Source organism: Triturus cristatus, chromosome 3_1, assembly GCF_964204655.1.
Source record: "Triturus cristatus chromosome 3_1, aTriCri1.1, whole genome shotgun sequence".
Lineage (NCBI taxonomy): Eukaryota > Metazoa > Chordata > Amphibia > Caudata > Salamandridae > Triturus > Triturus cristatus.
The window spans coordinates 97,763,273-97,907,451 of record NC_140583.1 but is presented as its reverse complement, the minus strand read 5'-3'; positions in this window follow the sequence as shown (position 1 = coordinate 97,907,451).

Below are 144,179 nucleotides of genomic sequence, written 5' to 3'. Positions count from 1 at the left end.
AGGTCTTTATTTATTGAGGTGGGGTCGATGGTTCTCTTTCAAGCTTTCCTACTATCTTCCCTGTTGTACACTCCCAAGTATCAGAAACCTTCTGTATGTATTCTCAGGCCTGTGGTCCAGGTCGATGGCTGTGGTCACCCCCCCCCCCCATCGGATGTAGATGGTTTAGTAATTTTAATGTGTGGTTCAGAGTGCTGTCTAAAGATCTATGGGATCCGGAGGGTGCACAGACCCAACCGTGGTGGTACTGAGAGGTAAATAGGCACATCATCTGCTTATAGGGAGTTTTCATCTGAGATGCCTGGACCCCATTTGAGGCCTTGCATCTGTGTGTCTAATCAGATCCCATCAGCCAAAGGGTAAATGGCCAGCACAAACAGTATTAGAATTGTTTTTCACTACTGCAAAGCCTACTTCTCCCAGATGATAACATTGGGTTACCTTATTGCATTTAATATGTGATAACTTGCGATTGGAAGAAAATAGAAATGTCAAGTTTGGTGTCTAAAGAATTGTATATTAATGGTAAAGCTGAATTTGTAATCACAATTCTGAAAATGACAATTTTAGAAAGTTAGCATTTTCATGTTCTAACCATTTGGTGCCTACAGTCAGTATCCTGGGGCACGTGACTAGGTGTAGCTGGCAGTTGAGTGTATTGCTACCAGACAGTGAGACAGAGGGGGAATAAGTGTTGGCAGGACTGGCCATCTCTGACAGGATATGGGGTGGGGCTGTCACCTACCACACTTGCACATCACAAAGCCTCTGCATGAGCACACTCCTAAAGGGTTTGACACAAGTCATTTGTGTCCCCAAACAAGCTGGGGCCGGGGCAGGGAGGCTGGAAATTCCAGCACTTCTGGCAGTAGAAACCTTCTCCTACTTCAAAGCTGGCTCCATGTATAAATATTGGACCCTCAGACCCAACTCTTCAGTACAGCTAGGGACCTGTGGAAGACTCAGAAGGACTGCTGTGCTGCTCTGCAAGAAGGATTGCTACTCTTCTGCCCTGCTGCCCGAGTGAGACGGACTGGGCCTGCATCTTGAACCTAGGACCACCAGAGTGACTCGTATTGGTAGTTGACTGGCCTCCTGATCAGAGCCTCAGGGACGGAAAAAGCTCCAACCATCTTGAACCCAGACCCTGGACTCTATCTGCTGTGAATCCTACCCACAAGTGGTGCCAGCCCAGTCCTAGACACTTAGGAGTGGGTCAAAAGGTGCTTGGCCAGCCCAGATGTGGTCCTGTAAGCAGAGCTGACACAGTGGGATGCATCTCCTTGCAGCTGCATTGGAATCAACGCTTCATCACGCATTTCTGATGCAGGACCTCACGTCGCAGCCCTCAGCTTCCTCTGAGCCACTCCTTCACGGTGCATCCTCAACGCAGGCCTTCACATCTCAAGCCTCTCAGCGACAGCATCCTCAACGACAACGCAGGACGTGCATCGCAGCTTCCTCAGAACCGCCTCTGTGTAACGCATCCTCAACGCAGGACTTCGCAACGCAAACCCCTTGTCAACAGCAATCTTGACAGCAACGCAGGACTCGGCATCCATGCCCCGCAGCTTCCCTGGAACCACCGCTGTGCAACTCATCCTCGCAACACTCTACGAACCAGGATTTAAGGTACTTTGTTCAGAGAGCTTAACTCGGTCCTTTGTCGGGCCTGTGCTCCATTGCAGGCAGCCTGAGCTTGTGACTTTGTCCCGGTCCTGCACAACCAGATAATCACAGTTGGCGCTTTGTGCTACTATGCATTATTTTACTTAAATCTTTAGAATTGCATATCTCCGGTTCCACTAATTAGGCTTTTGCTGTTTTGGTCTGAAATGCTTTATCAAACATTACTCTATTTTTCTAAATTGGTGTGGTATGTGTCTTGTGTTTTATTTTTACTTCATCACTGTTTGAACTGCTGCATAAATACTTTGCACATTGCCTCTACGTTAAGCCTGACTGCTTTATACCAAGCTAAAGGAGGGTTGAGCACAGGTTAGTTTGGGGTTTGCTTGTGTCTCAATCTGACAAGAAATGTGGTTGCTGCTTGAAGGAAAATAGGATCCTTCTGCATGGTTATCCCCACTTTTTGCCTGGTGCTAAGCTGTTGTTGGATGAGTCTGTCTGGGATCCTGATAATCAGGGTTCCAGTCTCTCTGCTTTCTCCCTAAATTGGTTTGTTCAGTACTTAGGTACACCTCAAGTTCGCTACTGGGGTACCCTTATAAGTCCATAGTATATGGTACCCATGTATCCAGGGCATAGGTACCCCAGAGGTACCCCATTGGCTGAAGCATGTATTATGCCACCAATAAGAGACCATTCAAAATGGATCTACAGGCCTGCCATTGCAGCCTTTGTAAGCTGGTGCTAGCACCACTTACTAAAGATAGAGGTTTCCTATATCTAGGGTCACTGCACTTAAAACCTATAAGTCACCTCTATAGCAGGCCTTTGCAATGCTGAAGGCAGGGTGCTTGGTTCTAAGTGAGAGGGTGGCCTTACATGATCAGGACACCCCTGCAGCCTACGGACAGGATTGAGTGTATTGGGGCCGGGTGGGTGCGCCAGGGGCGTAACACAGGCCCCTGCATCCCCCGTGGTGCGGGGGGGCCCCAAGCTGCAGGGGCCCCCCTCAGTAGGGTACTCAGACCTGAGCGCTCCGTATTAAATCCGGAACAGGGGCCCCTCTGTGTACATTGCTGGGGGGCCCCTTAAACTTTCGTTGCGCCACTGGGGTACACTTGCCAGTGCCAGAAAGTCTGCATGAGGGGCACATTTGGTGTCCCTGTGCATAGTCCAGCTTTGGCTCCCGATCCGGTGCAAAACTGGACCAAGGACATGGGAGTAACCTCCCCCTGTCAAGACCCTGTGAGTGTCCCCTGAATCTTCCCAACCCTTTTCCTAGGGTACCTAGGGGCTTACCTGGGTATAGCTCCCTAGATTTGTTTTGGGCTAAGATTCAGAATAGACACTACTGCACTATTATTTTTTTTTTACGTAGTTTTATGTAGTGCGAACTTGACCCGAGTCGGGTAACAGAGCGCTTTACATAGCATCAGTTGCATTACATGAGGACACATTCATTTTTTTTTGTTAGGCATTGGGAGATTACATGATTTGCTCAGAATCATAGGATGTTCAGCGTCATTGCGAGACTTGAACCCAGTTCCCCAGATTAGAGGTCGACCGCCCTAGCCTTCAGGCCAGCTCCTCTCCCCATGCACTTCTACCAACTGGGCACTCTAGACTTTGATGGACTTCATTTGGGCCTGACTTAGTCTCCCTTCCAGTCTGCTCCATCGTCTGTGCCTGTGCATTATACAGGAACCTTCCAAGGCCTGTGAAGCATCAAAGACCACCACTGAAGAAATCTCCCTGGGAGTGAAAGAGTCACTCCTCTGCATTCGCAGGCACCGCAACTAAGTCGACCGGTTTGCAGATCCTGAGCTCCTCCGGACTCCGTGGGCTCTGCAACACAGGTGATGGTTTTCCGCAGCTTCCGAGGCCTGCCCTGCCCTCTCACCAAGTGTGAGGTCAGTATCCCTTGTGGGGATTGCAATAACCCAACCCTTGTGCACCGCGTCCAACTTGCAGTTGCAAAGGTTTGTTAGCTTCTTTTGAAAGAAAATCTTTGGGCTCCAAGTAGCCCCAGCCTCGAGCACCTCCGTTGACCAGAGTCTTCAGCCACACTGCATCGTGTGCATCGTGGATTCCATCTTTTGGTGAGCTGCTTGAGGTCCTCTCGCAACTCCAGTGCCTACGGCCTGTGGGTCCATTTGAGGGTTACCTTTGCTTCTCTTGGGCTCCCCTGATTGCTCGGGCCCTGCTCTGACTCCCCTGCCTTTGGTGAGTCCCCTGTACCACGCTCTTCCTGACGTTGCTCCCTGTTTGATTCCTGCGTGGCTGGCCTTTGCCAAGGCTTGTTGATGCTCCCACTAAACACCCACCCCTCAGCACTCAACATCCTTTGTGGGACAGTTCATGCACGGCTCCTGGTCCTCCTCAGCATCGCCTGGTCCTCACAGCTGCAGAGTCAAGGTCATCGTCATCCATCCTGGAACATCCGACATCGTAGGGCATTCGTCTACCAAGTCTCCTGGTCACCCCTGAGTGACATAGACTCTGTCCCCTCTGCTTTCATGTACTTCTCATCAAGAGGATTCCACCGGACACTTTCTCCTTCTTCAACAGCGGCACTTTCCTGAAGTCCTCCATTGGGTTCGACTGTGGTTTCCGACAATACTTCACACATATGCACCTGGCTAACCTGGTGTAGGTAACATGGGTACTAGGGTATTCATGGGTGGGGTGGCTCTCCAACCTTCTACATTCCACGGGGTTTCTTCAGGGTCCATTGGGAAGGGTCCTTAATCTTTAAAAATCCAACCGCGACTTGCACATAGAGTTGAGGAGCACATAGTCGTATTTCCACACTGCACCCGCTCTCGGTGAGGTCCCTATCTACTAACCATGGATTGGTCCCAGCACTTCTACGTCCTCTCTACACTGTCTTGACTTGAGTCGTGGTTCTTATACCACTTTCTTAGAATATGGTTTGGTTCCCCCTGGGGCTACTGTGTATTTCGTGCTATTTACTGTGTTTCTTTGCTAAAGCATTGTGTGCATTGTATGCATCTCCATGTTGTATTATATAAATAATACATATTTTTATAAATACTTTGTGTGGTTCTTTTTCACTCAATCTGTCCTATAAGATTGCATTCTGGTAAAACAAGCTGCTTTACACTCCTTCTGGACTAAGTCTGAAGGGTGATCTCCACAACTACCACTTACAGAGCTTTCTAAGGTTGTCTAAGACCTCTTAAATCACCATAAGGGTTGTCTGGACTGGTGCAAGGTGATCACTTACATACGTGGACAACATATACCAGGCCAGCTGCTCACACTGCTTGAGTAGGGTTTCACACCCCTCAACCAGTAACCAAATTTCCTACACCTGAGATATTTGTTTTTAAAGATTTAAGTGAAAATACACCAAAAAGCACATAGCACCAATGATAATATATTGTCTCAGAGGACTGGGACCTAGGCACGTTTAAGGCTAACCGCACAGGAGGTGAGCTCACTGATCCTTGGATTCCACTTCTTTTTCATTCAGAGCTCCTCTCAGGTTACGGTTAGTGGGTCGAGTCCACTTCCGATCCTCTAAAGGTCCCAAAACTGAGGAGCTGGGATAAGTTACTGCTTTTGTTTAATTCACTAGCCAGTGGGTGGGGGCGACACCTAGACAAGGGCAAAGCTTCCCATTTTGCAGCACATCTTGTCTCTTTATCCATTGATTAAAAATTCCTCACAGAGAGATAACGTTTAAGCTTCTGGTGTAGGTATCTTTGTCCTTTCCCAACTAAAGCTTTGTGGGTGGGGCAACAGATCTTAAATGTAATTCTGTTTCCTACAGGTACAGGTAGCCAGTGTAACATTCTTAGAAGAGGGGTAGATGCAGATCCAGATGAGAGATTACAAATGAGCCATGCAACTGTATTTTGCACGACCTGCAGCTTAGAGAGTAATCTCTTTGGCAGAAGCCGAAAAAATATAACCATATTCATGCCTGCTAACAACAAGACCCAAAGCCTTCCTGGCCATCAGCATCCTAATAAATGCAACATATGGAAGCAGGTGCCCAGTTTAGATAGGACCTGCTTTCATTGTGAGAGTTTGAATCAACCTAACACCAAGATTTATTACGACCTGACTAGGGATAGGAGCACTTTCTTAATTCTGATGGCCACCAATTCGGGAGTCCAAATTTGTTGGGCTTTCCCAAAAAGTATTAATTATCTGACATCCACTCTGCCATTGCTTTCATCCCATTGGAGAGGCATTCCGTCACTTTATCCACTTTGTTATTGTTAGACCTGGCATCTTTGGCGTGGTTTCCCCTGACTTTTTGCCTCTACCTCCTATATTTTTTACACTGTGCTGGATTTCGTTTTTGCTGGTTTAGATGCTTTGGGCACTTTGCCACTGCTGATCGGTGTCAAAGTGCAAGTGCTCCCTAGGTAAATTGTTATATTGATTGGTTATCCATGATTGGTATATTTGTTTCACCTGTTAGCCATCAGTAAAGTGCACTGAGTGTGCCAGGGCTGGTGATACAAATGCTACTAGTGGGCCTGCAGCACTGATTATGCCACCCACAGGAGTAGCCCTAAAATGGTGTCACAGGCCTGCCACCGCAGTGCCTGGGTGCAGTTGCTAACTGCCATGCTGACCTGACCAGTGTCCACACTGACCAGGCCTAACCCTTCCCTTTCTGTACACATTGGACATCCCTATGGTAGGCCCTAGCTACCCCCCTGGGCAAGGTGCAGTGTATGTGAAAGGTAGAGCATGTACTGGTGTAGGTGACATGCCCTGGTAGTGAATTACAGCTATTTTCGTTTTCCACTATTGAAAGGCTATGTTGCCCATAGGCTATAATGGGGAATGCTGAGTATAATGTTTACCTGCATATCTTCCCATAGGAGCAAGATAGAAAATTAAAGTTTAGTATTAACCCTGGGCGTAGTTCGCGAAGTAGCGCTACGCGTAGCTACGCAAAGTGCACTTCGCACTACGCGAGCTATGCGTAGCACTTTGCGAACTGCGTAGTACCCTGTTCGCACTGTGCAAGATGCCGTTTTCAATGATTGCATAGTGCGGACAAGCATGTGGCACTGTGCAATCATTGAAAACGACATCTTGCACAGTGCAAGCTGTAGTTTTCTGCAGCTCGAGTAGATTTTTACCCGAGCTGTAGCTTTCTCAACACAGACTGGTAGTTTCTCATCGCGAGCGGTCGCGAGCATACGTGACCACTCGCAATGAGAAACCTGACCTCCCCGCGTTGAGAATCTCGCCAGGAGGTTTATTTTCCACGCTCGCGATCGCCAACTTGACGTTGCTGATCTCGAACAAGGCAAAAGTCTCGCCGGGATGTCATTTTGCTTGCTCGCGGTCGCCAACTTGACGTTGAGGACCGCGAGCAACCAAAAAATGACCGCTGCACTACGCTACGCGTGTTTGCACTGTGCTACGTGCAATTCGCGTAGTGCGAAGTAGCGCAAACTACGCGAGCGTAGCGTCGTGCTTTGCCCAGGCTTATTTAGTATGCCTGAATTCAGAGTGATAATATATATCTTTTAGTGAAGTTGGTTTTCACATTATGTGTTTGAAAATACCACTTTTAGAAAGTAGATATTTTCTTGTCTAACCATCCAAACCTGCCTTTGCTAGGCTGTGTATTCCTTGTCTGGAGTTGTGAGTGACAGGGGCTGGGGAATTCCAGGGGGCTGGGGAATTCCCGGAGACAGGGTGAGTCAGCACAGGGCTGAGTAGAGAGATCTGCATCTAGATGGGAAGGAGGAGTTGCACCTGGGACCTGAATAGGACAGTGCCTGCCCTCCACAGTGCTGGCTCCACCCCCTGTGGTGCGTTTGATGTCTCTGCCCTGCACTGTGAAAGGAGAGAAGGAATCATGTCAACAAAGTGCTCCCGGGTTGTGCTTTCCCTCCACAATGCTGGCTCCACCTCCTGTGGGGCGTTTGATGTTTCTGCCCTGCCCTGTGAAAGGAAAGAAGGAGTCATGTAAACAGAGTGCTCCAGAACTGGTTTGGACTGGGCAAAGGCCCCTCTGCCCTCAAAGGACAAAGGATTTTGGGGTATAAATATTGGGACCCTGATCCCAAGAAATTAGATCATCCTGGAATCAAGAAGGAACCTCTGCCAAGGAGATAGCTGGAAGACTGAAGAAGAAGGACTGACCTGCTGTAAGGCTGACCTGCAGTTGCTTTGCTGACAAGGAGAGGGGAAGGACTTTGCTGTGTGCTGTGTCCCCTTTCTTGAAGGAATCTCCAAGGGCCTGAGCAGAGCTGGCCTCCTGTTAAGAAGTCCCAGGAACAAAAGGACTTCACCCACAGCTTCTCCTGAACCCTGCTGTGTGAGTTCTGCCCTTCCTAGAGTGCTTGATCCAATTGTAGGGCCTCTGGAAGTTGTGCCTGCTGTTGGGTAGCTGACCAAGAGAAAATAAGTAAAAGATCTGCTCGTTAACGGGCCGTATTTTGTCGCATCGTGCCTTTCCGAGTAAATTTCTACCGGAGAAGCTACACCCTGGAATCCATACAAGTATCGCCACACTCCCCATACAGACCGGATTCGTCGCACACATCCGCTGCGTGCAGCGGGGTGGTTGCATCGCCTCCCCAGGGTCGCAGGACTGACACTGTTGGTTGTTTTTCGACGCCTGAGCGCCGCTAGGAACTTTTATCGCATCACCAGGTACTGTTGGCTAAAATAGACGCTGTTGTGGATTATTTTGTCGCTAAGCTAAGAACTCTTTTGAAACCATATTCTTGAACTGTGTTTGTTGGATTTTTGTCGTTTTGGTCTTGTGTAGTTTATATAAAAGTTCTTTATTTATCTACACTGGTGTGGAGTCCATTTGTGGTGTTTTCACTGTGTTACTGTGAGTGTTGGTACAAATACTTTACATATTGCCTTTGATAAGCCTGTCTGCTCGTGCCAAGTTACCAAGGGGTGAGCAGGGGTTATCTAAAGAGTGTATCCCCCTTACCCTGACTAGAAGTAAGGGTCCCTATTTGGACAGTGGTACCTACCTCTGCCAACTAGAGACCCCCAGATCTAACATTGGTGGTCAGCGGTGAGGATTAGAACTTGTAGTAGTACTTGACCCACAGTAATTGGTGGACATCACTAGTTTAAGTGCAGACCACTACGCAACCACATACTGTGTTTTTGGTTCTATTTTTGAGTAACTCTTCTAGAGCATCATGTCTCAGGTGGCAACAAGTGAGAGGGCAGGATTGGAGTTTTCCATTGAGGATCTGTATTCGTACAAAGTTGAGGAGCTCAAGCAATTCTGCAAAGACGTTGGTTGCCCTGTGAAAAGCGGATCTAGAAAGGATGTGCTACAAAGAGTCTTGAAGGCCTGGTGGGAGGCCCAAGAGGACGATGATGCAGGTGAAGAAAATGGTTTTATTCCCCAAGATCTGTGCGTGGGCAGACCAGTCTCAAGGGCTGGCAGCAACCATTCCAGTAGGGGCTTCAACCCTGAAGAGTTAGAGGAGAGCCAAAGGGTGAGAGAGCATGAATTGGAAATCATGCAAATGAAGATGAAGCAATTGGAAGTAGAGAAAGAAGAGAAAAGATTGCTTTTGGCTCATGAGCTGAGCATGAGGGAACTGGACATCAGAGCTAAACAGGTGGAGACCAGTTCCAATGGTGGCAGCGCACAGCCAGTGCAAGGGGGTAAAGTATATATACCCAAAGATTTGGTGCAGAATTATAATAGGAGTTAGTATATCTATGCCTGGTTTACCTCGTGTGAGATTGCATTGAGGAGAACCTAGAAGCCAGCCAGGAAGAAATGAAAAGATGGTACAACCTGAATGCCACTCTGGTCGAATTTCAACCTGGGCAGAAAGTGTGGGTAATGGCACCAGTGGAGCCTTATGCGCTCAAGGACAAGTGGACTGGGCCATATGAGGTGGTGGAGTGCAAGAGCGAAGTAACCTACCTGGTTAACTTGCAGACTCCCAGGCAGCCCCTGAGGGTCTTACATGTGAACCGCCTCAAACCCACTTCGAGAGGTCTGATGTAACCATGCTCCTGGCTACAGATGCTGGAATGGAAGAGGACAGTGAACCTCTTCCTGACCTCCTGGCAGCCAAGGAGCAAGATGGGTCACTGGATGGTGTGGTCCTCCCACCCACCCTGACCCTAGAACAGCAGAGGAACTGTTGCCAGGTGTTGGGTCAGTTTTCCTCCCTGTTCTCCCTGACCCCAGGTGTCACCAACTGGAACGTCCATGATATGGACACTGGAGATAGACTACCTGTAAAGCAGAAATTCTACAGGGTAGCTGACAAGGTCAGGGCCAGCATCAAGGAAGAGGTTTCCAAGATGTTGGTGCTAAGGGTAATTGAGCCCTCCAGCAGCCCCTGGGCTAGCCCAGTGGTCTTAGTTCCAAAAGCTGTTGTGCCTGGTGCTACCACAGAACTCCGGTTTTGTGTGGACTACCGTGGGCTCAATGCGGTCACCAAGACTGACGCGCACCCCATCCCCAGAGCTGATGAGCTCGTGGATCGGTTGGGAGCTGCCCAGTACCTCAGTACGTTTGATTTAACATCTGGGTACTGGCAGATTGCCTTAACTGAGGGGGCCAAGGAGAGGTCTGCATTTTCAATGCCAGAGGGGTGCTTCCAGTTCCGAGTCATGCCCTTCGGGTTGAAGAACGCCCTGCCACATTCTAGAGACTGGTCAACCAGGTACTGTCCGGGCTGGAGGAATTCAGCTCCGTATTCCTGGATGACATTGCTGTGTTCAGCTCCACGTGGGAGGAACACTTGCAGCACCTCTGTGAAGTGTTGAAGGCTCTGCAAAGGGTAGGCCTCACTATCAAGGCCAGTAAGTGCCAGATAGGGCAGCGTTCGGTGGTGTACTTGGGACACCAGGTAGGGAGCGGCCAGGTGGCGCCCCTCCAAGTGAAGATTGATACCATTCTGTCTTGGGAGCCCCCCAAGAGCCAGACAGAGGTGAGAGCCTTCCTAGGACTCACCAGTATTATCGCCGGTTTGTCAAGGGATATGGCACCATTGTTGCCCCCTTGACAGAGCTGACTTCAAGGAAGCAGCCCAGGAGAGTGAATTGGACCGATGCCTATCAAACTGCTTTTGATGCCCTGAAGACTGCCATGTGCACGGCACCGGTGTTCAAGGCGCCTGATTTCTCCAGTGAGTTTGTAGTGCAGACAAACGCTGCAGAGCATGGTGTGGGAGCGGTACTCTCACAGATCAACGACGAGGGCTTGGACCAACCTGTAGCTTTCATTAGTATGAAGCTACTTCCTAGGGAACAGAGATGGAGTGCGATTGAAAGGGAAGCTTTTGCTGCGGTCTGGGCTCTGAAGAAGCTGAGGCCATACTTGTTTGGGACTCACTTTTGGGTACAGACAGACCACAGGCCCCTCAGATGGTTAATGCAGATGAGGGGTGAGAACCCTAAACTGTTGAGGTGGCCCATCTCCCTACAGGGAATGGACTTTACGGTGGAACACCGTCCCGGTACAGAACACGCCAATGCTGATGGTCTGTCCAGGTTTTTCCGCCTTAGTGATGAGAACTCCCAAGAGGGTGGCTAGTTCTCCCCACTTTCAGCTGGAGGGGACACGTGTTAGACCCGGAATCTTTGGCATGATTTCCCCTGACTTTTTGCCTCTACCTCCTGTATTTTTTACACTGTGCTGGATTTCGTTTTTGCTGGTTTAGATGCTTTGGGCACTTTGCCACTGCTGATCGGAATCAAAGTGCAAGTGCTTCCTAGGTAAATTGTTATGTTGATTGGTTATCCATGATTGGTATATTTGTTTCACCTGTTAGCCCCTAGTAAAGTGCACTGAGTGTGCCAGGGCTGGTGATTCAAATGCTACTAGTGGGCCTGCAGCACTGATTGTGCCACCCACAGGAGTAGCCCTAAAATATTGTCACAGGCCTGCCACCGCAGTGCCTGGGTGCAGTTGCTAACTGCCATGCTGAACTGACCAGTGTCCACACTGGCCAGGCCTAACCCTTCCCTTTCTGTACACATTGAACACCCCTATGGAAGGCCCTAGGTACCCCCCTGGGCAGGGTGCAGTGTATGTGAAAGGTAGAGCATGTATTGGTGTAGGTGACATGCTCTGGTAGAGAATTACAGCCATTTTCGTTTTTCACTATTGAAAGGCTATCTTGCCCATAGGCTATAATGGGGAATGCTGAGTATAATGTTTACCTGCACATCTTCCCATAGGAGCAAGATGGAAAATTAAAGTTTAGTATGCCTGAATTCAGAATGATAAAGTATATCTTTTAGTGAAGTTGGTTTTAACATTCTGTGTTTGAAATTACCACTTTTAGAAAGTAGGTATTTTCTTGTCTAACCATCCAAACCTGCCTTTGCTAGGCTGTGTATTCCTTGTCTGGAGTTTTGAGTGACAGGGGCTGGGGAATTCCAGGGGGCTGGGGAATTCCCGGATACAGGGTGAGTCAGCACAGGGCTGAATAGAGAGATCTGCATCTAGATGGGAAGGAGGAGTTGCACCTGGGACCTGAATAGGACAGTGCCTGCCCCCCACAGTGCTGGCTCCACCGCTTGTGGTGCGTCTGATGTCTCTGCCCTGCACTGTGAAAGGAGAGAAGGAATCATGTCAACAAAGTTCTCCAGGGCTGTGCTTTCCCTCCACAATGCTGGCTCCACCTCCTGTGGGGCGTCTGATGTTTCTGCCTTGCACTGTGAAAGGAAAGAAGGAGTCATGTAAACAGAGTGCTCCAGAACTGGTTTGGACTGGGCAAATGCCCCTCTGCCCTCAAAGGACAAAGGATTTTGGGGTATAAATATTGGGACCCTGATCCCAAGAAATTAGATCATTCTGGTATCAAGAAGGAACCTCTGCCAAGGAGAAAGCTGGAAGACTGAAGGAGAAGGACTGACCGACTGTAAGGCTGAACTGCAGTTGCTTTGCTGCCAAGGAGAGGGGAAGGACTTTGCTGTGTCCCCTTTCTTGAAGGAATCTCCAAGGGCCTGAGTAGAGCTGGCCTCCTGTTAAGAAGTCCCAGGAACAAAAGGACTTCACCCCCAGCTTCCCTCTGAACTCTGCTGTGTGAGTTCTGCCCTTCCTAGAGTGCTTGATCCAATTGTGGGGCCTCTGGAAGTTGTGCCTGCTGTTGGGAAGCTGACCAAGAGAAAAGAAGTAAAAGATCTGCAACTTCTTCACGCACCGCTGGCTTAGCGAGAAAATATCCGTCGCCGCGAAGATCGTCGCAGCGCCTATCACTGCTGCAATGTCAACGCTGCGTTCATCTTCGGAGCGCATCGCCCCCGGAGCGGGAAGATTCCTGTCGCTGCGAGTATCGTCGCAGAGCCTGCCACCGCTGAGTGAGATTGTCGCACAGCTCGTTAGCGGGCCGCATTTTGTCGCTGCGAACATCGCCGCAGAGCCATCGAAGATCGTCGCACCGCTCGTTAGCGGGCCGTATTTTGTCGCATCGTGCCTTTGCGAGTAAATTTCTACCGGAGAAGCTACGCCTTGGAATCAATACAAGTATCGCCTCACTCCCCATATAGACCGGATTCGTCGCACTTGCTCGCTGCGTGCAGTGGGGTGGTCGCATCGCCTCCCCAGCGTCTCAGGACTGACGCTGTTGCTTGTTTTTCGATGCCTGAGCGCTGCTAGGAACTTTTATCGCATCACCAGGTACTGTTGGCTAAAATCGACGCTGATGTGGATTATTTTGGTGCTAACTAAGAACTCTTTTGAAACCATATTCTTGAACTGTGTATGTTGGATTTTTGTCGTTTTGGTCTTGTGTAGTTTATATAAAAGTACTTTATTTATCTACACTGGTGTGGAGTCCATTTGTGGTGTTTTCACAGTGTTACTGTGAGTGTTGGTACAAATACTTTACACAGTGCCTTTGGTAAGCCTGTCTGCTTGTGCCAAGCTACCAAGGGGGTGAGCAGGGGTTATCTAAAGAGTGTATCCCCCTTACCCTGACTAGAAGTAAGGGTCCCTATTTGAACAGTGGTACCTACCTCTGCCAACTAGAGATCCCCAGATCTAACAGTTATCGAAAGAGAGATAACCAGCTGAGTGTCGTCAACGTAAGACAGGATTTCAAAGTCAAAGGATTTAATTAGCTTGGCAAGCTTATTTACCAAAATACAACTTCACCATTATATTGGAGTTTTTTTAAATAGGCGAAACAGTGTTAGTACTGTCTCTGTAGCGTGTTCCAAATCCAGTAACAGTGAAAATAGCTTTTAGGGTTCATCACTGCAAGCATTTGCAAGCATAGCCTTCTTATATGTTCCACATTTAAATACCTGGCCGCCCACCTTGTGGGCTAAAAGACTTACTTAGGAATGTCTTACTTAACATTTAAAAGTAATAATTCCTTCCTGTCAAAAGGTCTGCTTGCAGGTTTTTAATCTGCAGGAGTCAGGGTACACATGTTGGCCCGAAGTTGTGTTTTCCTTGTCAGCCTAGTGAATGGCACAATAGATGCTGCAGGTGGCGTTTAATTTTGTATATCTGTGGTGCATTTTCTTCCACCACATATCGTGACTGTACTGGAAAGTTAAATATGGGGATTGGCTATTTTTTTCCATGTTTTAGGGGACAGAGCACACACAGCAGAGAGTGGACAGCATTACCCCATTGTGCAGAGTTTAAAAAAAAACAGCAGCATCAGTTTACAAAATATGGGGGTGACCATGCAAAGAAATGCACTTTCTCACAGGGAGGTTCATGTTTAAAAGCAATACTTATCCAGTATTCACTGTTCGCTCACAAAGTCTAGATTGTAGTCCACTGAACAACATAGGTAACACCCAGGTAGAAGCCCACCCCTCTCCACTTCACTCACTCAGGCCATGGCCAATGTCAAGACTATGTTTCAATTGGAAGTAGTCAGCTATCTTCTTATTGAAAATGTCGGTAGTGATAAGAATCGGCATGTCAGCGTCAGCGCATGCACCACCATACACAGAGGTAGCTAGGTAGCATCAGGAGGAAACACTGATCAGAATGGAGGTCCTGTCTGGCAGCTCATGTCTCTGTTTTTCCCCTGGAGAGCTGTGGCTGGTACTATAATTGGCCTGATGACCACAGAGAGTGCCATAAATGTCTCCAGAGCATCAACATCCAACCACTCTGCATTAGGAGGTTAGCATGATTCAGGTTGACAGCACAGAGGACGACCTACCCAATCACATTGTGTTATAATCCTATATGTATGGTTGTAGTGGTGACATGCCAAGCACTCCAAGATATCCATGGATAATGGGAGCAGAGTTGCTTTATTCATGTCACATAATATATGTTTAACTAAAACTTTGAAATTAAAAATCTCCGGTTCTACTAATTGGCCTTTAGTGTTTTGGTTGTGTTTTATTTATTAAATTAAGTCCTATTTTACTAACCTGGTGCGGGATCGCTTTTGGGTGGTGTTTTCACTGTTTTACTATTTGAAGGGTTGCACAAACACTTTACACATTGCCTCTAAGTTAAGCCTGATTGCTCTGTGCCAAGCTACCAGGGGGCGAGCACATGTTAATTTGGGGTCCTACCTGACAAAGATTGTGGTTGCTGCTTGACCTTGGCTCTCACCTCAGTGACCCAACAGCCCAATTTCTTACTAATAGTTGTTCTTTTGCCTTGCATTATATCCCACTGTGGTTGCTTATATTTTTTGTATCTTGTTTTGTTATGAGGGGGAGGTGTGTTACATTCATGTGTGTATCTTATCCCACTGCTAGGTGGGATCCTGGAGATATAACGGTGGTGCCCTAGGGATGCAATGGGGCTCTGGATGGTTGGGAGAGGAGAAACTAGCTCGGTTGGATGTAGGCTGGGGTCATCACACGGTACCTGGAATACAAGTTATGAATCTACTTACCTAAGTCCTGGTCTCTGTAAAGGGCTTACCACATTAACACACATTTAACTTTCGCTGAAAATATTTGGCAAGGAAAATGTCCATGGCACTTACTTTTATTAGGGTTAAAAAATGATGGAAACTCCAGCCTTGGATCTTTAGGAATAGCATTATATGACACAGCACTTTGAGACGGAGAGAACAGGCCAAAGTGACAGCACTATAAGACAGGGGAGCTTATTTACAGGCCCCTTGCGCCGCCAATAAGGCACAGTTTTCCCATAATAAAAGTGACGCAACAGCGGCGCAGGGGGCTTGTAAATAAGCCCAAGGATTTATTGGCCCGTTTCCAATTTTATTTTTTGCTCAATGAGCGAGGTTTCTATATGCAGGCATTTCTTGACTGGTTCATTAAATGAACTTGAGTATTTACTTCACCCGTTTTAACTCTCCCCCTGGTATTCCCCACGTTGTAGCTGAGTGCAGCACCTGGGCACTGCATGGCACCGGGACCAGAAGGCAGACATGAGGCTTCGACTGGCCTGCTTTGGAGAACACCAGGGAGGAAACAATCTACCCCAACCCTCTCATTCTGGTCTTTTCTAGGGAGTAACAAGCCAGGTGGTGATGTTGAGAGTAGTGGATATGGTACATTTGGAAGAATTACATTTCTGTAGAAATGAGTTCATAAAACCATGCCAAAGGCCAGCACCCACAAGTTGATGGTAGCCCACATTTACCAATCCTAATATGACATCATCTCTGGTCACCTGCCAAAGAGCAACATATTTAAAACACACACTCATTGCGATGCTCAGTGTGTGAAGAAGCCCCGTACCTTTTTTATTTTTTATTTATGCTGGATTTAAATGGAAGGATATGTCAGCGCCTTGCCTGCGCCCCGCTTCATCAAATTAAGAGATTTAAAGGGACATGCATTATGTATGAAGGCTTCTGTGTGGCACAGCTTCATCTCCGCTTGCTACATATTTAAAATGGCGATAAATACTCCACAGTGTTGCTGACAGCTGTTGACACTACCTAAATCTTGAATGGAGAGAAGCTCACAGCAGAAATTAAATAACATTGCCCCTGACATGGAACGACGTGAAGATAGTTTAAGAGTGACGCAGCTGCGGCGGTAACAGGGGCCTTGAATATTTAATCTGAGGCCCTTTTCCTGCAGCCTCTGAAAAAGGCAAATGGGCGGCAGAACACCTCCCTAAGCTAGGTAGAGTCACTGCAGTTGGAATAAAGGTCTGTGGTGCTGTGCATAATGTCCTTACATAGGGCTAGGGAAGCTGCAAAGTTTATTTTGCTCCCTTTCTGCCAAGGTCTGAGAAAACTCGGCAAAAGTTTTCTAAATTTTTCGCTCTGCTTCTGTTAATTTCCTTGCTCAATACTTAATGATTGTGCATAAGAAATACTTTGTATAAAAGAGTCGATTTTATTTTCTTGATTAATGGCACTGACTGAATGAATGAATATACATTTCTAAAGCGCATGGCTACCAGAAGACCTCCCAGCGCTAGAAGCAGAGTCATCACCGTGCTACAGTTAGGCATCATGGAAACAGAAAAGTTTTCAGGAGTTTGTGAAAAGACAGATAGCTGTTCTCCAGACGAATCATGGGGCATATTATCAAGACAGGCGATAAAATTATCGCCACTTTAGCGGCAGAAAACTGCCGCTAAAACGGCGATAATGGGCTTGATAATATGCTCTATGGAATTCCAATTGAAGCCCATGTTAGACGTCCTTCACATCTAACATGGGCTTCAATTGGAATTCCATAGAGCATATTATCAAGCTCATTATCGCCATTTTAGCGGCAGTTTTCTGCCGCTAAAGCGGCGATAATTTTATCGCCTGGCTTGATAATATGCCCCGTAGTTAGGTAGCTGGTGCCAACATTTCGCTGCGGTATATGAGAACAAGCGTCCACCACTCCGAGATCTATTTATCCTGGGAACAACTGCCAGATGTTTATTCCTGGAGCGCAGAGATCTTTTGGGGTGATAGGGGAGATGATAGATCAAAGGATCAGTAGATCTTTAGCCGAAAAAGGTGCATATCAGCAAAAATGATCGCCGCTTTTGCGTCCGTTTTCGGGTGAAAAGCGGCGATAATTTTATCGCCTAATCAGCAAGGTCACGCTATCGCGTGAAACCTTGCATTAGCTCCTGAATTCCTGAACGCCCAGCTTTGCATCTCTAATGAGATGCAAAGTGGGCGTTCCTGCCCTGACATGACTGGAGAAATATCGCTAAGTGACATTTCTCCTATCTTCAAGCCCCACGCTATGAAGCATAGCGGCAAGAAAAGTAGCGATAACCCCTGTTATCGCTACTTTCCTTACGCCTGCTTCAGGACTGACTTAGCCATGATATCCTATGGAAGGTGGATATCATGGCAAAGTTTGGCTTGCCCTATCATCAAGCTAACGTCAAACTTCGTGATATTATCGCTGGGTTTCCAGCGATAATCTCACGTTTGGCAATTAGCGCTAGGATTTTTATCGCTTTTGAAATAAGCATTGCTAATAGCACGCTATCTCAGCGATAAAAATCCACGTTAGCCGGCGATAATTATCCTAGTGCTAAGTGCGCCTAGCGATAATTATGCCGGTCCTTGATGATATGCCCCAGAGTCTTATGGACGATGCACAGTGCCTTAAACTGAATTTGTTCCACAACCGGAAGCCAGTGGAGAGAGCCTATGTGCGGTCTTGCGGATTCCCGATTATGGCCCTGCATAAGGAGCCGTGCTGCACAGTTTTTTACAGTTTGTAGGTTTTTGATAGTTGAGCACGGAGAACCTAAATAAAGCACATTGGGTAATCAAGTCGAGAAAGAATCAGAGCTTGAACCAACAATCTCCTTGCATTGAAAGGCAGCAGAGGGAGAATTTTTCTAATCATCTTCAGGATCCCATAGCAAGTACCTGCCACCCTCCGTGCTTGCTCCTTGAAGTTCAGGTTATGGTTCAGCCAAACCCCAAGGCTTTTAATCTGATCTTTGGGAGGAGGCTTAATGCCTAAGCATCTGGGCCAGAGTGAGCTGGCATCCAGTGGGGAGGTTTTGCCTAAAAAACATCAACTCCGTTTTAGCCCCATTGAGTTTTAAAAATGAACCGTCCATCCACTCGGAGACCCTTTCCAAACAGTTGGCAAGATTAGTCTCCACATTACTAGGCTGGTTAAGAGACACAATCAACTGGGTGTCATCAGCATAGGTGACAACTGAATGCCAAAGGGCTTGACAACCTCGACCAGGGGGCTCATATAAACATTAAAAAGCATGGGGCTCAGGGAAGAACCCTGAGGCACCCCGCATCTAAGAGGCAAACTTTCGGAAATAAAGTTATCCTCAAATACTTGAAATGATCTGTCATCCAGAAAGGACTCTAGCCACTTAAGTGCAGTTCCAGTCACTCCTACCTCTCTGAGTCTCGAGATCAGTAGTTGGTGGTTAACTGTGTCAAAGATCGCACTAAGGTCAAGCAAGACAATCACCACGGAACCGCCAACATCCATAATTTTCCTGGTTTCTTCAACTACAGCCAGCAGGGCAGTCTCCGTGCCCTGTTGGGGTCTAAAACCGGTTTGTGAGGGGTGAAAATGTTTGTTCTTCTCCAGGAAAGCAGAGAGAACAAAGTGAACATATTTTTCACCAATTTTTGAGATCCCTGGCAGGAGCGAGATCGGCCGGTAGTTCGCAAATACTTCTGGGTCCAAACTCGTTTTTTTGAGAAGGGCTTTGACCATGGCCCGTTTCTAAAGAGAGAGAACGGATGCAGAGGAGAGTGAGATGTTAATAAGGTCTAGTATGGTTGTAGCAACCGTATCAGAAACCTGACTTAGAATAGTGGGGGGGGGACCACATCACTAGGGGAGCCAGAGTTCAGTTGGTTGAAATAGTTTTTTAGGGATTTCATATCCATAGGGGGGATTGTCACAAGGAGGAGATCGGGCATTCGTGTTTGCTCCTCCAAAAGGGGGGTGTTTAAAAATGCTGCAATAGGGGGAAAAGTCACATAAATATCTTCAATTTTTTTAGAAAAGTACTTTGCCAGATTGTTACATCATCCTAGAATATCGTCAGGAGGCAGGGGGGGAGCGGGGGCGGTTAAGGAGAGATTTCGCAATCTGGAAAATTTCGCGGGGGGAGTTGGAGGCTGAGATAACCCTTTTTTCGTAGTACAGGGATTGAGCACGTCTAATTTCTGCTTTGTAAGCTTTCGTAGCCTCTCTATATTTGGTTTTCTTAACGGTAGAGAAGTTGCTTCAACTCTCTGGGCTTGGGAGAGTACCAGGCTAATCTGTTCGAACTTCTTATTGGTCATCCATTTTTTGGGGACCAACAGATCTAAAGAGGAGTCATGCCAGTTATTAAACTTGTTGTTAGCGGTTTCTGGTTCGCCCTCTAACACGGGTCTGGTATTATCGAGAATTAGTGTCCAGGACTCAGTGGGGAGTTTAGACCAATTCCGCCTCCATTTTTCAACCGTTTACAATGGCTGACTACTAACCAAAAGAGTCCATGCAAAGGAAATCATGTGATGATCCGACCAAGGTATAAGGATGGGTTTTTCAACAGCAAGGTTATCAATGTTGGAGAAAACTGGGTCAAGAAGATGGTGGGGCCAGTCACTTTCAAATTAAGTGATAGAGCACCCAGACTATCAGTTACTTCCTCTGCAGCAGGTGAGGACATATCGTCAAAATGGATGTTAAAGTCACCGAATACAGAGAAATTGGGGAGGAAACTTGCTGATTTAGCTATTACTTCTGGTAGGTCTCTACTGAAATGGCCGATAGCTCCTGGAGGCCGATATATTAGGACCCTAGAAAAGGTACAGGTATGAGAGAGACCAAGTGCAAAAGAAAGACTTTTACAGTCAGGAATCAAGCTTGCTGCTATTTGACACTTGATTTTGTCTTTGTAAATTATAGCTAAACCCCCTACTCGACTTAATTCGCAATCTTGCTTCTGAATCAGATATCCGGGGGGAAGTGCTTGAACCAGCACCGGATCTGATGTGTTGGTGAGCCATGTTACGGTAAGAAACAGGGCATCTGGATCTTGTTCTTCCAACAGTAGCCAGAGTTCAATTGCGTGCTTAGGCATCGAACGACAGTTCACTAGGTACATTTTAAAAACAGTTTGAGAAAATGAGGTGTTAACAGCTGAGGCCGTGGCCAGGAAACCTAATTCAAAAGGACAGTGAGGACATTTTTTCTTAGTGGTTGTCGGCGCGATTGAATGACTGCATTTATGTGACACAAGCTCTTTAAGATCATACAGCTGATCTGTGGTGTAAGAGAACTTACCCCCTGTTGGAGAACCAGAGGTTCTGGCCCCTGGGCCTGGTCAGGCGCAGACGGGCTTGCCTCAGGCACACCTTTGACGTGCCAGTGGCGCGGCCGTGTCATCCACCCCTTATGAACTGTGGCGAACGCAGAAGCCATCGCAGCTAGACCGCTGACCTGGGTTTACAATGCCCGTGCTAAAAGATCCCCTCCCGGAGCATTGAACACAGCTCCTTCCCACAAACAGCGATGTGCAACATTATCAGGTAAAAAATACAAATTTTAAAATATTGTGCAAAGTATCAAGGTTTTTAAAAGAATAAGGCGGTCTGTATGAAATTAGATGCTTTCTGCTGCCATGAACCAAACCGCTTATGTTCGGTTAATGTGCTCTGCCTTGCTGCATGGCTGCCTCATCCGCACCTTATAAACTGTGGTGAACGCAGAAGCCGTCGCAGCTAGACCGCTTACCTGGGTTTACAATTCCCGCGCTAAAAGATCACCTCCCAGAGCATTGAACACAGCTCCTTCCCCCAAACAGCGATGTGCAACATTATCAGGTAAAAAATACAAATCTTAAAATATTGTGCAAAGTAGCAAGGTTTTTAAAAGAATAAGGCGGTCTCTACGAAATTAGATACTTTTTGCTGCCATGAACCGAACCGCTTATGTGTGGTTAATGTGCTCTGCTTCGCTGCGTGGCCATGTCATTCGCCCCTTATGAACTGTGGTGTGCGCGGAAGCCGTCGCAGCTAGATCGCTAACCTGGGTTTACAATGCCCGCGCTAATAGTTTCCCTCCCGGAGCGTTGAACACAGCTCCTTCCCCCAAACAGCGATGTGCAAAGTTATCAGGTAAACAGTACAAATTTTAAAATAATGTGCAAAGTAGTAAGGTTTTTAACCCCTTCGGTGCCACGCCCTTTCCCCCTCCTGTGCCGGGCGATTCACACGCGGGTGGGGTTCATGACGAGATAGTCTCGTCATGGGCACAGCGCGACCGTGCTCCATGACGAGACTATCTCGTCATGGGCACAGAAGAGGTTAAAAGAATAAGGCGGTCTCTACCAAATTAGATGCTTTCTGATGCCATGAACTGAACAGCTTATGTTCGGTTAATGTGCTCTGCCTCACTGCGCGGCCGCATCATCCGCCGCTCCTTATGAACTGTGGCGAACGCGGAAGCCAGTGCAGCTAGACCGCTAACCTGGGCTAACAATGCCCGCGCTAAAAGATCCCCTCTCAGTGTATTGAACACAGCTCCTTCCCCCAAACAGCGATGTGCAACGTTATCAGGTAAAAATACACATTTTAAAATATTGTGCAAAGTAGCAAGGTTTTTAAAAGAATAAGGCGGTCTGTATGAAATTAGTTGCTTTCTGCTGCCATGAACCGAACCACTTATGTTCAGTTAATGTGCTCTGCCTTGCTGCGCGGCTGCGTCATCTGCCTCTTATGAACAGTGGCGAACGCGGAAGCCATCGCAGCTAGACCGCTAACCTGGGTTTACAATGCCCGCACTAAAAGATCCCCTCCCGGAGCATTGAACACAGCTCCTTCCCCAAAACAGCGATCTACAACGTTATCAGGTAAAAAATAAATATTTTAAAATATTGTGCAAAGTAGCAAGGTTTTTAAAAGAATAAGGCTGTCTCTATGAAATTAGATGCTTTCTGCTGCCATGAACCAAACCATTTATGTTTGGTTAAAGTTCTCTGCCTTGCTGCGCGGCCGCATCATCCGCCCCTTATGAACTGTGGAGAACGCGGAAGCTGTCGCAGCTAGACCACTTACCTGGGTTTACAATGCCCACACTAAAAGTTGCCCTCCCTTAACATTGAACACAGCTCCTTGCCCCAAACAGCGATGTGCAACGTTATCAGGTAAAAAATAAAAATGTTAAAATATTGTGTAAAGTCACAAGGTTTTAAAAAGTAATAAGGCGGTCTCTATGAAATTACATGCTCTCTGCTGCCATGAACCGAACCGCTTATGTTCGGTTAATGTGCTCTGCCTCACTGCGTGGCCGCGTCATATGCCCCTTATGCCCTTATGAACTGTGGCGAATGCCGAAGCCGTCGCAGCTAGACCGCTAACCTGGGTTTACAATGCCCATGCTAAAAGGTCCCTTTCCGGGGCATTGAACACCTATTCCTTTGAGCATCCTTCGACAACTTTCCCCTGATGCTCTACTAATTATTCAAGAGCTCCTTAACTCCTCATTGCGGGAATCCATAGTCCCGGATGAATGGAAAAGGGCTCTGGTAGTGCCACTTCTAAAAAGAAACGGTGCAGACCCTAAAATGCTTGCCAGCTTCCGGCCCATCTCTTTACTGCCCATGTTCTCAAAGATCCTGGAGCGGCATATCAACTTACATCTTACATCTCATGTGGAGACCATAGGTTTTCTTCATCCATCCCAATCAGGTTTCCGCTCCCATTGTTCCACTGAAACAACCCTTTTGGGGGTTACGGAGAACCTACGTATCCATCTCGAACATGGCGAGACCGCGGCGCTTATTCTTTTAGATTTAAGCGCCGCATTCGACACGGTCTCACACTCTACTCTTCTGGGAGCCCTGAGAACTGCGGGAGTGACTGGCTCTGCTCTCGACTGTCTGGCCTCTTTCCTAGATCATCGCACCTTTCAGGTTGTCTCGTCCAGTTCTTCCTCCTCTGTTCGCTCATCTGCGTATGGTGTTCCGCAGGGGTCTTCACTTAGCCCTCTGCTTTTTAATATCTATGTGAGACCCCTTGCAACCATCGTGGAAGACTCTGGTCTTTCCCTTTACTCAAACGCCGTTGACACTCAGATTCTCTTTTCCCTTTCATCGGCCGCTGCTAACTCTCCATCTGCTCTTAAACTAGGACTTAGTCGAGTTGCAGAGTGGATGCAGGCGAATCTCCTGAAACTGAACGGAGATAAAACAGAGGTGCTCATTCTGGGCAAGCAAAAGCACCTCTGGGGCCCTTCACATTGGCCGGCAGAAATGGGCCCATTACCTCTTCCAGCGACTCAGGTTCGTAATCTTGGTTTTGTTATGGATGAATCACTCTCCATGCGTCATCAGGTGGCTAAGGTAGCAGCCACCTGCTTCTCCATTCTGGGGTGGCTGCGCAAAATTCTGTGGATGCTCCCAGTAGGGACAAGACGCCAGGTGGTCCAGACTTTAGTCACCTCTCGCCTGGACTACGGCAATGTGCTCTACCTTGGCATTACTCAGGAGCTCCAGCGGAGACTTCAGATGGTACAGAATTCAGCTGCCCGTCTCCTTTGTAAGGTACCGTGGAGATATTCAATTTCTCCTTTTCTTAGAGACCTTCACTGGCTCCGTATTACAAACCGGATTAAATTCAAGGCCCTCTGTTTTTTGCATAAAATCAAGCAAGGGTGGGCCCCAGGCTATCTTAAGGCCCTGGTTCAACCATACTTTCCATCCCGCACCCTTAGATCATCAGCTCAGGGCAACTTTGTGATTCCCCGCTTCAAACTTTCGAGAATGGGCGGCTGCTCCTTCTCTTGCGTCGCCCCCAGACTGTTGAACTCTCTACTGGTTACATTGAAACTCGAACCCTCTCTACTGAAATTCCGCAAAGACCTCAAAACCTGGCTCTTTTCTCTTTAACAACTGCGATGAGCAATCACTGAATCTATTGGCGCCGGGAGACCCCTTGTGGGTAGCTGTGCGCCCTACAAATTGAATTACAAATTCAAATACAAATACAAAACACAGCTCCTGCCCCCAAACAGCGATGTGAAACGTTATCAGGTAAAAAATACAAATTTTAAAATATTGTGCAAAGTAGCAAGGTTTTTAAAAGAATAAGGCGGTCTCTACGAAATTAGATACTTTCTGCTGCCATGAACCGAACCGCTTATGTTCGGTCAATGTGCTCTGCCTCGCTGCGCGGCCGTGTCATCCGCCCCTTATGAACTGTGGCGAACGCGGAAGCCATCGCAGCTAGACCGCTAACCTGGGTTAACAATGCCCGCGCTAAAAGATCCCCTCCCGGAGCATTGAACACAGCTCCTTCCCCCAAACAGCGATGTGCAACGTTATCGGATAAAAAATAAATTTTTTAAAATATTGTGCAAAGTAGCAAGGGTTTTAAAAGAATTAGGCGGTCTCTATGAAATTAGTTGCTTTCTGCTGCCATGAACTGAACCGCTTATGTTCGGTTAATGTGCTCTGCCTCGCTGCGCGGCTGCCTCATCTGCCACTTATGAACTGTGGCGAACGCGGAAGCCGTCGCAACTAGACCGCTAACCTGGGTTAACAATGCCTGCGCTAAAAGATCCCCTCCCAGAGCATTGAACACAGCTCCTTCCCCCAAACAGCGATGTGCAACTTTATCAGGTAAAAAATAAAAATGTAAAAATATTGTGCAAAGTAGCAAGGTTTATAATAGAATAAGGCTGTCTCTACGAAATTATATGCTTTCTGCTGCCATGAACCAAACCGCTTATGTTCGGTTAATGTGCTCTGCCTCGCTGCGCGGCCGCGTTATCCTCCCCTTATGAACTGTGGCGAACGCGGAAGCCATCGCAGCTAGACCGCTAACCTGGGTTAACAATGCCCACGCTAAGAGATCCCCTCTCGGAGCATTGAACACAGCTCCTTCCCCCAAATAGCGATGTGCAACGTTATCAGGTAAAAAATACACATTTTAAAATACTGTGCAAAGTAGCAAGGGTTTTAAAAGAATAAGGCGGTCTGTATGAAATTAGCTGCTTTCTGCTGCCATGAACCAAACCGCTTATGTTCAGTTAATGTGCTCTGCCTTGCTGCGCAGCTGCGTCATCTGCCCCTTATGAACAGTGGCGAACGCGGAAGCCGTCACAGCTAGACCGCTTACCTGGGTTTACAATGCCCGCGCTAAAAGATCCCCTCCCAGAGCATTGAACCCAGCTCCTTCCCCTAAACAGCGATCTACAACGTTATCAGGTACAAAATAATTTTTTTAAAATATTGTGCAAAGTAGCAAGGTTTTTAAAAGAATAAGGCTGTCTCTATGAAATTAGATGCTTTCTGCTGCAATGAACCAAACCGTTTATGTTCGATTATTGTTCTCTGCCTTGCTGCGCAGCCGCATCATCCGCCCCTTATGAACTGTGGCGAACGCGGAAGCTGTCGCAGCTAGACCACTAACCTGAGTTTACAATGCCCAAACTAAAAGTTGCCCTCCCGTAACATTGAACACAGCTCCTTCCCCCAAACAGCGATGTGCAACATTATCAGGTAAAGAATAAAAATGTTAAAATATTCTGTAAAGTCACAAGGTTTTTAAAAGAATAAGGCGGTCTCTACGAAATTAGATGCTCTCTGCTGCCATGAACCGAACCGCTTATGTTCGGTTAATGTGCTCTGCCTCGCTGCGTGGCCGCGTCATATGCCCCTTATGAACTGTGGCGAATGCCGAAGCCGTCGCAGCTAGACTGCTAACCTGGGTTTACAATGCCCACGCTAAAATGTCCCCTTCTGGAGCATTGAACAAAGCTCCTTCCCCCAAACAGCGATGTGCAACGTTATCAGGTAAAAAATACAAATGGTAAAATATTGTGCAAAGTAGCAAGGTTTTTAAAAGAATAAGGCGGTCTCTACGAAATTAGATGCTTTCTGCTGCCATGAACCGAACCGCTTATGTTCGGTCAATGTGCTCTGCCTCGCTGCCCGGCCGTGTCATCCGCCCCTTATGAACTGTGGCGAACGCGGAAGCCATCGCAGCTAGACCGCTAACCTGGAGTAACAATGACCGCGCTAAAAGATCCCCTCCCGGAGCATTGAACACAGCTCCTTCCCCCAAACAGCGATGTGCAACGTTATCAGGTAAAAAATAAAAAATTGAAAATATTGTGCAAAGTAGCAAGGGTTTTAAAAGAATAAGGCGGTCTCTATGAAATTAGTTGCTTTCTGCTGCCATGAACCGAACCGCTTATGTTCGGTCAATGTGCTCTGCCTCGCTGCACGGCCGTGTCATCCGCCCCTTATGAACTGTGGCGAACGCGGAAGCCATCGCAGCTAGACCGCTAACCTGGGTTTACAATGCCCGCGCTAAAAGGTCCCCTCCCGGAGCATTGAACACAGCTCCTTCCCCCAAACAGCGATCTGCAACATTATCAGGTAAAAAATACAAATCTTAAAATATTGTACAAAGTAGCAAGGTTTTTAAAAGAATAATGCGGTCTCTACGAAATTAAATACTTTTTGCTGCCATGAAACGAACCGCTTATGTGTGGTTAATGTGCTCTGCCTCGCTGCGCGGCCATGTCATTCGCCACTTATGAACTGTGGTGAACGCGGAAGCCGTCGTAGCTAGACCGCTAACCTGGGTTTAAAATGCCAGCGCTAATAGTTCCCCTCCCGGAGCGTTGAACACAGCTCCTTCCCCCAAACAGCGATGTGCAAAGTTATCAGGTAAACAGTACAAATTTTAAAATAATGTGCAAAGTAGCAAGGTTTTTAAAAGAATAAGGCGGTCTCTACCAAATTAGATGCTTTCTGATGCCATGAATTGAACAGCTTATGTTCGGTTAATGTGCCCTGCCTCGCTGCGTGGCCGCGTCATCCGCCCCTAATGAACTGTTGCGAACGCGGAAGCCATTGCAGCTAGACCGCTAACCTGGGTTAACAATGCCCGCGCTAAAAGATCCCTCTCAGTGTATTGAACACAGCTCCATCCCCCAAACAGCGATGTGCAACGTTATCAGGTAAAAAATACACATTTTAAAATATTGTGCAAAGTAGCAAGGTTTTTAAAAGAATAAGGCGGTCTGTATGAAATTAGTTGCTTTCTGCTGCCATGAACTGAACCGCTTATGTTCAGTTAATGTGCTCTGCCTTGCTGCGCGGCTGCGTCATCTGCCCCTTATGAACAGTGGCGAACGCGGAAGCCATCGCAGCTAGACCGCTAACCTGGGTTTACAATGCCCACGCTAAAAGATCCCCTCCCGGAGCATTGAACACAGCTCCTTCCCCAAAACAGCGATCTACAACGTTATCAGGTAAAAAATAAATATTTTAAAATATTGTGCAAAGTAGCAAGGTTTTTAAAAGAATAAGGCTGTCTCTATGAAATTAGATGCTTTCTGCTGCCATGAACCAAACCATTTATGTTTGGTTAAAGTTCTCTGCCTTGCTGCGCGGCCGCATCATCCGCCCCTTATGATCTGTGGAGAACGCGGAAGCTGTCGCAGCTAGACCACTTACCTGGGTTTACAATGCCCACACTAAAAGTTGCCCTCCCTTAACATTGAACACAGCTCCTTGCCCCAAACAGCGATGTGCAACGTTATCAGGTAAAAAATAAAAATGTTAAAATATTGTGTAAAGTCACAAGGTTTTTAAAAGAATAAGGCGGTCTCTATGAAATTACATGCTCTCTGCTGCCATGAACCGAACCGCTTATGTTCGGTTAATGTGCTCTGCCTCGCTGCGTGGCCGCGTCATATGCCCCTTATGCCCTTATGAACTGTGGCGAATGCCGAAGCCGTCGCAGCTAGACCGCTAACCTGGGTTTACAATGCCCACGCTAAAAGGTCCCCTTCCGGAGCATTGAACACAGCTCCTGCCCCCAAACAGCGATGTGAAACGTTATCAGGTAAAAAATACAAATTTTAAAATATTGTGCAAAGTAGCAAGGCTTTTAAAAGAATAAGGCGGTCTCTATGAAATTAGATGCTCTCTGCTGCCATGAACCGAAACGCTTATGTTCGGTTAATGTGCTCTACCTCGCTGTGTGGCTGCGTCATCTGCCACTTATGAACTGTGGCGAACGCGGAAGTCGTCACTGCTAGACCGCTAACCTGGGATTACAATGAACGTGCTTAAAGGTCCCCTCCCAGAGCATTGAACACAGCTCCTTTCCCCAAACAGTGATCTGCAACATTATCAGGTAAAAAATAAAAATTTTAAAACATTGTGCAAAGTAGCAAGGTTTTTAAAATAATAAGGCTGTCTCTATGAAATTAGATGCTTTCTGCTGCCATGAACCGAACCGCTTATGTTCGGTTAATGTGCTCTGCCAGCTGCGCGGCCGCATCATCCGCCCCTTATGAACTGTGGCGAACGTGGAAGCTGTCGCATCTAGACCGCTAACCTGGATTTACAATGCCCGCACTAGAAGTTGACCTCCCGGAATATTGAACACAGCTCCTTCCCCCAAACAGCAATGTGCAACGTTATCAGGTAAAAAATAAATTTTTTAAAATATTGTGTAAAGTCACAAAGTTTTTAAAAGAATAAGGCTGTCTTTATGAAATTAGATGGTTTCAGCTGCCATGAACCGAACCACTTATGTTTGGTTAATGTGTTCTGCCTCGCTGGGCGGCTGCGTCATTCACCCGTTATGAACTGTGGCGAACGAGGAAGCTGTCGCAGCTAGACCGCTAACCTGGGTTTACAATGCCCGTGCTAAAAGATCCCCTCCTGGAGCATTGAACACAGCTCCTTCCCGCAAACAGCGATCTGCAACGTTATCAGGTAAAAAATACAAATTTTAAAATATTGTGCAAAGTAGCAAGGTTTTTAAAAGAATAAAGCAGTCTCCACGAAATTAGATGCTCTCTGCTGCCATGAACCGAACCGCTTATGTTCGGTTAATGTGCTCTGCCTCGCTGCGTGGCTGCGTCATATGCTCCTTATGATCTGTGGCGAATGCCGAAGCCATCGCAGCAGGACTGCTAACCGGGGTTTACAATGCCCACGCTAAAAGAACCCCTTCCGGAGCATTGAACACAGCTCCTTCCCCCAAACAGCGATGTGCAACGTTATTAGGTAAAAAATACCAATTTTAAAATATTGTGCAAAGTAGCAAGGTTTTTAAAAGAATAAGGCGGTCTCTAACGAATTAGATGCTTCCTGCTGCCATGAACCGAACCGCTTATGTTCGGTCAATGTGCTCTGCCTCGCTGCGCGGCTGCGTCATCTGCCCGTTATGAACTGTGGCGAACGAGGAAGCTGTCGCAGCTAGACCGATAACCTGGGTTTACAATGCCCGCGCTAAAAGATCCCCTTCCGGAGCATTGAACTCAGCTCCTTCCCCCAAACAGCGATGTGCAACGTTATCAGGTAAAAAATACAAATTTAAAAATTTTGTGCAAAGTAGCAAGGTTTTTAAAAGAATAAGGCTGTCTCTACGGAATTAGATGCTTTCTGCTGCCATGAACTGAACCGCTTATGTCTGGTCAATGTGCTCTGCCTCGCTGCGCGGCAGCGAAATCCACCCCTTATGAACTGTGGCGGAAGCCAGCGCAGCTAGACCGCTAACCTGGGTTAACAATGACCGCACTAAAAGATCCCCCCCCCCGAAGCATTGAACATAGCTCCTTCCCCCAAACAGCGATGTGCAACGGTATCAGGTAAAAAATACAAATTTTAAAATATTGTGTAAAGTTACAAGGTTTTTAAAAGAATAAGGCGGTCTCTACGAAATTAGATGCTCTCTGCTGCCATGAACCGAACCGCTTATGTTCGGTTAATGTGCTCTGCCTCGCTGCGTGGCTGCGTCATATGCCCCTTATGAACTGTGGCGAATGCCGAAGCCGTCGCAGCTAGACCACTAACCTGGGTTTACAATGCCCACGCTAAAAGGTCCCCTTCCGGAGCATTGAACAAAGCTCCTTCCCCCAAACAGCGATGTGCAACGTTATCAGGTAATAAATACAAATGTTAAAATATTGTGCAAAGTAGCAAGGTTTTTAAAAGAATAAGGCGGTCTCTACGAAATTAGATGCTTTCTGCTGCCATGAACCGAACCGCTTATGTTCGGTCAATGTGCTCTGCCTCGCTGCGCGGCCGTGTCAACCGCCCCTTATGAACTGCGGCGAACGCGGAAGCCATCGCAGCTAGACCGCTAACCTGGAGTAACAATGCCCGCGCTAAAAGATCCCCTCCCGGAGCATTGAACACAGCTCCTTCCCCCAAACAGCGATCTGCAACGTTATCAGGTAAAAAATAAAAAATTTAAAATATTGTGCAAAGTAGTAAGGCTTTTAAAAGAATAAGGCGGTCTCTATGAAATTAGTTGCTTTCTGCTGCCATGAACCGAACTGCTTATGTTCGGTTAATGTGCTCTGCCTCGCTGTGCGGCTGCGTCATCTGCCACTTATGAACTGTGGCGAACGCGGAAGCCGTCACTGCTAGACCTCTAACCTGGGATTACCATGACCGCGCTTAAAGGTCCCCTCCCGGAGCAATGAACACAGCTCCTTCCCCCAAACAGCGATCTGCAACATTATCAGGTAAAAAATAAAAATTTGAAAACATTGTGCAAAGTAGCAATGTTTTTAAAATAATAAGGCTGTCTCTATGAAATTAGATGCTTTCTGCTGCCATGAACCGAACCGCTTATGTTCGGTTAATGTTCTCTGCCTCGCTGCGCGGCCGCATCATCCGCCCCTTATGAACTGTGGCAAACGCGGAAGCCATCACTGCTAGACCTCTAACCTGGGATTACAATGACCGCGCTTAAAGGTCCCCTCCCGGAGCAATGAACACAGCTCGTTCCCCCAAACAGCGATGTGCAACGTTATCAGGTAAAAAATACAGATTTTAAAATATTGTGCAAAGTAGCAAAGTTTTTAAAAGAATAAGGCTGTCTTTATGAAATTATATGCTTTCAGCTGCCATGAACCGAACCACTTATGTTTGGTTAATGTGTTGTGCCTCGCTGCGCGGCTGCGTCATTTACCCGTTATGAACTGTGGCGAACGAGGAAGCTGTCGCAGCTAGACCGCTAACCTGGGTTTACAATGCCCGTGCTAAAAGATCCCCTCCCGGAGCATTGAACACAGCTCCTTCCCGCAAACAGCGATCTGCAACGTTATCAGGTAAAAAATACAAATTTTAAAATATTGTGCAAAGTAGCAAGGTTTTTAAAAGAATAAAGCAGTCTCTACGAAATTAGATGCTCTCTGCTGCCATGAACCGAACCGCTTATGTTCGGTTAATGTGCTCTGCCTCGCTGCGTGGCTGCGTCATATGCCCCTTATGAACTGTGGCGAATGCCGAAGCCATCGCAGCAGGACTGCTAACCTGGGTTTACAATGCCCACGCTAAAAGAACCCCTTCCGGAGCATTGAACACTTCTCCTTCCCCCAAACAGCGATGTGCAACGTTATTAGGTAACAAATACAAATTTTAAAATATTGTGCAAAGTAGCAAGGTTTTTAAAAGAATAAGGCGGTCTCTAACGAATTAGATGCTTCCTGCTGCCATGAACCGAACCGCTTATGTTCGGTCAATGTGCTCTGCCTCGCTGCGCGGCCCCGTCATCCACCCCTTATGAACTGTGGCGAATACGGACGCTGTTGCAGATAGACCGCTAACCTGGGTTTAAAATGCCCGCGCTAAAAGATCCCCTTCCGGAGCATTGAACTCAGCTCCTTCCCCCAAACAGCGATGTGCAACGTTATCAGGTAAAAAATACAAATTTTAAAATTTTGTGCAAAGTAGCAAGGTTTTTAAAAGAATAAGGCTGTCTCTACGGAATTAGATGCTTTCTACTGCCATGAACCGAACCGCTTATGTTTGGTCAATGTGCTCTGCCTCGCTGCGCGGCCGCGAAATCCACCCCTTATGAACTGTGGCGGAAGCCATCGCAGCTAGACCGCGAACCTGGGTTAACAATGCCCGCACTAAAAGATCCCCCCCCCCGAAGCATTGAACATAGCTCCTTCCCCCAAACAGCGATGTGCAACGGTATCAGGTAAAAAATACAAGTTTTAAAATATTGTACAAAGTATCAAGGGTTTTAAAAGAATAAGGTCGTCTCTATGAATTAGTTGCTTTCTGCTGCCATGAACCAAACCGCTTATGTTCGGTTAATGTGCTCTGCCAGCTGCGCGGCTGCATCATCCGCCCCTTATGAACTGTGGCGAATGCGGAAGCTGTCGCAGCTAGACCGCTAACCTGGATTTACAATGCCCGCACTAGAAGTTGCCCTCCCGGAACATTGAAAACAGCTCCTTCCCCCAAACAGCAATGTGCAACGTTATCAGGTAAAACATAACATTTTTAAAATATTGTGTAAAGTCACAAGGTTTTTAAAAGAATAAAGCAGTCTCTACGAAATTAGATGCTCTCTGCTGCCATGAACCGAACCGCTTATGTTCAGTTAATGTGCTCTGCCTCGCTGCGTGGCCGCGTCATATGCCCCTTATGAACTGTGGTGAATGCCGAAGCAGACACAGCCTGACTGCTAACCTGGGTTTACAATGCCCACGCTAAAAGATCCCGTTCCGGAGCATTGAACTCAGCTCCTTCCCCCAAACAGCGATGTGCAACGTTATCAGGTAAAAAATACAAATGTTAAAATTTTGTGCAAAGTAGCAAGGTTTTTAAAAGAATAAGGCGGTCTCTACGAAATTAGATGCTTTCTGCTGCCATGAACCGAACCGCTTATGTTCGGTGAATGTGCTCTGCCTCGCTGCGTGGCCGCGTCATCCGCCCCTAATGAACTGTGGCGAACGCGGAAGCCATTGCAGCTAGACCGCTAACCTGGGTTTACAATGCCCGCGCTAAAAGATCCCTCTCAGTGTATTGAACATAGCTCCTTCCCCCAAACAGCGATCTGCAACATTATCAGGTAAAAAATACACATTTTAAAACATTGTGCAAAGTAGCAAGGTTTTTAAAATAATAAGGCTGTCTCTATGAAAATAGATGCTTTCTGCTGCCATGAACCGAACCGCTTTAGTTCGGTTAATGTGCTCTGCCTCGCTGCGCGGCTGCATCATCCGCCCCTTATGAACTGTGGCGAACGCGGAAGCTGTCGCAGCTTGACCGCTAACCTGGATTTACAATGCCCGCACTAAAGGTTGCCCTCCCGGAACATTGAACACAGCTCCTTCCCCCAAACAGAGATGTGCAACATCAGCAGGTAAAAAATACAAATTTTAAAATATTGTGTAAAGTCACAAGGTTTTTAAAAGAATAAAGCAGTCCCTACGAAATTAGATGCTCTCTGCTGCCATGAACCGAATCGCTTATGTTCGGTTAATGTGCTCTGCCTCGCTGCGTGGCTGCGTCATATGTCCCTTATGAACTGTGACGTATGCTGAAGCCATCGCAGCTAGACCGCTAATCTGGGTTTACAATGCCCACGCTAAAAGATCCCCTTCCGGAGCATTGAACATAGCTCCTTCCCCCAAACAGCGATGTGCAACGTTATCAGGTAAAAAATACTAATTTTATAATATTGTGCAAAGTAGCAAGGTTTTTAAAAGAATAAGGCGGTCTCTAACGAATTAGATGCTTTCTGCTGCCATGAAACGAACCGCTTATGTTCGGTCCATGTGCTCTGCCTCGCTGCGCGGCCGCGTCATCCGCCCCTTATGAACTGGTCGAACACCGAAGCTGTCGCAGATAGACCGCTAACCTGGGTTTAAAATGCCCGCGCTAAAAGATCCCCTCCCGGAGCATTGAACCCAGCTCCTTCCCCTGCATCAAAAAAGTCTGCAATATGTATAGTTGCGTAGTGCACTTTTGAAAATATTTGTCATCAGTCATAAAATATGCTTTGCAAAAGGTAAGGTTGCGGAGAAATATGTGCATAGAAACATATGTCTTCAGCTCGGTTAGCTTCTAATACAGCAAATAACAGTGCTTAATTTGTGCCGATGTTTGCTGGTGCTCGACACTGACATATACCAATATCGACACTTTATTATGGCTGTCTACCAAATGGTGGTGCTGTCTGCCTATTTTTAGAACCAGCAAACTGTTTTATGGTGCCAAATACTTAAAAATAACATAACGAACTAGCGCGTCTAGTCCAGTATCACAACTCTAGGTGGTTTGGAAAAGTGCCTAATGTCACACTTGTATCAGTGTGGTGGGTAGTAGTATGCCCTAGATCTGCAATTTGATAGAATTACCATGGACAGTCAATGGTGTGAGCCCTTGTCTCTTTATGAAAAATAGTAGGACTCCAGCACTCATGTTGCTACAAATTAACCACTGGTGAAAATCATCTGGTAATGAGGAAACAAATTGGTGTTGGTGGGGAGAAGGGTTAGGGAGGACATGTTGCACTTGGCAAAGGCTTCGAAAAACGTATTTTGCAAAAATCATCCTTTGCTATACCTGGTCTTGGTTCATGAAGGGAGTGACAGAAACAGAAATAATAAAATTAATAATAATAATAGTTGTAATCAGGTCTTCTTTGTAAAGCTCCATGTATTGCATTTCTGTCATCTCAAAGCACTGGAATGAAGAGGGGCCATGGCCTGACCACGGGGGCACAGAGGGGCTATGTGCCCATTTCCCATAGAGTCACACTGTCAACCGTGCAAATACTAAGAGACAGATTTACTAATAAATATATGCAGTCCAGTCCAGCAACCCAAGTTGCTGCGTTGCGTCAGAGGGAGAGAGCATGTCAGCGCAATACCTAATAAGATAAGGCGCTGAAGCTCTCTTCCCAAACGCAGGCACACAATTTGGCTGCCTTCCGCCGTGCATAAACCATAGTCCAAAGGTGTCTATGGGAGTCTAGCATAGGGTTGCACATTAACACTGTTTTTAGATTTACTTTAAAGCTTTCCCAACTCTGTATGTGTGCTGTACACCCCGTCACATATGCGAAGTTAGGAAAGTTGGGAGAAAAGTAATCTGTACCTTTTCTCTGCACCTGCCTCCAGGAGGTGTAGTTGTTTAGGTAGGTGCAAATCCCTGTCTAAAACTGTTAGTAGATAGGACTTTATGTCAAGAACCTTAGGCGGATGCATGGGAATGCCCATCCAGCACCCATGGGATGCCCCCTTGTAGGAAAGTTGCTCTGTATATACTGTTCCCAAATAGGTACAGTGCGTACAGGGTCCACAGACCCCAGAGGTTTGGCAGATGCTAAAGTTAGATATAACCTTACTCTCTAAAGTGGTAGCTTGGTCGAGCAGTAAGGCAGTATCAGAGGACAGTGTAAAGCTTTTGTTGTACACACTCAGTCAGCAAATGGTCTCACACACTCAAGAACTGAACTCTAGGCCAATGGATTGTATATAAAAATATATGGTTGTTTCATTTTAGAACCAACAATAGGTATCAAAATATACTTTCTCAGAATGATGCTTTAGTTTAATACTTTGCAATAGGCAATTGACTTTTGAATGTAATAGTTACAGTTTGTTGCAATAGGCAACACAATTTCAAACACAATAATACATTGAGCTCAACGGGAATTTTAAGTTAAATGCAATTGATAACTTTAAGGATTACTTTTCTAACTCCAGGACTGGATCCTAGATTCAGTCTTCGGACAGTTCCTTGAAACAGGTAAGTAAATACAATTTAGTTACTGTTGTGATTTTTAAGCAATATTTTGGTAATTTAAAAGTTGACACTTCGAAACTCTTTCTAATGAAATTACCAATGTTATCCTATGGAAGGAAATTCACTTAGCAGGTAAGAGGGGTTATTGTTACTTATTTCTAACTCAGTGTTGGATCCTGGATCCAGCACTAGTGTACCACCTGTAAGCAGTTGAGAGAATGCGTTTAGGTTATACAGACGATTTTTAACAAAAATTTAGAAGTTTGCAAAATCGACACTTAGAAACTTTTTCAGCAAAAACTAGGCAACGTTATCCTTTGGAAGGAAATTCAAGTTGCAGGTAAAGTATGTTCTCGTTACTTTTGTAATCCAGTGCTAGGCTCCTAGGCTCAGTACTGGGACATCTATCTAACACAGGTAAGAAATTACGTTTTCACAGTTGGTACGATTTTTAAAGAATATTTGTAGTTTGCAAAAATCGACAAGAAATTTCACAGAAAAACAGTCAATGGTTTCCTATGGGAGAAAATTGAGTTAGCGGTAAGTATGCTTGTAATTACTTTTCAGGGTCGGTGCTGGGCACCAAGATCCAGCACTGGGAACTCTCCTAATAGCAGGTGAGTATTTTCGATTTCGTTACTCGGTTGATTGTAGGTGAATATTTTAAAGTTTAGAAACTCCACACACAGAAGAATTTTCTAGTGAAACCAGCCAATGCTACCCTGTGGAAGAAAAGTGAGTTATCGGCTTTTGGGTAAGTACTCGACTGGCAGAGTTAAGGTGCTGGGCATAGACTCAGGGGTCTCCCAGAGTCAGGTAAGTACAGTTGTTACACCCTCAGCGGCACAGGGGCAACCGGGTGCAGAGTGAGTTAGGCCCAATGTTATCCTATGGAAGGCAGGTGGCCCTTGGTTGGTGGCTGCTGAATGGCAGGCCACACGGCTGTGGGAGCTGGGCTCCTGGTCACTTGCTCAGGGAAAATGGGGAAGTAGGTAGGAGTAGAAGTTGCACTGCCAGGGCCACTCGGGCGGCTGGGTGCAGGGTGCTTTTGAGCCGTCGGTCGCTCAATGGATTACAATGGAAAAGCTCAAGAACGAACAAAGGCTGCAAGCTCGGGGATGAAGATTCTTCAGGTGCGACCACCACTTCGAGAGGTAAGTTGGGTAGTTGGAGGATAGGTAGGTACCCAGGAGTTGGGCACAGGGGGCCGCAGGGCGCCGGGTGCAGGAGTGCCTTTTGATGTCGGGAAATCTTACCCTCTGTTGATCGCGGTTGGTTCTGAGGCTGCAGGCGTTGTTAGGAGCGTCGAGGTGGGTCCTTGGGTGCCAGATTCGGGGTCACTTTCGCCGGGGGGATGTCCTCTGGGTCTTTGTCCACTCCAGCACAGGCCTGGCTTAGCGGGTGCAGAGTGTGCAGGATTCGCGCTTCCTGGCAGATGCCAGGGGTCAGTTACTTGCTTTGAGCAGTGCCACTGCTCGTGGGAGTCCCAGATGCTCAGGTTCACAAGGTAGCCATGTCCTCCAGGGTTTGTGAGGTTGCTGGCCAAAGGAGATGCCGGGATTTAGCAGGAGCAGGTTCGAGGGTCGAGAGGCCGGTAGGGCTGGGGCCAAAGCAGTTGGTGTCTTCCTCTTGTTAGTAGCTGCACGGCAGCTCTTCTTTCTTCTTGATCTTCTTTGCTGTTTTGGAATCTGGAATCTAAGGAAGGAAGGTTCAGGGTGCCCCTAAATACTAGATTTAGGGGCGTTACAGGTAGGTAAAGGGCAGGGACCAATGGGTCCCTGCCTTGGGGTGGGTACACCCCCTATCCTACCACTCTCCTGTGGGCGGGGGGTAGTAGCCTAGTCCTGATTGGGCAGGGCTTCGCATCTTCACGATGGCGAGAGCCCGGAGATGTGCTTCACCTCGCATCCCCCACCTGAGAGGTGGGGTTGGCAGAGGCTGGCACACCCCCTTTCCTTCCTTGGGGTTTCCAGCCAGTCTTCCCGCCAGAGTGGGGGTCAGAACCGGTAGGGGCCAGAACCGGTAGGGGCCAGTTGCTGAGTACAGCAAGTGGCCTGGAGAAGCTCACAAAGTCGGAATGCCTTTGAAGCTTCCCCTGCCCATCCTGGGGGAGGAGACTTTGCACCTCACCCAGGATATGCATTGTTGCAGGCCCAGGAGAGCAGATGGCTTTCTACCCAGGGGTCCAGCAACATGTCTGCTGTGTGGCAGCCTAGGCAGCCCCTCAGACAAGACATGGATTGTCATGCATCTTACAGTAAATCCCACACTGGCATCAGTGTCCGTTTACTGTGCTGAGAAGTTTGATACCAAACTTCTCAGTCTTCAGTGTAGCCATCATGGTGCTGTGTAGTTCGTGTTGACAACCTCCCAGCACCATATACTCTTAATGGCAGCACTGTACTTACAGTGCCCATGAATGGACCTGGGTACTGTAGGGGCACAGGGCTCATGCACCTGTGCCCACACCACTGGCATAGGGCACCCAGCTAGAGGGGTGACTGAGGTATGCCAGGGCAGTGTGTGTTGTGGGCATGGCACACAGGGATGTGTGTCATGTCGACTCTTTGTTTTGTTCTGCACCAAGACACTCAGCCTGCAAAGGCAGTGTGTGTCTCAGGGAGCAGGGTCTCTAAGGGTGGCACAATAAGTGCTTCTGCCCTTAGGGGCCTTCTCTGGGCACAAGGCCTTGGGTACCTAGGGTAACATTTACCAGGGGCTGACATGTGACCAGAGATGCCAATTGGGTTTTGGCTGTTAGGCAGTTTTTAGGGAAGGAACACAGGCCCTGGGCACCTGATTGGCAGGAGCCCAGGGCACAACAAGGAAAAGTGCATCAGTTATCAGGCAAAAAGTTAGGGGGTTACTGCAACAGAAACCCTCTTCCTTATACTCCTTGACAGAAAGTAATGCAAGGTGCTAGTTTGCTTTACTTTTCTGCATCTCTCCAGGGTAAACAAGTTTTCCCCTGGAAAGTAAATCCTGAATCAACATTTTGCACCATTTGTGTAATAGTGTTACCTTGTACTGGGGCAAAGTACTGCTAAATTTGGCCCTAACTTCACAACTCTGCAACTTTGTATAAGAGATATGGACTTCACTGTTGAAAACGCAGAGCGGTGGAAGTAAATGAGGGGCATATTTTTTCAAGCCCCTATTGCCGTAGGAACATCACTTTTAGTGACGTTCCTGTGGCGATAAACCCTTTGCCTTTATAAGGTGGCCATAAGCCACCTAATGTGGCTTAATGCCGGCTTGTAAATAAGGCCCCCTTTACGCTATACTCAGCATGAAAGGGGCGTGCAATAGGTGCTGTGGTGGGCATTCCGCTGCAACACCAATTGATTTTGACACTGCCCCCTATTTACAAGGGTGGCGTAAATAGGAGTCAGAATTAAGACCAGGGAAAATCTAGTCTTAACAAGGGAAAAATGAGAAGAAGTGCTTTATTTCTCCTCTTTTTTGCTGTCCTATGTGTGCTGCATTAAACAGCACACATTGAAAAAGCAAACTGCCATGAATGAATGTTTACGTGCAGGAAGGTGTCATTTCCTTCGCATAATCAATCCTTTAAAAACGAACGATTTGCAACTTCTATGTGTGTTGCACAGTGCAACACATATAGAAGTTACAAATCGCCATTCTGGATTGTTTATGTGCAGTAAGGGACACCTTCCTGCACATAAATAATCATTCCCTCAACACAGCAACCCTTGCACTATGGTGCAAGGGTTCCTGCGTTGGCGCTAGGCAGATGAACTTAAAAAACACAACAAGATGATGGACGGAGTGATGAAAATTTTCAACCACTCACCAACAGCCAAGAGATCTGGGTTTAATTCATCATTCTTTAGCTCACTTCGCCACCTCAGTTCAGACCCAGCCTTCTGCAAATCAGTTTTAACCCGGCTCCTCATGGGAACAGTCCAGCCCGAACTGCCATGCCAGATCCTCCCTGGACCGGAAAAAAGCATCCTGGGACCGGCTTCGAGGTAACACCCCTCATCAGCCAGGCTTGCTTGAATCCAGTGGTACAGTGAGCAAGAGACCCACGTCTGGGCACACCCTTGGCCACTTAGGGTGAACTTATCAAAAACACATCAAGATGATGGACGGAGTGCTGAAACTTTTCAGCCACTCATCTCCAGTCACAGATCTGGGTTTAATCCATCATTCTTTTGCTCACTATGCCAATTTCGCACAGGGAGAAACACAGAGGTGCACCGTATTATTGTAAATACGGTGCATCCTTGCATTTCTAAAGTGATGGAGTGTGGCGTTAGCAATTTTGGAGCTAACCCTCGCTCGTCCACTTACTTATACATATGCCTCTGAGTGTTTCGGTTCTGTGTTACAGGGCCCGACTGGGAACTCAAAGGAGCACTGGCAATTTGCTCGGACCAGCCACTGAAGAAGAACTGCCTGGCCCCAGGAGGCTGGAAGTGATTACCTGCTGTTTTGTTACTGGGGGCTGATATTACAGCACCATGCAAAACTAGCCCCAATACACTGTCGTCACAAAACATGAGGGGGTCCCCCTTCAAGGTACTTGAGGGGGCCCTCTCCTGATTCAATTGGGAGCTCACCAGCCAGAGTACTGTGCTAAGGGGTCCCCCTGGAGCTTGGGGGCCCATCCGCACTGCGGGGGCTGCGAGGGCCTGTGTTAGGCCCTGCCCCAGTAACAAATAACAACAAAAAAAAAAAACTGCCCCCTACCCCTACAAAACCATCGCCCACTCTTCTAGACTCCCAGGGACACGTTCAATAGCCAGTGCGGCCAGTAGCTGTGCTACCTGTAGCTCTTGAACCAACTCGAACAATTACAAAGCTAAAGTATGCTGTGTATATAAGAACATTTACTTGAAAAAGGGTGCATGGACCTGCTCTGCTCCCAGGACAAGAGATGAATGGAATCATGATGCATTATACAATGTCGCCGAATGTCAGTCATCTGCCAGTCTTCCTAACAGCAAAACGACATGCTACACCTTCGCTGTACAAATCCCATGTAATTAACTAGTTAATTAATTAAGTCATTCATTCATTCAGGCTGTTTTCCAAAAAGCTTCTATTAATATTGCTACTCAGCAGCAAGTAGGAGGTTGTTGAAAGGCTAATTGTGAGGCAATGGGTCAGCCTTTTAATGTCAGATGGGGTCAAAGAGCGTGTGAGGTCACTCCTGCTACTGCTGCTATTTTGCTGAATGGTCCATGCAGTAGACCAATGCGCCTGGAAGTCTGAACTAACTGGCGTGGAGTCAGAAGGGTTTCCTAGGTAGAATCTTTTGTGCAAAACGATGATACCAACAGAAATAGTATTTGACCATTACAAAGAAAAGAGTGCATCAGAAGTTTGAGAGGTGAGACAAACTCCTGGAGTGTGTAGATGTCATGGAGAGGGGACACAGTGACTGGTCCTGGCTCCACACCCAGGGTATCGCTGCACGACTTATGTTGTTAAACGTTTGATAGAACTTTGCCCAAAGCATCTGTACAACATAATATAATACAACGGAGTAGTGATTAACTAGAAAGATTAACAAAATACATGAAAACTTTCACTTTCAAAAAGCGAAAAAGATCATAAGAACATACCCCAAAGACGAACCAAGCTCAGTTCGAAAAGGCAATTCCTAAAAGAAATGCTTTCAATTCCTTCTAGAAAAAGAAAACATTGTAAAATATCTTTTTTGGTAGGTTTTTTTCTCCATTGAAATAAAGCAGCTAATGAACATTTGTTTTAACGTGCTTTTATTAAAGTGGGACAAGTTATCGTCCCCATGTGACTCATAAATTGTCCTCAATTCCTCAACAAGAACGTGGAAACCATCTCCTCTGTATTATAAAGAAAATCTGTGTTAAGTCTCAGCCTCAAATAATCCAACATGATTTAGGAATGTTAACAAAATATTATCATGAGTTTATAAATGGATGTGAAGTAGTCAAAATCCGTGAGTATTTCCCTGAAGGTGATATCAGTATCAAAACCTTTATGAATTCTCATGAAATGGCCTGACTCACAAATAAACGATAGGTTTATCGTCATGAAAAAAATGATCTATTGACAGAGTTCTCTAAAGAGATCATGATGGATTCTCCATGCTTTTCCATGATTAGTTTTTGTTAGATGTGCATGTGGATCTCTACTCAGTTGGTGCACGGTCGATTCAGGTTTCCTAGTCTTTACTAGTTCACTCCTCTACAGAGAAAGAGGTAGAGCACCCATTCATTATTTGGCCTCTCCCTTGAAAAAATCCTAATGTTGGAATTCCTCTTGGCCAGACATACATAGCGTGCCACTTTATTTTTATATTAGTCACCCTGCTTTGTACAATTATGAGTTATACTTTAGCTGTGACTTGTCAATATATAAAAGTAGGCTTCCCTGCATGAGAAAGACACTGTTCTTTGTCATGTTTTAGTGCAGGGCCTTTTAACTGCAGCCCAGCTTGAGCACAGTAGTGCTTCTGGGGCCCTATTGCAGTAAAGGCAAATTTTCATTGTTTGCTCCTGGTGCACCTTTTAAAAGGTGCACCCATGAAAATGCGCCCTATTACCATAGTTGCACGGCCTCTAGGACAAGACGTTCAGGTGAAAAACAGAATGGCTGCTTTAAAGCCGCTCCTTGTTTTCACAGTACAGACGGCAACCAGTCTGCACTTTGAAGGGCAGTAGAGATCCCCTTGCAGGCGAGTGCAGTCAGTGACTCCACCCGCCTGCAAGTGGATGTCTGGGGGGTCCATAGGACCCCTTTAACCTCTGCAGATGGCTGCTCTCAGGAGACGCAGTGACAATGCTCCACCTTTTATGTGGTGTACTGTCAGTGCACCTCCTGAGAGCTTCTTTGCCTCTGGGTCTGCGTCTGTAATACGACGCGGGCACATAGGCAAAGGGATTCCCACATTTTCATGGGGTACACCCCTATGCAAATGAGGGAACTCCTCCTGCAGATAGCGCTGGTGCTTTATATATGCCACTGCTATTGGTTTTTGTATGAAAGTAGGATCTGCTTCTATGGTTATCCCCACTTTTTGCCTGGTGCTAAGCTGTATTTGACTAGTCTGACTGGGATCCTGCTAATCAAGACCGCAGTGTATCTGCTCTCTTCCTAAAGTGTTATGCTCAGTACTTAGATACACCCCAGATTGGATACTAGGGTCCCCCTATAAGACCCTAGTATATGGTAACCATGTACGCATGGCATAGATACCCAAGAGGTCCCCCATGGGCTGAAGCATGCATTATGCCACCCATGGGAGGCTATTCAAAATGGAACTACAGGCTGTGTAAGGTGGTGCCTGCAACACTTACTAAAGATAGAGGTTTCCTATATCTAGGTTCACTGCACTTAAAACCTATAAGTCACCCCTATAGCAGGCCTTTGCAATATTGAAGTCAGGGTGCTTGGTTCTAAGTGAGAGGGTGCCCCTGCATGAGTAGGCCCCACCTATAGCCAATGGAGTCCATTCTTCCTGGTTGTCAGTGTAGCAGCCATATACTATATAGAGAGGCACAGCATAATTATGTGATGACAATCTTGAAACTGGCTGCAACGAATCCTATCATGTTTGATATCAAAAACATGTTGGAATTATACCCCCACACCATAAACTGTGTGGGAGGTATGATTCCAAGCACTGGAAGAACCTCCGTTAGGCTCTCAGTGTTCCCGGTACCAGCCTTTTGACACGGATAGCACAAAATTGTTGCTATCGACCGTAGACACGATTCTGCCCTCCTGCTGCTGAGCCAAGCTCGAGCAGGGGGAAGGCAGAACAATAGGCATCCTGTCACAGGGAGTTGTGACCACCTCCCAAACAGGATTAAGTGTATTGGGGTAGGGTGGGTGCGCTTGCCAGCGCCACTCAGTATGCCTGAGAGGCACATTTGGTGTCCCCGTGCATAGTCCAGTTCAAACCAGTCCTGGAAGCCGTTGGCTTCCGCTCTGGCATGCAACTTAACAAAAGAAATGGGAGTAACCTCCCACCTGTCCAGACCTTCCCCTGGGAGGGTCCCCTGGATCATCCCAATCCTTTCCCTAGAGTACTTAGGGGCTTACCTCAGTGTAGGTCCCTAGATTCGTTGTGGGACAAGATTCAGATCAGAGACCACTTCTTCTTCTACCGTCTGGGCACTCTGGACTTCGCTGGACTTCGTTTGGGCTCAACTTCATCTCCCTTCCAGTCTGCTGCATTGTCTGTGCCTGTGCACCATACAGGAACCTTCCAAGTCCTGTGGGCATCAAAGACACCTGAAGGAATCTCCCTTGGAGTGAAGGAGTCACTCCCCTGCATTTGCATGCACTGCAAGTAAGTTGACTGTTCTGCTGATCTTGATCCCCTCTGGACTCTGCAACACAGGTGGTGGTTTTCCACAGCCCCCGAGGGCTGCCCTGCCCTCTCACCAAGTTTGAGGCCAGTATCCCTCGTGGGGGTTTCAATAACCAAACCTCTGTGCACCGTGTCAACTTGTAGTTGCAAAGGCTTGTTGGCATCCATCCAAGAATATCTTTAGGCTCCATGTAGTGTGGTAAATAAAATAAATATTACCGGACTGAATTTCATGCGGAATCTTAAATTAAAGTAAATAGCTCAAAATAACAAGAGGCAGAATCCGTGGTATAAGAGGTTTCTAATGGGCTTTATTCCATTCAAAATGGCCGACTCGAGTCGCGGCCCTCAGGTTCCGTCACCACGAAGGTTCAGGAAGTGAAGTACAATAATTTATTAACAGACATGTATTTTTATAATAAGTACATTACAATGAAACGAATGTAGAAGGCGTAACATTTGATAAGAAAAATGACGTGACAGTGACATAATCGAAACTAGGCGTAATAAGGAATAAAAGAAACATGATTGGTTAGGATTATCAGACATAGGTGGATCTATAAGATAATACTTGGCATAGATGCGCGCGCAGCAGCATGACGTGTAATTGACGTGCAACTAGGGGGTGAAGGGGACTTGACATTTAGCTCTACATGTGGAGACGAGAAGTCTGGGGTTATGTCAACCTAATCCCAAATCATATCTAACATCCTATGTTTAAAGAACTATGTTATCCACAAGGAAGAGACTCTCGGACAGAATCTATTCTATACTGACTGTGTGCGTGTACAAGCGTCTAAGTGTCTATATGAGATGCGAGGGGCAGAAAACTTTCCATGGCAACAGGGCTATGAATCACTTGCAGAAGGACGGAAAGGCTGAGTCCTTTGCTTGTGAGCTAAAGGAAATGTTTACCTAAATCACTGGACAGGAATGCATCGGCTGAAGAGCAAAATAGATAATTCGAAGGTGAAATACAACTTCTTGGCAGACAGGCGAAAACTGGCCGAGGCAGGCACCGTTAGCTGCACAGGGAGTAGGACAAAGTTCATGGATACAGATGCGAGCTCAAGCTGAAGCTGTCAGAGACAGAGAGCAGGGAAAGGCTTTGAGGACAGAATCGGGCCTACTCGCCTGAACTGTAAAAATGGAGTAACTTAGCCATATAAAGTCGGTGGCCTTTCATACTTAGGAATCGAATATCCAGCCCATTGATGGCGGATCTGACAGAGAACATGTTGACGGTAGACACACATATGTTTGCGTCTTAGAAACTGGAACTGGAGGGAACATACATGTACTTGTAACATGCATATAGAACCGTTGGGGTCCAAGATAGGGGACATAACTGATCAGGAAAATCCACATTTCCACATTCCCTCCTTGTCCCCTTCTTGCCCTTCACGAGACATCAATCTTCATTATTCCATCGATTTGCTCATAGAGCATCATTTCTTCTTCTTTCTTCTTCCGAGATCTTGAGCGAAAACCTTGATGTGGAATACACGATGTGGCACACAGACCACAAATCGCTGGTCCACATTGCAGGCATAAACAACAACTGAAGAGCATAAGAAGGCCAATACCTAGGAAGGATAGAACTCTCCATCCCCAGGCTGATATCACACTCCAAAACCACCCGGACCACGTCCAAGTGCCTGAATTCTCGTGTATCTGGCTTACAATCTTATGAAGGCGTGTTATAGCTTTATATACAGATGGCGAATTTTCTGGTATGAATATGCAGCAGCTGGATCCGATGACCCTGCAAGCTCCGCCCCTATCGGCCAGGATGACGTCAAGGACAAGACGATTCTGGAGAACAACAATTCTCATCACAGATTGTTCCTCTGTCAGATTGCCTAGGGCGGCTATAGTCTCGTTTACTACAGCTTCAAGAGTCTTGGTGAGTCTGCGTATCAGCTTACTATTTGATATAGTACCTATATAGGGAAAGATACCTTTATTGAAATCTACATACTTGTCCCATGCTGTCTCAGTATAATCGACAACTGGGAGATCTCTTTGCTCTCTATTGTGTACTAAATGAACATTTCGATAATAATCAGGGGGAGCTAGGAAAACAGGTGGCAGAAGGAATGCTATGTAACAGGTACCATCCCAATCTAGAGGCAGACGCATATATGCCGTTTGACCACATATAAAGTAAGAATGGCGAGAAGCTCTAAATGAAGATTTGCCTTGATCACTATATTCTACTGTAGTAACGCATTGGCTATGGCCCATATGTATGGAACCAACTTTTCTCACACATAATTCACCCTTAACTGGAAATACTGACATAGTGGGCAAAATTAGTTCAACTTCGGATTTGACATTCAAAATCATAAGATTAGGCGTAAAATTACCTAATTTATACACTTCATTTTCTAAATCAGTTCCTGTTCTACTGGGGTGACCCTCCTTATTAGGGTGACAGACTTTGAATAAAACTAGATTCAGATTTCCCCATATCCAATGTTGTTGATAAACTGCTGTGTCTGGGTCTATGGAATTTAATAAACTAAACCATGCTCCACAGGAGCCATTGCGTGTAAATGGATGTGGAAAGAAAGGCAGAACTCCTTTGTTATTCTGATAGGGAGGAAGTCGGCCACACACCCAACAATTGGTCGCATTACTAGTCTGATGGGAATGATGTAACATACTAATGAATGTGTTATTGCGCAGCGCAAGTCTATAAGATAATTCATGTGGCGGTAGGTCACTAAAAGAATGTTCATCAGTTATATTGAAAACACGTTTAGAAACAGGATGATATATGTGCAAAATCATACTCGTAATAATTACTAAAATACTCAATAAAAACAAAATTAATAATGTCACAATACAGTGGTTACGCAGTAATTTACAATAAGCATGTCGTTTCATTATGATTCTGGACTCTACATGATTCAGACCTAAAGGGTACATGTCGGGACAGATTCAACCGCTTCACCTTGGAGAGGACTTAAACAATCAAATCGTCCGACAGTTTAGATCTGGACCTGAGTTTCTGTTTATAGCACTGAGAGTCATTCAGTTCAACAAAAGGAAGTTTTGAATCAGTCTGTGAGGGAGTGCAGGGCACAGTGTCTATATCTGAAGGTAGTCCATGAAATTTTTTTACGTGACTGGAATGAATCCACCCTTTTCGTCCCTCGATCTTCACGGCTGTTCTTGTGGTCAACAGGACCAACTTGGGTGCTTTCCACCTGGGCTCCAATTGACTCTTCCTGTCGAAATTTCTCACAAAGACAAGATTACCCGGAACAACGTCATGGGGTTTCGCCTCAGTGTTGTCGGGAAAGGCTGCAGCTACCTGTGAACGAGAAGATTGTAGTGCAGACATCAAGGAAGCCAGGTAATCTGTCAGCATATTACAGTCAACATCAGTTATTTTACGGGGTATAGGCGTCCCCCACATATTCGGTGGTCTACCAAAGATCACCTCATACGGGGATAGCCCTGTTCTAGAGTGTGCTACCATTCTCATGTAAAAGAGTGCAACTGGTAATGCTACTATCCAGTCGACACCTTTCTCTCTACATATTTTGGACAGTCTGATTTTCAGTGTCTGGTTATGTCTTTCTACGAGACCTGCTGCTTCGGGGTGTCGGACACAGTGGAATTTCCACTGATATCCCAACAAGAGTGAGACATGTTTCATTAATTCGGATGAGAAAGGCTGACCGTTATCTGAATATACAACACGTGGTAAACCGTACCGTGGGAAGAATTCTCGAACTAGCTGCTTGGCAGTAGTCGGGGCAGTGTAATCTGATACGGGATACGCCTCTGTCCAACTGTGGAAATGTGGATTTTCCTGGTCAGTTATGTCCCCTATCTTGGACCCCAACGGTTCTATATGCATGTTACAAGTACATGTATGTTCCCTCCAGTTCCAGTTTCTAAGACGCAAACATATGTGTGTCTACCGTCAACATGTTCTCTGTCAGATCCGCCATCAATGGGCTGGATATTCGATTCCTAAGTATAAAAGGCCACCGACTTTATATGGCCAAGTTACTCCATTTTTACAGTTCAGGCGAGTAGGCCCGATTCTGTCCTCAAAGCCTTTCCCTGCTCTCTGTCTCTGACAGCTTCAGCTTGAGCTCGCATCTGTATCCATGAACTTTGTCCTACTCCCTGTGCAGCTAACGGTGCCTGCCTCGGCTAGTTTTCGCCTGTCTGCCAAGAAGTTGTATTTCACCTTCGAATTATCTATTTTGCTCTTCAGCCGATGCATTCTTGCCTAGTAGTTTAAGTAAACATTCCTCCAGTTACCAAGCAAAAGGCCAGGCTTCTCTGTCTTCATGCAAGTGATTCATAGCCCTGTTGCTATGGAAAGTTTTCTGCCCCTCGCATCTCATATAGACACTTAGACGCTTGTACACGCACACAGTCAGTATAGAATAGATTCTGTCCGAGAGTCTCCTCCTTGTGGATAACATAGTTCTTTAAACATAGGATGTTAGATATGATTTGGGATTAGGATGACTTGACCCCAGACTTCTCGTCTCCACATGTAGAGCTAAATGTCAAGTCCCCTTCACCCCCTAGTTACACGTCAATTACACGTCATGCTGCTGCGCGCGCATCTATGCCAAGTATTATCTTATAGATCCACCTATGTCTGATAATTCTAACCAATCATGTTTCTTTTATTCCTTATTACGCCTAGTTTCGATTATGTCACTGTTACATCATTTTTCTTATCAAATGTTACGCCTTCTACATTCGTTTCATTGTAATGCACTTATTATAAAAATGTATGTCTGTTAATAAGTTATTGTACTTCACTTCCTGAACCCTCGTGGTGACGGAACCTGAAGGCCGCCACTCGAGTCGGCCATTTTGAATGGAATAAAGCCCATTAGAAAACCTCTTATACCACGGATTCTGCCTCTTGTTATTTTGAGCTATTTTACTTTATTTTAAGACTCCGTACGAAATTCAGTCAGGTAATATTTATTTTATTTACCACATAATGGCGCCCGAATAGGGACACTTTCTCATCTCACGCGCCGGCGGTGCGTTGCAGGCCCGGTCTCCTGCCACAGCTGGACGGACCATAAACGCGTACCAGCAGGATTTCCTGTAAGCTCCCTCCGGTCAAGCGGGGGCGACTGAGGCTGCGATCAACCCAGACGAGGCGGTGAGAAGTGCGAAGTATCCCGACCAGAGCCTAGCTGAGAGAGCAAGATCCGAGGTATACAGAGGCCCACCAGGTTTTCCGAAATTCCGACGTCCAGAGGGTCCGATGTCCGCAGTTATCGAGTCCTGTCCATTCTCTGAGGCCTTCCGTTTCAAGGAGCTACTCGGTGAGTACCATCGCCGGGGAGGCATGTTGACGTGCACATAGGTTGTGCCGGTCAAGACGGATTTGGGTACACAAATCCGGTCTGCACTGTTTAGCAGTGTATATGTACTGTTTAGCAGTATATCAAGTATTCCGAAGTATTCAGTTATTGTCAAGAATTCAGCGTGGTGATTAGTTAGGCAGACTGTCATCATTGTCGACCATTATTAAATGTTTAATGTTTAATGTTTAAAGTATTCAGAAAATGTCTTGCATATTGTGGTATGAATGACTGTTCATTGTTCACTGTTCATTATTGTGTTTCTCGTATTAAGTAAGTTCAAGAGTAAGTATCAGATCAGTTGTTAATATGCCGCTCTTCTCGAAGTTAAGACAGATTACCACCAGAAAAGGGGTGCTTGAAGAAGCAGTTCCTATTCCTCCTAGAGACACTCCAGGACATTTCATGTACCATAAACATGGCATAGATGCCATATTGTTTCTTGATCTATGGGTAGATTATACCAAGGGATTACCGGAAAGTCAAAGGTGGCCCATAGCGGGAACCTGGGATGCAGAGTGCATCATGAAAGTGGAGGAAGAGTTATGGAAAAGAAAGGTCAGACAGTCACAGAAAGACGCTATCGAGTTATGGCGTAAAGAATCTCATAGACGAACAGAAAAAGCACGTAGACAAGAAGAGAGGAGTAAAGAAAGTTCAAATAAAGTTCAAGAAAATCTATTAATTGAGGAAGGTATCCGAGTGAAATCAGAACAAGTAAATAGACAAAGTAATGCTCTTATGAATGGTATGTATCCCCTTCTAGCCGAAGGATTACCTAAGGCTGCTCCAGAGATACCAAAAGACTTGCCACCCCCATTATTTCCAATTAAGGTACATCCAAAAGGGCGTCCCAGAACCGCAGAAGACGTTTTCCTTTCCTCATATCTAGATGATGCAGCCCCCGAGTATGCTAACGCCACACCACATAGACCGTCTGGCGGAGGGGTTCAACGTCAGGATCAGGTATCTGTCCCCGTGCAACAGCAAGTCCCGACGCAAGTTTCGGCAAGCACATCTGTTTCCGCATCTGTTTCCGCAGTCGACTCTACAGGGGTATCGACACCCATAGTTGCTGTGTCACGTTCAACGAACCCTTTCACACCCGACGCCCCAGATGGGGCCACGGGAGGTGCTAGCAGTACTTTTACACCACCTAGAATAAATAAACTTGTCTTTCAAGAGTCAGCACATTCACGTACACCTAAGTTCGTAAATGAACGTACGCTTAAGGAACTCCTTGTAAATTGTAGATATGACCCGGTGGTTGGTAAAGAGGATGAAATGGTCCTGGCATCATTACGTATTAGGCGAGCCGCAGAGTATTTAGCAAGGTTACCAGGGATGACTACGCATCTGGATAACATATATCATTTTGTTCAAACAGGACGAGATCCAGGATGTATTAACAGAGCTATGGAATTCCAGAAAGTAGAAATACAGGGGGAACTGTTACGTTTCCTCATAAACTGTGTGATCAGAAATCAAGATCGTCCGGGGGTAGACATGAACGTAATGCTTACTCTTACAAGATGGAGTCAGAATATATCAGAAGGGAGACACGATAAGCAAAATTGTATAATAGCCATGTGCCGAAAAATCCGTAAAGAAATAGAACGTATTCATGCAGAAAGATTGGGAACAGACGAGTTTGAGCAAGATGAAGTGTCCGAATCAGGGGACTCTGCAAGACAGTCAGAGACCATAGCCTATGTAGGCAGAGGAAGATCCTGTGAAAATACTAGATGTTTTTCTGATCCCATACATTCTGTATGTCCAAATAATAGCAGAACGTATCCAACGCCTGTAATAAATCTGAAGTCTCCTGAACATTCGTTTCAAGCCGCAGATAAAATACTACGAGAACGAAGGGGTTACCACCTCCTCGATTCCATGGATGAGCAAGAATTAGCCAGATCAGCCGTTCACTGGATCGTTAGTCCTGAAAAATATGGTGATGAGACCGTAGCACACACGTTTCTCAATCTCAGTACAGATGAACAACGTTTAGCTGGAATCTATATGATTCAGCAACTCCTCATATTATATAAGAGCCAACATGCTGACCCTGGTCCTTTACCTGATATATTAACGGAACTACTTACGTACAGATGGAGAGGTTCTAGTAACAAGCTAATTAAAGAGATATTAGTGTCACGTAAGCAGTACGTCCTTTTTGTAAATCCAGATTCTCTCTCCCTGCCCCCCAGAGAAAGAGCACCGTACTACATGGATAGACAAAATCCTTTACGAGAAGTGCACCCAATAAAAGGCGAAGACAATGAGTTTCACCGTGTATTTGTTTACACACCCATATCAAAAATGGAATTATTAGAAATGAAGAAAGTAGTACCTAGCCATGATAAAGACCCAGCGGGTTTCCACCGAGAAATTAAAGACATGTTACTGATGGGAGAGTACACCTTTCCTGATATTATGACGATATTAAAGGTGCTTTTGCCTGCTGGCATTTATGAAAAACTGAAAGAAAAGGAGTGGGAAGTGGGAGACCAAAAGATAGACTGGACAGCATTAGCAGAGGAAGAAAGGGGCCGAACTGCAGGTTCGGGGCTCGGGGATAAAGTTAAACTATTACCAGGTTTACTAGTACAGGTACTGCCACGTTTATTAACTACAAAAAAGGAAGATTGGGGTGCAATCACAGCCTGCAAACAAAAGCAAGATGAAGACACAAGCGATTATTATGCTCGATTTGAAAAATGTTTTGGTATAAATAGTGGTATAAAAGCAAGTAGTGACTCATATCCACATTTATTTGTGACAAAATTAGTGGAAAATGCATTACCTCCAGTAAAGAATAGAATATTGAAATTCGAGAGTACCTGGCAAAGTAACACTCCGTCGCAAATGCTACAAATGTTACAGTATCATCACAATAGAATTAGGGATGAACAAGAACACGAGCATAGACGCATGAAGGATACAAAAATGAAAATGCTAGTTTCTCAGACAGTACCAGCAGATGGTCACAAAAAGAGTGTGACACATTCTGGTGATTCTGCAGTTCCTGTAAAAGGAACCTGCAATTACTGTAAACAACTGGGCCATCATGTACACGATTGTCCAGTCCTGAAACGTAATATAGCTACAGGCATTACAAAGGAGAGACCACGATTAGTTAGACAAGATCAGAATGAACAAGGAGCTATGCTGCATGGACAGTCCGTGCCAGTTCAGCAACAGTCCATGCCAGCCTCACAGCAACCCATACAGTTTGTGCCAGCTGCACCACCGTTGCCTGCTACTGCCACACAAACCGCAACACGACAACTGTATCAGACTGCACAGTATGAATACCCTGAATACCAGCGATACGCATGAACCAGCCTAGAGAGGGAAGTTGACTTACCACTTATCGAGATTCCTGTAGATCAAGAAGGACCTTATGTACATAGTGAATTATTAGGTCAAGATAGAAAATTCTTACTCGATACAGGGGCAAGTCGAACAACTATAAAACGTAGTGAAGTTCCAGGGGCACCCCTCTCAGGCTCTCGAAATGTTTCCCTTGGTTTTTCAGGAAAACCTATTGTTAATGAAGTATCAAAGCCTCTACCGCTTACGATAGGACCTTTGACACGAACTACAGATTTATTGCTTACTAAATCATGCCCAGAAAATCTGTTAGGAATTAAAACTCTGAAAGCACTAGGAGCCATAATATGTTGTTCTCCGGAAGGAGTAAGGTTGTTTTTACGTGATTTTAAAGGTCACTATGTGTCTAGAGACATGGATCCCCGACTACAGACTTTACCAGTACATCTATGGGCACAAGGCCCTACGGATGTTGGCTGCATGAACATTACACCCTATCGAGTCACACTGAAAGCAGGAGTGGTACTACCACGAATGCGACAATACAAGTTACCGCATGATGCTGTAGTGGCTTTGCTGAAAATCATTGATGAGCTAATTGCCCAGGGAGTAGTTGTAGAAACAGACTCCAATGTATGTAATTCACCGATAATTCCGATTCTTAAACGAACTGATCCTACTGCTCCACCAGTGTACCGATTGGTTATTGATTTGCGTGAACTAAACAAGTGTATTGTACCACAATTCCCTGTGGTCCCTGATATATCATCGTTATTGACAGCAATTGATTCCGAAGCAACATTCTTTACTGTAATTGATCTCAAGAATGCCTTTTTCAGCGTCCCAATAGATCCGGAAAGCCAATACTTGTTCGGATTCAGTTTAAATGGGCGCAGCTTTAAATTCTCACGCGCTCCCCAAGGATTTACAGAAAGCCCCAGCATCTACAGCCAAGCACTGAAACGAGAACTTGACAGTATCCACATGCCAGTCAATACAGCACTGCTTCAATATGTCGATGATCTGCTGATCACCGCGAGAAGCGAGCCAGAATGTGAAAAAGCTTCTCTGACAGTTTTACATTTCCTAGCCGACAAGGGGCACAAGGTGTCCCCTTCTAAGCTGCAATTCTGTGTTCAGCGAGTTATTTATCTTGGTCACTCGCTGTCCAAGGAGGGAAGGCAGCTTACACCAGATCGCATCCAGTTAATTGCTAACATGTCAATACCCCAGACACAAAAGGAGGTGCGGGCTTTTATAGGCCTCACTTCATATTGTAGACAGTGGATCCCTCAGTACGCATTTCTAGCAAAACCACTCATTCAGTTAACCACACAGGAGGCAGCCACATCGACTGTTCTCCCTTGGACTCAGGAACATACACAAGCTTTTGAAAGCCTAAAGGAAGCTTTGTGTCAAGCACCTGTTTTAGCAACACCATGTTATAGCAAACATTTTACACTCTTTGTTACAGAACGCGAAGGTACTGCCTTATCAGTACTCACTCAGGATCAAGCAGGATCACGCAAGCCATGTGCTTATTTTTCCAGTACATTAGATCCCGTAGCTCAGGCTTTGCCTGCATGCCTGAAATCAGTGGCAGCGACAGCTTTAGCAATTAGACAAAGCGATGCCATAGTATTAGGACACCCATTGACAGTACAAGTACCACATGCAGTAGAGGTTCTTGTGAACCGAACACAAACACAACACTTGACCATAGCAAGACTTACTGGTTATGAACTGACATTGTTTCAACCACACATAGAGATCCGACGGTGTAATACATTGAATCCTGCTACACTATTACCTGTAATTGGAACAGACCCACTAGCTCATGATTGTGTTGAAATCCTTGAAATAAAGACGAAACCTAGACAAGACTTGACAGACGTTCCATTGCTAGATCCAGACCTGACGTTATATGTAGATGGTTCGTGTATGAGGACAAGTACAGGAAATTTAGTTGCCGCATATGCAGTCACAACAGACACTGAAGTTATTGAGACAAATTATATAGATACTTTGTCAGCCCAAGCAGCAGAACTTGTTGCTCTAACACAAGCCTGTATTCAAGCCGCGGACAAGAAAGTCAACATATATACTGATTCACGTTATGCATTTGGAGTCGTACATGACTTCGGAGTGCTTTGGCGGGAGAGGGGTTATTTAACTTCTCATGGAACACATATTCAACACGGGTCCCTCATTCATGCTCTGTTAGACGCGATTCATTTACCGACTGCAATATCAATTATGAAATGTAAAGCACACACGAAGGTTACTGATATCATTTCTCAAGGCAATGATTTAGCTGACAGAACAGCCAAACAGACTGCTCAGAATCGCACATCCGACATGACAAAGCCAATAGTTCAGACACCAACACAGTGTATGACAATTAAGGATCCCACACTTGATGTAATTGACATACAGACACATGCCACAGCAGAAGAAATAAAGAAGTGGACTGAACTAGGAGGGATCCAGACAGATCAAGGATGGATGACGAAAGAGAAATCTGTATGGTTTCTCCCTGATTCCATGGTTCAAGCCATTATAGCTACAGTTCACAGTCCAGCACATTTAGGAGAGAAGGCTATGCTAGACAGCATTCAGCACATTTGGTTCAACAAACATTTACGAACAGCAGCTAAACAAAAAGTTTGTACCTGTATGATATGTTGTCAGTTTAATCCAGGAAAGAGTGTTCCCGTAGAGCAGGGTGGATTTCAGCCTCCTGACCATCCTTTTGAAGTCCTCCAGATGGATTATATTCAGATGGAACGTTGTCGAGGATTCAAATATGTCCTCGTAGTTGTCTGCGCTCTCTCCCGTTGGACAGAGGCGTATCCCGTATCAGATTACACTGCCCCGACTACTGCCAAGCAGCTAGTTCGAGAATTCTTCCCACGGTACGGTTTACCACGTGTTGTATATTCAGATAACGGCCAGCCTTTCTCATCCGAATTAATGAAACATGTCTCACTTTTGTTGGGATATCAGTGGAAATTCCACTGTGTCCGACACCCCGAGGCAGCAGGTCTCGTGGAACGACATAATCAACTTTTAAAAATCAGATTGTCCAAAATATGTCAGGAAAAAGGTGTGGACTGGATAGTAGCCTTACCAGTTGCGCTATTCTACATGAGAATGGTAGCACACTCTCGAACAGGGCTATCCCCGTATGAGGTGATCTTTGGTAGACCACCGAATATGTGGGGGACGCCTATACCCCGTAAAATAACTGATGTTGACTGTAATATGCTGACAGATTACCTGGCTTCCTTGATGTCTGCACTACAATCTTCTCGTTCACAGGTGGTCGCAGCTTTTCCTGACAACACTGAGGTGAAACCCCATGACGTGGTCCCCGGGGACTTTGTCCTGGTTCGGAATTTTGATAGGAAAAGCCAATTGGATCCTAGGTGGAAGTTGCCTAAGCAGGTCCTGCTGACGACCAGAACAGCTGTGAAGATCGAAGGACGGAAAGGATGGGTGCATTCCACCCATATAAAAAAATTTCATGGACTACCTTCAGATATAGACACTGTGCCCTGCACTCCCTCACAGACTGATTCAAAACTTCCTTTTGTTGAACAAAATGACTCTCAGTGCTATAAACAGAAACTCAGGTCCAGATCTAAACTGTCGGACGATTTGATTGTTTAAGTCCTCTCCAAGGTGAAGCGGTTGAATCTGTCCCGACATGTATCCTTTAGGTCTGAATGATGCAGAGTCCAGAATCATAATGAAACGACATGCTTATTGTAAATTACTGCGTAACCACTGTATTGTGACATTATTAATTTTGTTTTTATTGAGTATTTTAGTAATTATTACGAGTATGATTTTGCACATATATCATCCTGTTTCTAAACCTGTTTTCAATATAACTGATGAACATTCTTTTAGTGACCTACCGCCACATGAGTTGTCCTATAGACTTGCGCTGCGCAATAACACATTCATTAGTATGTTACATCATTCCCATCAGACTAGTAATGCGACAAATTGTTGGGTGTGTGGCCGACTCCCTCCCTATCAGAATAACAAAGGAGTTCTGCCTTTCTTTCCACATCCGTTTACACGCAATGGCTCCTGTGGAGCATGGTTTAGTTTATTAAATTCCATAGACCCAGACACAGCAGTTTATCAACAACATTGGATATGGGGAAATCTAAATCTAGTTTTATTCAAAGTCTGTCACCCTAATAAGGAGGGTCACCCCAGTAGAACAGGAACTGATTTAGAAAATGAAGTGTATAAATTAGGTAATTTTACGCCTAATCTTATGATTTTGAATGTCAAATCCGAAGTTGAACTAATTCTGCCCACTATGTCAGTATTTCCAGTAAAGGGTGAATTATGTGTGAGAAAAGTTGGTTCCATACATATGGGCCATAGCCAATGCGTTACTACAGTAGAATATAGTGATCAAGGCAAATCTTCATTTAGAGCTTCTCGCCATTCTTACTTTATATGTGGTCAGACGGCATATATGCGTCTGCCTCTAGATTGGGATGGTACCTGTTACATAGCATTCCTTTTGCCACCTGTTTTCCTAGCTCCTCCTGATTATTATCGAAATGTTCATTTAGTACACAATAGAGAGCGAAGAGATCTCCCAGTTGTCGATTATACTGAGACGGCATGGGACAAGTATGTAGATTTCAATAAAGGTATCTTTCCCTATATAGGTACAATATCAAATAGTAAGCTGATACGCAGACTCACCAAGACTCTTGAAGCTGTAGTAAACGAGACTATAGCCGCCCTAGGCAATCTGACAGAGGAACAATCAGTGATGAGAATTGTTGTTCTCCAGAATCGTCTTGTCCTTGACGTCATCCTGGCCGATAGGGGCGGAGCTTGCAGGGTCATCGGATCCAGCTGCTGCATTTTCATACCAGAAAATTCGCCATCTGTATATAAAGCTATAACACGCCTTCATAAGATTGTAAGCCAGATACACGAGAATCCAGGCACTTGGACGTGGTCCGGGTGGTTTTGGAGTGTGATATCAGCCTGGGGATGGAGAGTTCTATCCTTCCTAGGTATTGGCCTTCTTATGCTTTTCAGTTGTTGCATATGTTTGCAATGTGGACCAGCGATTTGTGGTCTGTGTGCCACATCGTGTATTCCACATCAAGGTTTTCGCTCAAGATCCCGGAAGAAGAAGGAAGAAGAAATGATGCTCCATGAGCAAATCAATGGAATGATGAAGATTGATGTCTCGTGAAGGGCAAGAAGGGGACAAGGAGGGAATGTGGAAATGTGGATTTTCCTGGTCAGTTATGTCCCCTATCTTGGACCCCAACGGTTCTATATGCATGTTACAAGTACATGTATGTTCCCTCCAGTTCCAGTTTCTAAGACGCAAACATATGTGTGTCTACCGTCAACATGTTCTCTGTCAGATCCGCCATCAATGGGCTGGATATTCGATTCCTAAGTATAAAAGGCCACCGACTTTATATGGCCAAGTTACTCCATTTTTACAGTTCAGGCGAGTAGGCCCGATTCTGTCCTCAAAGCCTTTCCCTGCTCTCTGTCTCTGACAGCTTCAGCTTGAGCTCGCATCTGTATCCATGAACTTTGTCCTACTCCCTGTGCAGCTAACGGTGCCTGCCTCGGCTAGTTTTCGCCTGTCTGCCAAGAAGTTGTATTTCACCTTCGAATTATCTATTTTGCTCTTCAGCCGATGCATTCTTGCCTAGTAGTTTAAGTAAACATTCCTCCAGTTACCAAGCAAAAGGCCAGGCTTCTCTGTCTTCATGCAAGTGATTCATAGCCCTGTTGCTATGGAAAGTTTTCTGCCCCTCGCATCTCATATAGACACTTAGACGCTTGTACACGCACACAGTCAGTATAGAATAGATTCTGTCCGAGAGTCTCCTCCTTGTGGATAACATAGTTCTTTAAACATAGGATGTTAGATATGATTTGGGATTAGGATGACTTGACCCCAGACTTCTCGTCTCCACATGTAGAGCTAAATGTCAAGTCCCCTTCACCCCCTAGTTACACGTCAATTACACGTCATGCTGCTGCGCGCGCATCTATGCCAAGTATTATCTTATAGATCCACCTATGTCTGATAATTCTAACCAATCATGTTTCTTTTATTCCTTATTACGCCTAGTTTCGATTATGTCACTGTTACATCATTTTTCTTATCAAATGTTACGCCTTCTACATTCGTTTCATTGTAATGCACTTATTATAAAAATGTATGTCTGTTAATAAGTTATTGTACTTCACTTCCTGAACCCTCGTGGTGACGGAACCTGAAGGCCGCCACTCGAGTCGGCCATTTTGAATGGAATAAAGCCCATTAGAAAACCTCTTATACCACGGATTCTGCCTCTTGTTATTTTGAGCTATTTTACTTTATTTTAAGACTCCGTACGAAATTCAGTCAGGTAATATTTATTTTATTTACCACACAACGGGAGAGAGCGCAGACAACTACGAGGACATATTTGAATCCTCGACAACGTTCCATCTGAATATAATCCATCTGGAGGACTTCAAAAGGATGGTCAGGAGGCTGAAATCCACCCTGCTCTACGGGAACACTCTTTCCTGGATTAAACTGACAACATATCATACAGGTACGAACTTTTTGTTTAGCTGCTGCTCGTAAATGTTTGTTGAACCAAATGTGCTGAATGCTGTCTAGCATAGCCTTCTCTCCTAAATGTGCTGGACTGTGAACTGTAGCTATAATGGCTTGAACCATGGAATCAGGGAGAAACCATACAGATTTCTCCTTCGTCATCCATCCTTGATCTGTCTGGATCCCTCCTAGTTCAGTCCACTTCTTTATTTCTTCTGCTGTGGCATGTGTCTGTATGTCAATTACGTCAAGTGCGGGATCCTTAATTGTCATACACTGTGTTGGTGTCTGAACTATTGGCTTTGTCATGTCTAATGTGCGATTCTGAGCAGTCTGTTTAGCTGTTCTGTCAGCTAAGTCATTGCCTTGAGAAATGGTATCAGTAACCTTCGTGTGTGCTTTACATTTCATAATTGATATAGCAGTGGGTAGATGTATTGCGTCTAACAAGGCATGAATGAGGGGTCCGTGCTGAATGTGGGCACCATGGGACGTTAAATAACCTCTCTCTCGCCATAGTACGCCGAAGTCGTGTACAACTCCGAATGCATAACGTGAGTCAGTGTATACATTAACTTTCTTATTTGTGGCTTGAATACAGGCTTGTGTTAGAGCAATAAGTTCTGCTGCTTGGGCTGACAAAGTATCTATACAATTTGTCTCAATAACTTCAGTGTCTGTTGTGACTGCATACGCGGCCACTAAATCTCCTGTATTTGTTCTCATGCACGATCCGTCTACATACAACGTCAGGTCTGGATCTAACAATGGAACGTCTGTCAAGTCTTGTCTAGGTTTCGTCTTTATTTCAATGATTTCAACACAATCATGAGCTAGTGGGTCTGTTCCAATTACAGGTAATAGTGTAGCAGGATTCAATGTATTACACCGTCGGATCTCTATGTGTGGTTGAAACAATGTCAGTTCATAACCGGTAAGTCTTGCTATGGTCAAGTGTTGTGTTTGTGTTCGGTTCACAAGAATCTCTACTGCATGTGGTACTTGTACTGTCAATGGGTGTCCTAATACTATGGCATCGCTTTGTCTGATTGCTAAAGCTGTCGCTGCCACTGATTTCAGGCATGCAGGCAAAGCCTGAGCTACGGGATCTAATGTACTGGAAAAATAAGCACATGGCTTGCGTGATCCTGCTTGATCCTGAGTGAGTACTGACAAGGCAGTACCTTCGCGTTCTGTAACAAAGAGTGTAAAATGTTTGCTATAACATGGTGTTGCTAAAACAGGTGCTTGACATAAAGCTTCCTTTAGGCTTTCAAAAGCTTGTGTATGTTCCTGAGTCCAAGGGAGAACAGTCGATGTGGCTGCCTCCTGTGTGGTTAACTGAATGAGTGGTTTTGCTAGAAATGCGTACTGAGGGATCCACTGTCTACAATATGAAGTGAGGCCTATGAAAGCCCGCACCTCCTTCTGTGTCTGGGGTATTGACATGTTAGCAATTAACTGGATACGGTCTGGTGTAAGCTGCCTTCCCTCCTTGGACAGCGAGTGACCAAGATAAATAACTCGCTGAACACAGAATTGCAGCTTAGAAGGGGACACCTTGTGCCCCTTGTCGGCTAGGAAATGTAAAACTGTCAGAGAAGCTTTTTCACATTCTGGCTCGCTTCTCGCGGTGATCAGCAGATCATCGACATATTGAAGCAGTGCTGTATCGACTGGCATGTGGATACTGTCAAGTTCTCGTTTCAGTGCTTGGCTGTAGATGCTGGGGCTTTCTGTGAATCCTTGGGGAGCGCGTGAGAATTTAAAGCTGCGCCCATTTAAACTGAATCCGAACAAGTATTGGCTTTCCGGATCTATTGGGACGCTGAAAAAGGCATTCTTGAGATCAATTACAGTAAAGAATGTTGCTTCGGAATCAATTGCTGTCAACAATGATGATATATCAGGGACCACAGGGAATTGTGGTACAATACACTTGTTTAGTTCACGCAAATCAATAACCAATCGGTATACTGGCGGAGCAGTAGGATCAGTTCGTTTAAGAATCGGAATTATCGGTGAATTACATACATTGGAGTCTGTTTCTACAACTACTCCCTGGGCAATTAGTTCATCAATGATTTTCAACAAAGCCACTACAGCATCATGCGGTAACTTGTATTGTCGCATTCGTGGTAGTACCACTCCTGCTTTCAGTGTGACTCGATAGGGTGTAATGTTCATGCAGCCAACATCCGTAGGGCCTTGTGCCCATAGATGTACTGGTAAAATCTGTAGTCGGGGATCCATGTCTCTAGACACATAGTGACCTTTAAAATCACGCAAAAACAACCTTACTCCTTCCGGAGAACAACATATTATGGCTCCTAGTGCTTTCAGAGTTTTAATTCCTAGCAAATTTTCTGGGCATGATTTAGTAAGCAACAAATCTGTAGTTCGTGTCAAAGGTCCTATCGTAAGTGGTAGAGGCTGTGATACTTCATTAACAATAGGTTTTCCTGAAAAACCAAGGGAAACATTTTTAGAGCCTGAGAGGGGTGCCCCTGGAACTTCACTACGTTTTATTGTTGTTCGACTTGCCCCTGTATCGAGTAAGAATTTTCTATCTTGACCTAATAATTCACTATGTACATAAGGTCCTTCTTGATCTACCGGAATCTCGATAAGCGGTAAGTCAACTTCCCTCTCTAGGCTGGTTCATGCGTAACGCTGATACTCAGGGTATTCATACTGTGCAGTCTGATACATTTGTTGTGTTGTGGTTTGTGTGGCAGTAGTAGGCAACGGTGGTGCAGCTGGCACAAACTGTATGGGTTGCTGTGAGGCTGGCATAGACTGTTGCTGAACTGGCACGGACTGTCCATGCAGCATAGCTCCTTTTTCATTCTGATCTTGTCTAACTAATCGTGGTCTCTCTTTTGCAATACCTGTAGCTATATTTCGTTTCAGGACTTGACAATCATGTACATAATGGCCTAGTTGTTTACAGTAATTGCAGGTTCCCTTTACAGGAACTGCAGAATCACCAGAATGTGTCACACCCTTTTTGTGACCATCTGCTGGTACTGTCTGAGAAACTAGCATTTTCATTTTTGTATCCTTCATGCGTCTATGCTCGTGTTCTTGTTCATCCCTAATTCTATTGTGATGATACTGTAACATTTGTAGCATTTGCGACGGAGTGTTACTTTGCCAGGTACTCTCGAATTTCAATATTCTATTCTTCACTGGAGGCAATGCATTTTCCACTAATTTTGTCACAAATAAATGTGGATATGAGTCACTACTTGCTTTTATACCACTATTTATACCAAAACATTTTTCAAATCGAGCATAATAATCGCTTGTGTCTTCATCTTGCTTTTGTTTGCAGGCTGTGATTGCACCCCAATCTTCCTTTTTTGTAGTTAATAAACGTGGCAGTACCTGTACTAGTAAACCTGGTAATAGTTTAACTTTATCCCCGAGCCCTGAACCTGCGGCTCGGCCCCTTTCTTCCTCTGCTAATGCTGTCCAGTCTATCTTTTGGTCTCCCACTTCCCACTCTTTTTCTTTCAGTTTTTCATATATGCCAGCAGGCAAAAGCACTTTTAAAATCGTCATAATATCAGGAAAGGTGTACTCTCCCATCAGTAACATGTCTTTAATTTCTCGGTGGAAACCCGCTGGGTCTTTGTCATGACTAGGTACTACTTTTTTCATTTCTAATAATTCCATTTTTGATATGGGTGTGTAAACAAATACACGGTGAAACTCATTGTCTTCGCCTTTTATTGGGTGCACTTCTCGTAGAGGATTTTGTCTATCCATGTAGTACGGTGCTCTTTCTCTGGGGGGCAAGGAGAGAGAATCTGGATTTACAAAAAGGACGTACTGCTTACGTGACACTAATATCTCTTTAATTAGCTTGTTACTAGAACCTCTCCATCTGTACGTAAGTAGTTCCGTTAATATATCAGGTAAAGGACCAGGGTCAGCATGTTGGCTCTTATATAATATGAGGAGTTGCTGAATCATATAGATTCCAGCTAAACGTTGTTCATCTGTACTGAGGTTGAGAAACGTGTGTGCTACGGTCTCATCACCGTATTTTTCAGGACTAACAATCCAGTGAACGGCTGATCTGGCTAATTCTTGCTCATCCATGGAATCGAGGAGGTGATAACCCCTTCGTTCTCGTAGTATTTTATCTGCGGCTTGAAACGAATGTTCAGGAGATTTCAGATTTATTACAGGCGTCGGATACGTTCTGCTATTATTTGGACATACAGAGTGTATTGGATCAGAAAAACATCTAGTATTTTCACAAGATCTTCCTCTGCCTACATAGGCTATGGTCTCTGACTGTCTTGCAGGGTTCCCTGATTCGGACACTTCATCTTGCTCAAACTCGTCTGTTCCCAATCTCTCTTCATGAATACGCTCTATTTCTTTACGTATTTTTCGGCACATGGCTATTATACAATTTTGCTTATCGTGTCTCCCTTCTGATATATTCTGACTCCATCTTGTAAGAATAAGCATTGCATTCCGGTCTACCCCCGGACGATCTTGATTTCTGATCACACAGTTTATGAGGAAACGTAACAGTTCCCCTTGTATCTCTACTTTCTGGAATTCCATAGCTCTGTTAATACATCCTGGATCTCGTCCTGTTTGAACAAAATGATATATGTTATCTAGATGCGTAGCCATCCCTGGTAACCTTGCTAAATACTCTGCGGCTCGTCTGATACGTAATGATGCCAGGACCATTTCGTCCTCTTTACCAACCACCGGGTCATATCTACAATTTACAAGAAGTTCCTTAAGCGTACGTTCATTTACGAACTTAGGTGTACGTGAATGTGCTGACTCTTGAAAAACAAGTTTATTTATTCTAGGTGGTGTAAAAATACTGCTAGCACCTCCCGTGGCCCCATCTGGGGCGTCGGGTGTGAAAGGGTTCGTCGAACGTGATACAGCAACTATGGGTGTCGATACCCCTGTAGAGTCGACTGCGGAAACAGATGCGGAAACAGATGTGCTTGCCGATGCTTGTATCGGGACTTGCTGTTGCACGGGGACAGATACCTGATCCTGACGTTGAACCCCTCCGCCAGACGGTCTATGTGGTGTGGCGTTAGCATACTCGGGGGCTGCATCGTCTAGATATGAGGAAAGGAAAACATCTTCTGCGGTTCTGGGATGCCCCTTTGGATGTACCTTAATTGGAAATAACGGGGGTGGCAAGTCTTTTGGCACCTCCGTAACAGCCTTAGGTAGTCCTTCGGCTAGAAGGGGATACATACCATTCATAAGAGCATTTCTTTGTCTATTTACTTGTTCTGATTTCACTCGGATACCTTCCTCAATTAATAGATTTTCTTGAACTTTATTTGAACTTTCTTTACTCCTCTCTTCTTGTCTACGTGCTTTTTCTGTTCGTCTGTGAGATTCTTTACGCCATAACTCAACGGCGTCTTTCTGTGACTGTCTGACCTTTCTTTTCCATAACTCTTCCTCCACTTTCATGATGCACTCTGCATCCCAGGTTCCCGCTATGGGCCACCTTTGACTTTCCGGTAATCCTTTGGTATAATCTACCCATAGATCAAGAAACAATATGGCATCTAAGCCATGTTTATGGTACATGAAATGTCCTGGAGTGTCTCTAGGAGGAATAGGAACTGCTTCTTCAAGCACCCCTTTTCTGGTAGTAATCTGTCTTAACTTCGAGAAGAGCGGCATATTGACAACTGACCTGATACTTACTCTTGAACTTACTTAATACGAGAAACACAATAATGAACAGTGAACTATGAACAGTCATTCATACCACAATATGCAAGACATTTTCTGAATACTTTAAACATTAAACATTAAACATTATAACAATGATCGACAATGATGACAGTCTGCCTAACTAATCACCACGCTGAATTCTTGACAATAACTGAATACTTCGGAATACTTGATATACTGCTAAACAGTACATATACACTGCTAAACAGTGCAGACCGGATTTGTGTACCCAAATCCGTCTTGACCGGCACAACCTATGTGCGCGTCAACACGCCTCCCCGGCGATGGTACTCACCGAGTAGCTCCTTGAAACGGAAGGCCTCAGAGAATGGACAGGACTCGATAACTGCGGACATCGGACCCTCTGGACGTCGGAATTTCGGAAAACCTGGTGGGCCTCTGTATACCTCGGATCTTGCTCTCTCAGCTAGGCTCTGGTCGGGATACTTCGCACTTCTCACCGCCTCGTCTGGGTTGATCGCAGCCTCAGTCGCCCCCGCTTGACCGGAGGGAGCTTACAGGAAATCCTGCTGGTACGCGTTTATGGTCCGTCCAGCTGTGGCAGGAGACCGGGCCTGCAACGCACCGCCGGCGCGTGAGATGAGAAAGTGTCCCTGTTCGGGCGCCATTATGTGGTAAATAAAATAAATATTACCGGACTGAATTTCATGCGGAATCTTAAATTAAAGTAAATAGCTCAAAATAACAAGAGGCAGAATCCGTGGTATAAGAGGTTTCTAATGGGCTTTATTCCATTCAAAATGGCCGACTCGAGTCGCGGCCCTCAGGTTCCGTCACCACGAAGGTTCAGGAAGTGAAGTACAATAATTTATTAACAGACATGTATTTTTATAATAAGTACATTACAATGAAACGAATGTAGAAGGCGTAACATTTGATAAGAAAAATGACGTGACAGTGACATAATCGAAACTAGGCGTAATAAGGAATAAAAGAAACATGATTGGTTAGGATTATCAGACATAGGTGGATCTATAAGATAATACTTGGCATAGATGCGCGCGCAGCAGCATGACGTGTAATTGACGTGCAACTAGGGGGTGAAGGGGACTTGACATTTAGCTCTACATGTGGAGACGAGAAGTCTGGGGTTATGTCAACCTAATCCCAAATCATATCTAACATCCTATGTTTAAAGAACTATGTTATCCACAAGGAAGAGACTCTCGGACAGAATCTATTCTATACTGACTGTGTGCGTGTACAAGCGTCTAAGTGTCTATATGAGATGCGAGGGGCAGAAAACTTTCCATGGCAACAGGGCTATGAATCACTTGCAGAAGGACGGAAAGGCTGAGTCCTTTGCTTGTGAGCTAAAGGAAATGTTTACCTAAATCACTGGACAGGAATGCATCGGCTGAAGAGCAAAATAGATAATTCGAAGGTGAAATACAACTTCTTGGCAGACAGGCGAAAACTGGCCGAGGCAGGCACCGTTAGCTGCACAGGGAGTAGGACAAAGTTCATGGATACAGATGCGAGCTCAAGCTGAAGCTGTCAGAGACAGAGAGCAGGGAAAGGCTTTGAGGACAGAATCGGGCCTACTCGCCTGAACTGTAAAAATGGAGTAACTTAGCCATATAAAGTCGGTGGCCTTTCATACTTAGGAATCGAATATCCAGCCCATTGATGGCGGATCTGACAGAGAACATGTTGACGGTAGACACACATATGTTTGCGTCTTAGAAACTGGAACTGGAGGGAACATACATGTACTTGTAACATGCATATAGAACCGTTGGGGTCCAAGATAGGGGACATAACTGATCAGGAAAATCCACATTTCCACAGTAGCCCCAACTTCAAGCACTTCCAGTGACCAAATTCTTTGGCATGCCCTGACTCCCCTGCTTGTGGTGAGTCCCCTGGACATTGCTGTTCCTGACGTTTCTCCTTCTTCACTTCCTGCATTGGTTGCAGTTGCCAAGGCTTGTTGGTGCTCCCGCCGGAGTCCAACACCTCAACACTCGTCAGCCTCCGTGGGACAGCTCGTGCATGACTCCTGGTCCTCCTCAGCAGCGACTGGTCCACACAGCTGCAGAGTCAAGTTGATTCTTACCCATCCTGCAACACCTGATATAGGAGGGCATTCGTCTTCAAAGCCTCCTGGTCACTCCCGAGTGACATAGACTCTGTCACCTCTGCTTGCAGGTACCTCTCAGCTAGAATCCACCTTCAGAATCCACCGGACACTTTCTCCTCCTTCAGCAGCGGCACTTTCCTGAAGTCCTCCATTGGCTTCGACGTGGGTACTAGGGTATCCACCGATGGGGTGGCTCTTCAACCTTCTGTCTTCCACAGAGTTTCTTCTGGGTCCACTGGGAATGTTCCTTAATCTTTAAAAATCCAACTTACATGTAGAGTTGTACGGAGCACGCAGTTCTGATCCCTACTCTGCACACACTCTCCGTGGAGTTCCCAGTCACTCACTTTGGGTGGGTCCTTGGGTCTCCAGCACTTCTTCATCCTCTCGACATTGTCTTGAACCGAGTTGTGGTTCTTATACCACTTTCTTAGTATATGGTTTGTTCCCCCCCTTGGGCCTACTTTGTGTCTATCTCCGGGTAGGAGATATCTAAACGTGTTAGAGAGTATTATATAATAAATACATATTTGTAGACATACTTTGTGTGGTTCTTTTTCATTTAATCTATACTATAAGATTGCATTCTGGTAAAACAAGCTGCTTTACACTCCTTCTGGACTAAGCCTGAAGGCTGCTGTCTACACCTACCACTTTTCTAAGGTTGTCTTAGACCTTTTAAATCACCGTAGGGGTTGTCTGGACTGGTGCAAGGTGCCCACTTACCTTGGGGGACATCATATACCAGGCCAGCTTTTCACAGTATTACACAAGCATCTGTGGCCCCTTCTGTAATACCAGAGTGCCCCAAGGGGCAAGCAAAGCAGGCGCAAACTCCTGTTGCCCCCCTGGTCACTCTCTGTAATACGGCTCCTGATGGCTTTATATTTTTGTCTTATATGTGAATAGAGTAAATACACACTCCCATGTCACAGGTTTCCTTCCTTCCTTCCTTCCTTCCTTCCTTCCTTCCTTCCTTCCTTCCTTCCTTCCTTCCTTCCTTCCTTCCTTCCTTCCTTCCTTCCTTCCTTCCTTCCTTCCTTCCTTCCTTCCTTCCTTCCTTCCTTCCTTCCTTCCTTCCTTCCTTCCTTCCTTCCTTCCTTCCTTCCCCCCTTCCTTCCTTCCTTCCTTCCTTCCTTCCTTCCTTCCCCCCTCCCTCCCTCCTCCCTCCCTCCCTCCCATCTTTTCCTCCCTCCCTCCCTCCCTCCCTCCCTTCCTTCCTCCCTTTTCCTTCCCTTTCCTTCCTTTCTTTTCCTTTCCTTTTCCTTCCTTCCTTCCTCCTTCCTTCCTTCCTACCCCTTCCATACTCTTCCTTCCTTCCTTATGAGAGTTTCTTAAACAGTCTCTTCAAGGGACTGAATCATTTAGGAAGAAAAAATAGGAGGCGATTCAAAATCGCACCTCACCGAACCTCCACCAAGTAAAACAAGAAATAAAATGATGCCAAACGATGATAAGGCACCTCTGCTGTCAAGCAAATATAATTTTACATTTCACTTGACCCAAAATAGTATTCTCTTGTATTAATAATATATAGCATATTAGCAAGTTCAGCATTTGATTTACGGATTTCCTAATGCGCCTGCTCTTCCATACATCGGATTTAATTCACTGTGACTTGCCTTTCACCTTTTTAATGTGCACCGGCTGAAATGACAGGTTTAGTGACCACTGGGTAAAAACAATTGATACGATTTGACATTCATGTTATAATAAAATGTTAGACTCATTATTCCTTGTGACAGCTGAGAGGGGAGGTATTTTATGCTGTGACAGCGTGTCAAGGTGGTGATCCGGGCATAGATATGAGTGGTATGAAAAGAGCAGAAACAGCAGGTGTGTCTAGCACTGCACGTCCAGGAACAGCACCGAGCAGGTGTGCAGAAACAAGGTAAAATGAACACAGTTGTGCATTTCCTACCTGCTCATGCACAGTGTAATCTGTCTGTCTGGTCGGCTTTATCTGCCTTGCTTACCTACTTGCAGTGCTTTTTTTATACACACACAGTGCAAACTCGATCTAAAGGTACTGGAGCGCTTTATATCACCCAAGGTCACATTCATTTTTTGTTAAGTCTGGTGTTTGCCAATACCCTTTGATTTTACTAAAATTACTTTATCCATTGGTCTGCTCTTGTATCATGGGGGTCTCTAGTTGGCAGATGTAGGTATCTGTCAAAGTAGGGACCCTTGCTTCTAGTCAGGGTAAGGAAGTAACGCACACCCCTGCTCACCCCCTTGGTGTAGTTTTGCACGAGCAGACAGGCTTATCTCTAAGGCATTTGTGCAAACATACAGTAACACAGTGAAAACACTACAAAGAGACACCACAACATTTCAGAAAAATAAACAAACTTTATCTCAACCAAGCAAGACCAAAACACAGAAATTCAAAATACAGTTATGAAAAGATGACTTTTAAAAGGTAAAAGCAGTTCTGTTCATAGAAAATGATGGCTGCGTCACTTTCAATACAAAGTACCTGGGATGCGTGCAAATCACAAGCAAAAACAGCCGCATAGAAGGTGATGTGTTGGTTCCTTACACGCAGGGAAGGTGATGCATTGGTTCCTTGCTCCAGGGGAGGTAATGCGATGGTTCCTTACTGCCACGCAGGGGAGGTGTTGCGTTGGTTCCTTACTGGAGAAGATGTGATGCGTCGTTTTTTTCATGCGCGGGTAGGTGATGCGTCGGTTTCTTACTGGGACCCTCGTGCTGTTGTAGACTTGGCGCCCCGGTGCAATACATCGAAATTGGGTGAAGTTGATATTTGCAGCCGCACAGTAGAGTCTGCATCGGAGTCAGTGCGGCGAGCTCAGTCTTCAGAGAGTCGTGCACAAGACTCGGCTTTCAGCAGTTTCTCCTGCCGCGGGCAGGCGCTGCGTCGGTTTCTTCTGCTACATGACGGCGATGCATGGGAAATTCTTCCCACACGATGATGTTGCATCAAAAACTAATGTGGATGTGTCACGCTTTTTCAGTTGCTCAAAGCAGATGGACAGCCTCCAGAGGCCCGACACAGAAACAAGCAGTTCTTGGCAGGCCAGAATTCCAAGCAAGGGAATTCAGGGGAGATGGTGGTGAACTCTTTGTGTCTCTGAGACTTCAAAACAAGAGGCAAGCTCTACTTCAAGTTGGAGAACTTCTTCAAGCAGGATACACAGCACAAAGCAAAGTCTTTGTGCTCTCCTTGGCAGAACCAACCACTGCAGGCCATCACAACACAGCACGCAGCAAAGGGGCAGAACTTCTCCTTCAGTTTCTCCAGTTCTTTCCCTTGGCAGAGGTTCCTCTTGAGTCCAGAAGTTATCTAAAGTTCTGGGGTCTGGGCCCCAATATTTATACAGCATTTTCCTTTGTCCTCTGTGGCAGAGAGGCTCTGTGTCAGTCCAAACTAGTTCTGTCCTCTCTGGCCCAGCTTCCCAGTAGGAGGGGTAGCTAGCATTGTGTAAGACAGACCAGGCCCATTCAGGTGCAAGGAAATCTCTTCCCACCACTCTAAAGGCAGCCCTGGTCTATTCAGCCCAGGCCTGACTCATCCAGGAGAGGCAGGACACACCTCAAACCCCCCACCAGTGGCTGTCTGAAGAGAATGCAGATCTGCAGCCCCTGTCACTCCAAAGACAAGCAGTCGATCCACAAACCAACAGAGACACACAGGATGGCTAAGCAAGATGTATTTTTATATTCTGAGCTCAGGCATAGTAAACTTAATCTTTTCATCTTGTCCCCATGGGTAGTTAGATATATAAGATGTTATAAATATACTTCCATTCTATTCTATGGAACAGATAGTCTTTCAAAAGTGAAAAGCAAAATACACTGTATTTCACTATCAGGACTTGTCCCAAACATTAGTACATGTCCTACCTTTCATTTACACTGCACCCTGCCAAGAGGGGTATTGTTATATTTCGAAGAAACAGTCGAGATCCAAATTAAGGTTGTTCTGAAGAAAGACTTTAATCTTCAAGATAAAATCCCATCCATACAAGTTCCACCAGTACAGCAACAGCTCCTAGTCAACTGTGTCAAACCCCCTTATGACATATATACATTCTAACTCTGACCACATCAAAACCATAGAAACATTTTGTATGACAGATAGGCATAACCATAGAGAACCTGCATAAACAAGTTATCAAACAGGACACTACACCATCTCCCTTCCCCAACAAAAAAAAACATTTGTAAATGTAACAAAAAAAAACATTTGTATATGTAACCGCACACTACACCTAATCTTTAAGATTGAGCATTTCCATATACATTTATAAAAGTACCTATACACTACACATAATCCTCAAGATAACTTGGTTTCTTCACCAATCTTGAAGACTGACGTGTAGAACAATCGCTAGTTTGAGCATTTTCCTTTACAGTCTTGGTGACCCCTCCTCTCCTTACAACAACCACTCTATTAAGATTCCATACCCGATGGTCTTCTGTTCTAACCGCATTCTTAAACACTTTAATGACCATCATAGGATCAAAATATTTTGAATTACCACTCCTCACATGACCAGGACGTTTTACCACCACCACATCACCAACATTCACTTCCAACTTTTTGACTGAATTCTTTTTGTCAAAATAATCTTTTCTTAATAACGCTTTCTCTTTTTCTCTTTTTTCAACCAGTTCTTCATCACAGACTCGTTCTTTCCCCTTATTGAAACAATAATCATTCACCCAAAATGGTTCCAGGTGTGTATTCGGAACCCTACCACGAAACAAAAGAAATGGAGATTTCCCAGTAGTAGAGTGAGGAGTCAACCTATAATCCTCTAATTTCTTAAGAACTTCCTCCTTCCATCCTATAGATAAAGATTTAGCCAAAGTAATGGTTTCTTTCAAAACCCTGTTGAGTCTCTCTACCATCCCATTAGCCTCGGGATGATAGAGAGAACATGTTTTATGAATGATTCCACAGGATGACAAATACTGTTCCATCTCTTTAGAAACTAGTTGCACACCATTATCCGTCAAAATACTTTTAGGAAATCCTTCCTTTGCAAACAGCTGTTTAAGGCACTTGATGACATTAATTGAATCCACAGTGTACAAAAAGAAAACTTCAGGCCAGCGAGAATACATATCAATCACAACCAATAAAAATACCTGAGAACCATTACTATACACAGGACCTAAAATATCTAAAGCGATATCCTCCCATGGTTGCTTTGGTCTCCTTCTCAAAATCATAGGTTGTACTCTAGTAATTTTAGATTTATCACTCAAATTACAAGCAACACACTCACGTATTTCTCGTTCCACCAACTTATCCATTCCTGGCCACCAATAAGACAATCGTAATCTCTCCTTTGTTTTAGAGATACCAGAATGAGTAGCATGTGCCAAATCTATCAAGTCTTTTCTAAGACTTACAGGAGGAACTAACTTAGTACCACGAAACAACATCTCCTTATCCACTGAAAGTTCATTTTTCACATACCAAAAAGGTCTTGTATCTTCTGATCCATTTTTAATACTAGACCAATTTCCCAATAAAAGTGACACAACCTCTTTAAGAGTTACATCTAGTTCCATTTCTTTTCGCCACTTCTCTTCAGATATATGATCCGCATCCAAAGCACACACCCACTCATAACTTAGATCACTACAATCCCCATCACAAGTGTCACTTGACACCAAACGTGAAAAAACATCCGCTATCCTATTGTTAACACCTGGAATGTACTTGATTGAAAAAGAATATTCTTGTAAGCTTATGATCCATTTTGTTATGCGACTAGAAATAGCATCCAAACCTTTCTTCTCAAAAATTTCCACTAAAGGTTTATGATCAGTTCTCACCTCGAAATTCACTCCCCACAAAAATTTCTTCAGTTTTCTGATTGCCCAAAAAACTGCAAGGGATTCCCTTTCAACCACAGAATACCTTGTCTCAGGGTCCTTTAAAGCTCTAGAAAGAAACAAGATGGTTTTAATTCCTTGAGGACTCTCCTGTTGCAAAACCGCACCTAACCCCTTCTCACTAGCATCAGTTGTAAGAATTGACTTCAGCTTGGTATCAAAACTTTGCAAAAATGGTGCATCACTTAACTTCTTCTTAACATCAGAAAACTCTCTTTCACATATATCCGTCCATCTGAAACTAACACCCTTCTTTAACAAACTTCTCATATTGACAGTTAACTCAGAAAAATTCATGATGAATTTTCCATAGTATTCTATTAAACCAAAAAAACTCATCAATTCTTCCTTTGAAGTAGGGGAATGCATACCACATATAGAAGACAACAACTCATCTTTGGGTTTGACCCCACTACCTGAAATATTGTGCCCAAGATAGTCAATAGAATTTGATCGGAACTTACACTTCTCAATTTTAATGGTGAGATTAGCATCAGACAACCTAGACAGAACAGATCTGAGGCGGTCATCATGTTCATTATCATTATCACCAAAAATAAGTATGTCATCCTGATAGATGCAGACACCCGGTAAACCTTTCAAAACCTTCTCCATTGCACGCTGGAAAACAGAAGAAGCTGATACCAAACCGAATGGCATTCTTTTAAATCTAAATGTGCCAAACGGCGTGATGAAAGCAGTAAGGTCCCTACAAGATTGCTCCAATTCAATTTGATGATAAGCTGAAGTTAAATCAAGAGTGCTAAAAACCTTAGCACCACCCAGAAGAACTAAGAGTTCCGAAATATTAGGTAGAGGATATCTATCCACAACCACACTCTTATTCAATTGGCGTAAATCTATGCAAAGACGCAAATCACCGTTCGGTTTGCGCGCAGCGACCACCGGAGCCATCCACTCCGTTCCCTCAACCTCTTCAATGATACCACCATTTTTAAGCTTAATGATCTCCTTCTCCATGTCAGACTTAACAGCCAACGGGACATTCCTGACTTTACAGGCAACCGGAACAGAATTCTCCTTTAACATTATCTTATGCTGATAACCTCTCATGCAACCCAAATCTTTTTTGAACACTTTTGGAAAATCACACATCAATTCATTAACCAATTTCTCATCTTGTACAGATTCTACCGTACATACATCTCTCAACAAAATGGGTGGATCAGAATTTGGATCAAGATAAACCCCCAAATCTCCCTGATGAATCCAGCTAATTATACTGTCACCTTTTTTGAAACATAAATTTTCCCTGACACAAATCTTCCCTTGTACTCAATCAATCCCAGAAAGTACCCATGTAATTTAATGGGTTCTCCCCCATACGCCAATGGAATTATGTCAGCTTTCAACAGAACAACTTTTTGCTTCAATTTCTTATTGTAAAAATCATTCGAAATTATAGTAATTTTTGCTCCTGAATCAAACAAGACCTGAGTTAACTCCCCATCAACTAAAATTTCATCCGTAGGACACATTTTCTTGCTGTTATCACTTCCTATCTCTAAAATTATTTGACCACACTCAAAATCTTTGTACATTTCTCTTGAACGCTCATCTTCATAAACCTCTACCATTTTAACTTTTGAATTCAGCTTAGTCTTGCACACAAATTCAAAATGACCCTTCTTTTTACACTTCAAGCACATATGACTAAGAGCAGGACATCTTTTATCATTAGCAAGATGCCCTATCTTATCGCATCTGTAACATTTAAAGGACATTGACTTATCAGAAAAAGTATTACTCATTTTGCCCCTATCCACTTGACCTTTGTCTTTTGTTTTAAACTTGACATCACTTTGTTCATTAACCACTTGTACCTTGACCTCCTTAACATTATCCTTTTTTATGATGGCAACACACTTTAATGAATGTTCTATCTTTTTAGCTACAACAATGACCTCATCTAGAGTAGGGTCATCTCGTAACCACAATTCTTCTCTTACTTTATCCATACTACAACCTAACATGAATTGATCACGCACATGTTCATCCGTCAGGTTTTCAAATTTGCAAGATGAAGCAAGTTTCCGTAAGCTTGTCAAATAATTTTCAATAGATTCACCCTCATTCTGCAGTCTCTTCCCAAAATGATACCTCTCCAATATCGTGCTTACTTTTGGAAGATAATGCTTGTCTAACTTAGATATGCATATCTCATAATCATTTAAACCATCTGACTCAGAAGTTGGCAATTCAGGGAGATGATCGAACACGTCTTGTCCTTCTGAGCCTAGGCAATGAAGCAAAAGAGATGTTTTCCTTTCAGCACTCAACGAAGCGCCACACACCCTAGCATATCTTTCAAATACACTCTTCCATTTTTTCCATTTGATAGGAGGTTCACCAGGTTGGGAAAGAAAGAAAGGTGCTGCAGTAACATTCTGCATTGCACCAAACATAAAGTGAACCCTTTTTTAAAAAATAAAATATATGATAAACAAGAAGAAAACAAACTGTTTGTATCTGTTTCCGTTTCTGTCAAAGATACCTTTCAACAGACATGAGTAGAATTACTGGAATACTGACTGGAATTACAGTAACATACTGGCATTGAGACTCGCTTTAGATCACTGGTGTGCGAGTCACCGATGAGGAATTTATCGCACCACAGTGATGTGATGTTAATTCACGTAGTTCACCGAAATCATCCCAATCCAAAATGGCTGCAGGAACGTGCGACGTAATGACGCTGTCCCAGGATGCAATTCCGCAGTCAGAGCGTGAAGAAAGCCTCAAAAAGAAGTCGACTCCGAAAGAACACTTGAAGAATCGAAGATTCGAAGATGAACAATCCAAAACGAAGCTTGAAGGTACGAGTTCAATAAGATGATGTTAGTATTTAAACAGAGCGCGAGACTCCTTCTCAACGTATACCAGTAACGTACAGTTAAAGTTAACGCAAAGTTAATACTTCGAAAACCATCAAATAGGTTCACGCTTGAGATGTAATAACTTTCAATCAGATAGAATTTTCACCAGCCTCTCTGACCGTGGTTCAGCAGAAGAGCATCTTTGACCCAGACACTAACACGAACATACGATCCAGCTGATCAACGAAAATTCGTAAATTTAGTTTACCAAGAGAGTGAGCCCACATCGAGTTAAACCCCTCAAATCACCGTGGGAATGTGGCGAAATGCTCCCAACCCTCTAGTAAAAAAAATTGTATCTCACCAGAAACAGTTTCTTAATACTTGTTGTTGAGATCTTCTTGAAGACTGCCGACTACGCCAGTGTTATATTTCGAAGAAACAGTCGAGATCCAAATTAAGGTTGTTCTGAAGAAAGACTTTAATCTTCAAGATAAAATCCCATCCATACAAGTTCCACCAGTACAGCAACAGCTCCTAGTCAACTGTGTCAAACCCCCTTATGACATATATACATTCTAACTCTGACCACATCAAAACCATAGAAACATTTTGTATGACAGATAGGCATAACCATAGAGAACCTGCATAAACAAGTTATCAAACAGGACACTACAGGTATCTTGGGTCTAACTTAGGGGTGTCTTATATGTAAGAAAAGGGAAGGTTAGGGCCTGGCAAGTGGGTGTACTTCCCATGTTGACATGGCAGTAAAAACTGCACGCGGACACTGCAGTGGCAGGTCTGACAACATTTTGAAAGTCGGCTTGTGTTGGTGACACAATCAGTGCTGCAGGCCCACTAGCAGCATTTGATTTACAGGCCCTGGGCACACACAGTGCACTGTACTAGGGACTGAGTAGTAAATCAAATAAGCCAATTACGGAATCCATAAACACAATTTACAGGTAGAGCATATGCACTTTAGCACTGATCCGCAGGTCAAAAATAGGAGGCCGAAAAGCAAAATGTCTGGGGAAAATCCTGCTGAAAAAGCCAGGTCTATCACTCATTCATATTTTGCTTCCGCCCACTACAGCATGGGACAATGCGTCAACCTACTTCAGCCACTGACTATCTTCCGTTGTGTGACTGCATTTTTCTCTTCCACAAGGTGCACAACGCCAAACAAGGTAGTTCTCTTCAGTGCCTGTGTTTTTGTTTTTACTTTATTGCTTTGGTTTTGATTTTGTGTTTAGAGTCTAATATGCTAGCAGGGCAATTTCTATCAGCTCTTCCATGTGAAGCACAGGGCACATTTAAGATTTTTCAGTTCCTATCTCCTGGGATTGGTGTTGTAATTTCCTTTTAGAGTGGCCTTTGGTTTTTTTTTTCTGACTTATTCTATTTTTCAGCATACTAAGTTCCATTTGAAACTGTTTTCATGAAGTTGTAATTTTTTTTGTATGCGCTCTATAAAAATTGCATCTCTAACTGCACTCCTGTAAATCATTGTGGTATGTATTTTAATTAAATGCCACAGCTATATTTTTTAACCAATTTAGCCCGCATGTCCTGTCTGTACTGCTTTTTAGTTTGCTGTCACTGCTCTTGCATTTTGATATATTTGTACACCAATTTAGTTTGCATCTCCTGCTTGTACTCCTTTTTAGTGTGCTTTCAGTGCTCGTCAGTATCCTGCTTATATAGACATTTAACTATTATACTAATAATTTTAACTATACCCCTTCTTTAAGTTTATCTATCTATCTATCTATCTATCTATCTATCTATCTATCTATCTATCTATCTATCTATCTATCTATCTATCTATCTATCTATCTATCTATCTATCTATCTATCTATCTATCTATCTATCTATCTATCTAGCTATCTAACTATCTATCTATGAATCAATTGATCTATCGATCTATCTATCTATCTTTACAGCTCTATCTGTCTGTTCATCTACCTTTGTGATTATGTCTATCCATCCACCTTTGGAACTCTATCTATTAGTTTGTCTGTCCATTTACCTTTGTAGCTCTAGCTGTCCATCTATCATTGCAGCCCTATCTATCGGGATGTCTGTCCATCTACCTTTGCGACCATATGTATCTATATTGACAACTCTATCTGTCTTTTTATTTCTGTCTGTCTGTGCACATTTTTCTGTCTGTATATACAAGCATCTCTGCCTGTCCGTATGAGCCTCTCTGTCCATCTGTCTCTCTGTGCAAGCCTATGTCTGTCTTCTAATTCTCTCTATCTGTGCACATCACTCTTTCTGTCTGTCTGTACAAGCCTATCTATCTGTGCAAGCTTCTCTGTCTGCACAAGCCCCTCTGTCTGTCTGTCTAAGTATCTGTCTATCTGTGCAAGCCTTTTTGCCAGTGCTCGCCTCTCTGTCTGTCTGTGCAAGCCCTTGTCTGTTTGTAAGAACGTTCTACATAACATTACCAAACAAAACTAGCAAATGCAAGAGGCTAGCAGCCTATAGCAAATAAATTGATTTTTTTAGGTCTGGTGTTAGTCAAGACCTTTTGATTTTACTACAGTTATGTGCCTATCGTGGTCACTTTTAGGTCATTTTCAGGCAGACTTCATCCATCTATCTGTTGTGTCATTTATATTTTTTCCAGCCACTGCAGCATACATCTTGGGGCAATGGGTTAGCACACTTCAGTCACTGGCTGATTTCATTTTGAGTTACAGCGTTCTGTCCTTTCGCAAGGACGCATGCAAAAAAGTGTTGGATGGAACGCTTGAATTAATCTCAGCCACTGGTAATTACTCTGGGCTGAATCCCAGAGCATTTTTGTTTTGAACACCATGCCACCTCAGTTTGGACCGATCAATATGCAAATCAATCTTGACCCTGCTCCAGGCGAATCAGTCCAACCTGATCTGCTAGGTCAGGTCCTGTTTGAAAGAGAACACAAGCAACCCAGGACCGTTGTTTCTCTAATTTGCATCATCAACCACGTGTGTTTTTCCTGCAGGAGGACATCCGTGCGCAAAGCAGTCCTCTTCGGCATCAGGGACTACTATGGTAATGCGTGCTTTTTTAAAACTAAAACATTTTGGGTCTCTAGCCACTGATTTCTTTTAAATTGATTGCCTAAATGCTTCCCCAACAATAAGGTTTTGCACAAAGACAGAACAAAATAACAATTGCTAAGGCCAAAATGCTGGTGGCTAACGCCAGACCTATTGGCTTGGCCAATGCTTGGTCTGGCATGCACGGGGATGTTAAGTGGTATGTCCAGAATCATAGAATGTTGAGCTGACGTCGAGTTCGAGCCTGGTTCCAGAGTACCAAAGTCAGCAGCTCTGGCCATAAGGCCACAACCTCTCTCCATCCTGTCTGCCTCTCTCACTCACTCCCTCGCTCTCTCTCTGTTCACACTCAAATGCCTGTTGTTCACTCTGGTTCTGTAGTGAAGGCGGCGCTTTAGATACATACATTGCTATGTTGGCATAAGCGCGTTAGATGTTAGAGAGCCATCTTGCCACTTTTGCTGCTTTTGCACACGGCACTGCAGATACATGTTATTATTTGAAAACTGCTTGCTTGCCTTTTCTTCACATGAGAACTGTCTGTTGTTCACATCCCTAGACGTGCGCTGCGACCTTGGTCTGAACATTGTGTAAAGAAACAGACTGGGTCGCCAGACAATGCATGTTTTTGAGTTCAGGTTGATCGGCCCACTATTTAGCCATAACACGCACACAGCTGCAAATACCTGAAATTCGAGTGCTTTTAATATTGCAGGCTGCATGCTTTACACACACATTCTGGAGAAGAACTTTCCCAGGACCAGAGCTAAGCTGATGCTGTGATGTGATTCAACTAAGCTGATGTTTACTGTATGGGGTTCCCCATTCAAACCTAGAGACCTTCTATTAGTCTAATTTTTAGAATTGGGAATCTCTAGTTGGCACAGGTATGCACTTGCGACAAGCAGGGACTCTCAATTCTAAGTCAGAGTAAGGGGATCACCCTTTCAAATAACCCCTGCTCACCCTTTAGGTAGTGTGGCGCAAGCAGTCAAGACTATTCTCAGGGCGTCATAGGTTAAGCATTTGTGAACACATACAGTAATACAATGACACACCACAAATGGACACCAGTCAAGGTTATATCAAAAATAGGTTTCTTTATATAAGGCTTAGTACAAGACCAGAATAACGAATAAAATGACCACAGTATTATTTTAAAGTTCAATGTTCTTGTAAAAAGGCTTAAAATGCAAAAATAGGCTTCTTTTAGTCAATTCTGCTTCTTTTCAGGCTTTGTACGGTTCGTACCTGGGCGTGCGACTTGTCCGCATTAAAAACAAGGAAAGTACGAGTCAAACAATCGGTGAGGACTCCGGGGTCCGTGACGCACCCGCTGCGGTGCGAACAGAACAAAGTACCTTAAGTTCGTGGAGTCCCCGACGGACAGTGCGGGACAAGTTGATGGGTCCGGGTCGTAGTTCGGCAGCGTATTCAGATGCTGGTCGGGTCGCGGCGTCGGGACGCGGCGTTGGTAAGGGACCTTCAGGGATACCTGCGGATGGCCCAGATCAGCTTGCAGAGTCTGTGGCGTTCGGCGTTCGAGCCGTACCTTCGGTGCGGATAGGCGGCGACACTTCTCGGTGCTGTACAGCGTACGGGGAGGATCAGCGTGATGCGGCTTCTCAGCTTTGAGTACAGCACGGTGCAGTACGTTAGCAGCATACGGACCGTACCTGCGGGACAGCGAAGCTTGAGTCCGGCGTACAGTGTTCGGCAGCCAGTGATGTACGTCTCGAATCGGCGGGGAAGGTTAGGTGCGATGCGGCCGGGAGGGATACGGCGCGTACTAATGCTTTTGGATCAGCGTAGACGCACGGTGCCGGGCGGCAAAGACACGGCTTCGCGGCGGATGGTGTACGAGGCGTACTGGGGCCAAATCCAGCGGGAAACAAGCCAGAATTGTCCAGGCAACTCAGTTTTGGAAGGCAGATGAGTCCAATGGTCCTGGGACTCAGTTCAGGGGGCAAGCTCTTCTTCCAAGCCCTTGGAGATTGTTGAAAAGTGCAAAGTCTCTCTTAGTCTTTTCCTCTCCTTTCTCAGCAAGGCACCAACTGCAGGCCAATCCCCCAGGTCAGGGAAAGTTACTCCTCCTTCAGCTTCTTCCAGGTCCTTCTGGTCAGGCAGAGTTTCTTCGTGGTTTAATCAGGATCTGATTTCTTAGGAGCAGGGCTCCTACATTTATACCAAGTTTCTTTTGTCTTTACAGGCCAGGGGGGCCTTTGCATAATCCCAGTCCAGTTCTTTTCAGTGAGGAGCACTTTGTTGTTGGGACTCTGGCTTCTTCTTTCAGCAGGCAGGGCAGAGACATCAGACGCTCCCCAGGGGGTGGAGCCAGCATTGTGGTGGCAGAGCACTGCCCTATTCAGAGTCAAGGTGCACTCCTCCCACCCATCCTGGTGTAATCTCTCTATTCACCACCTGGCAGCCCCAGCCTGTCTCCTGGAACTTCCCAGCCCTGTCACTCAAGCTACACACAAAGAGGATAGCCCTCCCCTCCAGAGGTGGACTGAGATGGTTAGGCATGCAAAGGCTAACTTTCCAAAAGTAGCATTTGCAAACCCAGGATATTAAAATAACCTTTGCTAAAAGATGTATTTTATTAATCTGAGTTCAGGCATACTAAACATGAATTTCTACCATGCTTCCTGAGCCTGCTAGGATCATAGAGTGTTATAATCTAGCAGCCCATTCTGGCCTATGGAGAGCGGGTAGCCTTACAATAGTGAAAAAACGAAAATGGCTGTAATTCACTATTAGGACATGCCACACACCTCAGGGCATGTCCTACCTTATCCTTACAATGCACCCTGCCCTAGGGCCTACCATAGGGGTGACTAATAAGAAGGTAAGGGAAGATTTAGGGACTGGCAAGTGGGGACACTTGCCCAGTCAGCATGACAGTACCAGACTGCATGCAGGTTCTGCAATGGCAGACCTCAGACACATTTTACCAGGCTGCTTCTGTGGGTGGCACAACCAGTGCTGCAAGCCCACTAGCAGCATTTGGATATACAAGCCCTCGGCACCCCTGGTGCACTCTACTAGGGACTGATAGTAAACCAAATAAGCCAAACATGGAATCCAATGAACATCAACATTTTAACATAGGGAGAGCATATGCACCTTCGCACTGGTCAGCAGTGGTAAGGTGCCCAGAGTCATAAAACAGCCAACACCAGGTCAGAAAAAATACAGGAGGAAGGAAAAAGTTTAGGGATGACCCTGAAAAAAGGGCCAAGTCCAACACTAATAATACTAGCTTGCTAGTGAAGGGAAGGTGGCTGTATTCCACTGTCATTTATAATATGATTTCTCCTTTCATTTTCTATGGTATTGTAACAATGCTGATGGTTTTATTTTTAATCATTTGTTTGCTTATGTTAGCCAAAGTACTGCATCTTAGGACACGTAGTTTATAAAATAAACATTTTAAACTCTACCGTGTCTCTGATTACTCTTGTTGTGGACTGATATGAGAATAATAACGAACAGGTATTTCTGATTCCCAACATTCCTGAGAGTACTCTTAGTCGCTTGTTCTGGGTTGTCTATACATTGGGACCTCCGATAGAATACGGATAACGAATGGGACACTGATGCTGGTCGGATAGGGGTTCTAGGTTCTGAGGTGAGTTTTTTGGTACACCACAATTCACTGAGGTCCTGGTTTCCTGCGCATAGTTCTGTGCATGAGCAGAATCCCTGCAACATGGCGCACCTAATGTTTGGTCTTTTGATTTGAAACGCCTTAGTAGTGCTTATATTAGTCCACGACTCCCTCACTCTTGTTTCCGGATAGCGGGAGTGACGGATTTCACCTACCTATTAGTAGCCTAATATGTTATTTCAAGCTTGTTAATTAAAAAGGTTTCTTATATTTCTGAACCCTTGTGCTACTGTAAAATCTGTTCTTGTTCTTCTCTGTGTCCTTATGGCGGTTGAAATTGCAGCACATAGTCGTACGCCTTTGCGGCGTCATTTGACTCAGTATGGGGTACCGGACGATGGGATGGCCGTAATTTTTGTGGTGAGTGCGGACGCGTCCCACCCTTACGAGTTGTTTTGCTCTTGGGTGACACTGCCGGCAGTGAATGCGGACGATAAGACGTTTCACTCGTATACTCACACACGGGTCCCAGCAAATTATGCGCCATACAGGACGCTGGAAATTCCCCTTTCAGCCTGGCAGCATAGCATTTGGTTTAATGGCGCCCTTCCCCATGTGGTTGCACCGGCTAGACTCGGCCCTTTGTCAATTTCAGGGGCCACATGGCCGGTGCTGGCCGGATTTACGCCTCACCCCCGCTATTTGACTATTGCCATGGAGGAACTGCGTACACTCCATACAGCCATCATTACAGTATATAGGGCTTTGGTGCAATACGTTTCGCGCAATGTACAGGTGGGGGCACCTGCTGTTGCGGGATTACCAGCTGGTCGCCCTGCGGTTGTTATTAGCCCTGTCATGGTTAATTCGGTGATGGGCAAGCGCCCCCAGAATAAGGACGATTTGCCTTATTGGCTTGGCGAGAAATTTGACCAACTGGAAGCAGTGTTTCCACACTCTACTGCTGTGGAGAAACACAGAATCCTCACCATTAGTTTGCCGAAAGACTTAGTCCCAGAAGTGTCCGATTGTGACAACTGGGGTAAGGTTTTTGCCGCGGTCTACTCGAAGTGCTTTGGCACTCCGTCTATGGCTGTGCTTCCCTCCGTCATTAAACGTGTTCAAGATAACCACGGTCCGGAGGTGGATGTAGAGTTGGGAATGCGGCTTGTCGGAGTGTTCGACGTAGTTGCCTCTCTTGTCCTTGGTAATCTAAAGGGAGATGCAGTACAATTCCAAGTGGCTAATGGCTTAGCCCGCATCGATGAACTCGATAAGCCCAAAGAGTTGCCTAAAATTATTGCGGAGGCTTATAGAACTATTGGCCGCAGTAGTTTAGGGGTTAAACAAACTATAGTCATTCCTGACTTGATTCAACAAACTAAGGTGAGCTCGTCTGTTAAAGACGATCGTCCAACTTTTCCAAAGCAGAATTGGCAGACAAAGAAACAGGGAAAGCAGCAACAGAAACAGGGGTTTCGTACTGCGTCTCCCATACAGCCGACTAGTGAACGCACATACGATTTGCGCGATCGCACTAGTATTAGGTCACCTGATAGATTTCAGGTTACTGAACAACGCTCTCCTCGTTCTTCACAGGAAACTTCGGCCTCACAGTCCGGTGGTGGAGAACGTGGCAAAGGTCGGGGTGCCCAGCAAGGACGCGAGCAACCCCGTCAGGCTGACGGTAAAGGCAAGCAAGACGAGTTTACACGTCAACGTCCCCCGTTTCAGAAGAAGAAAGTTGCTGCGCTAACAGCGAGGTAAGCCACAGATACTGAGAACCCAGCTTCGGAACCTGACATGGGCACTAACGCTGCTCGACAGCGCAGCGGAGGTTACAGTAGTGCAGCAAGCACTGCGTCCATATCTGGAGGCGACAGCAACTGACACGTTCATTACTGTAGAAACTGCTGACACTAGAGTGGCTCCCCCTGACAGACTATATGATACAGTCCTCTTAATTGAAGGTGACATATAACATACAATTCAAGGGATTTTTTGGGATAATCTGACATCTTCCTATGACATTCTCTTAGCGGAGGTAGACTGGCCCCCGGCTTTCATTTTGGATGCTCCTAGAGGGGAGGAGGTAATCCTCCCGTCCATTGCGCACACAGTGCCAAAAGAGCACGCTGAAAGGTTTGCCGAAGAGTGGGCTCTGGTGCTTGCATCGGCTTTGTATCGTACTCAAGTAGGCTGGGATAAATTGTCCCCCAGCCATGAGATTCCATTACGATCTATGCCCCAGCCACAGCCCCAATATCCCATGTGTCGTGAAGCTAGATCTCACGTCGTGGACATCCATGATCAATTGGAATATCAGGGTGTTATTGAAACATGTGTTTCACCAATGAATAATCTTTTATTCACTGTGACGAAGCCTGATGGGTCGTACCGCCTAGTTTTGGATAACCGGCATCTGAACTCTCATTGCCGGACATGTGCTGTACAGAATACCCACAGATCTGCTCTCGTCGATAGTCTCGTGAGAAAAAGGTTTAAAACCACACTTGACATTTTCAATGGCTTTTACAGCCATAACCTGTCCTCTATTAGTAGTCAATGTATAGCGTTTACTTCTGGCGGCAATCGAAAACAGTTTAAGAGACTAGCCATGGGCTATAAAAACAGCCCTGGCGTCTTTGCCGCACGTGTTGTCTCTCTGTTAGAGAGCATAGACCATGATGCGTACTCGTATGTTGATGATATCTATCTCACAGACAACGAGTTGTGGCCGCATCTGTGTCGCGTTGATCGCATCATTGTTATGTTTGCAGACTTCGGGTACAATGCAACTTTGCGAAGTCTCACATTGCAGAGTATACAGTGTTGTTCTTGGGCTACGAGCTCAACAATGAGGGTCGAGGGTTAGCTCCTCACTTTCTGGAGAAGTGCGCATGCTTGCGTGCTCCTGCAACACTGAAAAAATGACCGTTTTTTCTGGGCTTTCTGAATTTCGGTCGTACGTACATTCCTGATTATGCCCAGCGTATCAAGCCGCTTTATGCCTTGGTACAACCTACTTTTTCCAAATCGAGCTGGCTGCCAGAGCATTCAGCTATTTTGCAATCTTTGCAAGCTGATCTTCTTGCTTCAAAATACTTACTGACACGTGATAACCACACTAACCTGGTAATAAGAATTGTGCCAGGCGCAGTGGGTTTCACGTACTTAACGTTCAATGAGGGCGACACCGTCCCCATTGCATACAAATCACACCTGTCCACTTCGGCTGAACTGCGCTTTTCCTCTGTCGATAAAGTTTTAACTGCAGTGCAGATGGCGATTCTTAAAGAACGAGCACTGTCGCAAGGAAAACGCATGTTGGTGGTCACACCGTATCCTGCCCTAGAGGCAGTGATGAAAGCAAGTGTACCCAATTCTAAAGCTTTGCATCCACGTTGGATACAATGGGCCACTTCCTTGACATCGCCCGTTGTCACCTATATCTTTGATGCCTCATTGCAGACTCAGGAGTATTTACAGTATGAATTCGTTCATCCGGCTCCTCTGTCTTTTTGCCCGCTCGAAGATTACCATTGTGTCATTTACACTGACGGTTCGGCGCAACCGGCGACTGGATCAAAGCATGCCTACTCAGCGGCCTGCGCAATTGTGGCGCGTACTTTCGTAAATGGTGTATTCCAATCTGATGTCGTGCATACGCAGTCATTGGGTGATTGTACCGCACAGTTGGCGGAGCTCTGTGCTCTGGTGCTTGCACTGGAGTTTGCTGATCCTTATAGTAAGTGACTCGTTGTACTGTGTTCAGTCCTTCAACGACAATCTATTCTTTTGGTCTCAAAATGAATATCGTGATTCCAAAGGTAGCACAATTAAGCATAAAATGCTTTGGGTTTGAGTGGCAGAACTTAAAGAACATCTGCCTCTCATGAATGTAATTCACACTCTTGGGCACCAGCGAGTTGGTGTCCACGCTGTTGGCAACTGCTTAGCTGACGAAGCAGCGAAAACAGCAGTGGCGACATATCTAGTAGCAGCAGTTACAAGATCCAAAAGTAAGATCGATGATGACATCTTGGCAGCTATTGCTGCTACAGAGAAGGGAAGTAATTACCCGAGAGGTTTCCCTTCTCGTTACCATTATCACTTAAGTCCTGATAACGTCCCATTAGAGAATTAACAACGTTGGTGACAGATTGATTCCCAACGCGGACTGCAGACAATCCTTGATAACAGCAGCTCACGAGGGTATGGCCTCTGCCCACGCTGGTGTTGCAGCAACTGTTACTCTGTTACAACAACGTTACTGGTGGCGCGGGTTATATAAACAGGCTCGCACTTATGTTCTTGATTGTGACATTTGCCAGCAGATTAAACCTTCAACTGCTGCGCGTCCACCACAAACTCAGTTGTACATATCCAATAAACCACTTGGGTGTGTTTATCTGGATCACTGCGGTCCTTTCTCCTCTGATACTGCGTACAAGTATATCTTAGTTGCAGTGGATTTGTGCACACAGTTTCTGTGGGTATGGCCACAAAGGAGTGCTGATGCCCGTACTGTCATCAGGGATTTGTGTGTCTTTGTGGGAAGTTTTGCGTGTGGTACCTTTCATTCTGATCAGGGCCCTGCGTTCGCCTCTAAGGCGTACAAAGAAGCCATGAAAAATGTGGAGGTCCAAGTCAAATTTTCGTCTCCATACCAACCTGAGGGTAATAGTGTGGTCGAGCAAATGAACCGTGACTTAAAGCAATCCTTGACAGCTAGGGTTTTAGGCACTGGCCGGAACTGGTTAGCCCATCTGTATAACGTCCAACGTGCACTTAATAATCTCCCGAGAAGGTCTCTGGGTGGGCGGACCCCATACATGATGCTCTTTGGCATAAAAATGTTTGTCCCGGACCTTGACGGTCTAGACATGGCAGCATCTGCCGCACCCTTTGACGTAGATGATCACTGTGCTGTATTGCAGACTCTACAAGAAGCCAGAGACAGTCTCGCGAAGGAACACTTGCCCTCCACATCTGATGCTGCGCTTCAGATTCCGGTAGTCGGCTGGCTACCTCGAGTTGGTGACCTGGTCCGTGAGAAGGTGGAGAACAAGAAGGAGTTCGGCTCCTCTTATTGTGCCCCGGTTGCAGTGCTTGGCATGCAGGGTACAAGAACAGTCATTTTACCTTCACTTCCTGGTCGCAAGGATAACAGGTACATCTCCATTGACAATGTCAAACTACAGCAAGTGGCCGATTCTTCTTAGTATGACTCCAGCGGTTTCTTGCCCTGCGATGCTGAGAAATTCTGTTTTGGCTCCAGTCTCTACCACCATGTCTGATATTGCCATCAAGATGCATACAGTTACTGATCCTTTGTTGCTACCACCGGCTCGTGGTCCACCTGAAGATACTGAGTATGCTTATTCTGCAGATGTACCACTGCCTATTTTACAATCCACCGCAGTTAATCAATCATGTTTCTCCTTTGACACTAACTCTGTGACTTCCAATGCCCCATCAGAAGTTTCTATTTTTGCTGTTTGGTTTAAAATACATTTTTATTCCCCCTTGGACTTACATTTGGCTAATGCTCATAGGTATTTTTTTGTTCATGTCCATTGGATTTGTGGTGGTATTTTTTCATCTTGTGAATGGACACTACCTTAAGGAAAGATCTGCAATTAGACTAATTGACGGAACTTTGGCCCCCCACTCCTCATCACGCATCTAGAGAGAATATACTTTTATTTGATTTCATAAAAAACCATAAAAGGGTGGAAAAACCACCATAAATAAAACTTTCAAGGATATACATTGTGATTATTATTATAAAAAGTTTAAAAAGTTAACATGTAAGCAGAACTTTCAATGGTTACAAAGCCAGGTATTCTAATGCTGCGCAAGTTGGTTAATGGGTTCTGTGTTGGCCAAATCTCTTGCTGCATTTTTAAAAAAGTGTATGGCTCTGCAGGACAATGGGATGGATGAGCCCGTGAGACAGTAAATCACTGCTGCTCTACAAGTTCTTATTTGTTCCTTCCTAAAGATCGCCCGAAGGTCCTTTTTGCGCATTTCTGCCAAGGCGGGGCAGATGCATAGTAGATGCAGTAAGGACTCATCCCAAGCTCCACACAGGCGACATTCCTTTGATCGCCATACGTGTTTCCATTTTGGGGTCAGGTCCTTTGATGGGTATGACCCTAGCCTTAGTAAAGTAAAAAAGTGTTTTTTCTGGTCCGAAAAGTGATCCAGCAGGTAGGGTTGGGGTTGCAGCCTCTGGTATGACTGGATCACGGCCCAGGCGTGTTTGTTTTTTGCTAAGGCAATTTTGTCTAGTAATATGGAATGCCGTTTTATGGCTTTGTTGACCAATGGTTTAAAACAAGAGTAGGTGGGTGCAGTAAGCCATGCCTCCTCTAACTTCAATGCTGAGAGGGAGGCCCTCAGAGCTTCGAAAGTTGAATTTTGGAATCTAGCTTGCTTTTCAATTTCCGCCCAACAATAATGCGCAAGTGTGTTTTCCTCTGCATCCTGCATCCTCCAATAGTACTTGGCTAGTATGCCTTGTTTGTCAGGGATCTGATTTTTTTAACCATACTCGAGTCGAATTTGGGCTTATGGAATGTGGCGGGGGATTGCAAACAGTTTCTTAAAAAGGATTGACTGTTCCAAATTCAGGCCTATAGCATCCTTACCATTCAAGATTTCTGTGCCATATGAGATGGAAGGCAGGAATTTTGCTGCTATAACCTTTAATAGGTGCCCAGTGGAGCCGCCTGCAAGTTTGTTTTTTAAAGATTTAAAGGCAAACTGCAGCTGTTTAGATTTCGTATGGCTTTGGGACATGTGAGTCTTAAAAATAAGTTTGCGATCAATTTGGAAGCCAAGGTATTTGTATGAATCCACCTCGGTCAGAGGTCGTTTATCCAAAATCCAGCTAAGTTTGCGGTCAGCTTTATGATGTTTGTTGAAGCTCATCACCTTAGTTTTTTTATGATTAATGGTCAGTTGGACCGAGGTGGTATAGGCTCCGAGTTCAGTAATTAATCGATGCAAACCAATTGGTGTTTGCGCCAGTAAAACGATGTCGTCCGCGTATTGAAGGCTGGATATGGGTGTTGTGCCAAGTTTCGGGGGATCACATTGGATAGACCGGAGATGCTCGTCCAAGTCAGCGGTATAAATGTTAAAAAGACACGGTGCCAACATGCACCCTTGTTTTAACCCGTTGAGTGTGTGGATCTTCTTGGTAATGCCAAGTCCGTCTCCTTTCCTAATCTGGACCCACGTTTCGGAGTACAGGTTGGTTATAGCCTCCAGCAGCTTAGCTGGGATGCCCCAGTTGCACATTTTTGCCCATAGCCTGGCTCTTGAGACCTTATCAAAGGCCGCTTTAAGGTCGATGAAACATACGTAGAGTGGCCTTGAAGTACGAAGGGCTTGATTGGCCATGAGTGTTACGGCGGAAATATTCGTCAAGGTGCCCATCCCAGCCCTAAATCCGGTTTGTGTTGGGGGAATAAGGTTTGTTCTCGCCACCTCAGTCCTCATCACACCTCATGAAGAGGGACCAGACTTTTGTGAATATTACTGCCTGGCCTGTGTTAGATGGGATTGCGTGGGATGCTGTTAAATTTCAGATTCATGGTCCAACTGAGGTTATCAATGTACCAAATGTATTTCGTGTTTCTATGGGTGATGTGGTTAAGCAAAAAATCCGCTCTGATGATTGGGACGTTCAGGCCATAGAAGCACTGTTTTCTGATTTGAAATATTATGCTGCATTTGATGCAGAGGATTTGTATTTAGATACTGCTAATTATGGTGAGCAGTTTTGCTATCAACATTATGGCAATCATTTCCTACATAAAGGCAATACATATAGAAATTTTGTAAATTTTACGCAATGGGAACATTGTCCAACGCCAATGCTAGGCAGCTCCACCACATTGGTGAACAAATTCACTTATTTTTCTGATTTCAGTGTTTCAAATCCTGCCTCCTTTTATTTTAAAGCGGCAGCAGAGTCTGCCTCGAAGGTTAGGCTGACACACACTAAATTATTATATTCCAAATCCTTTATGGATGATTTGTCAATCAGAGGTTATGATCTGTGGAAAGCTACTATTTATCCTAAATCGGTTTGGGGTTCCAAACCGTGGCAGGTACAGGGAACAGAAGCTTTGCATCGTGCCTGCCTCATCCCGAACCACATGTTGTTTTTAAATTCAACAATCTTTCAGACCACCTGCTTTGGATAGGCTACTTCGAAAAAACTAAATTTTCCCTCTACTCCAGATCTGGGTACTTATCCAAATTGGGTTAATCATACAGATCTGTCCCTTGATGTGTTGCAGTCATCCATCTCTAATACATCCTTCAATATTTCCAAATTAGATCCGGAAGGATGTTTAATATGGCAGACGAGCTCGGATTCCTGCCAGCATCGTTTTCTGGGTTTGAAACCGGGGTATACACAGGTTCGTGTAGACCTCCGTTTTGAATCTTCTCATTCTGTAACTACCCACTCTGTAGGGAAGGTATGCCAATCTTGGCTGCAACATTCCACCTTGGCATCTGTTAAACTTCATTTATATAAATTACATGACAAAATAGATTTGAATGATTTTGTTAAGGGTCCTGTGGGTGGCAGGTCCAAAAGATGGGTGTATGCTATTTATAACGAAGTTTGGAAGTTATCACAACTTGAAGCTGATTCCAGATTGAGGGCTATTGATCAGGCCAATTTGGAAAAAGTACTAGCTGTTATAGATAATAGCATTAACACCCTTTCTTCCAGAATTTACACTTTAGACAATATTGTTTCTTCTGTTGTTGATATAGTGCAGGATGATATGTCTGTTTTGTATCATGGTCAAAATCAATTACGTTCTATAATGCAGTTTGCATGGACTTTGCAAACGGTAAAGGCTGGGAAAGTCCCCTGGGACTACATGAATACATCATCTTTATTCCTTCCCTCTCACTGCAAAACAACAATTCATGTCCATGAAAGATGCAACATACTCATTACTGCATATTGGAAAGTTAGAACCTTTGCCTTTCTCTGTGGCCGAATTGAATTCCGCTGTGTGGCTTATCCACGGGTTAATCACATTGCCATTTCCTTTGTTTAAATTCAGTTCGTGCATGAAACATTATGCCCTAGGCATATGAACCGTTGGGTACTGCTTTCCTGCATGAATTTTGGTCACTCCCACTTACATACAGGTGCATGAGAGACGGTGAAGAGGTCTATTTGAAAGGTGAGGAATGCACTTCCACACCTGATCACTCTGTAGTATGTAGGCACATTCAGTTGCATGGCGCGTGCAATGTGCTCGCTCCTAATTTAGCATGCGTCCTGAAAGGGATTCCAGTGCCAGCTATTACACCCTCTTTCACGTTGTTGGCTAACGGTAGTTATTTGCTTTTAAATAATGAAGCTTGCTGCGGGATGCTAGTGGGAATTCCCTACATAGTGACTGTATCACAAAGAGTAGTCTGCTGCAAGAATGTCCTTTTCCCACCCCCGCATGGGCGGCTAGATGTATCCATCTGGCCTTCCATTCCAACCTTGAAAGCAGAGTTCAACAAGATGAGCAGAATAAGGGCTCTATTGTCTCAAAGAGAAGTTGCACTGACTTCCTCACGGGAAACATTTGTCCTTCAGGTAGCAAATACGTGCACCGAGGTGCATGCGCTTTTGAATACTGATCTCCCACTTCATTATGGTACCCTGATTCAAACTATATTTAATGCCTCGTCAACAACGGGCTTGGCGCATTTTTTCAAAATTGTGGGCTCCGGCCTTGTGACCTCCTTCCAAACTATTTTTGGTGATACCGGCATTTTTTCGTTCTATTTTTTCCAGCGTCTTTGGCGGTCTCCCGTTGATTCTCGCCCTCGTGGCTGGGGTGCTGTTGTTGGTCTGCTTACTGCGCAATGGCCGCACAATTTGTGTCACACGACAGCCTGTCCCGGCTGCTCCATCTTTGTAACCGGATGCTTGAATACTATGGAACATTGCCACTGGCGACTTTAAGCATAACCTATGGATTGTCCTTCCGGTTTTCCTACTTTACATGCGTACAACCTGTTTTTCATTGCCTAGATTGTCCATTCGAATGGGCTCTGGATTTGTGCTTGTCTAACTCGGTGTCTCCTGCCCCGGATTATGATCGACTAATGAGTCCCTTAGTGGCTCATGAGTTGGACTGTTCTGGTGTCAGGATTATGGCCTGTGGAGCGGCACATGGAGTCCTAGGGAATTGGGACATCGGTACGGCTGCATATGACTTCCTGGCAAGAAGTTATCTTGAAGAACACGCCAGTTGTCCTCTGATTGTGCTAGAGGCCCCAGTTGTCGAAGAACATGTATGTTCGTTTACCTTGCTAGACTGGATGGTGGACACTTTTACAGAACATTCCAATGACTTCCTCTTGGAAGCTGTTGCTACTTACTGTGCTTACACATTGATGGATTAACTTGGATGTCGTCCAACTTTCCTTCGCACAAGTTTTTTGTTTTTTTTGGTTTTCGATTCAACATACATGCTCTCTGAGCGTTGCCGTTAATTTTTCCATTCAAATTTTTTTCCTATTATCTGGTTTTTTTCTTCGAACCTTGACTGCCCTTTATATGGATTTACATTCGTGCCCTTAGTTCCGTTCTATCGAACTTGAACTCTGCGTCCCTAATTGTATCCCTAATGGCTAGTGGTCTGATCAAGGGGGGGTGTAGTGAAGGCAGCAATTTAGATACATACATTGCTATGGTGGCATAAGCGCGTTAGATGTTAGAGAGCCATCTTGCCACTTTTGCTGCTTTTACACACGACACTGCAGATACATGTTATTATTTGAAAACTGCTTGCTTGCCTTTTCTTCACATGAGAAGTGTCTGTTGTTCACATCCCTAGACGTGCGCTGCGACCTTGGTCTGAACATTGTGTAAAGAAACAGTCTGGGTCGCCAGACAATGCATGTTTTTGAGTTCAGGTTGATCGGCCCACTATTTAGCCATAACACGCACACAGCTGTAAATACCTGAAAGTCGAGTGCTTTTAATATTGCAGGCTGCATGCTTTACACACACATTCTGGAGTAGAACTTTCCCAGGAGCAGAGCTAAGCTGATCCTGTGATGTGATTCAACTAAGCTGATCTTTACGGTATGGGGTTCCCCATTCAAACCTAGAGACCTTCTATTAGTCTAATAATACTAGCTTGCTAGTGAAGGGAAGGTGGCTGTATTCCACTGTCATTTATATTATAATATGATTTCTCCTTTCATTTTCTATGGTATTGTAACAATGCTGATGGTTTTATGTTTAATCATTTGTCTGCTTATGTTAGCCAAAGTACTGCATCTTAGGACACGTAGTTTATAAAATGAACATTTTAAACTCTACCGTGTCTCTGATTACTCTTGTTGTGGACTGATATGAGAATAATAACAAACACATATTTCTGATTACCACCATTCCTGAGAGTACTCTTAGTCGCTTGTTCTGGGTTGTCTATACATTGGGACCTCCGATACAATACGGATAACGAATGGGACACTGATGCTGGTCGGATAGGGGTTCTAGGTTCTGAGGTGAGTTTTTTGGTACACCACAATTCACTGAGGTCCTGGTTTCCTGCGCATAGTTCTGTGCATGAGCAGAATCCCTGCAACATGGCGCACCTAACGTTTGGTCTTTTGATTTGAAACGCCTTAGTAGTGCTTATATTAGTCCACGACTCCCTCACTCTTGTTTCCGGATAGCGGGAGTGACGGATTTCACCTACCTATTAGTAGCCTAATATGTTATTTCAAGCTTGTTAATTAAAAAGGTTTCTTATATTTCTGATCCCTTGTGCTACTGTAAAATCTGTTCTTGTTCTTCTCTGTGTCCTTATGGCGGTTGAAATTGCAGCACATAGTCGTACGCCTTTGCGGCGTCATTTGACTCAGTATGGGGTACCGGACGATGGGATGGCCGTAATTTTTGTGGTGAGTGCGGACGCGTCCCACCCTTACGAGTTGTTTTGCTCTTGGGTGACACTGCCGGCAGTGAATGCGGACGATAAGACGTTTCACTCGTATACTCACACACGGGTCCCAGCAAATTATGCGCCATACAGGACGCTGGAAATTGCCCTTTCAGCCTGGCAGCATAGCATTTGGTTTAATGGCGCCCTTCCCCATGTGGTTGCACCGGCTAGACTCGGCCCTTTGTCAATTCCAGGGGCCACATGGCCGGTGCTGGCCGGATTTACGCCTCATCCCCGCTATTTGACTATTGCCGTGGAGGAACTGCGTACACTCCATACAGCCATCATTACAGTATATAGGGCTTTGGTGCAATACGTTTCGCGCAATGTACAGGTGGGGGCACCTGCTGTTGCGGGATTACCAGCTGGTCACCCTGCGGTTGTTATTAGCCCTGTCATGTTTAATTCGGTGATGGGCAAGCGCCCCCAGAATAAGGACGATTTGCCTTATTGGCTTGCCGAGAAATTTGACCAACTGGAAGCAGTGTTTCCACACTCTACTGCTGTGGAGAAACACAGAATCTGTGGTTTTATTTTTAATCATTTGTTTGCTTAAGTTAGCCAAAGTACTGCATCTTAGGACACGTAGTTTATAAAATAAACATTTTAAACTCTACCGTGTCTCTGATTACTCTTGTTGTGGACTGATATGAGAATAATAACGAACAGGTATTTCTGATTCCCACCATTCCTGAGAGTACTCTAAGTCGCTTGTTCTGGGTTGTCTATACATTGGGACCTCCAATAGAATACGGATAACGAATGGGACACTGATGCTGGTCGGATAGGGGTTCTAGGTTCTGAGGTGAGTTTTTTGGTACACCACAATTCACTGAGGTCCTGGTTTCCTGCGCATAGATCTGTGCATGAGCAGAATTCCTTCAACAGTTCCTGTCTTACCTACCTGCCTGTCTGATGGGCCTTCCCATTCCATACCCACCAACCTGTATATCTGTCTGTCTGTCTCCTAAGCCTGACGGTATTCCCCACTCCCTGCAAAGTCTACCCACCTATCTGTCTGATAACTCCAGTAACTCTGCACACGCTCACATGTCTGTCTCTTTGTCTTTGTATTGATCCCCCCTATCTTTATCTGCGTTTCTCCATACCTGTTAGTCTGTCTGTCTATGTGTCCATCCATCTCTTTGTCTGTTTATTTCTTTTTAGCTGTCTCTGACTGCTTGGCACTGTGTGTATGATGGGATGTCGCACCTGGTAACTTCTGGCACTGCACTGCAGGTTCCAGTATTTTTCGGGTGTCATATGACTTCCCCAGATTGGAAAGTACATTACCAGAAGAAATATGTATGGGTAAAACATCGGATGTGAAATGTGTGCACCTCTTGTTACCGGATGTGAGAACAAGCTCCTGTTTGCACTACCATGAGGGGTACCGAGATACAGTTTGTCTATCTCTCTGTTTATTCGTGTCTGCATGCAGATCTGTTGTCTTTGCCTCCATGTCTGTCTTCTACCTGTCTGTCCTGCCTCTCTGTATCTCTTCATTTCAAAATCTCTACTCTTTACATTAATCTGTGTACATGTTTATTTCTGTATGTGTTTGTCTCTGTATATATTTCTACTATAAATGTTGTCCGATTGTGTCTGTGTTGTCGTTTTGCTATTTTTAAAATCTGCTGTGTGACAACACAATATTAACATGTTTTACTAATAATGTATGTGTTTGATGGATTACAGCTTTTATGATTATATATGTATAGTCGAATAAAGCATTTTGACTGACTGCCCATAAATCTCAGACTTACAAATCTTGTCTCATAGTTTCATTTTTCTCTGCAGATATTGTACCCCAGACCCTTCCAGCCTACAGAGAAGAGACCCCTCGCCTCAGTTTAATTGTAATAACCTACATGCTAGTGCACACAGTGGGAGGTCTAGCCTTATGGCCTCCTTTGTGGGAGAATAATGTGTTCAGTTTTCCTATGTATTTGCTGTAGGAATATTTAGCTTTGCATTCATTGCTTTGCTCCATCCTGCAGAAGCTCTGCAGTTATTTGGTGAGAATTGTGTTCAGTGTTTCTCTCTGCTGTGTCAGTGTAATCAGAAGGATCTATCGTCTGACTGTCCTTACTCCAGGTCAAAACAGATGTCTGGAACAAAACAAACCAGCATAATGCTATCATTTTTCACAGTACTTTCTCTCTGCTACAACTGCAAATCAAACAATGGACCACTGATGGATGCGTCCTAAACAAGTGAGAAAGTCTACGCCCCTGGTTTTATGGATTGATTCGTTTTTAAAACATTATTTTTATTCAATTTTCTTTTGCACACATGATAAAAAACATCACATTTATCAAGAATGCTACTTGGTTTTCATCATACAGTCATATAGCAGTGTAGTAATGCAGTACAGAATCAGCATGTCCCTCAGACATGGTCCCATGTAGGTTGGAGGTCCCTCCTCTTGCATTGGACCTGGTCGCAGATATCACATTGAGGCGGACTCCCCTCCATCCCCCTCTATGTATATAGCGTTGCACCTGAGCTAAGGGCCCTACACTTTACGGAATTTCTTAGGGCACCCTCTTGCCTTATATGTCACTTTCTCAACCACCATATATAGGTCCATCCCAGCTTACCATTCCTTGAGGGTAGGTGGTGCACGAGCCCCCTGCGTCTGGCCACATCTCTCTTTGCCACCGAAAGGCCCATATTGCGAGAGAGTAGTTTACTTCTGGGCACATCTACTTCTGTGGGTATCGCCAGTAGGATGAATTTGGGGTCTATTGGCAGGCTCTCTCCCAATATTCTGTTAAGTTCCTCCACTACAGTAACCCAATACTCGATTATTGCCGGGCAGGACCACATTGTGTGCGGAAGGGATCCATTCTTGTCTTCACATCTCAGAAAGCTAGGCGTCTCTGCTGTACCAAATTTAAGAAGACTGACCCTGTCATGGTAAATCCTGTGCAGGATCTTAAACTGGATTAATCGTAAGCGGGCTTGATCGCCACTTCCCTTGGGTGCATCAGGGCTGCTTCCCAATCTGTATTATCTAATTCGCCCACTACACCTTCCCATGTCGTCTTTAGTTTCTTAAGTTCTTTAATTTGATTTGTTTTGGATTCACAGAAGTTAGCATAAGTTCTCAGAAATATGTTTGGAAATATAAAAGAAATCATAGATCCCCAGGCATACACATAGTTCACTGCATCATATTCCTGATCGGCAGAAGACCCACCGATTTACAGTTCGATGGCGTAATGACACTTTTTAGAGTGTTTGATCCACACATGACCACACTGACCACAGCTTTTGCTTCCTAATAGACACAGGCCTTTGTAATGGGGGAATGCATTGAAAAGGTTTCTGAATATCTAAATAGTTATAAAATGTCTCCTTCCTCCTCTTAGGAAGTGAGTGCCAGTCATCCTAAGGCGTGGGACTCTTGACCAAACTTGCAAACCTCCAGCCGACTTCCTAAACTTCTCAGTGAAGCCCACACAGGGTCAGCACAAATCTCCTAACACAAAAAATTCATCTAAAACCTCCTGGTTTATTTTTTTATCTGTGCCAATGAGCATAACACGCAAACAAATCCATGCCTAAATTGTTGAAACACCCCACCAGCATGGTATATTTCAGAAGCTGACTGTGTCCTCCAGAAGGGAATCATGGGTGTAGCAGTAATATTAACGTGTCAGTAATTTTTACTTTCGCAATGTTTGACAAAGAAAAACTAAAAGTCTCACAGAGTTGACGGAATAGGGGATCCCCTGCTCTCGCTGGTGGAGGTTCCATGCTCCCCGATCAGAGACAGGACCACATGTACATCCCAACAGGCACAGGTTTCGAGCATCGATCACACCACACAGTTCTCGCCACAAATACCAGCAGATGTCTTAGCTGAACTCATGAGTGCTACAAGGCGGCCTTCTGGCCATTTCACAACTTCTTGTCTGAAAATGTCAAAACGCAGCATGCCTCAAACGCAGGTTTGGGCACTTCCTTAAGGCAATGTTAGCACTAGTCAGAGAACATGGCTAAAGCAGGCTATAGTCAAGCTTACACAGATAAACAAGTATTGGCATAGCCAATAGGTCTCGCCTTTGGGACCTTATAAGTATTTAATTATGCAGCACAATATCCTTGGTGCAACATCAACTGTTGCATGGCTAAACACTTATAATGTCCCAAAGGCGAGACCTATTGGCAATGCCAATGCTTGTTTTTCGTGGATGCGCCTGCCTTTCCACTCTTTTCCCCCTCCTGCTTCCGACCCACAAAGAAAATGTAATGATTATTGTTATACTTCTCACCTACATGTGATGGCGCTGGAGTTATGCTGTTTATCCTTCTATCTTCTATCTTTATCATTGAGCTTCCGTTAGTGGGCTGATTATGGCAGGTTCCCCCCTCAAGGGATTCCTGCTCCTGTGTATCACATTCCCAAAGGTCAAAAATGCATAGAAAACTCAATAAACAAATTTAAAAAAAACTCGAGTTGCGCTCGGAATGGGCGTAGTACTGACACCACAGTGAACGACATAAAGTCCCGAGCTGTGACCAAGCTCCAAAGAGATAAAAGTTACAGCAAGTCACACCAAACACAAACTGCAAATAGTAGTCAAAGAACATTTATCATCTGGTGTGTATTCAATCTGGCATTAGTGTACCCATACATACAATTTTTAGGTCTTCTAATCAGAGATCCGTTCTCCCTAGATGGCCATTTCAATGCATCTCCAACATAAAGTGCATTGTACAAACGAGTATGCGAATGTAAACAAGATATATTAGATCTGGGCTGTGGGGCTGCGTCAGAGGGTCAAACTACAGTGTATTGGGGTTGCGTCAGAGGGTCAAACTCCAGTGCACTGGGGCAGCGTCTGGTGAAAAGGCTTACAAAACTACAAGCAATTTTTCTACAGATTCATTGTGACTCCCTTCCCCCAGCAAGCTCTCTCTTCACTCCTAGAAGGATCTGTCCTCTAAGAGCTACTAAAAATATTGCAACAAGGCATGCACACCGCACAGCCCGGGTGTGTGTGTGGGTGGGGTGTGGGGGGTGAGCTGTGTGGTGACGGCCGCTATAAGCAGCTCAGAAGATGTTGTCCAGAGTGACTCTTTCTATGCAAGGAGATGTAAATGCTGCATTCTGCTGCCAAAGCTGTCCAAAATATTTAATATAATCTGACACTTTCCTTTGAAAAGCATCTCACGGCAGCTGTCTGCTGTGGCTTGGTGGGGGGGCGTTGTTAATGGTAAAATATTGGCGTGTGAGTGATGCGACAAAGGTGTGCATTGAGGCCAGAGCAATGCCACAAGTTTACCCTCACAGTAATTCTGCACTCCTGTGTTTACCACGCTTCAAGCAGGAGGGAGTGGACGTGTTATTTCATGTCCACTCTCATAGGATGAGTTTGTAACTGATTGTATTTTAAGACTGGAATATGACCTGTTGCCATGCCAGGCAGTGCTCTTAGATGCCTTGGCACGAATATGAAGCTAAGGCATGTAAAGAATTGGGTTACTTTGACTTAAACTTAGAAGCACATGATGCTGCCTATACCGAAGGCTGCTCAGAGCCGAAGGTCCCCGGTTTGCCTTTCTCGTTGCTTGCATGCTGTTGCAGGCATGGATTTGGAATCCGGGTGAATTAAAGAAAACAATCTGCATTAATCTATCTTCTAACTAGTTAATGGTGAACCCTTGTCTATGGCCTTCATTAGGAGTTTGCCAAAAATCTCGAGTTTGTTACAAATGAGAGCTTTTGCTCCAATCTGGATAACGAGTTCAGTAAGTAGCCCTGTACATTCGATGTTTGCCCCCTTTTATATTCCTCCAGTAAAAACGTGCCTCCGTGTACATTGAGAAAAGTGCCTGTAATCAGGGAAACATTTCTGTAAACTAGGGATTGTAGGTGATCGATCATTGCTGTAACAACAACAAGCGCGAGCAAGACGGAGAGGCGGAGCGAGGTGCGCGCGCTTGGGAGAGCAGTCGGCTCTTTTTCGAAGCACACACTCGTGCTTGTGGCGCACCCCTGCGCGCTCCCACAAGGTGTATGCCGCCACAAGCACGAGTATGTGCTTCGAAAAAGAGCTGAACGACGGGTAAAGGTCCTCCTATGCAGCGCATGCGCGCTGCGTAGGCGAGACAAAAAGATGAGCTTTTTAAAATGATCATGGTCCCTCCTTCCTGCGCTATTTTACTAAACAAGCTATGACACTTCAATATTTATTAATCACTCATCTTGTCTGTTGCTTACCACATTCACAACCTTCCGACTCTAATCAATATCTTAATCATTATAATCTTCATCATAGACTGTCAAGCATATGATGGAGAAGTTCCCTTGCCTCTGGTGGTGCTTGTGATGGAGGCAATATGGACTCAGCCAGGAACATAGACCAGCAAGGGGACAACATGAATGCTCAAAATTACTTGCACTATTTTTTATACTCCAGCCTCCAAAATGCTTTTCAACTCGGTCCCAGGGCCTCCAAACTTTTAACGCGGAACTATCATCAAAAGCCTGGCACTATCAGAAGCCAGAACAAAGAATATAGCCCTTATGTCTTGTTGAATCACAGTTCATTGGACCCGCTGGACCACCGTCTGGGGTGATATCAGCTCAGGGTCATTAGCAGTTGGAAGTATCTCTTTGAAAGGCTTTCTTTTTTTTTTATTTCAGTAGATTTTTAATGTTTTTTTACAACATATGACATTTAACATATAACATATAACATGTACTCTGCATAGCTTGTTGTTACAGGGCAGTCCAAATTGGCTGGTTTAGTTGTAGTACAGTTCCGGTAGGTTGGCTGCCCCCCCATCCACTGTCCTCGTATGGGCAAGAGAAAGAATGGGAGGGACAAGGATAGGGACTAGAATAGGGAAAGAAAAGAGAGATTTTGCAGGGAGATTTTGTTTATTCGCTGTTGTCTCATGAGGGTTACTTTCTGGGTAGTTATACTAGACCTATTCAGGGCGGCTCATATGGTCTAGGTACTTGTCCAGGGATGCCCACATCTGCCTGCAGGGCTGTCTCCATGGTCAGTCACGTAGGGCAACTGTGTCCGCACCTCTTAGATACGTCACCCAGTTGAGCCACCCCTTAAACGTAGCTTTGGAGGTGTCTTTCCATTTAGTGAGTACCATTTTGACTCCTGCTGTCAGAAGGAGATCCAGTAGGTCTCTATCTTGTTGTGAATCTACATCTGTCTTAATAAAAGCAGTTACCAGGGTGGCAAACTCCGTTTTTAGAGTACAACCTAACATTTTGTTTAAAAAGGTGAATATCTTCTCTCAGAAGGATTTGACCTTGGGGCAGTAATATATAAGATGAGCCAGGTCCCCCTTTCCCTTATTGCAATTCCAGCACTGGTAATTGGTCTTCAGGCCCAGGGTCACCAGGCGTGCCGGGGTCCAGTAGATTTTGTGTAATGTCCAGAACTTTGTCTGAGCTTGTACCGCGGAAATTTTGTTTTGTGTGCGGGAGGTTCATAGCATCTGGATCTCTTTTTTGCTGAGTGTGTCTCCAAGTTGAGACTCCCAGTAAGTGAGTGTCTTTTGATTAAGTTTGGTTGAGCTGGGGCGTAGTAGTCTATAAAGGTGTGATACTTGGTGGCCTATTCTATTCAGGTTGGTCGTGTATTGGATGATTGAAGGCTTGACAGTAGAGAGTTTCGCTTTGGTCAGTGCTGTTTTGATTTTAAGGAAATTATATAGTTCTATGACTGATAAGTTATGTTTGTTTTTAAGCATACTGAAAGTGGTGGGTTTCCCTGCCTCTTCAAGTTGGATAGGGTGGGAGATACCAGTTTTTTCCATGAGTGCATAGAAAGCGGTTTGCCTCTGTATTTTATCTTTACGTTTGCCCACAGTGATTCCCATCTTGAGTTTTTTATGCTGTGTTCCATCCTTTGGTCTACTTTCAGTAGGGCGTTTCTCGTATTTTTGAGTATTGGGTTTGTTGCTAGCATCTGTTTATTAGCTGTTAGGAGAGATAATGGTTCAAGGTTGTTTAGTATGGCTCTCTCGAGTCCCTGCCAGGCCGGTGTGTATTCCTGGCTGGGCAGGATCCAGTAGTTCCCCTGTTTTGCCAAAAACGCAGTTTGGAAGGTTTTAAAATCCGCCAGGTTTAGGCCCCCCAGTTTTTTCTCTAATCTTAGTTTTTTAAGGCTCATCCTCACTTTTTTGTCTCGCCAGATGAAATTATTTAGCATCTTATCTAGTTTGGGATGGAATTCGTCTGTAAGTATTAGAGGGAGCATATTTGACAGGTAGTTGATCATTGGGGTGATCATCATCTTTACTGTCTCTATCCTCCCCCACCATGTTATGAATTTGGGCGACCAACCTTCCAACAGCATCTTTGTCTTGTCTAGCATTAGTTTTTCATTTTGTTCAAGTGTGCTTATGAGATCATTCCCGAAGTGTATACCTAGGTATTTAATGAAACCGGTTTGCCAGGCAAGGCCCGAATCCCCCAGTATGCCTCTAGTGGTGTATATATTAAGTGGTTTACATTCTGATTTGTCCTTATTTAGCTTGTAACCGGAGAGGGATGAGTACTTATCTATGGACTCCATGAGGGCCGTGATAGAGGATTTAGGGCTTTCTGTGACAATGAGAATGTCATCCGCATATGCAGCTAGTTTGATTGTGACCTCATTGATGGTGACCCCTTTCATCTCCTCATTGGCCACGATGTCCCTAATCAGTGGTTCTAGGGCCAGTAGGAACAGCGAGGGGTCAGGGGACAACCTTGTCTTGTCCCTCGCTGCAGGGTGAAGGGTTCTGAGACTGCCCCATTGACTACAATACGAGCACTGGGTTTCTCGTATAGTGCCAAACCTTTCCGCGTGAAAGATTTCCCCAGGTTAAAGTCTGCATGCACTGCTCCAGGATATTCCATGATACCCTATCAAACGCTTTCTCTGAGTCTAGTGTGATGGTCACCGTTGGTTTGCCGGTCTCTTTCGAGTATATGGCACAGGAGTCTGGTGTTGTCATGTGACATGTGTGTCTTAAGGAATCCTACTTGTGGATTACTTATCAGTTGTGGTAGAACCTTGTTAAGCCTTGTTGCCAGGATTTTGGCATATATCTTGCAATCAACGTTTAACAGAGAGATAGGCCTGTAGTTTTGGGGCAGCTGATTGTTTTTGCCTTCTTTAGGGATAACTATTATATTTGCTTCGGACATGGTATGTGAGACCATCCCCGCCCCCTCCCAGTGGTTAAATACTTTTTTCATAATTGGTTGCAGGTGAGTTGAGAAAGTCTTATAAAAGGTGGCTGTGTAGCCGTCTGGCCCGGGTGCTCTGTTATCTTTGAGAGACTTCACTGCCATATAAATTTCAGTTGAACTTATCTCCCGTCCCAAAGTGTGTGCTTCCTCGGGTATTATCTTCAGGAGGTTTAGTCTGTCTAGGTACTCGGTGCCACCACTTTCGTCTAGGGATTGGTCTTTTTTTATAGAGATCTTGATAGAACTCACTAAATGTTCGTAGGATTTTCTGATGTCTTGTGTGTGTGATGTTTTGTGAGTTTGTTATTGATGTGATGGTGTGCTGTCTTTGTCTATGTTTCAGGTAAGAGGCCAGGAGCTTTCCCGCTTTGTTGGCCTCGCATAGGTTGATTGCTTTATATTTGTTTATCCACATTCCGGCCCTTTCGCTCAAGATTCTGTTGAATTCGTATTTTTTCTTTGTGAGTTCTGTCAGTGCACAAGTGTTCTCTGAGTCTGAGATATGGATTGCCTCTAATCTTTGGATATCCTTTTCTAGTTGTCTTAACTGTGCTTTCGCATTTCTGTTAATTTTGGCTTTAATGTCCATAATTGTGCCCCTAATTGTGGCCTTTAATGCGTCCCACATGGTCTTAGGATCCGTGTCCGGAGTGTCATTAAACCTAATATATTCTTTAATGGCCTCTTCTATTTTATCTCTGTTGGTCTGTTCTGACAAGACATCGCTATTGAATCTCCATCTACGTGGATGATCTTCATTATGTCGCCTGCACAGCAATAGGCTAATGCAGGAGTGGTCTGAGACAGTTCTTGTCGCAATGTCTGTGTGTTCTATTAAGTGGGTATGCGTTCCTGTTAATTAGTATGTAATCTATTCTACTGTATGAGTTGTGTGGGTTGGAATAAAAGGTGTAATCTCTGGTGTCCGGGTGTTGTAGCCTCCACGGGTCTTTAAGGTTGAACCTGGTACATAATTTTCTTAGGGTGGTGTGTGCATTTGAGAGTAGTGAATGGCACTATGATTGTCTGTCCAGAGTGTAATCTAATGCTTTGTTGAAGTCGCCTGCCATCACTGTTAGGTCATTTTGCAGGAGTGTCTCCAGCCTTTTCGAGATGCCCTCCCAAAAATCGGAATCATCAGAGTTTGGGCCATAGATGTTGACTGCATGTATGCTTTCTTCCCCCCTTTTCAGAAGTGTCACAAGTATTCCCACTTCCTCATCGCATTGTTGCTCTTCTAAACTTATTTTGGAGTTCGTTTTTATCAAAGTGATCACACCCCGCTTCTCTCTTGTGGCTGGAGAACAGGCCATCTGTCCAACCCATCTCGCCCTAATCCGTTCTGCATCTTCAAGAGATAGCCTGGTCTCCTGTAGGAGGAAGACATCTCCTTTTGTTTTAGCTAGGTATTCTAGTATTTTGTTTCTTTTAACTGGGTGGTTGAGACCTTTGACATTTAGGGAGACTATCTTTAGGTTGGACGTTAAGGAATTCGGACTGTCTATTGACATTTTGTTATGCTGAGTGTTAGCTGTTTACCCAAAGCCTTTTTTATATTCTGTTCGGTATTGCTCCTTCCCCCTTTTGGACAGTGGGTGTGTGCTAACTGTGTTTCCCTCTGTTGGGCCCTCTTCGATGCTCCCTCCCAGGTCCTAATGATGCTCCCTTCCTTGCATGCAGCAGTGTAGAGAGAAAGGTTTAGAAAGGATAGAGTGCAGTGGGTCGAATCAAGGCAGGTGTACCTGACATACATAACTAACACAACAAAAACAACACACAAAAAAAACCAAACCCCCCTGCCCCCCGTACCTAAACATCGTATTTTGGACGTACGACAGCAAAGATCCCGCTCCGCTTCCCCTGGTGCACTATGGTTCTTCACGCCAGAGCTGCTATATAGTTACGTTCTTCACATCTTATCTACATCTACTTGTCTTATCTAGCACACTATAGCCCTTATTTATCAAGATGGGTGTACACTCATGGTTACTACGTTCACACTTATACATTCCTATAGAAACGTTCCCCAAAAGGATATAGTGATTATAGTGTTCTAGTATATATCTTCTTTGTCCCATCGACTGTTTTTGATTGGGTTGCGTGCTCTGTTATTGTCAATATCCCGGTCTCATCACGTCTTGTGTTGGAACAGTTTTAAAGTTTCAAGTTTCAGGTTTCTTTCCTGGGACTGGGTCGTCCATTCGAGGTAGGTATTTGTGAGGCTAGGTCCTGCCTTAGGTAGTTTGTGTGTATTAAAGTAGAGGTAGATTCAGGTTCTGAGTATGCCTGAGTTGTCAATTTTGAGACTTTGGACATTCCTTCATTCCACTCTTAGATCTGGTGAGGCTCGCCTCTTGCTTGTGCCTGCTTGAGAGGTTTCCATCTCTTGCTGTGTGGGACCTTGTAGGTATCTGGCCAGATCTTTGGGGTCCTCAAAGACGTGCGTTCTGCCTTTGTCGGTGATTCTGAACGTTATAGGGCCTATGAATAAGAACATTATGTTCTCCTTCCTTAAGTTGCCTCGCTAGGCCAGAAACCCCTTTCTTATGTCCACTGTGGGTTTAGAGTAGTCTTGGGTGAGGATTCTTTTTTGGCCATTCCACTGCATAGTCTGGTCTTTCCTGGCCACTGCGAAGATGGCTTCCGTGTGTCGCAAACAGAGAGGTTTGCATATTATAGGGAGTGGTACCGCCCTATTTGAGGGTTTGTAGGCTGGTACTCTGTAGGTCTTGTCTAGCTCAAGTGGGAGGGCAAACTCAAATGTTAGTGATTTTGGGGATCATGTCTTGTATAAAGGTGATGCACGACACGTTTTTTACCTCTTCTCCCTCGGGGACCCCCAGATTTTAATGTTCCCCCTTCTGTTACGATCGTCTAGTTCTGCCGTTTGTCTTTGGAGTATTGCAGTAGTTTTGGTTAGGTCTAGCAGTGCCTTGTTTGTCTTTTGTTCCCCATCCTCTATATAGCTGATCCTCTGTTCTACTTCCGTCAGTCTATTGTTTGCCGTGTGGATACCAGCTCTGACCGCGGCCAGTTCCAGCTGGATAGCATCACTAGTTTGTTTAGTTGATTTGGCTAGGTCGTGGGCATCCGCCAGTTTTTTTCAGAATCATGTCCAGTGTGCTATGGATATCCGGTATTTGTTTGATGGGGGAATCTAGGGTGTCACGCTTGTTCTTCTTTGCCTGCTGCGTAATTTTCCTGTCAGTGCCAGCCATGGCTGATAGTCCTCTCTTCTCTTGTTGTAATTTGAGCCTTCCTCTCCCTATCCGCTCTATGATTTTGATTTCGTGTGACCCCGCCTTGTTGTTTTTTAGGGGTCTATTGTTGTCCTCTGCCCGTGTTTGGGATTGCTGTGCTGAGGGGGTTGACCTGACGCTGGCCCCGTCCTTGTAGTCTGCACTTTGCCCTTGTCAACACAACCCCTCTTGCTGTGTTGGGGTTTTGCAGCCAGAAGTCTCCTCTAGAGTTGGATTACTGCAATATTTTCACCTACTTGGCATTTGTGCGGTACCTTGTCTGAGTATGGCGGTGATCGCCTATCTTACTGATTGGTTAATAATCTTCTATGGCTCAGACCGCCACTGCAGTGTATCTTCTATGTTCTGTGTTGGGCGCGGTAGTGGGCATCTCATGCATCTTCTTATATCTTATATCTTCGTTCTGAAGATCTGTGTGCCTTGTTGATGGTGTTGGTGGTGTTGTTGTTGTTGTTATCCTCTTGTCTTCTTGTTTCTCTTCGGCTGGCCTAATTGCTTTGTTTAGTTCTACGTTATGCACCCCACTGAGTTACGATCTTCCTTCTCATGTTGTGCGTATTCAACTCCCTCTGGTCTCTCTTCGTATGTTGAGATATCTTGAGATTGCGTGATTTGGCCCCCCTGGTTTATTGGATTATCTGCGATTAATTTCTGTTGTTTTCCATTTTGTGCTTATTGTACCATGTGCATGTGCCAACGACTGGGGCTTAGAGGTAGTTCATTCCCCCGAAGTTTGCGTGTCTCTGTTTTTGGTTCTCTGTTTTCGGCCCACCCTTGTCGGAAGTGTGCCGACTACTGTGGCTGTATGTCTGGTTAGGCTGACGCTTCTCCTCGTTTCTCTCCTTTGGGTTTTTTTATTTTTTATTTCCCCTTTTTCACAGTCCCTAATTCTGTATTGTCTTTCTCCCCCACTTTATTTCAAAACCTCTTTGGTATTGCTGTACTGTATTGCTGTATGGCGCTATGGGTACTTCCTTATATTACACTCGGCATCAGTCCTTTTTCCATGTCCTGGTGCGCTGCTTTATCTGCCGCTGTTACTGCCTTTTGCTCTGTAATGGCGGCCCACACTGGCAATTTTACTTTCACTTTTGCCTCTTCGGTACCTAGCGTTGCCGGAGGGTTTCTCTGTTTTCAGACGCGCTCGCGCGTGATTGTGCACGTTTTCAAATTTCTTTGGCTGGACCGCTGCGCTGGGAATGTAAAAAAAAGTCCGCCAGACACAAGGAATACTCGTAATCTGGTGGGCAGCCTGACCACTGGTTATGCAGTGCAGCCGCAGGCAGACCAGGTGCCACACCGCCAAACTTGCAATCAGGCCTTAGAGTCCCTTCTTTGTCCCGTGTACAAAACAGAGGAGATCCAGTCCTTCAGGTCTTTTTTCAGATTACGGTTAGCAGAGTCCGGTCCTCTTCTAATCCTCTGCAGATTGAGAAAGTGTTATGAAAGAGTTTCTTGAGGCACAACATTTATTGTGTGCACCAGCCCATTGGTTTGGGTGACTCCTGGCAACTCCACAGTCATTGGAGCAAAAGTTCCCAGCGGTAATACTGCCCACTAATCCAGCAGTTCCTTTTTGCCTTACTGTAAATAATCCCACAATGCACTTTACTCTTAAAATTCAAGATTGCGGACCCCTTCCTACTTTGCTTCCACCCAGAGGTGTGGCGAAAGAAATGTGCTCTACTCTTCCCTGTGTCCACTCCAAACTGGTTTTGAATGCAGCCCCCCACACCGACTGGGTTTGGAGCAAGTCTAGCTCTTGTGGGCCTGGATAACAAATGCTTGCCTTCCACCAGGTCTCACTTTACATCTACTTGAGGAAGGGCAGACCTCTTTTTGGCCCCTTTCAAGTTAATAAAGTTCCTGAGACCCCCCAACTGTCCTTCCTGCAACAAGAAAAACACCATTCCACACCTTGGCCTAAAGCGAAACGGGCCAGACGATGTTCTCTGCTGTGGGAGCAGTTTTCACACCAAACAGAGGCACTGGCAAACCAGCTGTCTCATTTAATTCTGAAAACATTCTTTCATGAGGCCAGGGATTGTCCAGTCACCCATTAAATTTTAGGAAAAGATTTTTAAATCTCTGTCAAGGACTCTAAGTTGGCAGACTACACACTCTCCTAAATCATCTCTACTACACATTATGGGTACTTTAAGGCTTTAAGACACATAGGATTAGTTCTCGCACAGAGAGATATAGTGCAAGACAGGAAAGTCAGTTACATTCTCCTTCTAAGTGGATGGCTGAGAGGCATGAATAGATACCTTGCTCTGGAAAGGTCCCTTTTTAAGGCAAGGGGATGCCCCAGAATTACTATAAGGTTTAAGAACCCAGGCAGGCTCACATCCAAGTAGATGAACTAGGTTGGGGAATGGAGGGTGCGAGTGGAGAATCCCCGCTCCACTTTTCCTCTTTTTCCCCGAAAGATGGTTTGGGGGCAGGCAGGGTAATATGACAGAATAAATGCAAACATATTCTAGATCACTGGTACTTTTGTGATGCTTATTTAATGGCACCTGCAATGTTTTGTGGTAAATGCGAATGAAATCACTTAAACTGGATTGCATTAATTAATTGATAGTGCCAATACACTAATTGAGACAACACTAAGGCTCTGATGGGACAGGGTTACATGTAATAAGTGGGCACAGATAATACATAGCCATAAGTATTAATGAGCAGAGAGTAATACTGAACAATTGAGCATGCGAGCTCCTTTTGAGACTGGAGATATTGACCAGCTGGTAATACTGAGCCATTGATAGCAGTGAGCTGCTAGTAATATTAACAATACTACTTCTAGTGAGTGTTTCATTACAGTGGGTGGCTTATCACACTAACCCACTCAATACTAACCTATTGATTTTACAGTCACGGATATTACTGAATCACTGACGGGCGTCACATAGATATGTTGAGAGCCAGTATAATGCAGTACTTTGAGCTGCTCATTGTGGCCCTTATAAGAAATGCCTTCTGATGCAATCATAATGACGTTCACCGACGGTGGCACTTTTGTTGGGTCTTTCCATGTTGATTGCAGTATTAATACTGCTTGCTTTGATAGTTGATTTCCTGCTACGCAACAGAACTTCTTTCACCTGAAGTTCACAACTTTAGGTTGCAAGAGGACAGGTGGCTTCTGAAAGGACCCCTTTGTAGCTTGCAGGCCATTCATGATAGCCTTAGCAGGGTCAATTTAGCATTCAGTGCTTTAGAAATGGGTCCATTTGCAGTGATAATTGCCAGCAGTTAAGTCAGATTCCAGTTTAGCTTCATAAATGTTATCAAATGCTATTTCATTAGTTATTCACAAAGTGCTTTATGCTCAATTTATAGCAATTTATTATTGAACTAGGGACATTTCATGAGGTACTCCTGTATGTTCCATAACTGATATTTAGAAATACACTCTACCACATGCTCTTCTGAGAGAGTTTTTTGTATGCAAACTCATATCCATTGAGACAAGAAAAACTCCACAAAGGTGATTACAATGGCAGCAGTCTGCAAAGCTCTTTAGAGAATAACTTACAATAATTCATAGTGTTCATCTAAATTTGATATATTTAGCAATTCCATTATGCCAGAAGTGCTTTGAAATTGCACTGTTTTCTTCATTCATTTGCAAAAATGAAACAGAAAAAAACACCCAGACTTCATCTCAGTTAAGTGTCTCCAAAATCGAAGGTATTTTGATTATTGACTCAAACTCAAAAGTGTGTTACATTTACACAATTCTTGTTCCCTGCAACTTTCTCTGAAGGACTCTTCACCAGAAGATTTACCAATGCGACAAAAGTGGAGTTTCAGCTGCATGCTTTTTAGGTCGAGCCGAGGCAGTGTGCATTCGCTGTCTGCAAGACCTGCTGTATTAGATAAAACGATCTTGTACCTGCCTGCTGCTTACCATAGGTTCACTCAGATGTCGCTCTTCTTTGCTGCCTCCTAACTCATTCGTGCAGCTGTTACCTCACTTCCGTTGAAGGCTGAGGGGCACTCCCCAAGTACAGTTCCTTGCATTCTTTATTTGTTGTTTGGGAGAACTCTTTTTTTAAATTGTTGATTACGCCTGTCTCTGCTTGTGTTTTTTTGCTTCCCCCTTCCGCTCTATGTTATGAGCCCTCTGCCCACAGTCCGAGCACAAACACAGCGTTTTCCTTAATCAGAGGCAACACTTTAAGAGCACGACTCCTTAACTCCGTGTGGCACATTACAAATTACAAGCTTCACGGATACATGCAACACCACAAGCAGAACATCACTAACACAGGTACCACTGCAAATACTGGGTGATTCCAGCCGGTATTATAGACGCCATATGTCGAATTTACCATGTTTTGGGATGCACTGCTATGGGTAAATGTGAGCACAGCGGAAGGGGGGTTGTAGTCTCAAGTCTGCGCAGACATCATAAGAGTTGAAGACACGTTAGTGTTGTCTAGCTGATGACTGTCTCTTGTAAGGTAATGTGCACAACTACCGGGTTTGGTAGTTTAGCTTGGTTTTTCTGTATAATTGATTTTTAGGTCTCGCCTATGCAGCACGCATGCGCTTCCCGGGGGGAAACCTCTTGCAATCGATCCGCTTTTTTCCCAAAAACGTGCACGCGTTGCATTGCTTTCAATGGCAACGCGTGCACGTTTGGCGATTCCCTTGCGGGAGCGAGCGGCGCCATCTGGTAGCAATTATCGTGCTCGCTCCCGCAAGGGAAACGCTGCACGTCCCTGCTCTCGGCCACACTCCCCGCAATTGTGAGCGCGATGCGCACGTGCTTGTTAAAATATTAATCATAACCTGCCAAGCCACGCACTATCAAGGATCCCGAACGAGTACTTCACCCACGTGTAACGCTGATTGAGAATGCCACATTGCAGCATGTCCTGTTGAAATGCGGTACCCCTCTTTTAGGGCTGTGTATTCCAATGAGCGAAAGAAAAATCTCTTGATTGGAGGCAGCTGGTAGTTACCGCCCGACCTGCCAAGTGCAAACACCAGAGCACACTCTCAGCAGCATGGGCTCGGTGTACGTGAGCGGGGCTGCGAACAGACAATTAATCCAGAGTATTTCACTCAACCAAAACATGCGGTTTTGAAGTTGCAGCTCTTTAAAGGTACATATAGCCAGGTGTCAGGGCTACCCCAAATCAACGCCGAGGAGTTAAGTCCTGAGTCGTCTCTCTCATCTTCCCTTCTGTACTACTCTCATTAATGGAGACTGAAAAAACAGTTCTAGGAAGAATGTATTCAAGCTTGAACGGCGGTTGGGCCTGCGCTTGCGTCGCGTGTTAGAGGCCTGTATAATGAGATGTCACCTGTGCGAGTGCTTCGAAACCCTTTAGATTCCATCTGGAAATACCTTGTGAAGATTATTAAAGAAGCGTTTACCCGCAGCAGCAGCGCACCCGATCTCTGACAAACCGACGCACACGGAGAAACGGAAGAGATGTGGGAATGGGGGTGATTGGGTGTGGCGGGGGTGTCGAGCGGAAAAAAGCTGCCTAATTTGTATGTGAGGACGGGAGCTAAACGTTACTTCTGAGATTAATTTTCGGAAAAATTAATTTTGCAAGGTGTTGTCCTCTTACAAGTCTGTTAGCACAAATGTGGATGGTTAGAAGCCCAAAAGTCCATCAGGCCATCACAAGCCATGGCTTCTGGAGCCTTGAATAAGCAGTGAAACCACAACAATTCAAAAGGTGGCCTACGCACATAGATTATTCTACACCTAACTCCCTTCCAGCAGTGCACTGCGAAAGGGTGCTCAGCTGACCGTGCAAATCAGAGTGCTTCACTGTTTCCTCACAGTTCTGTAGCGCTATATAAATGTCCCAACACATTTAAATACAATTTAGCATGTCTCCTCGTGTCCATTCACTTTTCAGCAGCCTTTAATAAATGTGGTCGTGTGTGACTCATGTCTATTCTTTCTAGAGCTTTGTTTGTTTTCTCAGTATTCTCTAGAAATAAATGCTCTCGTTTGTTATTGTGTAACTCCAGGAGTAAACCTTGTCTCCAAATCCATTTAACATCCACATGGAGCCACATGGGATATAGTGGCGTCCTTTGGCTCTACCTGTATACAGACAATGCTGTATCATATCAATATATGCTATTCTTAGCTAGAGTACACCATCTGGGCACTGCGTCCCTGCTATCAACGATTAGATGAGCGTGCACCATTTAATAAAAAAATCAAACCTTCTAAAACCGAGCTGATTGTTCTTTCGTTTTTTCTTTCTCTTCTTCTCATGAAGCAATGGTTGTCCTCACTCTCAACACACTGGTGAAGCTGATTTTGAATGAATAAAAAGTGTGCTAAACATAACGAGCATTTTTACACTAAAACGAAAACATTGAACTTGACAGAAAAGTAATTTCCTGTGATTGGCTGAACTAGGCCTATCTGCCACCTTGGACTAAAAGCAGCCATGATGTGTGCTTTCATTTCTTATAATGATACCACACAAAACCAAAATGTGCACTGATGCTCTGTTGTGACATGCTGTTTTTGAAGAACTTCAGCAGAAGCCTTTTGCTCCTCCTCCTCCTGCCTGTATCATTGGTTATAAGACTTCAACTGTGAGTGTACCTAGATGTGTACTGCTGCCTCTGAAGGCAGGTGGGTAGAACAGGACACATTCATGCTCAGTTCGGGTCTAGTGCTAGAATCGTGACATTAGTTGACATGAAATTCTGCAATGTGATTTGTGAGTTTATTGCTACATTTGCTCATCCTGTGCTGACTGCAGTTTCCATTCACTTCTATTGTAGATTTGCCTTTAAAAATGATGCATTTTGGAGCTGAGCAAATCTTCTGACTCCCCGACTTTGGAGACTGAACATTTGTTTGCTTGTCTTATACTTTGGACTTAAAATGTTTTTGCCTTGACTTTATCTCATTCTGTTGCTGCTTTCATTGAGCCTTATGCTAAACCCATACAAAATCTGATTGACTCCTATTGCCTTCTGTAATCCTCTTTTAATTTTTTCTAGACTGCAGAGAGTTTATTTTATGAAATCTCTTGAATTCATTTGTATTGGAGTGCTACTTAGGGACATAATACCTATTCCACTCTTGAGGTTCAACACTGTTGCCAACCATGTATAGGCGCTTTATTTCATCAGATTATCCGAGATAGGGTCATCATCATCACCTCCTGATAACCACATGGATGAGGGATCAGAGCTGGAACATTTCCACCCTTTCCACCCCCTCTGCCATCCTCAACTTTGCCAAGCACTTTCTTTCTCCCATCTTCCTTTACAACGTCCTTTCGCATCTTTTCTTTTCCCCCTATAAACACCAGCAGGCATGCAGTGTCACCACTCTTAGGGTTAACACATTTTTTTAAACAAAAACAAAAGCAGTCCACAAACATACAGGTAGGACTACAATTTTACAATGACAGAGTGGCAAAGAATCAACATAGAAAAGAGAGACATCAAAACACTAATGGGTAATAAAGTGCAATATTACAGACAGCGTCATCTGTGTTAATTAAATGGCTTTCTGATAAGGGATGCTAGCTAATTCTGCACTGGAACAATGAAAACGTGCCTCCTCTGTGGCCAAGTCGCAAACACATTTATGAACACATAACATAGCAGTGGAGGAGCACCACTTAATTTACTCAAAAATGCATCATAATCTCCAACTTCCTATTAGTAAAAGTGCAAGTCAGTCAGTCAGTGAGAGTATACTCTCTCACTGACTGACTGACTCTCACTCACTGACTCTCTCACTCTCTCACTGACTGACTGACTCACTGACTGACTGACTGACTGACTCTCTCTCTCACTGACTGACTCTGACTGACTGACTCACTGACTGACTGACTCACTAACAAACTGACTCTCTCACTAACAGACTGCCTGAGTCTCTCACTGACTGACTCTATCACTGACTGACTGACTCTCACTCTCTCTCACTGACTCTCTCACTGTCTGACTGTCTGACTCTCTGACTCTCTCTCTCTCTCACTGACTGACTTTCTCTCTCACTCTCACTGACTGACTCTCGCTCTCACTGACTGACTCTCTCACTCTCTCTCACTGACTGACTGACTCTCACTGCCTGACTCTCTCACTGACTCTCACTGACTGACTGACTGAATCTCACTGACTGACTCACTTTCTCTCACTGACTAACTGACTGACTGTCTCACTGACTGTTATACAGGTACTATTTCCCAACCTTCACCCTCCTCTTATTTATGCCCCCATAACAAAAATAACATAACAAGACACCATTGGGACAGGCAGATAGCAGAGGCCAGTATTGAAAGTACAGAAAAACTCAAGACATTATTTATTGTTAATACTTATTTTAATATGGTCGTTCAGTTGTACATAATGCTTTCTTGGTCATATATAAGGTAACAACAACCATTTTCAATGCAATAGGTCTCGCATTTACAAGAGTGTGAGCTATTGGCATTGTAAATGACAATGCCTTTTATTCATGCGTTTTGAATACTTGCATGAGGTGCGTAAACACGCACTTTGTACTTAAACCATTATCACCATCTAACCCATTAATACTTTCTCAATAAGTTAACCCATAAGCACCCACGTTACCTGCCTTATGTGAAGGCAGGCCTTTTCTTCCCTCACTCATTCTCGCAGAACTAACATGCCAAATGTCCAACGATGTCACTACCAAAACCTTTGGTTTACAACATACAAATCCACCTTCTGGTAGCTTTGAATAATTCACTCGGCCATGTCAGGGATGGATATTCTTCAATTTAAATAAAAATGCCAATTCACCTTGTTCACCTCCTTGTGGGCGCTTGCGATTCATAAGTAGTTAGCAGTTGCACATGTTGGGATCAGCTTTTGACTCTAGATACTTATTCAATTACTGCACTGCATTCGCAAAAAGGGCAGAAAGGCAATCCCAGAGTCCCTCAAGTCATTTTTCGAGTACGGCATGACTACTGGACAAAAATCATTTATCAAATAGTCTTGCAAAAATATACATGGGAGGGGCATGGAGGAGGGTGTAGGGTTCATATTATTAGGAGGTGAATCCGGAGCGCTTATAGTACAGAACAATGAATAGCTTTTCAGGGTATTTCCTGACTCTACTAAGGGTACCATAGGATTTCAAGATGAGGTGTCAGTACATGGGGAGATCAGTAAGAGCCACGTCAAAGGAGGTACTGAAGTGGGTCCAGGAGAGCAGCCTGACAACAAATTGTCGGAAACATGTTCTTTGTCTTCCTATGTAAAAGTAGTGTTAGTAACTTTATACATAATCCTGAATGTAGAAACAATGTAATCAACTATGGATGTTGTTTTATTCTCGTTTCCTGCTTCCAGTTAAGCTGAATATGGTTGCTAATTGTCTTTTATCTTTCACTGTACTTCTTTGATGTTTTGTATTATACACAAGTTGGACTTTAAGCTTCCAGACGTTTGTGTGGGTTTTTATTTTAACAGAAAGTTGACAAAATTTTAACATTGGTTCAAAATGGGTGTTAAAGGAGGGACATAATGAAGAAAAGTGAGAGAGGGGTATGTCTGTAGTAAGGATGGGTAAGGCCACCAGATTAGTACAAGTGACCGGAACACTACATTTCCCAACTTAAAATGTATCTAAGTCTCTTACTGTGTCTCTTCTTCCACGGTGTGTCCAGTATGCTTTGACTGTTGGTATGCGGTGTTTTTATTGTGGCTGTGTTACTCTGGCCACATCCACCGACATTAAACATGTCTCCACTTCAAGTGCCCTCCAGATGGTGGAAGCAGGTCACACCCATCACAACCACACAAAATGATTATATTTGAAGTCAAACAGTGAAGCTGAGGAGTAAAACCCCTGCAGGTCTATTGGACAGATTGTCCGGCATGTGGAGAGTTGCAGTGTGTGCTTCACTCCAGAGGTGGCATTCTTACATTTTGAAAAAAAAGGGCTACCTACTACTCATATGTTCTGAACTAGAATCTTCTGTCGTCATGCATTAGTGAGCATGTTATGCAGGGGCATTATTTACGGATATCCTGGACTACTCTTTCTGCCAATACCATCACAGTGAGTCAAAACACAAGCACATTATGGTAACAATTATCTTAGTAGGATTCCTTGTTATCATGCTAGGAGCTAACCCGACCGCATGCCGGGCCAATTGTATTAATGATGAACGTGTGTAGGTGCTCTAATCACAGAGTTTTGACTCTGGAAATTAACAGGCTTTCTTTAGGCTACTTCCTTTCTTGCAGCTACTCTGTTTTCGCAAGTGTTGTCTGCAAAGAATAAAGTGTGGATTTTCTTTGCCATTTCGTTCTAGTTTCCTATCCTCAACTCTTCAGATTTTCCTTAGAGCTGACTGTCTGATGTCTGGTATAATCAGGTCATAACACTTGCACAGAGTTTCAGAAACGTATATTGCACAACTATTCACCATGCACCAACTTACAAGAAAAACAGCTAATCAAATAGGTGACATCTATTGCATTTACCAATACTTTTTAAAATGTTTGTATGCGCTCTCCCTGGAACACAGGAGGTGCTTGAGAAGTCCCACAGCCCTGGCTGCAGCGAAACCAAAGCTGCCCTGGAGGAGGACGCGCACCTGAATGAATGAAAGAAAGAAATACTACTTTTGTGGGAGCCCGGGAGCCCAAAATCCACTGCACCCCAAAATCTAATTGTGTCTGGATTTACCTTAATTGAACCTACTCCACAATCCTTGATCTGAACGTAGAATATTGCAGCCTCACCCCAATATAAAGGTGCCCCAAACAATATGATTAGATCATGAGTGGGTCAGGACAATCTATAACTGAGTTCTAGGGAAGGAGGAATTTTAAACGCTTCTTTACATACATATAAAATGTGGTAAAGAAATATTATTTTGTCACGAAGACAATAATGCAGCATGACATATCAAATTAGAATAGTCCCAAAATCCCATGAATACAACACATTTCTTGTACATTCTTGAGATGGGCATGAATCAGCAATTAGAAAATCTGGTGTTCCAAAAAGGAGCCATCAACATCCTGTCCAAAGGGAAGGGCAAGTCCGTAAACCATCTGAGAGCATCAGCATGATCTCAGGAAGTCTCTCTTCAATGGACAGGCTCGGGAGGCAATCAAAGGGGCATATCATCAAGGACCGGCGATAATGATCGCTAAGCGCACTTAGTGCTAGGATAATTATCGCCGGCTAGCGTGGATTTTTATTGCTGAGATAGCGTGCTATTAGCAACGCTTATCTCAAAAGCGATAAAAATCCTAGCGCTAACTGCCAAACCTGAGATTATCGCTGGAAACCCAGCGATAGTCTCACGAAGTGTGGCGTTAGTTTGTTGATAGGGACTCACACACTTAGCCATGATATCCACCTTCCATAGGATATCTTGGCTAAATCAGTCCTGAAGCAGGCGTAAGGAAAGTAGCGATAACAGGGGTTAGCGCTACTTTTCCTGACGCTATGCTTCATAGCGTGGGGCTTGATGATAGGAGAAATGTCACTTAGCGACATTTCTCCTGTCATGTCAGGTCAGGAACGTCCACTTTGCATCTCATTAGAGATGCAAAGCTGGGCGTTAAGAATTTGTGCGCTAAAGCATGGACTTGCTAATTAGGCGATAAAATTATCGCCGGTTTTCGGCCGAAAACGGCTGCAAAAGTGGCATTATTTTTAATCGCCGCCTTGTTAATATGCCCCAAAGTTTCTGGCTCACTCAGAAAAGCAGGGGTTTTATACATATTCGCATAGTATTGAAAACAGACTGCAAATGAAAAAAAAGAATGAAAAGTATATAACCTTCAATTCTTGCGAAGGAGAAAAAGGTTTAACCAAACGTTAAGAAAACAAAAAGACGATAAAGCAGAATTGCCTATTTGGAGAAAGGAGGATAGTCTGAGTGACTAAATGTACCAACAGGGCTCTGGGTTTCATGGTATTTTATTTTTTGACATTTCCATCTGGATTTACCGATATTAAATGTTTGATAATTCTATCTGTTTATACATATTTACTTGGAGTTTTGTTAAAAAATGAAACTCTACTACAGTTAAGCATGTATTTTTGTTTTTTAACCAAAACTATGCTAGCTTGTTGCAATTTGTTTTGGGTTCCCTGTCCATCTCCGAGTACATTAGATCATACTGAGGTACTAAATTACATTTAATAAAGAGAATCACTTTTAAACCTGAAACATTCGTGAAGCCCATCGTGCCTTCCTGATGACGCCATTAGTTTAACAAGGAGACGTGTCAATTTGGAACGCCCACATAGAACTTGGGGGCATATTATCAAGGGCTTTATCTCCGCTTTAGCGCCACTTGTCGCCGCTAAAGCGGAGATAATGCCATCGCCCTATTAACAAGGCAGCGAAAATATGCATTAGCGCATGTTTGCTGCCTTTCTAGTAACGCCTCGTTTTGCATCGCTAATGAGATGCAAAGTAGGCGTATCTTCGGGAAAGAACAGGGAAATTGATCGCTAACCGCATATCGCGGTATCAACAAGCCGGGCCAGACAACGTGTAGCGATGAAAAAAGCCGCGCTAACCGCTGACATCTCCAAAAACTAACGTCTGGAAATTTTCCGACTTAGCCGTGTGCATAATGGGAGGTGGATTGTAAGGTTACATCCACTTCTCCCTATTATCAACATTTTACTCTGCGCAATGCTGACTTCGCTGTTTTTCAGGCGATATTGCTTTAAATCGCCGTATATCGAAGGTTTAACATCGCCTGTTAGCAAATCGTTGTAAATACGCCGCTAACACGGCGATGTGAACCGGCGATATATGGCGATAATGCCAATCGGCTAAGCGCGATTTGCGATGATTACCGCGGCCCCTTGTTGATATCCCCCTAAGGGGCATATCAACAAGGGCTTTATCTCTGCTTTTTTGGCTTTAAAAGCCAAAAAAGCAGAGATAAAACTAGCGCCCTATCAACAACAGGGTGCTAACACGCAAATTTGCATGTTAGCACCCTTTTACTCTACGCTTCCCCTTGCATCTCTAATGAGATGCAAAGGGGGCGTTCCAGAGTAAAATAATAGGAGAAATGTCGCTAAGCGGCATTTCTCCTATTATCAAGAATGTCGCTAACCCTGTTAGAGACAAAAAAAGCAGCGCTAACCGCGGTTAACGCTGCTTTTTTACATCTGGTATTTTTCTGACTTAGCCATGATATCCTATGGAAGGAGGATATCATGGCTAAGTTTGCCTGTCCCTATCAACAAGGTAACGTGTGATTATCGCTGGGTTTCCAGCGATAATCTCACTTTAGCCTGTTAGCGTGTAGATTTTTATCGCTATTGATATAAGCGTTGCTAATAGCACGCTATCTCAGCGATAAAAATTCACGCTAGCCGGCGATAATTATCCTCACGCTAAGAGCGCTGAGCGATAATTATCGCAGGTTGTTGTTGATATGCCCCTAAATAATTAGAATCATTTTGTCATATGGTAGTAATATTATTGTCTAATAAATCTTGTTAGTACTCGCCCTCAGCTCAATAACTTCAAACTGATTTCAATTGCGATGGTACTAAAAATTGCAGCCTGGTAAAGTGATTTGCCCAAAATCACACAATCTGATCAAACCAGGAAGCTGGGATTTTGATCTCTACTTCCCGAATCAAACATTGCATTGTGTGGATGTTCACTTCTCTAATATTTCACATCAAAGACAAAGCTCTGTTTTTTTTTTATTTCTGCGAGTAACTTTGCACAGAGTTTTCAGTAAATTGCATGTTGCATCAATGTGACGAAAAAAATATTTCCTAAGAAAAGCACAAAGTTAAGGTTAATAGCAATCAAAAAAAACTATTTGGGAAGTGTCAGCACATCAGTCACAGCAACTATAAACATTAGCATGACAAGTAGGTTTAAGAGATCCCACAGAGCTCTGACAAACATTCACCCGTCTGGCTGCACAAAAACGACCTCGGCTGCAGACAAATACGAAGGCAGACTTTCTGCAATTAAACTCCCGTAGCTAGTTAAAGCAGTAAAGTACCTGTGGAGGCAGAGAGGTGTGTGGTACTGCACAGGAAAAGAACTGCAGGCAGCCAGCACTGGCTTAAGAGCCTGCTTTCCATGTGGCCGCTGCCTGTTGCATTGGACGTCTGCTTATTTCCACTTAACATGGCAGCAGGTTAGGGAACTGAGCCACGGTCCTGGACTCAAGGCCTCTCTTTCACCTACGCTATCTTCCCGCATTTGACCCCTGTATTGATGCAGAAAGGAAAACACCACCTGCATGTAGTAGTGGCGCATTATCGAGCACGAAAAAAAACGCACTTCAACAGAAAGGAAACCATCTCTGTTGTAGACCCGAAAAAAACTGGAAAACTGCGGCACTAAGCACACCCTGCAGGTTCCTGTGCAATCTACCCGTCTCCAGCAATATTGCAGCGTTACCAATTTCATGAAACGCTATTCCTAATTTAACAAAATGTCTCATTTGAGTTACGGAAATATTATTTAAGTATCCGATGACAATTCGTTCGCCACTGTCCCATTGAGCAACAGTTGGCTGGAAGAGGAGCTTTTCCGCCACTCCCATGAACACCAACTCAACCGACAACAATGACAAAAATTCAACCGCAAAAACAAAACAAGCGCGCGTGCGCGCCTCGCACTAAAGGTGGGAGGAGTAGAGGGAGTGCAACAGCACACAAAGTGTTTCCCCCTTGGGGGAGCGAGCCAGGGGCACCATGTGTTTGTAAGTTATTGCAAACATATGGTGTTAAGCTCGCTCCCGCAATGCAATCGCCACACGTGCACGCATTGCCATTGAAGGCAATGGAACGCGTGCACGTTTTCGGTTGAATAGCTGAAGCGATTACTAAAGTTCTTTTTGCCTAGGCAGCGCATGCGCCCTGCGTAGGCGAGACCTAAAAATGCGTCTGACGCTTCTTTATTATAACTCTTCAGCATGCTGCAGACTTCAGTACAGCACAGCTTAAAGACATAGGCAAAGTCGATATCTCTGGCTAAACACTTATAAGGTCCCAAAGGCGAGACCTATTGGCTATGCCAATGCTTGTTTGAACTGTTCATGTGATTGTAGATTCTACGATTATTTGGAAATCATGTGAGCAGTGAACGCGGACAAGGTTTGGGTGGAAACTGCTTTCACCTGAGCTGGAAGAGGCCTGTGATGTGTTTATATTTGATGTGTTTAGTTTATTAGATTAAAAGCATGATCATATACATAGAAAAATATCACTGCACAAACATATTTCATATAGCCATAGATAAGACGTAGGAACCATCATTCTAGGTAGAAGTAAGAATAAAATACTAAAAATAGACACTTTATAATTGTGAATACATTAAAATTGATTAAAATGAGAAAACATCAATAATGACGGGCTGGTTCTCATCCATCGTTGAACACTACAGTCCTTAAAAAAAGGCTTTAATACGTGCTGCCCCATTTATAGCCAGACGCTTATATCATGGTCTTGTTTCAGATTTGGACTTTGCCACCAGGCATAAAGCAAATATCTTGATAGCGTAAAAACAAGCCATCTTGTAGAGTCTGATCTAGAAACACGTAAAGCATCTATGGGGCGTGAAAAAGATGTACACGACAGGCTAGAATAATCCACTTTTTCCTCAAATTGACATAAAAAGAGCAGTCTCAGGACTGGCGCTACACAAGGGGCACAGTGAAGTTACAGTCACGTTCATCCAACTGCTTTCCCAAGCCTTCAATGGGAGAACCCCAAATCTGCCGTACCCCCTTAGAAACAGGAATATTCTTAGTTAAGCTACCATCAGAGTTAAACCTGACTTTGGCGTAATTGCCTAAATGTAAGCGGACCAGGAGATGAAGTAACCCACCAGGAAGACAACGCTCCCTAAGGGCAGCCCAAAGCCGGGTGCGATCTATGGAATCAAATGCCGTTTTGAGATCAACAAACACAACATATAGGTGGTCCTTCTTGGTGGTAACTTCCTTCCAGAGGAGCAGCAAGAACCGAAACACCTGGTCTGCGGTACTCATAGAGGCTCTGAAGCCAGCCTGCAGGTGTGAGAGTATACTAAATTCCTCTATCCAGCTCTGTAGATGTGTTAAAATCATTTTACTGAATATTTTCTGTGATACATCTGAGACTGATTGGCCTGTAGTTTGATGGGTCTCCCTTATCTCCTTTTTAAAATATGGGTATTATTTCAGCACCCTTCCACGATGCGGGGAAATTCTCACCTTGAGTGATAGCTGTAAAAACTGTGTAGGGCTCAGATTGATACAAATCACCTGGTAATCTATCTAGCCCTGGTGCCTTTTCAGACTGCAAAGAATTATTCGCATTCACAGTTCCCTCAAAAGATAAACTAATTGCAGCTTCTACTAGATGCTCTATATTACAGTCACTACCTGACAGTACTGCCTCACTCATCAGCTCGGGAACCTTTCCTGAGTATAGGCTTTGGAAATACTCTTCCCAGACTTGAGGTTGTTAGTGAAAGTCAGTTTCACTGACTGGCTGTTTGACCCCTTTTGCAAGTAAGTGTCAAAATAGCTGAGAGTCCTTCGATCTGGACACCTCCACTAATGTACACCAATGTTCTGCCTCCCAGGCCCTTTTTACCTCATCCTGTACTCTATTGTAGATTCTCACTCTGTTATGTTATGTTAAAGAGACTTGTGAAGCGTGCTCTTACCGTTAGGTGTCCTGGCGCTGAAATGCATTGCCTACTGGTTGAGAGGATGAATACATGAATTGAATTAGGATCTGTTAGAAAAAAAGCCAGGTTTTGAGGCCCCTTCTAAACTCCAGGAGCCCAGTCGCTGCTCTGAGCTGCGGAGGGAGGCCGTTCCAAAGCTTTGCCGCACAGCAGAAAAAACTTCTGCCCCCCCAACTAGCTGTTTTGACACGTTGGACTTTTACCAACCTTGCTTTGGTTGAACGGAGGACCCTGGAAGGGGTATACCATTGAAGGTATTTACTCATAAATGCCGGCCCGCATCCCTCCAGGGTTTTGAAAACAAGGCAGAGGGCCTTGAATTCAATCCGCTGTCTCATAGGTAACCAATAAAGGTCCCGAAGTCCCTTTCTTATGGATAAAAACTTGGGAATGCCCAGAAGAACTCTGGCAGCAGCATTTTGTACCGTCTGTAGTCGATTGAGCTGCCTTTTGTGAATATTGATATATAAGGCATTACAGTAGTCTAGACGAGACATAACAAGTGCCGTTACAACTGTCCTAAGGCTATCATCCGAGAGGAGGCGCTTAATTTTCCTCATAATCCTGAGTATAAAGAAGCAGGATGATACCACCTTACTTATCTGATCGGCAAAAGACAGTCGGGGGTCTATCATAACTCCCAAATTTTTTGCCTTCTCAGTGGGAACTGGAGGTGAACTCAAAGATTGAGGCCACCAATTAGATGACCAAAGATTTGAGGGATTACCGAAAATAATCACCTCAGTTTTCCCTGCATTGAGCTTTAGACAGTTTGCTGCCATCCAGCCGGCAACGGATTGCATACAATTGTAGCAGTCCCGACCGGCCTCAGCCTCTTTGCCTTTTTGGATGGATAACACAATTTGAGTGTCATCGGCATAAGAGGTCAATTGGAAACCAAAAGAACGAATGAGGGCTGCCAGAGGAGAGACATATATATTAAATAGCGTGGGGCTGAGCGCTGAGCCCTGGGGAACCCCACAGGGCAGAGAAAAAGGCTTAGAGCAATCAGTGCCAAAGTCTACTGTTTGATTTCGATCTAAAAGAAAGGATCTTAAAAGGGCAAGTGCCTTGCCTGTAACCCCCTTTCCACTTAAACGGTCCAACAACACCTCATGGTGGACCGTGTCGAAGGCCGCCGAGAGGTCCAACATGATCAGAATTGCCGCGCCGCCATGATCTAGTGCTTCTCTAATTTCCTCCGTAGACTTAATCAGCGCAAGCTCCGTACTATGTTCTGTACGGAATCCAAACTGAGGTGGGTCAAGGAGTTCATTGTTTTTAATAAAAGCACTCAGCTGGCTGTTCATTTCTCTTTCAATCAGCTTGGCTGGTAATGGAAGTCGAGAAATGGGTCTATAATTATTCGGCACTTTGGGATCCAAATTGGCCTTCTTGAGAAGGGGGAGGATTGAGGCTTTTTTCCAGATTTTGGGAAACAAGGCACACTTAAATATACTATTAAAAACAGGGGCAAGAGCAGCTTCAATGGTGTTAGATGCTAGTTTGGCTATTTGTGCAGGACAGGGATCTAAAGGAGAGCCTGATTTGATTACCTGCAAATGCTTAACAGTATCTTGGGGACTCATATTCTCAAAACAGTTCATTAAAGGCAATATCTTCGTGTCCGTTGGACAATCCCAAACATCCTTCTTTATATCTTCTGCCAGTGAGTTACTAAATGATGAGAAGATTGAGCCCACTTTTTCTTGAAAGGCAGAGGCAAGAAGTTCGCAGAATTCCGGGTCGCCGTGAGGTTTAACCAAAGTCGGTGTTGTGAGTTTTAAAACTGTACTAAATAATTCTTTTATGGAGGATTTTGCTTTACTAATCTGTTCCCCATAAAACATCTTTTTGGTTTCGGTGAGCAGTTTTTTGTAACTGTGGAGGCTGTCTCTATACGCTCTTTTGGAAGATGAGGTATTGTCCTTCCTCCACATACGTTCTAATCATTTACATTCTATTTTTTTGTGTTTTTGTGTACGATGAGAATTTTAAACTCTCATCGTACCAAGGGGCAGAGGGTGTCGTTCTCCTGGGGGTACAGACTTTGACTGGAACTGTCAATTATATCAATCCTTATACCCTTTTTAACTGCCAAGGATAAATCGGTTCTAGCATACCTACAGTCCTCGTTATACCACGGGGCAACATTATGAGTTACTACTTTTGGGCTGCACTTTTTGCTAAAATAGGGCTTAATGCAGTTTAATAGGTGTTGAAAAGTAGACATAATGCTGTCATCATTTAAATCTGGATTACCCAAAACATTTAAGGTCTGGGCCACCTCTTTATAGATGTGCGGTAAAAGCTTTACATCAGCAATTGCCTGAGGCCATTTTATCCTCCTATTATTGTTAGTTGTGATAACAGGGACTGTCGCTAGGTTTGTCTGACACTGCTGAATGTTAATACCGGATAGCTTCAGAAGCAATGCATTGTGATCACTGTCCTCTCGGTTTAAAACAGTCATATCTTTAATTTGTGCCTGGAGTTCAATATCTACCATAATAAAATCAATCCCGTTCCTAGCACTTACCCTTTTGAACGTAAATTTAGCTTCATCATCTGAGGGAGTCCTTATGGGGACTAGCAAACTGATTGTATAGATTAATTATCCTAACGTGAAAGTTCCCTTTCAAAGATATAAGATCTAATTCAATGATCTCCAGTGAGCCTATATTTAGCTGCTTAATTTTACAACCCAGGGTTATCTTAATCCAAATTAACAAACCCCCGGCGGGTCTATCTGCTGTTGAGGGTCTAGCTTCAATACTAAACGTGGTGTAGCCCACCCTATAGTACTGTCAGTAGCCCAGGTTTCTTGGAGCAGGCATATATGACTACGATCCACTAGACTGCTCCATTCTGGGATATTTAATTTAGACTTTATCCCTGCAATATTCCATGAAATAATGTTTAGAACTTGAGTACCTATCTGATGGCCGATGGGGGTAACCAAACTTCGAGCCTCCGGTCCTCTCAGATTATTTTTTGTACTATCCCTCCTTAGTTGATTAGATAAAGCCATGTCATGGGCCAGCGCCCTTTTAACACTGCCCATCTTTAGTCAGTCTGAGATATCCAGCTCGGAGAGAGCTTGGTATCTATTTGTGATTGCAAGGGGGAATTGTTCCTTAAGTGCATGAGGATAATGGGCTGTGCTAATGTCCATTGTACTGGCAGGACCCTTGTACATGAGATGTCTATAAAAAAAGAACAAAGACATTATATCAGTCCCTTGATCTGGGCCCCAACAAACGTGATCCCTCCTGCCTTTGATCAATTTCCCTGCTAGGACTGGAGACCTGCAGTTGATCACCACACAGTCTCCATGGATGGACTTGCATAAGGAACCAATCCAACCCACTCTTCTTACAATGAGAATGTCACCATTACTAGTATTTGTATAGTCAGAGTTAAGGGATAGCCAGTGGCAGACTTTATTTTTAGTTGGCTTGTGGTTTCCTCAATATTTCCCTGTAACGTGGGACGTTGGTTAAAATCGCCACATATGGGCAACATTCTAGTGGAAGGTCCAGATTGGTCCCATGTGAGGAGGAATACATGTTAGGGGTGTCATCGAGTTGAAAGTTTGACTGTCTAGTATGTACCGTGACATTAACATTTTGTGCAGGAGAACGCACTCTTGTGTTTCCACCCCCTGTTGAGTGATCAACTTATCTCAAGGATCGGTCTTTGGATGTGCCTTGTACTTGGTATTTAACTAATTTTGGAGTGGTAAATGCAGGAAGAGGTTCAATGGCTTTACTATTGTGTCTTCCTGCCATGTTAGACTGACTTACTTGTTCTTCTCTCCCTCCCAAAGCAGGGTGTTCCCGACCTATAGACCCAATTTTTCCTGCCCCAGCCACGAGTTTGTTAATACTCTTTTGAATATCACCCATATTAGCCTCAAGTTTATCAAGTGTATCCCTGATTGGTAGGCGATTCTTTAAATATTGTCCAAGTGATTCTTTGGAGTCTCTATATCTTGCTGGGATAGAGCTGCAGAGGCTGGTGGTACAGGGTGAGATCTTGGCGGTACTGTTAATGTGGTTTTGGTACTTTTGATCCCCTCCTGTGTTGGGGAGGGGATCAAAAGTACTGTCCATCGGAGTATTTTATTTATATATATTCCACTTGCCTTGAAGAGGTGAGATGTTTTTTGACCTTTGCAGATTTGCTTCTAGAATTATCATCGTTTTCAACTGTTGGGTATATTGTACTGCTAATCACTTGTGTTTGAAGGTCTTTTCTTCCTTTTTTCTGTTATACTCCCTTTGCTGCTTCTTTTTTATGTTGTTACTCTTTTCTCTTCTCTATATCTTATGATTGTTATATATTTAATTTGTGTTACTCTCACATATACTGTTTGCCAATATGAAGTATTGTTTAGTTGTTTTAAATGTATTTTAAAGTATGTGTTTTTGTAATGAAATTTTTTTTGTCCTTTTCATGTATATTTACATGTTTAGGAGCTTTTATATGTACGTGGTTTTTATGTGCCTTTTTCCTCTAAAGACTGAATAGTCATGTATGATATGTTTGTGTTTTTGATCGTCGTATATATATATATGTTTTTTAAATGTTGTTCCCTGTTTGTGATTATTACAGCCCTGATGAAGTTCCTGAACGGAACGAAACGCGTTGGCTGTGCATTGTCCGTGTGTAAAACACCAGAATAGAAAGAATTACAAGAATAAAAAGAAAAGAAATACCATACTATTTGGACTATTTGATTGAATGTGTCCGAACTCAATGAGTGCACCTTCCACCTTTGGATTTATGCTCTGATTTCGTTTCACATCTTTGAATGACGGATGTAGGAAGTGTCTTTTGCACCTATTTGCTAGATTGTTAACGAATACTTGTGTATTGGTTGAGCTGGACCTTGGTCGGTCATTCTGGTTGCATTTGTTTCTTAAATTGTGGCAAAACCACTCCATCCTTCTCCTAGTGCGTAAACCAACGTGTCACTAAGTTGTGTTTCTGTCAAGTGATTTTGTTTTTTATTAATTGCTGTTAATCGTAAACCACTTATTTTTAGTAATGACTCGTTGGCGTTTGTTAAGATATGTTGTATTGGGCAAGAGATCTGCATGGTGCTGGAGTGCGAGTGCTTTAAGGCATCGTTTAAACACTGTAGTTTACACAAGACAAAGACAATGTTCAGTATTAATAAAGCGCTGTGGGTAAATGAACCAATCACCCCCCAAAAAAGTGCGTGGGGTAAACAAACTAATGGCTCAAAAAACAATAAGTCTCGCCTGACCCAGCGCATGCGCTGGGTCAGGCGAGACCTAAAAAGCGACTGGGGTAAAAACAAACTAATGAATCAAAAGTGACACGAATGCAATTGTTTAATCAGAGAAGGATGTGAAAAAACACGTTACAGATGACACCAGGGTGAGAGCACATGTACGCTCTCCACGGAACGCAATGCAAATCGTTTTGGCTCTTGTTTGAGAAACTATTTACAGAACTTTCACTTATACACCACTTATAGTGAATGGCCAAAAGCGAAAAAAGCTTCCCAATCATATATAACAAGTATAGGGAAGGTGGCGGCAGCAGTTGAAAGTTACAGCAAACAGACAGAAAAGATAAAACATACAGAAAACAAATACAGCAGGTACTAAATGTCAGTGGCAGTGCAATCTTTGCTTGCTGGGTCCACGTGGGGGGTTGGGGTGGGGGTGGGGTGTATTGCCATGCAATGTGACGGTCTAATCTTGTGTGCTAATGCAAAGTGACCGTGTGCAGAAGAAGGAGGCGTTACAGAGTGGGAGAAGCGGAGAAAGGGAACGGCAATAAGTGGAAGGGCGAGAGGAGGAAAGGCAGAAAGAGTAAAGGCAGGATGAGGAATGGAAAAAATAAGGTACAGGGAGAAAGAAGCCAGTTAAAAGAAACAAAGAAGAGACAGAGAGAGAAGTTTTATTAAAACATATACGCAGCTTTCCAGTGTTAAATAGATCGAACCACATATGGCACCCTGCGGGAGTCCAAATCCGCCTTTAAGCGCGTCCAGGTACGATAATACACGTTGCCGTTTCCGGCGCTTAGGGCTGTGGGGTATGGAGTCCCCGAGCAGGCAGACAAGAAAAAGAAACACCAGTAACGGGCTCCGTTTAAATTATCTTATCACACTTTCTTATTACAGTTATTGTTATAAGCTTGCTTACCATGGCACAGTTTGTCTACTAGCTGTCTTGACACAGCTCTCTCTTAGCATTTTTTAAACACTTATTTTACAGAAAATATAGATTACATTGTATCTATAAGCGTTTAGTAATAATGGAACGAGCAGATGCGAAGCCTTTGGCCAGCTCTGCCGTTTTGGACACAACATGTTGTATGTTCTATTCTCCCTTGTGTGAACACGTGTCAAAGCCTGTGTTATCATCCGCTCCTACAGATGACAGAGTGGTTATGTGCTATGAGCTTCGGCGCCAAGACACCTCAGGGTGGGGCATATCAACAACAACCGGCGATAATTATCGCTAAGCGCACTTAGCGCTAGGATAATTATCGACGGCTAGCGAGGATTTTTATCGCTGAGATAGTGTGCTATTAGCAACGCTTATCTCAATAGCGATAAAAATCCTCACGCTAAGTGGCTAACGTGAGATTATCCCTGGAAGCCCAGCGATAATCTCACGTTAGCTTGTTGATAGGGACAGACAAACTTAGCCATGATATCCTCCTTCCATAGGATATCATGGCTAAGTCAGAAAAATACCAGATGTAAAAAAGCAGCGTTAACCGCGGTTAGCGCTGCTTTTTTTGTCTCTAACAGGGTTAGCGATATTCTTGATAATAGGAGAAATGTTAGCGACATTTCTCCTATTATTTAACTCTGGAACGCCCCCTTTGCATCTCATTAGAGATGCAAGGGGAAGCGTAGAGTAAAAGGGTGCTAACATGCAAATTTGCGTGTTAGCACCCTGTTGTTGATAGGGTGCTAGTTTTATCTCTGCTTTTTTGGCTTTTACAGCCAGCGTTGGCAGGAATGCCGCCTATAGAGCCAAGCCCTGCCGCCATTGGGTTTTGAAATGACACTGCTCCTTTACTGAACAGCAGCACTGACTCCGTCCTTGTATCGCGGAAGCCGAGGCGCAGCCTACTGTCCCAACAAGACCATTTGAAATTCTATAATTGGAGCTATGAAAATCCAAAAGGTTCACCCTGGATGCCAAGACTCCTATTTAAAGCCCCTCTTCCTGTGAACTGCTGGTCCATGTTGAAGGGGCTTCTACGTTACCTATTCGGTCATAGTTGAAAAACCCTTCACATCTTACAAAGGTTTTTTTTTTTTTTCCTCAATCAGCAGTCGCTCTCTGGTGCACGTTTAATTTTGTGTATTTTTTATCCTCAATCCAGTGTCCTAACACAACCACCAAAAATGTAGATGAATAAGTAGTAAGCAGGGTCACCAGCTCTTTATTTACAGTTCTGGCATTGTCTGGACCTTGCTCCAAGATCCATAAAGACTTTACTGAGCAATACTGCTCTATTTGCAGGATCGACAACCCTAGTCAAAGTTGCAGCATGATCATCGGTGTGGCAATTGTTTTACATCGAGATTTGTGTAGTTTTGATGACATTTCAAGCTACCTGTTCGGGGATTTCCTCTAGCAATATACACATCTTATGCTCTTATCTAAGACGTGTAAAGTCTGTGATACTGTGGGTGAAATGTTCACTGCAGCTTTTGTGTTTTCTTGTGTCTAGGACAACATATGATAAAATAGATGTTGCAAAGTTTAGCTGATTACCATGCACGTTGGCTCTGTTAAAATCAAACTTGATAGAGATCAGTTTATTTTTATGTAATAAAGTAGTGCATTTTATTGATGACACATACCCTATAATTGTATGACACATGCTTAGCCCTAGAGGCAACTTCGAACACAATAAAAGGCGTTTAGTGTTACGTATAGTACTTATTAAACTGACCTCTGGAAGGATGGAAGGCTAAAAGAACCCTGTAGGATTCGAAACTTTGAGAGAGGCAAAGCACACATTTTTGTAGTGGCCGCATAATTTGACTTAGAGTATTATGCATAATGCTAATTCTTTTGCTGTATTTTTTAATATCTCAATTTTTCTCCTAATATACTATTTCACCTAGCCCTAGAATGTTGTATATTTTTAAACGCTACTTTATTAACTATCAATAAATGTATACCACTCTCTCACAAAGTTTTTACAAGTGTAATGTAATTTAATTAATAAAACGTGGGTTTGCACTTTTGAAAATATTTACTCATACCTACATACCCGTGCAGCTGTCTGATCATGGTTTAGCCAAGAGCATAAGGGGGCTTGCACCCAGCCCACTGCTAACCATTGGTTGGCTTTACAGTCACTCTCATTTTCATTCTTCTTATTTGATGACTTGTTTTGTCCATTTTGAGTCTGTTCCTCCCCGGAACATTCCTGATTTACTTGAGCCATTACATTGTTTACTTTTAGGAAACAGCTTTAGTCTTGTCTGAAGCACTCCACTAGAGTGCATATATTTTCTCACTACCCACATCAATATACCCTAATTAAAACCAATCTATACCACATAGCAACAATCCACATAAATACACACCGAACTATGCCACATAATTCCAATCAGCATAATTTAACTCAACGACACAGAGTTCTATGCCACACAAGTCAACTCAACGTGCTTCCATTACACACCAGATAATTCAACAAGAAACCACATAATACAAATCAACAACACAATTACATAACACACCACATACATGCAATCCACACCACATAATTCCACATTACACCACAAAATTCAAGAACACACCACATAATTAAAGTCCACTGCATAACAATCCATAACATAAAACACAATACCACATAATTACTCTCCATAACACACAATCCCACTCCACATAATTCCTATACACTAAATACCACATAAATGCTATGCACATAATTCCACTGCACACCATTCCACTACACTACACACCACATACATCCACTCCAAAACCCAAAGTAACAAACATATGCATTTACAACGCCAATAGCTGTAACTCTCGCAGATGCAATACCTATTGCATAGCAAATGCTTGTTTCTTTTCCTGCAACGGAGCACTGTTTTGCACAGACAGAACATGTGTAGCCTATGCTTCAGCTCCCTTTTCTGGGGGACGTGGGGGACGAGGGGGGACTTGCCAAGGATTTCAGACGAGGGCCAGAGCTACTTTTTTTGTGTTTATTTTATATAGCGCAAACTCGACCCAAAGGTTTTGGAGCACTGTACATGAGCACCGGTTACATTACACATTCAGGCACGGGCAGATTAAGTGATTTGCCCAGAATCACAGGCTGTGGACGTGACCCCGAGGCTCAAACCCTGATTTCCAGCACCAAAGTCGGCAAAGCCGACAGACCTCATTATGTCCCTACTTGCTCTTCAGTCCTTCAAAAAAATCGCAAAAAAATCGGCGCGCATCATCTCAGTAATTGAAGACAAGAATGACCTAGCGAAAAGAGCGCATGGTTGGACAACGCTGGGTGACTACGGGCCAGTACAACCACAAGCATATCTTAGTACTGGCATGAAAATAAAAATCAAAGAAAGGTTTCTGAAATTACGTCTCGGAGTAATTCCTATACTCCCACATTTGCCACCTTGGGAGAGGAATAACTCCTCAGAGCAGTGTATTTGCACTAAATTGAATGACTTAAGGCATAACTTACTACGCCCTTTCTTTAAGCAGTATGGCACACGGACTTGTAGACAAGCTGTAATACTTTGTTTTAATCCGAAATATACCAAACTGAACTGCCAGGTCGTAAAGTTTTTTGATTTAATGCGTAAAAGACTTAAGAGCACCTGATGACAACTAAAAAACTCTTCAGGGTTACTTAACTGATCTTAAGTAAATTCTTAGCTTAAGGCAATGCATTAACGAATTTTTAAACACTTATTTCGATGTTTTATGATATTTTGTAAAGATTTCAATTAATCATGTACAAATAAACAATTACTTACTTATTACGTACTTGCTCTTCAGTGACATAGAAACGTTCATTTAGCTTGTAGTGAGGCTTCTACTTTCATTGGTGACTCCACAGGGACATCTGGCAGCGGCCCGTGATACTGCACCCTTGTGATGTTTTCTCCACACTTACATAGCTCTGGCGGCACTGCACCATTCTGCTTTTACCCCCCACAGTGTCATAGAGAAACGCCTGTCCTACTGCATCCTTCCACTTGTGACTCCATAGCGACTGCTAGTGACAGCTGGTGGTGCTGCATGCTTGTGCTGTGTGCTATGAAACAATCAGATTAGGTCCAATTGTATTGTCTTGAGTGGTAGCCCCACAGGCCTGCAGTGAGCAAAAGATGAAGCAGATCGAGCATCTTTACTATTATTTGCTGCTCACCTGTGAGCGCGCGATGAAGGGAGAGAAAGGTGAAAGCAGCACCTCTGGTGTTACGTCTTCTTCTTAATGAACTGGTCTGGTCTGGGATGGATGGATGGATGGATGGATGAACGGATGGATGACAACTATGTAATGTAGTCCTGTGTTGTCATCAAGGGATGCATATTACTCCTACCTCATGATAAGCATAAGATAAATAGATAGACAGACGGGGGTGCTTCTTGCGTGGGGCGGTTGTCTAGACCCCTCCACTGCATCAGTGGTGCATTCTTCGCCAGCATGGACAGACTTCCGTCTCTGTGATGAGGAAATCATTTCCGCTCAACAGGGTTGCTCTTGCTTGCGAGGGTGGAGACCTTTATCGATCGTCCCTACAAATGATTTACAGTAGAACACGCGCGCTGCGCCAAAAAACCAGCGACGAGTCCCTGCACGCTTCATTAGAGCAAAAACTGCGTGCAAGCAGTATGCTCCCCTGAGGCCTGGGCTTGTAGTAAGACTTGATTCCGCTTCCATTGAGTAGACAAGTGGGGCGAGGGGGGCATTAGACAGGGCCCCGGTCACTGCTTATTCACAGTACCACCGTACCGTCGAGGCAGGCCTGCCTAAGCACCATTAGGAGATAAAGGCCTGAGAGGCCATCAAAGACAGGATGAGCCTGTCGACCGCGATTTGCAATTTCCATGTGATGGTGAGCTTTGCATTCTTGTCTTATTGGGTTACTTATGGACTCGGTCCTACATTATTGGTGAGTGTCAAACTGTGCAGTGTTTATGCTGGACTGTACACTAGGCTTCACCAGCAAGGATGTTACCAGCCGTGGCATGAACAAGGAAAACAGCCCCGTTGGCTCCTGAGTGCTGGCCAATTGTAGCTGCGCCCCTAGCCTTCATTACAACTGGCAGGGCTAAATTCAGATCCCTGGATGACAGGAACCAAAATAACGAGCTGATACCTACCCTGCTCCCCCATCCCCCAAGAAATAGTTCTCAGCTGTTTACTAGTGGTAACGCTGGTAGATTGTGTATTCTTTTCATGTGGTTTTCCTGAGTCTATTACTCAGGAAAGCAGCATCGTTGTCTTGTTTCATTGTCCTGGTTGGACACAAATGGATCTGCCACCTGCGCCTTTGGGAGGGTGGGGTGGGGGAGGAAGCAGACCACAAACCCAGAATCAGTGTGTAAAAGGCCGCTTTTTTGGAACAGGTGCACATAACAGTATAATTCCTCGGCAAAAGCCTTACAAAACTAAACCTCAAACTACTTAGCTAACCCCGGACCCCACCCCCACCCCTAAAATTTTCTTGAAGCCACCCACCCATACATTACAACATTTCCAACAATACAAAGCAATGCATCAACGTTTAACCCTCTAAATTCAACGCATCCATTAGACAACCTCCCCTGCCTGCTTCTTTCCAACTGTCAGTTACCCAACCTGTGTAACCGAACTAAAAAGTAACCTGCCTACCCTTTCCCTGTCGGTAACCCAAACTTCAACAATGATCAACAAACCTCTGCCAACCCGGACAAACTTCCACTAACCCCTGCCACCCAAAAAGCAGGGGGGAAACTACCCCCCCCTTTTTTGCCCCCCCAAGTAGGCCAACTGTGCACAGTCTATGCGGAATGTATCTGAATGTTCAAGCACCTCGACAACACTTGCCTGACCTCTAATAAATAAAGGTCCATACCAAGCCTGGATAAATGCACTCCGTCATCCCTGAAAAATTCCACTGCCTCAAAACGTATCTCCTTGTGCGCCAATCTCCCAAAACCTAAACTGCGACAAAATCTAGAAATCTTAGTGTTCACCTTCCTCGGCGCCCTGTCAATGGCCCTGGGATTCACCGCACCCCTCCAGACCCTCCACTGGACCAACTCCGTCCACAAAACGGGGCACCCAGACCATTGTTCCCTTAAAAGAGACAAGTCCCTCTTCATTGCCCTCAACAAGACCACGCCCTTCACCCCGCAAAGATCGTTCACACCAAGAGGAATTAGCAAGATATCCTGGAACTGGCCCCCCACCATCCACTTGTTCAGACCAGGTATCAGTTCTTTCCAAAGCATCCCTCCCTTACCCTTACAAACAACTTTAAATAGACACTCATTGAAACCCAACATTGCCACCAAAATAACTCCATCATGCCTGGACGTGTGCCCATTTGATGAACGAATGCCCCACTATCCAAATGGTTAATTTCTTCGCTTGGGGCCCAGCCACCGAACCTGTAATGAGAGAAAATAGAATGAGCCTCACAACACGGAAGATGACACAAGCGCCCCCTCCACATTTCTTCACACATAGCGTCAAAAACAGTCTGACGACCCGCGCCCCAGCCGCATTATATCCCCCCGAGACCAACCCTGGTTGTGTGCCTCTGTTGCTGCCCCAATCTGGAAAGAATGCGTTCCAAAAAGTGCCCCATCCATTCCAATACTATGCAAAGCCTTCCGCAGCACCATGAGCAACTGGTAATCCATCACCCTGGTCCCATTGTAGTGCCGGAAAACCAGATCGTCCCCGAACCACCTGACAACGACCCCCAATGGCGGGCCCAATGGAGCGGGCACGTGGCAGCAGGGACAGCTGCTTCCAACCAAACTCCTTTTCCTAGACGTCTCTGATCCGTTTTAGAACTATCCAGCCATGTATGAATCCCCCTCTCCTCGACAAACACATCTTGCCAACGAACACCCCTTCTCACCTTGTTGCCTAGAAGCTCTGATACTCTGAACGCGCCAAAAAACATCCACACCATAAGCGTGGAGAACAAACATGCCTCAAAACCGTCCCTACAGACTGCAGGTAACGCCTCCAGTAACCGGAACAGCGTCTGCCATGAAAGGGGGCTACGGGACATACGCTCACCTCCCCGCTCCCTAGCCCAACCCTCCAGCATCCTCCTTCCCCTGCGGAAGGGGTGTAACCCCAAAGGAGTTTCCCCATGAAAGCAATGTCCTTTGCGGACTGCCTTTTGATGATCTTTACCACTTCAATGTTATCCACTCAAAACAAGACTCTCTTAGGTGCAACTCCTCACCCCACAGTGTCAGTGCTACCAGTAACGGGAAGAGCTCCAAAAATGCTCTGCTCCTCCCTCCATCCTTCCATTGTGGAGGCCACTTCTCAGCACACCACCTGCCCTGCCAGTATAAGCCAAAGCCGTTGCTGCCTGCAGCATCAGAAAAAATGTGTACATCCCACTGGACATCCTCATCCCTGGCCAACGGCACTCCATTGAAAGAATGTAGAAAAACTGACCACATCCGCAAATCCTCCTTCACCCCTGCCGACAGGCGGACATGGTGGTGAGGCAAATGATGTCCTGCCAGTGCCCGCCCCAACCGCCTACAAAACGTCCTCCCTGCCCTGACCACCCTGCAGGCAAAGTTAAGATGACCAAGTAACACCTGAATGTCCTTTACTGTCATTTTCTACTTCGACGGCATTCTCTCCAACAACTCCAACATTCTCACTTTTTTATCAGCTGGCAGGCGAGCCCGCATTGCCACAGAATCAATTTCAATCCCCAGAAAAGACAGAGCCGTACAGGGTCCCATCGTCTTGTCAGGTGCCAACGGCACCCCCAGTTCCTCCATGAGTTCATGGAAAGTGTCCAGAGCTGTCTGGCATTCCGTGGAGCCCAGGGAACCGACAAAGAAGAAGTCGTACAAGTAGTGCGTTACTAATTTGTGACCTATGTGTTGTGTAAAATACCACTGCAGGAAAGTGCTGAAACATTCAAATAAAGCACACGACATAGAGCAACCCATCGGTAATGCTTTGCCCAAGTACCATTTACCTTCAAAATGGATACCCAGAAGAGTCCAATCATCTGGATGGACTGGAAGCAACCGAAATGCTGACTTTATGTCACATTTTGCCATCTCTGCAGTCTCGCCCGCGTTCACTACTAGTGACATGGTCACATCAACTGAGGAATAAGAAACTGAGGCCGCCTCCTCATCAATAAAATCATTAACTGAAGACTCCTCTGGCCATGAGAGATGCTGAATCAATCGGTGTTGTCCTTATTCCTTTCTGGGCACAACCCCGATCGGCGAGATCATTAGGTTCTCTGTTGGCCAACCATCAAAGGGGCCCACCATTCTCCCTTCACGCACCTCTTTGTTCAATTTATCCTGCACTGCCAACCTGTGTTCTGCAGCTGATTTTAGGTTATCCGCCCACCGTCTCTGTCGCGGCCCCTCGTAGCCCAAATGAAACCCCCACTGGAAACCCTCCATAAGCACCTGTTTTGCCCCCGGATCCCTATACCCCTGCAGGCCCTCCACCAGCTTTGCTAGACTAACTGGCGTAGGAGCCTTTGGGCCCAGTACCCTGAGGTCCCTTACCCCCCTAACACTCTGGAATTGCTGGGAAGGTCCAGAGGGGCTGGCCCCTGGCTGCTGCCATTGCTGGCCTCCCTGTGGTTTGGCGCCCCAACAATTAACAAGGGGATGGCACTTTCCATACTTTGAGCACTCGTGCCGAAACTTGCAGTACTCCCTTGTACATAGGCCTTTATTAAAGTCCGAGCACGCTCCGTCCCAGTTTGTGTCGTGGCAGCACCTCCCACCCCTCTCTGGGGTCCCCAGTTTGCCTCGGGGTCCAAGGCCATACGGCCCCGGAACTCCTCATCATATTGAGCCCATGTGTAACCACCTCCCGTGATCTGTGCCTTCCGAATTACATCCATGTACTTAAAGATTGCCACACGGTGCTCTGGGAACTTTTCGCGGTACACGCTGGCGTGAATCAAAAATGCTGCCGTCCAATTTTCTATGGTTAACGGCACCTTAGACCGCTTGGCCAACTCATATTCCTCCTCCTTAGAGCCCTCCTTAGACCTTACCTCCCTGTGTAGAAGCTTCAACATTTCAACGGATTCTCCTTTCCAAATACGCTCCTTGGTTGCTAGCATTAGATGAGCACCCAAACATTTTGTCACTCCCATATATGGCAGTTTCTTAATTTTCAACTCTTTACTCTCCAAAGGCTCCTTACCCACCGCTGCCTCTGTATTCGTCCCGCTCTCTACTTTGGTGTCCTGTGCTACTCCCCCGTCCCCCGTTCCTACCCCCGTATCTTTAACGCATTTTCCTCTGTGTAATCTCCCCTCAATCACTCCCCTAACCCCCTTCCCCCGTCCCCATAGACAGCATTTTAGGTTTAGCCGCCTGTGTTCTACTAATCTCACATGGCTCTAAGGAGGGTGCCCGGACGGACGCCGACCGCCGTGCCCCTGGCCCTGTGTGATCCACTGTCCGAGGAGCCCTCACCGAGGGGCCATGCTCTCTCCTGGATTCTGACGCTGATGCCCTTTTGTGCGGCGCCACCGCCGGTGCCTGCAAAATACTAGAAGACACATGAGAGGACCCCCCCTCCTCATTATCCAGCAATTCCCCTTACTCGGGCTATCCTCATCATATTCCAATACAATAGGCTCCTCCACCTGGAGCGCATCATGAGCAAAATCCACACCACCGGCCTTACCGGACCCAGCGTGCCCTTCACTGGCCATAACGGCCCTGGCATGCACTCCTTGCGGGGGAGTCAACTGTACATGCCCATACTCCCCCATGCGTTGACCTCTCTAAAATTCCATCTTCGCTGGCATGAAAGACCACCCTGCTCTGCTTGTCGTTGGGACCAGCAAGGTCGCGCTGGACCTTCATACGCTGGCCGCGCCGAGATCCCCCGCCAGTACGGAGTGTGCCGCACAAGGCTCCACCCTCCCTTCACCTCGGTGCAACTGGGCCACTCCCCACCCTACCGAGTCAACTGCGCTGCGACGCTCCGCACCTTGTAAAGAAAAAGTTTGGACTGATGTGCTGAGGCCATCACATCTGCCCCATACCCCTGCCCCCTGCAAGCCCGGAGAAAACTCCCTGGCCTGCCTCCCTTTATCTTGCCCTACCTGCCCTGACCTATTTACCCCCACCCGAGGGGGGTATCCCCCCTTCTTCCTCCCCACTCCTCTCCAGCATCGCCTGAACCACCGCGGAAGATGGGCCCCCACCCTGGCCCCCACTCTCCCCACTGCCTGTACCCCCGAGCCCTACCCGAGCACCTCCCCTGACCATCTCCCCCTCCCGGGGCGCTCCCAGCCTGAGCGTGCCTACCCTGCACCCCAGGGACCACTGAAGATCCATCTGTTCGCCAACGCCGCGGCCCCGCACCCCCTCTGACCAGGAAGGAAAAATGTACAAGCCCTCCCAAGCCGGGCCCCCCCCCAGCCGGGTCCAACACGACCTGCATACCACACCCCAGGTCCCTTACTCCCCAAACCATATCCCCCTCAACCAGATCGTAGGTCCCCTGCCCTCTCCAGCTTGGAGATGGGGCCACCCTTTCAGCTATTGCATTGCGGCTAGAAAACTCCCTCTGGTGGGCTCCCCACCCTCCCACCTGGGCCCACTCGCCATCCCCCAAGGAGCAGCCCCCCTACAGAAACAGCCCCCCTAACCGAATAGGGGGGCGAGAAAAGCAATGGGCTGGAGACAGTCCCCACATCCTCGGCGTCCACCTCCCCCACCACAAAAGGCTCCAAAACACCGCCCCGCCCAGGGGAAAAAATACCACCTGACTCCAGCGTGCGGGGGGGCGTGAAAGACAGAACACTGCCCCCACCCAACACACATCCGTCATGCCCCGATGATAGAGGCGCACGCGCCGAGTGCTCCTGAAAATCCCACCCGCCTCCCCAAGAATCATTCCATGCGTCTGCTCAGAAAGGGCCAGACACGGACCCCCGACCCGCCCTCCACTGCTTCAATGGAATCCGGCACGCATGACAGAGAGGCCAAGCGCCGCTTACCGCCTCGCCCTCCTCCTCGCTTCCCTCTCCCATCGGTAGCCGAGCCAGCCCATTCCCCACTTCACTGAACCGATAACCACCCTCGGGGGACAACTGCCAACTCTCCCGGCCCACCGCGGGTTCCCCACCCCGGTGCCCCCAACCGCCCGAAAACCCAGGCATTTCCCCCTTTCCAGGCTGCATATTAAGAGCTGGGGCCGCCTTCTTGCCACGCGGGCGGCCCCGCTCACTCACCGGGGAGATCTGATGACGCTTGGGCGACGTGCAAGCAGCCACCGCTGCTGCTACGCCCGCTGAAGCCAGCCGCACCGGGCGCGCCGGCCCTGCCACCTCACCCATGATCAAGTCGATCAGGCCCGCCTCACTCTCAGGAGCCGGATGTCTTCCAAGACGCGATAATGCTCCTTTGACATTGTTAAAGGAAAGAAACTTACGCCAAACCTGCCCTAAAACGCTACACTAAACAAACCTCAAAAACTACACTAAGCTACAGCTCCCAGCCACCAGGTCACCAAACCTAAAATGGTGGCCGGGAGCAGGAGCCCAAAGGCTTTATCCTTGGGCTCCAATTAGGCTATAAAATAAGGAGCCCAAAAATCAAGATGGCTGGCTTGAAGCCCGCCCCCTCCGCCCCCCCAAACCGCCCGGGTGGGGAGACCTCCCTGCGGTCGGCTATCCCCCCCAAGCCCCCCTTCTGGTCACAGCACTTGGCGAGGAGAAGCCTGCACGCCTCTTGTAATGCCGGTTTATTGCTGGCTTTCTCCAGTCATTTGTGTCTACTGTGGGTAGTGCACTCACATACATCCAGTGCCATGAAGTCCATAGCAGCTGGGAGTAGGGCGCATCTGGCCAGTTTAGCACACTGGCGCCATCCTTCATCTTGGGGTTTTCCGGTGAGTCAATCTGATGCTCCCCTGAATTTGGCACATTCACAGGAAGGAACTAGCAGAATCTCAGTGGGAAAAGTTCACAATTGGATGGTGTTTTTATCAGATAACAGCACTTATTCTACAGATCACGCCTCTGTTGATAATCTATCTGTAGTGTATCCTCCTCTTCCCGGAAGTAGAGAGGGCATGTTGATATACGGGTGCAAGATATTTTTTGAGGCTGTCTTTTTACTGTAAAGGACACAGTTTGAACAAGAGAGTCCAAGGGAGGATTTTAAAGACCACTAAAAGATTGTCTCCCCAGAGAGCTAACAACAAAACACAGAAATCCTAGGGTCTACAAACTGCCACTGGGTGATATTAGACCTATGTGGTAGAAAGCCTAACTTAAAGGAAGATAGAGCACTACATGTATAAGGTTAGATCCCTTTGAGGACGAGATCCCTCACTCACCAGAGGTGACATGCTTCATCATAGGGACTCTCCTCCCAAGGGAAAAACCTAGTTCCCTTGGGGGCTACAACCCCCTCACTGAGAGGGAGGAGCTCAGGGATGTTTTTTGTTGGTGTTAAAGGACTGACTACGTCCACATATGATGAGCCAAAAAGTGTGAGCAAGGATGCAGCGCAAAAATAAGATAAATGTGAAGAATAGTGCAAGGTTAAAACTGGCTAGGAGGCACCAAAACCATCTTTAATTAAGAGGTGCCAACTGTCAGGGTTAAAAGGCAGTGCACCTGCAGTATGGATTTAGAACTGCTATGGTGTAGGTTTTAGGTGGTCGACATGTTTCAGCCCACGAAGACCAAAGATGGATCGGGCTTTCGTCAGGACCTTTCAAACGCTGCTGCAATATCAAAAAGTGAGTAAACTATAACAAAAAAGGATATCAAGCCAATGCGATGTCATCAGCCTGTGGTTGAACCTGCATGTACCTGGAACAAACAAGAATTGCCACATGTCAGGAGAAAATAAAGTGTCTCAGAATAATATCAGAAGTTAGCTCGAACTCGAGATCTGCATATACATGAATGGAGGACAGAGTTGCCTTACCCGCATTAGCTGGGCACCAGGTCTCACCTCTCGCCTGGCAACCGCTCAGGAGGGCAGCACCGCTCTAGAACAAAATATACCGGAGTATATCTTTAAAAAAATGATGTGATGCAGAAAGAGTAATAAAATCTCAAAGAATGATCGCGTATAAGTCAAATGCTTGACAAATCGATCTTAATGAGAACCATCAGTATGGGGACGCCATAGGTGATATAAAGGAGTGGGAAGAAATACCATTACAACAAACACTACATATGTCGGACAGCAAGGCCATTATTAGCATGCAGACTCACTAGATAGTGATAGAGCCAGCCACCGTCAATTAGAATGGTGGTTGACAAATGGAAGGGTCTAGCTAAAAGCATTTAAAACCCAAGCATACACCTAAGCCGGGTACAGACTGCCTCGCTGATAGGCACCAAAGACAGACTGTCCAAAACACAGCAGAAGCTATCCAGAGGAAAGGATCCCACTTGCTCACCTTTCCGTCGGTACCGCTAATCCGGGAGAGCCTGCTTCTGGAGGGGAGAGTGAATCTCGAGCCGCCCTCTTAAATAGCCCCTGGCGTATATGCCTAATCGTTTTCAGGTGGGGAAAGAAGCGTAACTCATCGCGCATGCCCAATCCAAGAAAACTCTGAAAGTAGTATGGCGCATGCGCATTAGCAGGACACCGCCTCTACACGATGGCAGTAGCAGGCGAACTGTCGCGCATGCTCAGATGGATCAAATGTACGGAACGGCAAAATTGTAGGAGGCAATGAAAAAAGTGCACAACGTGTTGGGCGTTTAGTGTAACGGCACCTGCGCCAAGAAAAAGTGGGCTCACACATAAATGGGGCCCATAAAATAAATGCAAGGGCACCCCATTTGGAGCCAAGGAGTGCAGGAGCAAGTAAGCCCCATAAACATGATTGACGGTAAATCAGTATCAAA